This window comes from Anarhichas minor, unplaced genomic scaffold (genome assembly GCF_050575085.1).
Source record: "Anarhichas minor isolate MPS153535 unplaced genomic scaffold, ASM5057508v1 ptg000026l, whole genome shotgun sequence".
NCBI classification, from domain to species: domain Eukaryota; kingdom Metazoa; phylum Chordata; class Actinopteri; order Perciformes; family Anarhichadidae; genus Anarhichas; species Anarhichas minor.
In genome coordinates, this window is record NW_027466472.1 from 7,642,667 (window position 1) to 7,786,845 (window position 144,179).

Below are 144,179 nucleotides of genomic sequence, written 5' to 3' on the forward strand. Positions count from 1 at the left end.
CAGTAACAGACTTACTTGCTGCCTAAAAGTGAGCGAGGAAGCAGGAAAAGGGTCATTAAATGAGCTCATCAGGAGGTGGAACACATCAGTTCACAACTTATTTTTTTAAAGAGATCAAGCTGTTCAAATTAAACCTTCACAAATCTGCCTCCTTCGAAGAGACATCAAAGCATTGTTTGGTTAGAGGCACCTCATGATAGCCACAAATACGCTGCATGTTCACACACCGTGAGAATGAGAGAAAACTGACACACCTGCCTCGGCAGGGAGCACCTTTATTCTGACTCAGCACTGCAGGGAGCTTATTATTTGTGTTTATCTTTTTTATGTTGCAGCATCCAGCAAGCTGCTGTGAGAGTTAAGTAAGAGCAGTCAATCATCAGTGTGGACCTCGCCACTGTCAAGCTGGGCCATCACAGCTGGGCCTATCGACAGACAGAGAACGGACCTGTGAGTAAAGTAATTCTCACCACTCGCTCTAAACCGAGAGAAAATTGGCTCAATTTCCTGTTCTAAAGAATATGGTCCAAAAGAAGACAGCCCGCCGTTATGATTAATACCCAATAACCGAACTGTTTTACCTGTGACGGCCAATCGCAGATCTTTACTGTGTCTCGTGATATGAAAAAGGTGACTAGGGATGCTAATTTAGAATATTTTTCCCGACTGATAGCCGACCCTCGTTAACCAATCATTACTGTTAAACATACAAGATTCAAATGTACTATTTAGACATGATGTGGGGTTAGTCTGCTGCTCGGTCTGTTGACTGTGAGACCCGTGGCGGAGAAGACCTGCCCAGATGTTACAGAGGAACACAGAGATAGCGCCTCGCTAGTCACTAGAGTGACCAGCCTTGGGAAGCACATCTGATTACCTTTGTACCAGTCAAGAGGATTAAAGGTGTCCACCTCTGCCTCTGGGTCATTAGCTTGTGTCCATAGCACCAGCTGTCTCATCATCTCCCCCAGTAACAATATACTTTTTAACTGATAATGTTATTCTTATTGTTAATAATTAACATCCCTATTGAAGGCGGGGTCATCCTTGATCCACAGCCATATTATATAGATTATATTTTACTGATTATGATAGGCGTGTATGTTCAAATTCAATTGTCTATAGAGCCTCTGGTGTCTGTTCAAGCAGACACCAGAGGCTGTGTGAAGAAGACGGGGACATTTAAATTAGACAAAATACAATTAAACCAGATACATTTACCATATGGTAATTTCATTATATGAAGCTATAGATCGACACAGAAAGTAAAGGGCTTATGACAGAGACGTATGGAAAGCTGGAGGAAGTGCTCGCAGGCATGTTGTGAGTTGAGAGTGACAGGGCATTTTACAGGGAGGATTATTTGAAGGAGCAGACAAAGCAAAAATAATCTGAGAGAATGTGTGGCATGTGATTGAGGGAGGGGAGAAGATTTAATGTTCAAACTGTTAAGAAGCAAATGAAAATGACCTAGAACAAGAGCTATTAAGTAATAGCTAGTGAGCGAGGGTGAGCTCATTCAGAAAGATAAATTGTGGCGGGAGCCAGTCGTGAGGATGGTCAAGACGGAGGGGGGGGGGGGGGGGGGGGGAGGGGGGTAAAAAACATGAGAGGAAAAGTGTGATCCAGAAAGCGATGGGGAAGGGGTGGGGGGTGCAGCGACAAGCTCAGAAAGGGGACTCGCCTTCCGCTCAGCTGTGTGTCTTGGCCGGCTGTGAAAAGCCGCTCTCTTCCTGTCAGCACAGGAAGCCCACAGGGCGCCATTGTACCAGACTCAGAGGGAGAGACGGGGACAGAGAGAGCGGCAGGCAGAGGTTTGAATAATTTAGTGGAATTATTGATGAATTTAAGTTTCTGAAGGTTAAGTGTTAGTTGATATTCAAGCCACACTGGTTTGCCTTAACCGTCTTACTCTTGATTTTGCTTTTGAATGTCTGCACGGCCAATACCAGGCAAGTCTCATCAACACTAATAAGTGACGGATTTGTGTTTGTTTTGATTGATTCACATTCCAAATCAGCACAGAAACAGAATAGGGCTGCCTTTAAGCATTACAGTTGCTCACTGTTGAGCCAAAGCCTAAACCTGCAACCCCCCCTCCCCCCCTCCCCCCCTCCCTCCCTCCCTCCGTGTGTTGTTTACAAATGAATAGACTCCAGGTTTCTGTTTCACAGTCTATTGCCCTCTTTATGGTAACAATTGTCCCTAATGCCAGTCACAGATTAGTTGCCAAGAGTCTGCAGCGGTGATTGGTTCTCCTCCAGGGAGATGACTCTTTCAAGCTCTTCCAGTCAAATTTTTTCACTTGTTTTTCTAAGTAATTGCGCAAGTCACATACTCAGAAGAACTGGCTCAAACAGCAGCGCACAGCTGTGTGTGAACTGGCACAAAATAAATATGATTCATTTCTTCTGACTCATTCGAACGCTTTTTGCACATCACAAGACTGACAGAACAATCTTTTTGTTGTTTTCTGTTTTCATTATACAATGTCGATTTTAACCTGGCTTCTATTGTGAGATTTATTTATTTTTATTTTTGTTATTCAATCTCCAGAAGGTAATGGGTTTGTTTTATCAACCATTGAAAACAACAATCCCATTAATCCAGCTTGTCCAGAGTAGCTGCTACATATTGCTTTTGAGATCAGTTTCACACAGTCAGAGGTCTCCAGCAGAGAATTTTCTCCATAGATTAGCAGCCCTGTAGCGGCCTCATTCAACCAAGTCTGTCAGTCTTGGTTGTCAGTCTGTCTACCGTAGCGTTGTGTTACCACACATGCATTGGTTTGGTTTGTATGAGACCGAAAGAGCGAGAGCGACAGACATAGATGAAGACCCTGAAGCGACAAAAAACTAAAGGTGCTTTGCATCTGTTTATTTGTTGATGTGTTTATGCATGTTTTGCCGTGTTTACATGACTGCACTCAATAGCCTACGCTGCCGTGCAGTAGCGCATCTATTCTGCTCCATTTATTGGGTTGTACGTCTTGTCTTCCATACGCGGGCTAGTTTGATATGGTATGTCGCAGCAGTGACATGACTCCAGGAATTAGATGTAATTGGGAACAATGTGTGTGAAGGTCAAGGGGCAGAAGGAGCAACGAGGGGAACAGAGAGGGCAAAAAGAGAAAGAGATGCGGAACAAACGGAGATAAGAGACAATTGCTGTGAGAAAAAAAGAAGCAAGCAATAGTCCCTGAACCTGGAAGCAACCCTGAAAAGAAAGGGAGATGAGAGAGAAAGGATGGGAGAGAGGAAGTGAAGCAGTGGATGAATAAAATATGTTTCACACTCATCATAAGGGGGCACAGAGATCCAGGGATATCCCTTTTTTATTTTGTGGCCTCCCTCTAACTCCTTTGCGTTGTGCTGCTATGATTCCTCTTTTTCCATGCCCTTGTGTCTATTCCTCTGTACGTCCTTGGAGTTTGTAAGTATTGTATCCAGAGATTGGGTTGCCTTCGCTCACATGTCCTGCTTCCACCGCTTTACTCAACTTTCCTTTTTCTTCTACCCACCCTTCTTTCATCTTCTCCTTTCCCATTCCTTTCCTCGTTCCTCTCGACTACAGTTTTCTACTTTCCATCTCCCCGGTCTACTTTTCACTCCATTATCCTTGCTCCCTCCTCTACCCTGTTTTGTTCTCCTTCTTCCGTCCTGTACTCTTCTTTTGTCTTCAACTCTCTGGCTCCCCCTTTTTAAGCCATCCTTTCCTTTCATCTTATCTTCCCTTATTCCCATTCTCCCATCTCATATTTTGTCTTCTCAGACCCATTCCAGTTCCTCCTCCCACTGTCTCCTCTCATTTCTGCTTCTTCCTTTCCCATTTACTCCACTCTTTTCCCTCCCCATTCTTGACTTCTTCTTTCATCTTATCTCCCCTCCTCCCCTGTCATGAACCATCGCTCCCACTTTTCCACCCCCAACAAATGTCAGCATTGATCAGTTGTAGGCTAGTCATACTGTGCCCATTGACCGCATGCCTTTATACTACAGTAATGCCAAGCCATACTATCCACAACTGTGTCTATTTTACACATGGATGCTAATGCTAAACAAAACACCTCAGGCATACTCTTCAACATTCTTTTACACTAATTCCAACTAGCTGCTAGCTACGTAAGGCACAAGCCTCGCTGTGTACTAATATGTTGCACCACAACAGTGTCAGCGCGGGGTTCCTCCTGCTCGTGTTTTTCTTTTACTTGATGTAACAGCTCTCATCAGCAGACATTTTCTGGTGATTTATTCACAGCAAGTGATGACTGAAGAGACCCACACAAAGCAGGACAGTGTTGACATCAAAGATTGGCTCAACGTGCTGTACTGCAGGTGAGAAGACAGAGGCCACCCTTTGTTATAACTAGGTTTGACTTTCGGTTGTTTTAGAAAAGCTTTTGTGTAATTTACAGGAGTCACCGTCTATGGAGCTTTGTTTCAGTCCCTTTTACTTTCATCTAACAATAACCAACATACAGTATGTCATCAAGTACATTGAATTACCTGATATTTAATGGATCATACAATTTGGACCAAAAGCAATGTCTCCGTTATAAATTACATCTGAATAACATGATATTCTTAGATGTTATTGTGAGCTTCATGCTGTGGATTTCATATCTGACATGACTGTTTATAGTTTACTTTATACCATGGTAGGGGTGGGCCGGATGGCCCAAAAACAATTACACGATATTTCAGGCTATTTCTCACAATTATATTCTTGATGATATGACGATACTAAAAAATATTTTATTATCAATTTCAAGAACAAACAAATGCAACAAAATAAGTGCCAATTTCTCTTTCAGACATGTTTGATGTTGTTGTGGCTAATGGTAGGACGTCGCTACGTCAACAACTAGAAATATTGCCAGTATCACAAAGCAAGTTTTTAAAAATCATAACAAAATTATACTAACATTATCGTAATGAATATTTATATGGGAGTGACAAACACATAAACAACAACAGTGAGACTGTATCCTCCCAAGAATCAGACAGAATTAGTCATTTCAGCCAGTGCCACAAAACATTTGTTTAGGTTAAATGAAAAAAAAAACTTCCTAGTGGCTGTAGTAACTATGACAGGAGCAAAGGAGGAAGTCATGCTAGCCTGGTGAGGAGGTGCACATGGGATAAGTCTGCCTTTTTCTGCCAGATGTCTCCTTACGTTCAGGCAACACACTTACTTGGTTAAGTTTAGGAAAATATCAAGCGAGAAATGGTAATGACAGACATTGAGGTTTTTTTTTTAACCTTCAATGACCTACAACTAAACAACTGCCGGTATTAACACAGTTCACATAGTGTTTCACCATGGAGTGGATTCCTCTGATTGAATGTCAAGTACATTTTATTTCATTTTCAGTTCAGTCAATTCAGGTGTAAAACCATTTGTTTTCCATACAGGAACATCCCACACACTCAATTTACTTTTTTTTTTTTCTTTTGCAGAATGACAAAATACTGCTTTGGTAGTATTTGCAGGGTGCCACCAAGCAGTGCCAGCAAATAATTGAAAAAGATGAAAACAAATGATATTGTTGATACCATTAAAATGATTTGCAGTAGCTTTGCTAATTACTGTAAACTTCATCTTCTGCTTCTTTATGTTAGCACAATTCATTCACTGTGTCACATGCAGTATCTTCATTTTGTGTTACCGTAGCAAGGCTGCTATACAGAAGGTGTTAAAGTGGAGTTGACAGCACAGACATGCATGTACACCCACATACATTGCTACCACGCACATACACACACACCACTCCCTGTCACACCCCATTATCATCATGATCATTTATTAAACGTGGCTTCCGCCAGAACGAGTGAGGCTAAGAGTGAGGGAGCTCAGGGGAAGGAGGGATTGCTTTCTTAATTAAACGAGAGGAGAAAAAAAAGAGGAGTACGGCGCCACAGGCTGGGCTTCTTTGAATAAAAAACATTTATCTCATTCACTGCATTCCCCTGCTCCTTGTTTCTCCCTCTCTGAGTTGGCTTAGTTACTCCGTGGCAGAGAACAACCCAGACAAACACACACACGCGAACACACTGCAGTGTGCTGCGGCTCGTTTTCTTTGTAGAGGTGTAACATGAGCATTGTTTCTTTTCAGGTCACAAACTTTGTTAAATGACATAACATTAAACATTCTTGTGCACCTGCCAATATGGCTACAAATGCTGTTAGTCTCTCTCGCTCTCTCTTTCACACACATACACACGCACACACACACACACACACACACACACACACGCATCTTAGTGACTTTGCCTTGGAGGGCCAGCACACTGTGAACTGAGCACATGCTATTACATTATTTCAACTTTCCTTTCGTGTCATATGCAGCATTTATTATCTGAATGCATGCATGCATGTTCTCAAAATTAACCTTCAGATACACACACAGTAATGATGCCGTTTAGGCTTCACCTCAACTCACCTCACACGTGCACTCTCTCTGTTCCTTGATCCTTTGTTGAAACATCAAAATGCTACTTAACAACTTTAAAAGGGACAATGGTTGCACAGACACACACATAGACATTTACATATGAGGATATATAATTTACATTTTGGTTATGAACTGTAACTCTAGTTCTGTGAGCACAGTACGAGTCCTCTAATGGCTCTGAGACTTTGATGAATGCCCTTTGCAGTGAATCACTGTGTACAGAATGTACAGCACCGCAGTAGACCGAATGTTCTCAGGAAGGTCTCAAGGAGGCTGCATCACTTCTGTCGCCAGCAAACATGCATTTCAATTTCCCCTTTCTCCTCTTGGTGTGAGGTGGAGAGAGAAAAGGCATGATGCTACTTTCCCTGAACCTAAAATAACTTCTGATGTTTTTAGGCTCAAATGTCAGGTCAGGGTGAAGACCCAATGGCTACACTGTGGCATGAGGAGACTTCTTGTCCTGTTCATTTTCTATGGGATGATAAGAAAAGGGGTAAGTTGCTTTTCAAGATATTGTGGGACAGCAGGCAGAATGGGATTTTCCCACCAAGATTTAAGATTTAACCCAATGGAACTTCACATGGCGGCAATCTAGTTATCCACCAAAAGACGCTGTGATGCAGTGGTGACTTCAAAAGGCTCTCCTCTGTACAACGTTTGTCTCTTATATTACTGAGACAAACAAAAATGGATTTTTCCTAGCCACAAAGTCGCTTACGTTGGATGCTTATTTTCATGATATGCTATGCTTGCAAGCATGGACACACATCAACATCAAGCAACATTTTCATTTTCCTAATGGCTGGATGTAATTGTCTCACAAGCAAACATGCTGGTCTCCTCAAACTGAGAAGTAACTTGGGATTACTGATGGTGGACTGGTGTAAAATTCACTCACCCTTCCTTTGTGCTGAAGTCAAAGCCAAAGCTGTCTTGACAATCCTCTTGCCAAACCCAAACTTGCAGGAGAAAATAGATGAAACATACACCTGACAGTAGAATGTGACAAGCCTCTCTCCAGTAGAGGTTGGACACAATAGGGAACTTATTGAACAGGACAGTGGGGAAATCCTCATTCCACTATAACACTCCATCCATTTAGTCCATCCTTTTCGATTTTTAGGCAAACACGATGGACACAGCAAGAGTACTCACAATCATTCAATGATGAAACTACCCTAAATTCAACAGACTGATCCATAAGTGGCTGCCTCCAGCTGTCATCTGGCCTATTGCTCCTTTCATCTAAGAAAATGCTCCCCTGAACTAAGGGACCGGCCAGGGTGGCGGCGTCATTAGTTGAGTCACTCCTGTCATGCGCCTGGTTAGGTGCGTTCTCCTCACCAGCTGCTCCATTCTCATCCTCACCAACAGGGGAGATATCGGATGAGGCAGGGGTAACCGCATCAAACTGTTTCCAGCAAACGAAGGCACCCTCAAGAAGGGATTGTCTTGTTTGTTCAAGGAAAACCACATGTGACAATGAATCTTCAGCCACTATACAAAGAGGGACACTTCCAGCCACATGAGCCGAGTATCATAATGCGAGAGGCCCGCATCCATGTGTGACATCAGCACTGAGGACGGGAATGCCTGGAAAATGGAGGGCTGTCAGGAAGCAAATATTCTCTATGGCCCATTTCTCTACCAACACGTCCTTGTAGAGAAGGAGTGGCCTGAAGAGGATATAGAGCTTCCCATTCATCATATCCATCTGTAGTAAGTTGATATGGCATATCCTATCAACAGGTCATACGCCACCAAGGGATTTATCAATTTGGTCCCCTTTCCATCCCCTCATGGATGTAGACACAACGCAGGACAATGATTCTCAGACGTGTTTTCCCTGTGGTTTAGTGCAGATTGACTGCTGGAGAAACTGTTAGGTGTCACTGTCTGTGGTGTTGCTTAGTCTCCCAAAAGGTATTCCCTTGTGTTCTATATTCCTAATAGTGCTGGAGAGCATTGTCTATCTTTTCAGCCCCAAATCGTCCATAGCATTTTAATTGGGTTAAGATCTGGTGACAGTGAGGACCATGTGATTAACACACGTTTCATACTCACCAAACTATTCACTGAGCCCTTGTGCCTTGTATGGAAGCATTTGTACACTCATTCATTCAGGGTTTTTTTCTTTTCAAAGCAAAAAAAACAAAACAGTACATGGCAATGGTTGCATGTTAGGACCACTTGCAGTATATAGAATCATTTTATGGTAAATTATTACTATTATATACTATAATATTATTATTATATAGCGATAGTACATGCACATTTTCAGTCCTTAAGTGGAGAGACAATGTGTGAAATAGAAAATGTTATTCATGAAATGCAAAGGATGCAAAATCACTAGCAAGTTCTGCTGTTCTATGCTGTTCTGTGGATGACGGCCATGAAAGGTTAGCAACTTCTCCCACTGCTCACAGTCAGTACTCTCAGAGAGAACAGAGAGGAGATGTGAGAGGAAGATGGAGAAAGAAAGAGGGGAAAGACTGGGGTTGGATTGACTGTAACATAAATAGGGATGGTGGGGGCAAGAAAAAAGAGAAGGTGAATATGAGAATGGATTATAGAAAAGGGAAAAGGGAGGACAGTGAGAATAAATGAAGAGCGAGAACGGGGACCTGAGATATGTAAAGCAAAAGAGAATGAAAATGAGTTGAGATGGGAGGAGGTTAAGAGAGAGAGAGAGTTTCACACAGTAGACCACTGACGGATGGTTGGCATTTAGCTCCCCACTACCTCCGGAAATAACTAATTAAGCATGGTCTGGTGTGTGTGTGTGTGTGTGTGTGTGTGTGTGTGTGTGTGTCAGTAGACGTGTTTGTGCATGAAGACAGAGCTGGGAACTGTGACGGTAGAATAAGGGATTTCATTTGAATCAGAAATGTGCTTGTTATTCTGTTAAAACACATTTCATTAACACGCTGTGCCTGGTCTTACGGCAGCTTCCAAGATAGATTTGCTTCTTTCAAAATGCTTTGTAAATACAAACAGAGCTTTATTCTGCCGTACTCTGAATAATGCTATTAGTTCGAGGTTTTACATCCTACGGGTTAAAACTTAAAACACACAAGTTCACTGAGTGATGTCGTGGAGACCACAAGATGATCAACGGCATAGATAACAGCAGGCAGTTTGAAAAGCCACACTTCCGTTAGTGTTCATCCGAAGCCTTGAATTAGTTTAAACTACAGGCACAGAAAGAGAGGGTTTAACGTTGGATAACACTACCAGGTTCTGACACATAAGCTTTTGTTTTGATTACCTCTCCTGTCCCATACACCTTTCATTTTGTCAGGCTATCCCCTCCTGGAATAACTTTCCATTTCTTTCTGCTCCTTTGCATGCACCCCACATAGTGTCTGTAATGCCGCTGAGTCTGAGAGCTGTGGGATTGCTTCCGTGGAAGCACTCCAACACAGTTACGATTTGCGTATATGACCTGCTGGCAAGTCCCAGAATTATTTTGGAAAGGGTGTTTTCATACTTTCACCCCTTTGCCTCGTCCAAGCCAGAGTGGTACAATTTTGCTCATCTGAAATAAGCTCTAAAGATCAAGGTCTGTAAATGTAAAAAAAATTAAACATTTACAAACATTTCCTTATCAGGGCTGCGCATCACAATGGAAATCCAGACATTACTTCTACATTACTTTTCATTTTACCGCTCTGTGTTTGAAAGTCCATGTCAATGAATTCCATAAGAGCCTTTGTATTGAAAGAAATGATCCTCATGAAGGTGATTGTCTCCGAGCTATCTTGAGAAAAAAGCTTGCACAACCACAGAGAATATATTTACTGTTAGAGATTGGCTTTGCACGGCAGTAAAGATGACATAGCACTGTTTGGGAGTTATAGTGACTACAGGCTTTCTAATAAGATATTTCTTATCTCGTCCATCTGGTATCCCTCTCTGTGGCTTGTTTATGCTGTTGATTATGTGTATTGAGGATTGCCAGTGAGCCAATAAGAGACAGATTTTGTTTTGATAATCAGAGTACTCTCTGTGGCAAAGATTTGATTTATTAAAGGAACAATGTTCAGAGCGTTTATAATTCACTGCATGTTTTGTTTGACAGTTTCTTTTTTTAAAAAGAGCTTAAATAATCGCAGGAAAACGTGTACCACACAGGCCTATCAGGTTGTGTTTTTTTCCTAGGTTAAGTACCGCTCCACTGACTGTTATGTATATGTTCAGGGCATTTGTCTGATTTCAGACTTATGTACGGAAATATTCAAGAAATTATACAAAGGTGTAAACTCTTCGGCACTTTCACAAATAAGAGAATAATGATACATTTTTGTGTCACAATTGTTGCAGTTAGCTAATTGAAATAACAACAATTCTCAAGAACAGAATAAAAATAAGGAAAACAAAATATCTACGTAAATCCATCCATGTTTACATAAATCATGTTTCATGACCATGGGGGGGGGCAACAAGTTGAGGAAAGAGGTAGAGACACCAAGACAATTGACAGAAATGAAGAGGTGTGGAGAGAGGCACACAGAGAGGCTGACAAGTTGTTCTTGAGACAGAGGAAACAGTGAAACACAGAGATGAAAAGAGACAGGTACAGCTTTCCTACTAAACCCCATCCAAAGACACAAAAAGTGCCCTTCAAATATCTTGAGCTACTGGCAAACACTTCTCACACTTACCCACACATTCACACACTATTGTGTGCTGAGAAAAATCAACAGATGAAATGCACACACCTGAACTGCATACACACTCCTTGACTTGGGGATTAGACATGATGACAATACTCACACCTTTGTTATATGAGGATCTGATGGTGTTAAATCTACACATAGAACCTCGCAAGCATTTCAACGCAGACAAAAATTATAATAACAAAAAAACCCGCTGCTCATCGAAGTAGCACAAATGGATGTACTGTATGATATTTTACATTGTTAATATTTCATACATTTATTCACCGATAAAAACATCAGCACGCAGAAATATAACACATAGAAATCAGAAATTAAATAATTGATTATAGTTTAATTTGCGCGTTGACTGTCATGCATAAAGTATTGCCATGCGAGGCTTGCCACACATTTACACACTCTCTTGTACACTGTCTTGCACATACAGTACAAGTCGAGGCATGTCTGTAGCGCAGATGTGATTGTCTTCAGTTTAGGGTGAAAACAAACAAACGTTCCATTATTCATGTTGATTAAGGAAACAGCTCTGTTTCAATGTTCCACTAACAAGCCCAACAAGAGGACAGGAAGAGGGGCGAAACCACAATTGCCTTTATTCCCATTATCACATTCATGGTCACAAACATGCCCATATTGTAACACACACACACACACACACACACACCAGAGGCACATTCAACTAACTGCTTGCCATCCATGAATGACATGGATCAGGCTCTGCTTTGTTGGGTTGCTTGGAGGTTATGTAGGCTTTTCCATGATACTGCCTCATCAATTCAGTCAATTGTGAGTCACCAATTATGACTCTTATAGCACTGTGTCTTTTCTTGGAGGTATAACAGAGGTACATAACTTTGAGATATGTGTATGACTGCAATGTTGCTGGCACAAAGAAGACTCTTACAATTTCCTGTATTCTTGCAGAAACTGTAAGATTCCTGCTTAATTGGGTTTCTCATGGTGAACCCGACACTGCATACTGATGAGAGACAAGACGTTAGCAGAGAAGAAGGCATTTTGGTTCTAAAATGCTGTTAAACGTCTTCAGATTTTCACAACCCTATGTCCCCTAAATACCTCCACCCACTCATCCACTTACATGCATGCACATGGGTAATGTTTATCGGGTGGAAAAGCAGACTTCCCAGCCACTTTCCTCTTTTTGAATATTCATGAGCACCTGCTTTCTACCGAACCCTCATGAGATCACCAACACAACATTAACACATATGTGCCCCTGTTAGGCTTGAAACCTAAAAAGATGGAATGCCTGCCTAGAGATAAATTGCTATATTCAATGGGAGGGAAAGACATTTGCAATATAACTTGATTTGAAAACTCTATCGATATAGACAAAAACGAACACGGCCATAAAACGTACACAATTCAGCGTGTTGGCTTATCACTTCAAATGTTTAGACTTCTGGTCACATTCAAGTCGCTGATATTTTGCCCCAGAAGTGATGAACACTTTCCAAATGTGTTTCATCTGTGTGCAGCAGATATATACTATTTCTGATGACATTATTATTATCATTAAAGCTGTCTTTGTTATTATTATTTTTAATCTTTTAGAGAGGCCTGCGTGTTGGCCTTTGGGATCACTGACGATTGATTGTACTATTCAACTGTTCCAAAGATAAATTATAACACAGTTCAGGTCAAGAATGTCAGTGGTGTGTCCATGGAAGTCTGAATTTTTTTAAGTTGATTAATCAAGCAAGCTTGTACAGTTTGTGTCGATGGCTCATGATATTTTATAATCCCCCCCCCCCCCCCCCCCCCCCCCCCCCCACTCCACCTTTAAACCTTCTGCACACACACATACTGTATGTCTCATTTGAGGTTAGGGTTTAACAAGAAACCAACAACCATGTGGTGAGGACACGTCTTGCGATGTGCACACACACAATCGCACAGATGCCAAGTCTTAATGTAAACCCCCATCTTCCTCTGCCAATCCAATAATTTAAATTTGATTAAATTTGTCTTGATAATGTTTGATACAATAAGCTCAAGTAATCGTAGTAGCTCCTCATATGAATTATAGATTATACTGTGTTTGAAATAGGTCAACTGCTGCTATAAAGGTGAAACACATAGGAGCTCATTAGCCACACAGGCACTAATTAAAACCTACAGAAGAGTGAGAACTACTCAAAGTTAAGAAAACGTGAAGTTATTGCTGCTAAGAGTGGAGTATGACTGTCTTATCTTATTGTTGTCTGTAGACGGCTAAATGTAGATGTCACAGACCAAATGGGTCTTCTATGATGTGTGTTCTCTATAAGTGCTGAAATGATTAATATACATAATAAAGGTCGGATTGAATGGCATATATTCATGAAAGTAAGTTCTCGGTGATATACGTTCATTTGGGATGGCTCTGGTTTGAATATCGTTCATAGGTGTTGTGAAAGGTAGCAAGTCAATACCAAGAACAAGACTGAATAACAGCACATTGAACTCGCTTTATTTTCAGTTTTCAAGTGGAACCAATGGGTGAAAGGAAAAAGAGGATAGAGACAGATACAGACAGAGAGAAAAGCAAGATCATCAGACTAGTAGGGAGAAAGAGATGGAGGCAGAGTTATATGACCGCTATATTAGCCTCTGTGCTTGTCTCCCTCCAGCATCATTAGCATATCATTAGAAAACATCTGAACTCACAGATGTTGGACTCTTAGCCTGGCAGGCTCGCTGAGAAGCCAACACACAGTAACACTCGCACAAACAGGCTCACTGCAAATCGAGTGCACTCTCAGTTTGAACACGCACACACAGTGTGAACTCCCAGATGTTTTACGTTGGCCCATGGCAGGATCAGAGAAGAGGAGAGAGGAGCTGGCACAGATCTGACTGAGAGATCTGTCTGAGAGATGCAGAGAGATATTCCGTGTGCATCCATTCAGTAAAAGCATATTAAAATACAATATATTGAAAGACGGGCCTGCAGAGCCAACAGCACATGCCAAAGTCTTTCCATTTTTATGTTTTAATGTATGAAAAAACGCATATGCCTGTGTTTCGATCTGTATTTGTATGTCATGCAGTGGTATTAGTGCACATTTGTGTTTGTGCGTGTGTCCACATAATCAATCCAGTTTACAGCCATCTACCAGCCTGTGGGGACAGCGCGGTCTATGATCTGTCAAACAGTCTGCATTTAGTCGGCCTTGCCAGAACCCGTGCAGAGCATTTAGACAAGGTGTGTGAAGATCCAGGACCATTGCACAAGAGGGTAATCATTATCTGACAGGCACACAGGGATGGCATTTAATGGTTTTGGCAACTAGCCCAGCTAAGTCATTCGCCTGCCGCCTCCATACCACCTCTACAAGGACGCATCAAAAAGTGATGACAACAACTTGAATCCTGTGCATACAGCAAGTGCAGATTCTGTCTCACAGTGCATAAGGTGATTTTATCAAATGAAACTATTATTTGTCTTCTTCACAAAAGAGCAAGATTCTAGGATTTTGATGTAATTCATCGGCGTTATACAGTTACCTACACAAAGACAGTGTTTGGCAGAATCAGGACCTGATTGCTTCTTGCTTAGCTCTTCTGTGAGCTCCTGTGCTTTCATATTTTTTAGATATACTAATATCCTTAGCGCATACTTACAGCAATTCATTGCAACAGATCAGTGATGAGCAAATGCTTTACTGGTAAAAGATATTGGAAGCATTCAGTGTTTCAGTGTGATTGTTTGTGTGTACTGTGCAGTATGTGTGTGATTGTGCGTGTATTCCTTGTTCAGTGTTGAGACCTTAGTTTTACTGAAATGTTTAAGTCATTGCCTAACATGTTATTTCTGTACAAGTTCTACAGAAGTAACACACAGTCCCTACAGTGCATCATACCAGATTGGGAGCATTTCAGTTGCCTCCGCTGCTCTCAACATGTCTACAACTGAGTCGGTGGCTTGTAACTAACAGCTAATAGTGTTAACCTGAGGGGGGACCAGATTGTGGGTGTTACACTTCCGCGACGACACTGTCACTCGGGATGCCGTTATCAGCTGTAACCGCCATATGAAAGCAGTGCAGAACAGCTTTATTGACATCTACGGACCAACCATGCGGGCTTTAAATTCATGTCTGTGCGTGGGAGCTTGCCTCACTAGCATGGCTGACGTTCTGCACTGCTCTCATATGGCAAATACAGCTGAGAATGCCATCCTGACAGACGCCATTGTCAAGGGAGCATAGCACCACCCTCCGGTTCCCCCTCAGGTAAACACTTTTAGCTCTGTCAGCACTACTTGCTGTAGTTTGCACTGTTGGTGCTGTTTGCACCGTTAGCTGGGAGCTCCCGGCTCCGCCTTCGCCATATTGAGAGCTGTTGCTCCCAATCATGTATATAGCAGCTTTAAAATGTGTCCAAGCACATTTCTTTTTTGTAGGTATAGTTATATTACTACTGAATTTAATACTAATATATGTATTATTCACCTCCTAATGTATTGCAGTAATGTTGATCAAAGTCAAAACAAACACAAAATCCAATCTGTATTTTGAATACATGTGTATGTCTATCACAAATAGCATATGTGCATGTGTTAATTAGAGTATACATTCTTCACACATTAGACAATGTCAGTCTTTAAAAACAACAATGCATTGTGTCTTGTCGAGGTAAAGATGAGCACAACTGTGGTGTCTTAATCGCTGAATAGCTACCTCACAGTTCCAGGTGCCTGTAATTTATCCCGACGTTAATTCTTTCCGGTAGTCATATTGATGTGGCACGCTGCCACTCTGTCACTGAATCAAACCACAATACCATTTATTTACAAGTCACGGTTTATCAGCACACAGGGCTCTAATTTGACAGGTCCAGGAGAGACTGAGTCGAGTCTGTCAACCGTAATGAGAGTGCTAGCTCAATAATTCATCAGTGTGTGCTGCAAAGATCTTTCAAAGATCTTCAAAGACATGGTGAAACTACAGGATGCGTGGGCTGTTGCCTCAGCCTTGTACTGCTATAGAACAAGCTGCAATGATTTGTTATGGCACTCCGTTACCCTTATATTTGCACTGACATTTTTAACAGACTTTCAAAAACATAAGGGCCAACATTGCCTATTTTTAATAAAGATGCTTTTTAGTGCTTTGTTCCCCTGAAATTAAAGTATTTTACCCAATTCCGGTAGAGTTGTGAATAAAAAAAATAAGGTTCTCAAAAAAGTGGGGCGTTAACAATGAGAGAAACAACACCCATGTCTATGTTGCATGCCCACTGCCTTCTGTTCATTACTGTTGAAATGTTCCATCCATCCTTTCGATGAAGAAATCAGCCACAAGTCACATGGGACTGAACAATTGCTGCTGCATGTTATAAATGCACTGTTCATCTGCTGCCATTGACTGGCATTGATTCTCACCTTACTTGGGGTAATATGACGACTCCCCAGCTGCAACCTCATAGTGTAACACCATCAGTTGATTTGTATTTGCTGTTGTTCCTTTTGTCTGTTTCCAATAAGACACAAGATAGCTGCTGGGGGGTTGTAAGAGAGGAAGAAATGAGTGAGAAAGAGCATGGCAAACAGAGATTTTCTTTGGCGGACATGAGGAGAAAAGAAGCGATTTGGCACAGTAGGTTGAGTTGGAAGAAAGGGTCTGCGGGGCAAGGAAAGAGGTGAAAGATAGAGGTGAAGGACGGATACAGAGAGACCTGGTGGATACTGATATTACCCTAATGAAGTGCTGAAGGAAAAGCAGGAGGGTTAAAGGAGGGATACAAAGTTGGAGAACTAGGCTACAGTTAAAGGGATGAGTCATAGGGCACATGGCTGGCTAAGGTGGAGGGTGAAGCTAAGATAAGCTGTATGAGGAGGGCGGGGAAGGGGGAGGGGAGGAGGAGGAGGAGGAGGAGGAGAAGGACATTTAGATTGATGAGTCATCACATGCATGGGATGGAGAAAGAGACGGATGGATGAATAACCAGAGATGAAAGTGGAGGGGAGGAGGGTTATTCTTGTAACCTTTCAGGCAGGAGTGTTGACAACTTGGCCGAATGACTGCTGGCACCGACACAACATGACACCTGTGACACAATCTGTAATAATTTCTTCGACAGACAGACAGACAGACATTATCGCCATATGACGCCGTGCCATGACAGTGATTTTAAAGATGGCTATTAGCATGGTACCCATTAGAGTGTAAAGTACAATCTATGGGAGGTCCTTCCATAATGGCTTGCTCTGCATGATGACAGCAGAATTAGATGGAGTTTGGTCAAGGGATCATGGGGAGGGGTATATATGCACAGACATACTGACGCACATATTTTATACAAAATTGGATGGCAATTCATTGTACATTTGAGATATTTCTATACCATTTATGATATTGGTCTAGATTATGAAGAAAATGATTGTTGGGTTCGGGGTTCAATAGCAATGAATTTTAAGATTATAGTCAATATGGTAGTACAGCAGCACATGTTTGATTTGGTGGTGAAAGGCAGGTTTGGCAGAGTCTGAAAGGTAGTTGAGATGCTGGCATTGGGCCAGATAAGTCATGGTATGTTTGTTAATTAGTTTTTTGAACATGTACTGCTGTACTACCATATTGACTATAATCTTAATCTGGTTCCCCTATGGGGACAACAGTGTAGATATATATATTCTTGTGCAAAATAAGATTGCTCATCTGGTTTGTCGAAAATGTCAAAATGAAAGGTAAAAAAAGTCTTCTTGGACAACACCATCACCATCGTCGTGCAAAGTTTCACTCAGTACGGTTGGAATCTGAGTGTCAATTACCACATGCCTATAGGACTCTCGGTTGATGGTTCTTTATTAGCAAGGTGGCATATTGACTTTGAACTAAGTAATTGACTTTGGTCAATTCAGCAGATGAGTATGCCTGGGAGGCAATGGATATATGGATGACTTTATTTGGACGTATTGTAAACTGATATATAGATTAGATGCATTGTGTTGTATAGGAGAACAAGCAATGTTTTCAAACTGTGACATCATCCATATTGATTTGCTATGAGCGGAACAGAAAGGTGTGTCGTATTGTATGTGTGTTTTAACTGGGGGTGCACAATGTGGATTATTTTCAGCTGATACCGACAGTAGATAATTCACTGCTTCTCATTGCCGATATCTATAAGACAACCGGCAATATCAGAAATGTTGTGTTTTAAAAAGAAGTTCATGACCTGTAGTTAATGCACGGCTGAGGGTCAGAAAGAAGAAAGGCAAAGTCAGCAAAGATGGTTGACCTGACCTATCCTAATCTGACTGACATCACTACTGCTAACAAAACAAACACAGTTCTGACTCTACGGAGGTTCATTCACGCAAAATACTTCACACAATTTGTATTGCAAATTGTGTTGTCTTTCTCCTGATACTGTGAAAAACACCAACAGCGGCAACATCATGTTTGGTTATATAGTCGTCATGCTTCGGTGGCTGTTGTTCTTCTTATCTGTGTTTATTGGCGGTTTGCAAATCAACTTTAAAGGTGCATATCGCCACCTACTATATTAGAGTATGTAGATGCACTTGTTTAGTCAATGAAAGCAGTTTGGCTTCATGTGTCAGTCGATAACTTATCGCCAACATCAACAGGTCTGGCAGCAGTAGTGCGTTTGTTGGTGTGTAAAACAAAGATTGTTTGGTTGTTGCTGGCATTATTGCACATTTCACTTCATTTTAAACTTGTTTTTTTAAATTAATCTTCCATCCTCTGCACCTGTTGGTGTGCTTGGCACCACGAACTAATGATTTGGTATCACAACAGATTGTTTCGTCATTTGATCAGTCTAGGTGTTCACTTTAACATAAGAGCCATTTGGACTTCCTTTCACCTGAGCCATGTGTCTTTGACCTGGAGCTTGATGCAAACCTGGTGGAGGAAACCCACAAAGGACCGGGGACAAAATTCACAATCACGACCTTCTTCCTTTACTTAGTACCTTTACTTATTATTCTGCTAATTTTTCTACATTTTCTCTTTGGAACACACTAATAAGGAAGCTGCGACCTGTATACTTTTGTATGATCATGGGTATCACAGTTCCATATTATTTAAAATAGTCAAGACAAATAATGTTCTGAACATTTGTTGACTAACCTTTGGTCCTGAAGGACTAGGGAAAGAGATATTAATTTGCTTAAAATTGTCAATATGGGAGAGTATTGGCTTGTCCTTGTGGGTGCCTTGTTTCCTATAAAAATCATCTTATTCAAGATATTTATTTTTTATGATTACTAATATTGCTTACTGATGATGGAAAAAAGCTGAATGATTATAATTAATGTTTCCAAAGAGCCACTGATGTCAGAGGTTGATCATTAATGGTGTCATGTGGAGTTCAGCGAGACAAATTCCATTAAAGATGCCTTTAAACATTCAACAAGGCAACTTCCTCTAAAAGGGACATATTCCCACTGGGAGACCTCACAAAGGTGCTGTGTGTAAGTGTCTGTGTGTATGTTTGTAAGAGTGCCATCACATATTTTATTTTGCTTATATTTTAAGATTATTGGAAAAAAATGAAGTTGGACTGTACGAGCATTAAAACGTACTGCTACCAGACAGTAGAAGTTATTTGTCACATCCAGTGAGGATTTGATAAATAAGTAAGAGAAGTGAGTCAAGTGAGTCAATAAACTCCCTTTTTGAAACATTTTGTTCAGAATTTTACATCTGTAGCGATCGATTGCCAACTAAAAATAAACTGCAGTGAATCACCATTACAAATTATTTTACAGATGGCTGAACCCAGGTCTACCAAGAAAAGTTTGTGACTTCAGATGAGTTTGCCGGCACTGCACAAAGAACAGTGGAGCTGCAGACTTCTTTATATTCCAGCATTGTTAAACGTGTGTAACAACCAGATGAGACTGTCCCGACAGTATATGCTAATGTTTCTACCTGGAACTGTTGTGGACTTAAAGCACCAGGTGATTTCACTAATTAGCTCACCTTTACTCAGAGAGAAGAAACTCATCAGTGTCATCTCCTGGTGTGGTGTTTGTTTTTTGCAGCATTGCCTGCAGACTCTGTGCTCTCATGGCGTGAGAGCGGGGAACAGCCAGTACTTCCCCTTTATCCTGTTGCCTGCGTATAGCTCAGTTTGATTTCAGCACCATGGACAGAGCCCGCAAGTGTGATGGGGGGGATCGGAGAGCGCAAACGTCTAAGTGCTGTGCCTATTTTGTTGCAGCCCACGTTACACTAGTGATCAATCTGAATCCACTGAAGCAGATCTCCAATGTGGGCAGATTAACATACATTGTATAAGCATACGCAGTTAAATACGCTTTATTACCATCATTTAGTTAAAAAAATAAGAATCAACTATTAATTAAAGTTAGGTCCCATCCCTGAGTGAAATATATGCATGCAGGGTCCAAGTCTCAGTAAATTAGTCTGTGTCGGAACGTGGACTGTAGAATGTCAGAACTCGCATTTTTCCAGGCTATTTGATTTACTCGTATATGCTCAGCAGCCAACTGGGAAACCCCTCAGAGATGGACAGACCGCATCTTTCACTGGGACAAGCCGTGAAGCATCCCTTTAGTTTTTCCATCAGTAAAAATGAAACTGTGCTCTCCACCGTGTAACTACGCGATCCCAGACCGTCTGTCAGTTTTACCGACCTGCTACCGGCAGATAAAACGCCTGTGAGTGGGATACATCTAACATAATGCACTCTAACAGAATCTACTCCAGGCTATGAATCTTTTTCACCGTTTTATTTTGTTATTTTAAGCTGAACAAATCACCTCATTATCTCTGGCTTTTACTGTGTCGCTGAGGGATCAGGCTTTCTTTCTTTCTTGCGCAAACGCCGTTACCCGTGAATGATCTGAGGTGTTGACCGAAGAAATATGAGCTCTGTCAGGCTAAATGCTGTCAAGCTTACACAGAAGGGGACCACGACCACGAAATAGTGCGCGCAAACACGCACGCACACTCACGCGGGTCCTTTTTTTTTTCGAGCGAGAGAGAGAGAGAGAGAAACCATCTCGGAGAGAGAGAGAGAGAGAGAGAGAGAGAGAGAGAGAGAGAGAGAGAGAGAGAGAGATAGAGAGAGAGAGAGAGAGAGAGAGAGAGAGAGAGAGAGAGAGAGAGAGAGAGAGAGAGAGAGAGAGAGACGGGGCGCGCATGTCCAGTTCTTCCATGCAGGCTGTTCTCCCAGCTTGCCAATCATTCTAGCGAGTTTCCCCACTCTTTCCATCTCCCCGTCTGCAGCCTACATGTGCGCCGGACACACAGCTCTCCTCTGAGCGGACACTGCATGGAAAGAAACGAACGAGCCCACCATGGAATAGGAATACTGCTGGACAAAACGGGGGGAAAAAACTCTCTCACATCTTTTTTATTTTCTCCTTTTCTTTCCTGACGCCTTTTCTCTCTCTCTCTTTCTCTCTCACACTCTCGCATCTATCCCCCACTCTCTCTCCCGATGTCTCTCAACAGTTTCTGAAGGGATTGAAGGAAAGAAACATGAGGATTATTATTTTGTCTTGGCACTTTCTCGGGGTGTATTCCGCCCTTTGGGGGCTGGCGGCGGGGGCTTTCCCCAGCTCAGTGCAGATAGGTGAGTTGGAGGATTACTGAATTTACGCACGGGCACTCAGATCTGAGCCCCTACACTGATTATTAGTGGATTCTAGCGGACAGCAGTCACCAAGGAAAGGGGGGGTGCACCACAAAATCAATGTAAAACTCAAGACATTTACGCAGGAATGATGGAACAAGAACATACAAGTATAGAAACACATTTTCTTCCTGTGCATCTTTTTCTACTTGTCTTTTAGCCATGATGTTTTGGGGTTAAGGGGAGATTGGTGTGTCTTTTCTCTACTGAGACTCATATGGTTTATAAATGCACACTTTCACTCTTTTATGGAATTTGCTTGTGTTTTAAAGGTTGCTCTGGGCTGAATGTTTCAGGGAGCTTTATTCCCTTCAGTCTGGTTAGGACACTGCAGTATTCTCTCTCTCTCTCTCTCTCTCTTTCTTTCTCTCTGTCTCTCTGTCTGCCCTTTTCCAGTTACCCTCCTGTCAGTGCAGAGGAAGCCTGTCTTTCAACCTGTCGTATAGATCAGAGATAAAGTTAACTAAATCTGAATTGTCTTTGGTTTGCTGAGTGGGACCAAACATGCATGCAGCGTCTGTCTCTCTTACACAAACACACACGTACAGGCATGTGTGTGACAATGCATGCACTGCATCACTCCTCGTGGGGGGCAGCTGGGAGGTCCTATAATGAGATTCGGCTCATTGACTCTGTCTCCCTATAGCTGCCAATAAACTTAATACGCTAAATATTTTCTGCTTGGCACACACACACACAGAAACACACACATATTTGCACAGGTTGTCAAGCATGCCTGTGCACCTGTACAGTATGCACATGCCTTAAAAATGCACACATGCTGTATGCTGTGCACACAGCTGCAAATATGCATTCACATACATGTACAGCATACAACACTTTTTATGCAGGTATGAACACATGTGCACACAAAGAGAACAGGCACGCATGGACATGCATATAAAGCTTATGTGACCGTGCAGAAGCACACATGCACTCTTTCCTTCCCTCCCACTGACGGTCCTCCTTAAACACTCCAATATACATACATGATCATTCACTCGGCTCTCCAGCACGTCACTTGAGGAGTCATTTGCATATCTCTGCATTGCACACAAGTGTAATGTCGGTGGAAGCACAGACAGTTTCTTTTTGCGTGTGTGTGTAAGAGAGACGGACGCAGATGAGTTTCTTGGAGAAAGTGGTGCAATAACGTGTCATGTTGGGACATATCTACTCCAGTAGTAGGTGTGTGTATGAACGTGTGTGCGCTCTAAGGTTGACTCCTGCCCTAAAACATAAACCTTTTTTTTGGTCCCTTGGATAATTCACTTGATGGAGAGTTTAACGTAGAATAAATCGAATTAATTATTCTATTAATGCGAAGATGTGTTGTCTCTGTGTATGCATGTGTGTGTTTTGTGTCTTGCTGTGGTTACTGATCTACTGCGGGACATAATGACAAAGAAAAAGAGAAGATAATACAAACATTGAACGAGACACTGGCACACACACACACACACACACACATAAGTAACATATTATGTAGTGACGATTGCTTCGCTCAATATGCTCTTCCTCCCGACTACTCATCTTTCCTCCCTCCCTCTTTCCCTCCCTCCCTCTTTCTCTGTCTCCCGATAAAATGTCAAGGCTTCACAGTCTGCCTGTGTAATCCAATTCAGTTGAGTTGAATCTGATTCAGTTAAACTTAAGTCACATCAGTTTATTTCAGTTCAGTTCAACACACCGTGTGAAGCAATGTAGAACTAATTTATAGGATTATCGTATCAAATCCATGTCCATAGCAATATAACAAAATGACAAGTTCTATAGAAAAAAAAGATGACTATCATTCATCAGTCTCAGGTTATCCTCTGAAAGGATCACGTGACCCTTATATTAGTAGTTTTCTCAATTTCAAGCAGAAGACGTGATGCCTATCTTTACATAGATACTACTTCTCGCTATATCTCTCTTTCCCACACATTTTCACATGTTCTTCTTCCGATCAACTCTGTGTCTATATTTTTTTGGGACTTAATACTGTCAGCTTCACTGTTTATTATCATCTCCTCTCTCCCCTCTGATTCTCATTTTATCAGATGGGCCATATGGAGGGATACTCTCATTTTTGAAGGCCAACTCACTCTTAGCACTCACCTCCCTCTCCATTTATCTTTGCATGCTCCATGCTCCTCCTTTATTTAGCTGACACTGTCGGATCTGGCTTTCCTCCTCTGTTTTCCTTTATGCCCTGTCCAACTCATTATCTCTTTGACTGCCTTCCTGTCGGCTTAGTTGTCTCTCTTTTCTTCTCCTCTCATCTCTCCCTCTCTGCCGTTCTCTGATTTCATCAATGAAATGTGCTGTGTGGGTACATGTGTGTGTCTGAATTCATGTTTAAGTGTGTGAGTGAGTGAGGATCGGCTGCAAGACAAATTACCTTTTCTAACAAAGCTAATGAAGATCTCTCTCCTCTCTGTTTTCTCTGCCCTCCTCTTCCTTATTTTCTTTCCCCACATTACTCTCCTTCCTCCTGTCTCTGTACCTCTGTGACCACACTCCCACATGACCCCTCTCTACCCTGCAATGACTGACTTCCTTTCCACACCAACGTGTTCATCTCCTCTTTGCCCTGCCTCTGTGTCCCTCTCTCCAGGTGGGTTGTTCATTAGGAATACGGATCAGGAGTATACAGGGTTTCGATTAGCCATCTTCCTTCATAACACCAGCCCCAATGCTACGGAAGCTCCCTTTAACCTGGTCCCACACGTCGACAACATAGAGACCGCCAACAGCTTCGCCGTCACCAATGCATGTAAGTATTTGACTGAAAATGAGACCGAAACAAATACTCTTTGCCTCCATCTCTCTCTGACTGTCCGTTGTTCAGTCTCTCTCCTCACCATGCTATTGGATGGAAATTGGTTTAATTAGGAACTTGTGTTGTTAAGGATCACACTGCAACTTCATTGGACGAGTAGTTTATGGTTGACATAGTTTGAAAACTGGCTTTTCTACAACAGTTGCTAAACAATTTGCAACTTTGAAATGTTGAGTTTAGACACTAAGTACATTTTAATAATCCTAAATACCAAACGTTCTGACTGCAAGGCATTTTGAGGCAATGTCGGTGGTTACTATAGCCAACAATTATGGCCAATACACTTTTATAAATCATACTTTTGCTCCTATTTATGTTTGTCACATCTATTTCCACGTTGCACTACCAATCCCATCTGCAGAAAAGGTAATATTACCCATCACAATTACAGCATGTTACAGCTATGAAATTAGTCTCGGAACAGTTGCAGCCAGTGGTGAAAATGGGTCCTTTGTGTTTAGAACCGAAGGGAACAGTTGGTACTTGTGTCCTTTTGAACGATTACAGCTAATCTTTCACCAGTTCATCCACTCTGTGAGTCGAGTAATCTCTTACACTTCCTCTTGTGCTGGAATCACGCAAGAGACAGTTTGTGTTGTTTGCTAGTGTTAACAAGGCTATGTGGGCAGCCAACAGTTCAGAAGTGCTCTGCATTGTACAACTGTCTGCACTGTATGTGTGCCTTGAATATTACAATTTGGACATGCCTTTGTCATATTTTACGATGAACATTTGTGTGTTTAGACGTCAAATAAGATCAAACAAACATGACAATGCTGGAAATGTTTTTGTAAAAACACCATGTTCAGTTGAAATTGTGTATATTTGACGTTCAACAGCTGGTCATCCCACACTTTTGCTTTGTGGATTTTCTGCTCATCTCTGCACCTGTAGCATTTATTTACTCTCAATAACTGTCGTCTTTTTCCCCCATATATAGATGTCCTTTGTTTTGTTTTTACTTCATTCCTTCAATCTGACTGGCCTCTGGAACTACCACTTGTCCAGGCATTGCAATTTACCGGAACTGATTTGATTATGTTTATTCATCACAAATGAAGATTATTGGCATAATCATTGTTATTGTTTGCCAGGACTGTGAGATGTCCTTACATGATGGATTTGCTTACTCTGGCTTCTTTCTTAGAGCAGTGGAGCTTTGCTGTGGCTCTCTGCGTGTATTTGCATTACTTAAGAAGTTTGATTATTTGCTTTCTGACATCTGCTGAGTGACACTTGTTTATACCACACTGATCTAAATGCCTTCAATGTTGTTCGGTATCCTTCTGTTTGTGCTTGTGAGTTGTTTGCCCTTTTAAGATGCCAACAAATCTCTAAAGGATAGCCTTTGTGTAATTCTGTTGCTCCTGGTAAGATATTGCCATGTCAGTGCATGAAAGGGTACAAAGGTTACTTTGAACAATGGCATACGTTTAGTTTAGTTATTTCCACACAAAATTAAAAGTTAGAGTCGTGGGGCTGAGCAGTGTGTGGTAATTATGTTTATTAAAGAGAAAAGTAAAATAATATGAAAGTACTATTATCAGTTTCTGTTGCTGCCTTTTGCTCTGTCCTTAGAGACTACATTTCCCTCTCAGGTATGATATCATATACGTGCATCTTATTTTAAGGAGAGTTTCATGTGATTGTGCTGTAATGGTTCACCTCCTTATCTCATCAAACTTTAACAAAACGACCACTGGGGCTGTTAACTAGGCAGGGCGAACAAAAATCAATACAGTATAATACAACAATAAAGTTCTTCTCCTTGTGATGTTATATCATTGTGTTTAACAAGATTTCTTAAAAATCTCCAGATTGTAAATGAAAGCTGCTCCATTGTCAAACCATGCAATTGAAAATGACAAAAAAATGTTTCTCAAAGGAGTGCTTGAAAGTCTGAACGATCTTGAATATCATCTAGCGTTGTGTTAAGCATGAGTAAAATACATTTTCACAATTTATGTACATGCAAAGTATTAATGCAGGATTTAACTTCACCAAAACCGTGTAATGCAATTTCCAAGTTGCTTAGCCTCCTGTCCCAGCTGCATTGCAGCCTCACATGAATGAGCAATCTAGTTAATGCAACCTACAATGATTGGAAAATGAATAGTCCATCTACTACCTCCAACCCACAACATGCTGCATCTATTTCTGTTCACTGTTTAGCAGACTGAGTGGGAAGGTACATATTGAATGCTCGTCAGGTGGCATTCTTATAATGTACGGGGAGTTGTATGAATTTCATAAGTGATGAGTAAAGAGGTGTGCTAATGGAAAAGGTTGGGCACAATAGCTCTGAATGTACAGAAAAAGCACTGAAGCCAGACTGACTGAGATACGTTACAGTGTGTGCTGGGAATCTTGCTCTCTCTTTGTGCTCCCACTAATTCTACTACATCCACTTATCCACCCGAATGACCTGCCAGTGGTTTAGTTACAACGAAGTTCACGCTGATGCACTGGCTGTTCCTTCATTGCCATGAACAGGTTTAATGTCATTTTTGAGTCACTCCCACATACACTGTCCGGTGCTGTGAATACTCGCTGGTATTCACTAATACACCAAATATGTATTTATCTATAGCTGAAAAAAAGAAATAATTCCTGTTTGAGTAAATACACACACACACACACACACACTCTGACTTATGGAGGCAATGGGTCATACGACGAGGAGTTCTTGGCAAAATGAAGCTCTTATATGTGAACCGTCTGCTCTCCGCAGGCTACATGTAACCTCCTCTCTGCCTGTCCCTATCTCTGCCTCTCTTTCTTGCCCACTTGCCTTCTCCTCTCTGTTACTTTCCCCCCTTGTCTCCCCATCTCCTCGGATTCTCTCTCCTTTTCTCATCTCCTCTATTCTAACGTCACGTTTTGCCGTTTCTCTCCCCTCTCCACAAGCGTGGTGAATTGATCTCTAAATTAATCCCTGATTCTTGCTCCGGGTGGTGAGCAATGCTCCGAATTAGAATGGGGAATTCTGCCTCTGACCTTGGCTGGTTCCTCTCTATTCTAGTATTCAGGAAGCGTGAACGGATCATAAAAAGCCCTGGTCCCCATCGTTTTCCATATTCCCCGAGGAATACAACCTAGTTTATTGTCCCAGCGTCACACATTCATATATCCCCTTCTGCTGTCAATCAAGCCACTGGGAATGTGTGTGTGTGTGTGTGTGTGTGTGTGTGTGTGTGTGTGTGTGTGTGTGTGTGTGTGTGTGTGTGTGTGTGTGTGTGTGTGTGTGTGTGTGTGTGTGTGTGTGGGGATATTTCTGCTCTGTGTGAAAACCTGTGTGTCAATGAGTTGCATGGGCACATATGAGCGTGACTGTGTGTGTGTGTGTGTGTGTGTGTGCTGAGAAAAAAAAGCAGCTGAGACAGAGCGTGATGAAGATAGACAGAAAGTGATAAGGTGAATTAGGGACAAAGGAGAAAGAAATGGAGAGGAAAGGATTTGTAACAAAGAGGTGGTTATGCCTGGTTTGTCTGCCAGAGCTCAGAGACACAATGATTTGCTGCCACGGCGGTAAATGTGATTCTCGATACGTGGGGTAATACTTCTATTTTAACTAGTTCCCTGTCCAAAATTAAGACAAATGATAAATGATTGTATTCCATTGTATTCTGTACCTACTGTACAGCAGTAGTGATAGTGATTATGATGTGTGGTGTGGTGGTTTGGGTGGTTGATTGTTTGCGGTCATGCATAACCTCATTCGTCATCTAGAATTAATATAGATTGCTCTTATAGAGAATCATTTACAAATCAATACTGTTAATGTATTATTGATGGCCACAGATTGCATTAACGTGCAGGCGGCACCTGATTATCTTTGCAGCGCGACTGAGTCAAACTGTTCTCCAGCTGTCAGTCATGTTTTGTCCCTCTGTTGTACGTAGTTAAGGACAAAATTAATTAATTCAGAGATGAGAAGGCATTTGCATTAAGAACAGTAGTTAAGCCTGCACTACACCATGACAAAAGTCCCCATCTGTCTTCATATCATCAATCACTGTATTTATATTAATATAACATATTCTTGTGAAATAGTAACACTTCACCTCAATGTAACCTCGGCACACATGTTGACTGTTGGCACAATGCATCTGTGATCTTCACACTATTCAGGAGCAAAAACTGGGACGTAACAAGACATTGTTGATAAAGTGTGATTTGGTGGCTAATCAGTGTGTGAGTCAGTCAGGGTGGTTTATACATTTCATCTGCAAACGTTGGTGTGTATCATCAAAGTGTAAGGTTAGTTTCACCATTAACAGGCAAAGCACAGGACTTTAACTTGCTATCAGGTCTACGGCGGCTACCGGGAGATACCGCATTGGGACCGCAAGCCAGGTCTGTGATTGGTCAGCTTGGACTTCTTGTGTTTCCTCCTGCAAGTTTCTGATGCCGGTAGAGGCTGTTCATAGCAAAGACAACATTATGAAAGTTGATGAAAGATGACAGAGCTGTTGTTTTTTTACACATACAGTATCTAACACAACCATCTCCAATGCAAACGTGCTCACCGCAAAATGTGAAAATGTACCCCCAAATGTACTTGGAGGTGCTACATACTGGTGAATCTGATGACTATAAATGATTCATGACTAAAAACCTATGATAAGGAATGAACAGCAGGACTCCCATTAATCCCTTGGCTCCACGATAAATCTTTCTTAAGAAATGTCCTACTTTTTAGACTGACATTATTAGAGTAATTTGTAAAGCCAAACGATGTTCGATTTTCAATAGCTTGACAGTTATTGCAAGTGTAACTCTAAAACTTCCACCCAGCTTGACTTTTCAGTTTTTCTTCACAAACTGACCAATCAGTTCAACAGCTCGTATTGCCATCGTTTTTTTCCGGGCTTATTTTCAGCGTCTCTTAGCACCTTCCTGTTCATTAAAGATGCCGAGTGGAAACACACCCTTCAGTCTGTATTCCCAAGTTGACAAGAAAATGGCCGCATCTGCGGTGATGAAGTTGTTATTGAAAGGGTGTTAATACATTAGTGTACATAAAGAGCGCGTATGTATACACACACACACACGCACGCACACACCATTTCAAAGAGTTCATCAGTGTTTCACATTCACCCTACGTGCCCAGGCTTGGAGCTTTGATTGAATATATTCCTGGTACACACTGCTACAACTCAGCACCACCCACCTACACACACAAGCACAAATACAATGGTTTACAGTCTTTCTCTCTCCGACACATATACACATTGATTTGCCACCATGTCCGTATATTTCCCCCTTCCTCACATACAGCGATTCTCTGTGCCTTTTGCCTTGCTCACCTTCTTTCATTAAATGGCTCGGTCGTCTTGTAGATGATTTGAGACTCTCAATGATGACACTGAACCATCATCTTTATTGGTTAATTTTTACATGGTTATATGTCTTCTTAATGGCCACACTAGGGGAAACAGAGTGAAACCCTGGCAGGACAAGGAGATTTATAATGCAGCAAGCCTTCGTTTATTCATGTTACTGGCATACTGAAAGAGTTGGATGACTCTGACAGCGCTCTAAATGCTTTTCCTGGCTTCAAGACACATTATGGGGTTCAATGCTAATAGCATGGCAATAAGGGATTCATAGGTACCTTTAGTAGAGCGTTATTTAGTTTGTCACCAGTTAGTAATAACACTGCAATTTAACTGCTTGTTACTATTTAGTTCCTAATGCTGAGTTTAAGTCATATGTGGGTCGCTGTAAGCGCTCCCTGAAGAATCAGTTTGTTGCATCATTTTAGTCTAGCGTCAGCAGTAATGACCAAACAGCAAGCAATGCCATTAGACAATGCCGCAATAAATCCGCACATTTGCTCCAGGTAATCTGATTTAATTTAGTGGCACAATAAAACAGACATTTTCTCAATATGTCTCACTTCTCTCATTAAAGAGTCTACCGCGGTGAAGTAAAGCTGACATCTCACTGCACTAGCAATAGTGAGAGGGTTTTTTAACAGCAGTAAATGTTCTTTCTTCCAAAGATAGTGCTGAAGGCTATGGGTGCACAGGCAACATTAAACTCAACAATTATGACAAACTCTATTTTGAAGAACCAAGAACATTACAGTGTGTCCAAGTTGTTCAGTCTCATAATATCAACATGAATGGGCGTTGAGACGTCACATGCCAATGAGGATTTCAAAGCAATGCTGACAGCTGGGTGTGTATACTGGGACTAGATTTTTAAAAGGACTTGCTATACAACTTTAAACTATGTGGTAAAGCCAACAGAGGCAGCTATATGGTACTAAAATGTTAATGTTGTCCGTTTTTTAAAGACCAATAACATCACAAAATGTTTGGGATGTAAAGCACTGATGAAATTCAGATCCGACATTTGGCGCACAAACGGTTTTAGTTATAAGGATGAACAAAAAGCCAATGAAACAGCAGTTAGGGAATCATACTCGTACTAAACCTGCACCGTTAATGAAATAATTTGTTGTGGGTCTGCAGTTCCTTGAGGCAAGATGAGACAGAGTGAGACAGTCTTGTTGCAGGTTTTACAGACTAGCGAGCCTGAAGCTGGTTGAGTAAAATCCTCCCACAACATGCTGCAGTGTTTTGTCTGATTCAGCCAAGTGATATTACAATAACACTCAGAAAAACCTTTCAGCGGTCAGATGGGAAACATAATCGGAAGGATGGAAGGTTTTTTGTCTCCATGAATTTAGCATTGTTTTGTCTTGCTTGTTTGTTTAAGCCTCAGTAGTAATGCACAGGGAATAATGGACCATGTGTGTCTCAATGAATCGCCATGTTCCTTCAAGGTAATCTGACTTCACTGGGATAAAAGGCAGACTGTGCTTTAACCCACACGCTGACCCACACCTACCCACTTGTATACACACACACACACACACACACACACACACACACACACACACACCGTAAGAGCTGCCTCGGTCTGTCTAATGTGTTTCATTAAGACCTCTATTTTCCCACTGGGCATGATAGCTGATACAGAAGGAAATGTCTGTTTTCTCTGTGTTTGTTTTTCAATCTCTGGCGTTTGGAAGATGAAAAGCATGAGAAGAGATGACAGCGGATTTTAAGTGTTACCCATCGCCTAAGCAAACACAGGGGTGTTTCTGCTAGATGGAGCTGTGTTCGCGGTAATTGTCTGTGACGTCTTTTTGTTGTTCTTCCCTCTGTTGGCTTAGCTGCTGTTGTTTTCATGTTCTGATCAAAGGATTTCCATTTGCAGTCTTTCTTCTCTTCTCTTTCCTTCCTCCTACTTTGCTTTTTTTTTACGCTTATAAGCACAAGCATGCACTCGTGCATAATCACAAACACAAACATGATCCCTGATATATTTCTCACCTTTCCTTGAGTCATGCTCACCATTTATCTTTTGTTTTCACCCCGCTTACAGTATTTCCTTCCTCCCTTTCTCTCTCTGTGACTCTCTCGCACACCCACCTTTGTCTGTCATTGCTCCATCTCATTACTCACTAGCTGTTAAGTGGCGTTTGGTGTGGGACAACAGCTGTGATGTGTGCGTAGTGGTTTTATTTGAACTCAAATAGACACATCAGCTGCCGAAACAATCACTACACCTACATCTTCCCATCTGTCACCTACTGTACCTTTTCTTGTTTTGATTTACTTATCCCTCTCCTCCACTGCCACAAACTGGAACGACACACACACACATACACACAACAAAAACTCGTCCCCAAACCCTTGTGTGTGTTTGTTTCCATGGATTTATGATGTGGATGAAAGGAAGGGCATTAGTTAATATTGATGAGTGCTGCCACTCGGTGCTTCTCACCGAGGCTTACTTAGAGATGAGAGGCATGACCTTTATACACACACACACACACACACACACACCAATGTGTGCCTTCACACACAAACACTTACACTCACAAGTTCACACAAAAGATCCCCAGCAAAGGTTCAGTTCGTTCATGGTTGTATATTAAAGTTCTGTTCCCAGACTGTGCCATTAATTGGAGAAACCTAGCGTCTTTGTGTGTGTGCATACACGTGCATGTTGGTCTACATTGGTTGAATCTGTGTTTGCTCATCTAAAACACTGAGATTTTCCCAAACCTCAAGTGTCGGCCTTGAACCAATTCATCCCTAATGGCCAATTGGTATTCTGCAAGGTTAATAGATTCTTAGGTAACCAGCAGGTCATTCATCACACTTACAAATAGGAAGAGACAGAGCAGGAAGCAAAGAAAGCTATTACACCGATCAGAGCAGCAGCGGGAAGAGAGAGAAAGCCTCTAATGGAAATAGAGGAAAATAATTAATTATGCACTGTGTGGTGATTATCATGGGGGCTGATACACATAAAGAGGCCGGTTGGGCTGAACACATGAGCATAGACACACACAATCCCGTATGCACACACACATTCTCAGCGATGCAGTTGAGTCATCTAACCTTTATGCTAGACAGAGAGATGGCTGCTGTGTATCTATGGACGTGCTGTTGTGTGTGTGTTTACTGGCCTTAGAGGTCAATTTCTTTCTGACAGCATTGGCATTTATCTCCTTAAGCTTAATGGTTACCTGTGTGTGTATCATGCGCGTTTCGTGTAGGTGTGCGTGAGCGTGTGTCCATGTTTAAAAAGTCCCATCACAGTTTGACTCGCATTTGAACTCTTCTTTCTGAGGTAGTGGAGTGCATCAAATAACAAGCACACACACGAGCACACACACACACACACAATCGATCCGGCCCTTCAGACAGTCACAGTGATGGATGGACCCTCCCTTGCTTCTATTTTTACCCCTGAGCACTCTGTATGTCTGCCTTCTTATCTTCACAAGTCAACCTGGTTAAACTCCCAAATCGTGAAATACCGGCGTCATTATTAGTCGGTCAGAAAAACTGCAAAGCGAGATTTTCCACACAGGTATGGGTCAAAGAAACACAGGACTTTTGTCCAGGAATCAGCTGTTTGTGTCATGTGCGAAACTAAAAGGAAACTTCACTACTTTGTCACGTCAGTCATTCGTCACTCGAGCGCTCAGTCACGACACTGGTTATTGTTGTCAGTCACGTGACTCGTTTGTCACTCGCTATAGTCATTTGAGTCCTGAACCACTCTGAGGTGGCGTGAGTCGTTAGTCAGTCAAGTTAACATCAACCAGGCTCTTTTCTTTCACCTAATTAAGGGGTTTTGGTGCCTCAACCTAACTTCCTGTGAAGATGGAAGTTTATTTTGAAAAGACAATATGCATGTAACAAGTGGACACTGACACGCCGTCCCTGACACTAATGCTAGAGGGGTACCTAGAACGTCGTAGTTTTAAGCTTACATGGTCACTGATCAAGCGTCCGTATTTGACCTGTTGGGAGTGAGAATGTGTTGCACAAGGATAGAAACATGAGGAAAGCACCTGTATACCATCATAATTGAAACTAGTCTATGTGTGTGTTGGGAGGATATTGGCGATTCTGCATTTCTATAACTAGTGTTTTTTTCACAACCTGGTAGCAGCCCAGCAGTATTATTTTCCTGACTGAGCCACATCTTACTCATTCAGCCTCTTGACTCTCCTACCTCTGAGGCAGCACTGAGGCAGAAATCTGCATGGAACCACATGCTCTCTTACAAAGAGGTACACCTGAAGAGTTCTCCGCCTCTAATTAAACAGAAACACATCAAATTGAAACAGTGATGGAAGGCCTTGTATTATTTTATAAACTAGTTGCAGACTCTTGTGGGGCTTGGATATGTAATCCTCAAGCTCCAGAATGTGTCTCATTGGGCTTTCACCTTTGATTTGGGTGCTCATAGTTAGCCTGTCTGTGTGTGCCGGAGTAATCTGGGCTAAGTGAACTAAAGTTCTCCTTTTTATGCTGATCCATGAAAGATTTGAGAAGATGAATTTGAGGCAAAAGGACAATCTGTACTTAATGATCACCGTATTTCATCCTTTGACCCTCCCTAAAATTATGTCCAATATTATTAAAAATATTTCATCACAGGCTCTGACATTGGCTGCATTAACACTCAAGGACACTACAGCTCTTCATTATTGTACAATCCACTGTGTTCCTTCTCATTGTAAAGTCAATCGAAACCGAATCCAGACAATAAAACCTGATTGGAGAATAATTCAAATGATATTCATGTGAGTGGAGTGTGCTACCACTTAATTAAGAATGACCCCTATATTATAAAAACGTACTGGTTTGTGATAATCATCGTGACACATTTTCAATCTATGCTTCTATGATGACTCACTCCATTTAAAAAGGCATTGAGTTAGGAAATGTAAACTAGCTGAGCATCAACATTACCTCCTGGCAGTGCGGGATAAGTTCAAAACAAGGTCAAAGCCCTCCCATCTGGGGCCCTTTTAGTTGGAGGAGTCACTAGAGGGCGCTTACTAAATGGGATCACCAACTGCCTGGAGAACCCCAGTGCTGCTGTTTTGTTTTTTCCTCTTTAATATCCTCAAGGAAGAGGGCACTGCTCACTGTCCACCCCAGAGCTATGTAGCAGTGTCTATACTGTCTCTTTAAGTACATGGGTTATCCTGACAAGAAACATTTGACAAATCTGAGATGGGTTGCCATGGAATTTAGTACAGATATTCACACCCCCATGAGGATGAATTGATCCAGTGATCCTTTAACTTTTAGTCAAGTAAAGTGTTCCAAACTTAACATCCATGCAAAACTGATTACATTCCCATCACCATCAGCTGTATTTTGAGTTTAGAGCTAATTAGCAAATATTTGCATGCTAACACAACACTAAAATGGTGAGTATAAATGTGATTTGATTTGGCTAAACATCAGCTGGTTTTTCTTTCTTTCTTTCTTTCTTTCTTTCTCTGTCTCCTTTTCTCCACTTATGGTAAAACATACTGACAGATAGAAGGAAGACGAGTATCCCCTCAGACAGGTTGTGGTGTTTGTAAGGCAGTAGGTGAGACTAGAAAGGAAAGATTTGGGTCAGGAATGTGTTTCATGTCTGCTGTAGGATGGAAGGGGTGGGGCGAGATATGGTGAGAGAGGGAGATGCAGAAGAAATTAAGAGATGCATTTCAGAGCCCTGCATGTATATGTACAGCTTTCTCGTTATGTACATGTTGCCGTTTTTACATAATCACATCTATCTCCTTGGTGAAAAGCAAGCTCTGTGATAAAACACAAATTGTTGTCTGCTTGATGTTGTAGAAAATAGTGTCCTGTTGTCTAGCGTATGCATGAACAATGATAATTGTGTTTGTGAACACATGACAGAGTCATTAAAACACCCCCACCGACAAAGAGCATCAACTATGACAATCGGCTCTAGGCGGGGATTATTACACTGCCTCTTATCATGGCAGTGCTATACAGACTGTGAAGTATTGGAACCAATGCCCATGCACGTAAACTCGCTCTCCATCTCACTCATTCACATGACTATTGACACACACACACACACACACACACACACACACACACACACACACACACACACACACACACACGTCCTTCATCTCTCTTCATCTCTCTTCGCCCATTCTCCCACAGGCCCTATTCTCACACACACACACACACACACACACACACACATACAGTCACACGCTCGAGGGGATGGATGATAGTACAGATGGCATACTAGAGTAATATTCTCCATATGGGAAGGTAATATCGTCAGAGCAGTCGTCTAGGGGGAAGGAGAGGGGAAGATTAGGTCTGCAGAGAGAGAAGCTGACATTCTGTTATATGGCCACAGGATTGTACATGACTGAATTTGGTAATGTGGAATAATTGCTGTTTATGTTATAGTTAGTAAACGTAAATATAAAAAAGTAAGCTGTGGGCGTTTATTGAGCTACAGTATATATATATATATATATATATATGTATATGTGTGCGTGTGTGTGTGACATAGCACATAGCTATATCTATTTTCATAGTAATAATGAACTGTATATCTGAGTTTTTGCCATCACACACTTTGTGGCTTAAGATGAGAACCTGAGTGCAGAGACACAGAAACTCATAGAAAGACTTTCTTTGCCATTCACTGATGCCGTCTCTTTGGTAATGGGATGAAGCAGATGGCTTTAGTTAGTGTGGTGATTGATTGTGGTGATACTCGGTTACCCATTTTGGGGAATACCTGCGGGAACACGGATGCCTTGGATCACCACCATGGATAATACAAAAATACGAGCCGTTTTCTTGTTTCTGCCACTTTGCATTTAATCAAATGAACAAACCGTCAAAACATACCATGGACTTTTGCCCTGGTTAATGTCGATCTTAACACAATATACAGGCCAACGCCACACGTGAAGATTATACAATAGCAGTCTTATTTTTGACCGACTTTCAGCAGTTTGGTCAAAATTTGCAGAATTTGCTGTTAGTTAATAGTTGACTATATATATATATATATATATATATATATATATATATATATATATATATATATATATTTCTGAAAACCCTGGCCATTACATCAATCATTGATATTATTTAATGTATCTGTTGTTCAGAAAGACGATGGAATGATGTGACAAAATCTCACAAGTAAATACAAGTGCCCATGCTTTTGCCACTGAAACAACTATTAAAAAAAAAAAGGTAGTCAACAATATAATTTCCCCTCATAAGAGATACTGCATGCCATTACTCTTCATACTCCTCCAGATCACTTCCAGTGCTGTAGGAACATCTCTAAAAGACTAAAGGTTATAGATTGTGGCTTCTTTTTATAGAGCAAATCTATTTTTCATGAGAAGACTTCTGTGTTTTATCTTCCCTGGACTTTAGTGTTTGTCTGCTGTGGATGCTATATACAATGCTGCCAACAGAGATAAAATGAGAGATGGGAGAAAGAGATATGGAATAGACACATATGACACAAACCACATATTAAGCTTGGGAAACATATTTATCATTACAAATTGGATCAAGAAGTGATATTTTCTCTCAGGCAAATTGTAAGAGGGGGGGGACTACAGCATTAGCTTACTATGTATAAGAGTGTTTCTGCATTTGTGCTCATCCAACCATCCATCTATGTCCTGCACATGCCTTTGCACATTCTTCTTCATATATTCTGCATGCAAAGAGCTTAGCCTCAAGATAGAGAATGAGTCATTATCAAGCAGAGCCCTTGAAAGCTCGATGTCCAGATAAGGCTCTGAATGTTTATCTCTACTATGTGTGATATAGAGTATAAGCAGTGGTTTATGTAAATAGTCTGGTAGCTGCAACAGGGAGACGTGTGTGGCTGACCTACGCCACTCCTGTGTATTGTACAACATAGCAACACTGGTAATCTGGTAGAAATTAGCAATCAACTGATTTTAGCCTTGCAATTAAGATGCGAAAGATAAGAGTATTGTATACAAAAATGGAAAAAAAGAAAGATGTAAAAGCTGGATTGAGTATGATTTGTTATGTATCGATAAGGAGTAAACCCTAGCTATGTAAACCAGAATAATAATGACAAGGCCTTGTTCAACAGACTTGGTCAATAGGGAGAAGCAATCTGCTGACGTACAGCATTCTTCCATTTGTCCTTGTCAGTGGTTCGCCCAAGTTCCCAAGCAAGTGAATTGTTAATGGATTATGTTTACTGAACTCTCGGTGCTAAATGAACCTATTTGTGTCTTTGCTTGGACTGTAGTGTGTTTGTTAAACATGGATCTGTTCGCTTTAGCTGGACTTAAAAACAGCTGCAATGCAAAGAAACATGCTTAACATTTGTTCATCACACAATTTCTCTGTCAAGGTCAAATCTGTATTTAGAAATAGCTTTCTTACTATGGCACTCTGGTGCTGTGTGTCTCTGATAAACTATGGTATACTGTATTCACAGGCCAAATCCACAGCATTGGATTCCCTACCTAAGGAAAAAAAAATCACTGAAAAGCGCAGTGTGAAGAAAAATTCAAAAGAGAAAACTAAACAAAACCTGCACAATCGCTGCACTGTATTTATACGTCTTGCAGACCTAATGTGTGCGTGTGGTTGAAATTATTATAGTCTTTTAAAAAACTGCAAGAATCTGCATATGAGTGTTTTTGCACCTCTCAAGTTAAAGTGTAAAGTTCATGAACACTGGAATAGCTGCTTCTATAGAGAATTCAGGGTTATTTATTTACTATAACTGATATCTGACCTTGTCTTAATCCATATGTCCTTCTGTTACAGTCTGCATTTCTCCAGATCTGTCGATTGATCGATTCGATTCTTTCTTTTTTTGCCGGAGGGAAGTTATCGATGCTCTTATTTTCAAATGTGTGCCTTCCACTTATTCATGCATTCCAAGATTCTTCGCATAACCCTTCTCTGTAAGTTTTCACTGGCTTCGGAAACAACTCCACTGAAACAATACATATTGAGTGCCTTGTTCAAGGGCACCTCAACAGTGGTTGTTGAGAGAAGTTATAGAAGTTACACTTGAACAAGCCATCTTCTGGTCTGAGCCCTGCTTCTGTATATTACAATCTGCCAACACATGGGTGTACTTTGACATTTAAACATGTTTTGCATGCTTGATTCACCAGAGTTATTCTATTACGACAACCTTATGTTCTTGGTCTCTTGTTACTGAAGTGCTTGACCATCATATTAACACTCTACCTGCTCACTCATTGTAATTCTCCGGATGAGAGCCTCAGCAAAAGGCTAGAATGTAAAATGAGATATTTTGTATTGGAATGGGGGTTGAAGAGCATGCAGCAACCTTTATGGGTGTATGCAAGACTTTTGGAGCCAATTCATTATCCCTTCACTGAGCGAGGGCAACATAAAACCATGCTCGTAAACCAAGGACAACGTGCAAATAGATTCGGTTCACTATTTTAGAGGTCAGTTTAAATGATTATGTGGCATATTATGTGGTATATATTATTAAACTATTATGTGGTATATATATATTTCAACAGCTTTTTTTTTTCAGAAGGCTTCTGCAGGAAAGTGAAAAGCTGGGTTTATCCTTCATGTATGCTTTGGCCTGGTGAGGCTTAACTCGTGTGTAACTCTTTCAACTATGACCATGTGGGGTCAAGTCTCAAGAGAATTTCTGTTTGTTAAATCGTCATTTTGGTGTGTATGTTCGCTGAGTATATATCATTAATGCTGTGAAGTGTTGGTAAGTTCATCCAAGGTTATGGTGAACTGTCCCAAGAGAAATGCATGAGCATACAAATGGCAAATGGTAAATCCGACCTCTCAAAAGGATTTTACACAACATGCCATCCACCCAATGACACCCATTCACACACAGAGGGACCAGCCTTCGGAGGAATTTGGGGTTAATTAAGTGTCTTGCACTTTCTTAGCCACAGTGATGTCGAAGTGTGTGTGTGTGCGTGTGTGCATGTGTGTGTCTCCTTAGCTTTCATCAGCACAGGTTGACTTTTTGCCTGGGGACAAGTACTGTTTGCTGTGCTGCAACCCTGCAGTGTGTCTGTGTGTGGAGACTCCCAGGGGGACTGACAGTGTACTTACACTCAGGGCAGAACTGTGGACACTCACAGGAACAATGAGAGGGAAAGATCTTGTTCTCTCACACACTAACCCCTGTCTCTTTATCGCACCTTTTCTCATTTTACTTTTTGTTATTCAGGTGTGCTTTGCTGAGCCTTGAGAGCCAATTAGTCTCAGCAATTCCAGGAGATAAGTGCAGCAACAGACACATCTGGCAGCTTTGATTTGGGGGAGTTAATGATTACATCATGCTAACTAGTGTGCTTGTGTAGGTGTCAGGTTATACTTTAAGATAACATGCCGCTTCCCCACTTGAAAGAGATTGAGGCATCTACTTGAAGTTTTTAAGATTCTACTCAATGACCAAACCGCTTTTTCTCCTTTTATTTTTGCAGGTTTGATAGTTCCATGAGTCATTAGGCATTAGGTGAAAAACTGGTAGAATCAACTCGATTACAGTTATTACCTGTAATAATCTATGAGGCTTTATGTAGGCTATTTACTATACATAAATTAGCCACCCCTATAATCATGCAGATTATGCAAGATTATGCAGTCTTCACTTGCTAATTAGTGTCATCTGTCATGCTAATCCACATTTTTTAAAACCAACTTCCCCAGTTAATTCCCCCGTGTCTGTGTCTCATTTTAGTCCTTGACAACGACATTAGCATTGGAAGTACCATGTCATTACCAGACAAGTTTGTTCACAAGTTTTCTTTAATGATTAATGTGTTTGTTTTGGATTCCAAAACCTTCTGTCTAAGACAATCTGTGTTTGTTTACCCAGGCTGGGAGCTCAGCAGACACACCAACAGTAGCCACAGTCTGGTTGTTGGTTTTGAGAGAATGCTGTTTGGGTCTCAATGTTTGAAGTTCGGCTGTACACGTCACAGTCACATGTGAAAAGGGTTTGCTTTTAAATACTGTTCAACCAGCTGGTGCTGCACATTACACGGTGGGACACACAGTGGTTGCCAAATTGTCCCCTTACTTACTGCAGATGTGCTCATTACATAACGCCGTGGCATTTCAGTGTGATGCGTGAATATGGCTGGTTATACAATACCTCAATCCTCAATTTGTTATATGGAAGGAGGTTCAAACATCTGTGTCGACAACTTTTCAAAAAAGTCCATATAATGTCAGCCTATGTCCCTGATACAGAATGGGTGGTGAGTAATTGTTCTTGTGCAAAGTGTAACCCCCTCAGCTGGTATTTACATTGTACAGGATATCCAGCTAATCTCCGAATTACATATACTGCACATAATTGAATTCAAAAAGTAAAAAAAATAGTCAAGTAAGACTGTGCTGAATAATTGTGCTAGACCAAATATAATGGGACCTTTATTTTTGTTTCGTAAAATTGGGTAAGAAACCACACTGGAACCTTCTAATATAGAATTAATTCAAATATATACGCTTGTAGCACAACAGACATGCGATTTTCATCTCCATCAGCAGATCAGAGATTGCAGGGTTAGCTGTGGAACGACACTCCAGAGATTCAGTGTCTGCAGGAGCAGGAGGCATATCACTGAATTGGAATGAATACAAACAAATGTGATTTGGTTCTCCGAATTAAATAGCTGTCTTTGCTGCTCGAATGGGATATGACGCACTTAGGGCTTGTATCCACCAAGTGATTCTTTTTTTTAACTAGCAGCAGCACTCAGCAGATGCTTGGGGTCAGTCATGGTTTTCACTGTTGCTATGAGATAATATGAGACTACTGGAAGCGCAAAGCTCTTTGGGAAAAAATGTTTTTTCTTGACTTTAATCACATTGCACCACATGAGGTAAAACTATGCTCAGCTCTTAGCACTTTAAGCATCTTTTTCAGTGCACATGAGGAGGCAAAGAGGCCAGCGAAGGACGCTTTTCCAACACACATGCAGACATTTGCAGTGATATGTTTTTGTAGTGAATACTAGGTTCCGTATATTAAACTGATGTCGATTTGCTTTTTTGCATTAAACTAATGTACTCTAGTTTAAAAAGTAAACTAGTACTTTCACTCACTCATGCACACAGTATATGGCATTTACTCTCTCTGTCTCCTACATCATTCTTGCCTTTTGTTTTGTAACATTATCCACTTGTGCATTAAACATTAAACTAAAAAATAATACCCATAGGAAGGGCATACACAAACAAACACCTGTGAGTGTGTAGGTGTGTGTGTGTGTGTGTGTGTGTGTGCCTGTTCCGGACGTATTCAGAGATGAGGACATACTTTTATTAAGTAATATTCTGCCATTCCTTGTAGTTATAACGATGGAAAAGGATAGACGTACAATACAGATACACACACACACACACACACACACACACACACACACACACACACACACACACACACACACACACACACTGTTGAGCCCAGATGTCCTTTTTGCCTGAAGTGTATTCCTGTCTCATCTCTCTGGTTCCTGCTGCAGACACCACAATCACATTCAATTCACTCTCTCTCACATATCTCTCTCTACCTCTCTCATGTCTGGCCATTGTTTACCAACACATTTGACAATCAAACTAGAAAAGACAAGGACAGTGATGAAAGGAAAGTCAGGGAAATATTTTGCATTTTTACAGCAACATCGGGCAATGGTATAGTTGCACTGTAAGAGAAGGCTGCACAACATTTCCCTGACAGCTTCTCAATCTGTCACACACCGCATTGTCATGCACCAGTCAGTGGTCAATACTTTGTTCCATGGGGCTGCAAGAAAAACCTTTAAAATGAGATGGACAACTTTTTGATGTTTCAATTCCCGAGTCAATACTGGACATCCGACTAGCGCGGTCCATTGTCTCTGAGGTACTTCTTCGACTTGATGTGTGTTAGGAGTGTAGCGCTGAGCTATTGTTTCCCCGTGGAAAGCACACCAGATGCAGCGCTACCTTTGACTTTGCACACAAATCCAAATCCTCACTGACTCATTCAAAGTTGAAATTACTTGAAATTTGGCACAACAGTGTCAGTGATTTCAGAATATGTCTCAAAACCAACATTTGTTTACATTCAGGTGACAAAACCCCTCTAGCGCTTGAGGAAATCATGACTCGTGTCCATCGGGAGCAAAGGAGGAAGTTAAGTGTCCCCAAAACATGATGTTTCTTACCTTTAACCCAAACCATTATAAAGCTAACCAAAAGTTAACTATGGCATTGTCAGGCAGTATCATGGATTTATTTTTCCAACAGTAAATTGTAATGGTTTTAGAAGGAACAAACAAATGATGTTTTTTTTGTAATTTAACTTTAACTTCAAAGAGCTTTCATTCACTTTGTGCCAAATATTCAACTTTTTGATTCAACAACAAGAATAAAGATTAACATTTTGTGTTAACTAATTTTTTTTTTAGTCCCAGCTGTCCCCAATACATGCCCACTTCTGTTATAATGTATCTACTTATGCCCTAGTTATCTTTCTGCAGGATTGCCGTACAGAACATTCATCATGTCTTGGCACTCGGATCACACAGAGACGTGTCACAACAGAAGTATCTTCTTCACAAATGCCTATCGGTATATACCATGTTGGGAAAAATAGATTCATGCACCTGGGGCTGTCAGGACATTGTGTGAAACTGACAAGCTGAGAATATTTGAAGGTTTATGCATGGCTACAAAACTGCAAAAAAACTATACAAGCCCATCACAAGAGAGGAGTGCATGCCATGGGTGCCATAGCATAGGACATCTGCAGGTTTGACTGTGTGATCGCTCTTTCAGAGATGAAAGTGCCATAGTTAAATGCAGTATGAGTCTAGCATAGTGAGTGAGCTTCTTCTTCCCTCCTTACTTTATTCCCCTTCTCCCCCTGTCTGCTGTGATGAATGGTTTTGATGTCACCCATGTGTGCGTGCATGTGTGTGTGTCTGTGTGTGCGTGTGATGAATGACTGCGTTCGTACCGGACTGGCCCGCAGGGCTTTAGCTACTGTTAGTAATGCTTAAAGATGACTGGAGTAAAAAGGCTCTCTGTCACATCTCTCTCTCTCTCTCTCTCTCTCTCACACACACACTCACACTCACACTCACACACAGATTAGCCTTGTTTAAAGGACTCTGTCCTCGGGGTATGCAGCACAGCACCATGGCAGGTGACATGCAGTTTTCTTCTCCTTTTCTATTATTTTCTCCCTGCCTCCCTCTCCCCCTCTCTATCTCTGTGGCTGCAGACCTCATTGGGGAGGCAAAGTCTCCACATTGTCAGTATAGTATATGCCGCTGTGTGTGTTACTGGTGTATGATGCCGTGAGCAGATATGCTTTGAGCCACAGTTTTGCCGTGAGCCTCTTTTTGCCAAGTTCAGTATCACAAGATTCATAACAGGCCTCAGTGGCCACAGGTCCTAGGGACATTTCTTTTAATAGTGTCACCAAAAAAACGAGCATTGTTTTATTCCTTAAAGGGCGCCAGCTTTAAAAGGCTGGAATGCTTATTGCAATTGCTGATTGAATGTTTAGCAAAAAATATCCTTCGCCATGATGTCACTTCAATTTTCTGGATATCAGGGACCAAACTGCATATTTCCACAACAATGTCATTAAAACATGTATGGCAGCCATTGTCAGTGTTGCCCGCCAATAAATTCAAGGATTCTGGTCAGGGACGCCCTTTCTTATCGTTGTGATTTGAATGAGCTTAAAACAAAGGCAATAGATGACCCTGCTGTTATCAGGCTGCATACAACATGGAGCATTAGGAGATACTACAGCCCCAACTCCACCCAAACTCCTGATTTATTCCTACTTGGTTTCATTTCATTCCTGTTTAGTTTTACAGCTCAAGTTATAAAATGAGTACATTTTGGAGGCCTTTTCTGAAAATTGTTAGCCAATGATGTCTTTAGGTGCTATAGTTAAGCTCCACGCCAAGGATTCTCTGCTTGTGGTCAATTATCTGACTTTTTTTGATCGTGTTGTGACAGATGCGTGTGCTTAACATGTAGTAGATACTTGGTGGAAGCATCGTACTTCACTTGCCTATCAAGGCAATTGTCTACTGTATGTTATAACAGTTTATAGCAGGCTCCCATTCCGGGACATATCTGAATACTTGACTTCAGCAGTTTTGTGGGTAATGCCTCTTGGAGCAACAACCAGGGCCAACTCTGTCACTGTGTGTGTCTCTGCCAGACAAGCCCGACGTACCAAGTAATGTGCGCGAAGAGATATGAACTTGAGACACTAATGAGATGTCACGAAATTTTGTTAATTTCCTCATGACTTTACAGAAAAGGGAACAGAAGTGCTGATTGGTCATATCCATGCCTCATTGGACTGAGATAGTACCAGTTACAACCAACGGACGAGCCATCAATGTTCAATCGCTTTTGCATGTAATTGCCTCCCTCCCCCTTTTCTTGTCACTCTTCATTTTCAATGTTGACTAATGCAGAGAAATTCCACAAACGTAATATTTAGCAGTCATGTTTCAGGCCCATGGTTGCCCTAATGTGCAGGGCTTCACACCACATCACAACAGGATATAAAAAAATTGTGAAATCCAAAATTGGCGATTTAAAGTCAGTAACCTGTCTATACAGGTAAAATAAAAAAGATCACTTGTTGTGTTATGAGAGAGCTGTCTTTTTCAGCATACATGTTGCCGCTAACTGCACTAACTAAAGTTAGATTTGAATGTTTTATGAGAATATTTACTGTATATTTAGATAATACAATGTAAAAAGAACATATTTATAGGTTAAAGTACAGACTAAATTATAGTAGCTAAATAAACAAATGAAAATAAATAATAACTTGATTATTATTACCCTAAATCATGTATATAATATTCTGTTTTGCCCTTAGTAGCAGGTCTTCTTCTCCGGGCTGCATACTCACCCAACAAACTCCACTAATAAGGTTAGGCAGCCTGTATGTGGCCTGAGAAGCCAAGGGCAAAAAAGTAGGCAAAGCACTCACTGTTCCACCTGCAGCTGCTTGGTTATTTCTTTATTTCTTTATTTTTTACATTTTTTATCACACGGTTAGCAAACAGTCAGAGGACACTGTTTCGGACAATAGAAACATATCGAAATGTAAATGTGAGCAGAGAAGCTGTTGATCTAGCGGCACCAAATATACACATACTGTATCTGAAGACTGGTTTTGTTCCAGTAAATCAATCAATAGAGGAAAACCAATCAGAAAGGGAGTAAAGGATCTATCAAAGAATACTGCTCAAGAAAAACAAAATAATGTGTCAGCCAGTTGGAAACTTGAGTGAATATCGATGCCAGCGTCGTCCCTTTTGTATCCTAATTACCCTTGTGAGCAACAGACTGCGGAAGCCATTAAATCCCCACCACCTTCCTCATTTACTAAACCATCACAGCCAAATGTAACATTTTAATTTTCTTAAATTATTCTCAAGAGAAAACTGAATCCTTGCATAGTTGGGAGGTTGATGATTTCCGTTCTTTTTCTAGAGTTTTTTCCTCTTATCTGATTGCACAAGGGAGGAAGCCATGTGTCAGCAACTATTAGCATATTCACTAACTGCGACAACACCAATAGAGTAAGCCTAGCTGCCCCCCCCCCCCCCCCCCCTTCTTAGAAGCTTTATTCATGCAGCCTGAGGGACAGGGCCTGGAGGAGAAGGAGGAGGAGGGGTAGGACAGGTGGAAAGATGAAATCAAAGAGGATAAAGAAGTGACAGTAGAGTGTGGCAGTTTTACCCAGGAGTCCCTGACCTCTGACCCTGGGGTGGACAGGGACAAAGAATCGGCCCGAGCCTTTTTTTTCTTCTTCACATTCACATTATGACAAAATAACCTGGCGACGTTGATGCCGGTAACCAAAGTAACTCACTCAGAGAGGTAAGGTAAAGATGCTGCCAGAGAGGCTGCTCACTGAGTTTTCTCTGACCAGCAAGTTGCTAAAAGGCTCTGAAAAGTACGGCTGGTCATAAAACATTCTGGCCTGTAGCCCCGGACGCCCAGGCAATTCTGCCTGAAGGGTCTGTCTTTTTGTGGACCGTTATATCTCTGCGCCGCCCTTGCATTTTGTCTTATGTATTTTGCTTGCAGATGCGTTGTTTAATGAAGGCCCTGAGCATAAAGTGGGAGACGTGATTTGGCCTGCCCAGTGTCATTTAAGAATAAAATACCAATGGGCCAATCTACCTGTTTTATGGACCAGTCAGACACAAAAATGTGAGAGCATCGAAGGACAATTCCAGTCCTTTCTTATCCTTCGCTGACCTGCAGGGCAAAGTTTCCTCACATTCTCTTTCTGAACCCTTCATCATCCCATTGCTTGTGCTTTCTTTCCCTATCTCTACGTTCTCACTGCAGTGTCTGCTTTGCAGACGTACTCTTCCTCTTGCTCTTTTTTCTCTAAGTTTCTTCTTTTGTTCCCTCATTGAGTGCAACAGAAGCCCACTTTTCCTCTACTTGAGGCAGTTTTGTGAAAGAGGGACTAGAGGCAGACAGGAGAAGGAAGCAGACAGAGGGATGAATGGCCTCATTCACAGCAAGCACACACACACAGCACAGCATACAATACACAATCACTCACAATAATCACTGCCCTGTTTATGAAGCTATTGCGGCTCAGTTATCTTGTAAACTATGTTCTGGTGGAGAGGATCAGATATGAAATCCATAAGGTGGCTGAGCTCCCCTGCTGGACTATTGATTGCCAGGCTTTATCTTTTATCTTGTCTTTATAATGCTGCTGATGAGCACACTTGAGGCCTTGTGTCAGTATTAACGTCTCAACAACTGAACGTTGCACGTTGGCGTCTTTTGTTTTATGGATGTATTTTATTAAACCCGACTGAAGAATTTTAGAACATAATCTATCAATTGTAAGCTTTAATTACCATATACCTCTGAGAGGGAAACAACAGAAATGTTTTATTCTCCAGAGGTCAATCAAAAGTCTTGGTTTGGTGCTCTCAGCTGAAAACAGTTGGCCGTTCTCCTGTATGCCTTCTCATTATTGTCTGTGTTATTGAATAGTGAGCATGCTCTGTCGAAGAATATTGATCCTCAGGCTTTTAGCTTATCATCATAACATTGCTGCTGAGGATGGATGAGTTGTTGTCTGCCTATGTTTATCTGGGGATGAGGAGCATGTGTTAGATTGTTTCAAGTCTAAAGAAAGCAGTATTAAAAAGCAAAAATTGCTTGTAGAGATCTTCTACTTTTTTTTAAAAGAGTTATTGTAATAATGTCATAACAGGATATCCTGTAAAATAATATAAAAGCATCACATTTGCCCAAATTCCTTTTCTAACCTCTAAGGTGGTAAGGTTGTTTTTTCCCCCCAGAAGTTGCTCCATTGTGCCATAATCTATGTTGTAGTGTAGAGGGACAAATATGAAATCCATACAGTGACTGTGCTCTCTGCCAGGTAGTATCGATCTCCAAACTTCGTCTGTAGTAGTAGTTTAAGTTATATAACTTCTGTAGAGTGTTTCATTGGTAGTTTTGTCTTTTAAATTTAAGTTTAAAACACTGAGTGAAACAATTTTTAAAAAATGCTTATATTAATAATAAAAAAAAAACACAAAACTGGTGCCCGGATGCGTCAGGCAGAGAAGCTTTTTTTGCTAATCTTGTCATGTGTTCCCCTTTTGTTTTTCATTGTTGTCATCGACAGGTTTGCCAGTAAACAGTAATGGGTGTGGTGATCCTACTGTGGCTGTTTAATGAGTATTTCGTTTCTTCTCTGTGGCTGCTGCAGAGTGCAGGAGCACCTGTGACTGGCAGAAAAATATCTTCCCTGTTATCTGGAGACTCTCTGAAAAGGACCAGAAATCCCTATTATATAATATTGTACCAATATAATATGAGAGAAATATCATAAACTCACTAATGAGTAGCTAAAAAAACAATGTTCATTATTAATATATGATATAATAAATTAATACTAAAACAATATAGGGGCAAAGAGGTGTAAATATACCAAAACCTTTTTGTATTTTTGTTGTACATTGTAGATCATGTGTATCCTTCACTCCTGACCTCCAGACTTGGTTTTCTGTCTGTCTTAACAATACCACTTTGAAAAGCTGAGAGCAGCTATCAAACACGAGAGACAAATAGGCAGTTTTACCCAGCAAGCAAGTACCATCCACCAAGTGAGAGCTGTGCCATTGAAATCACTCGGGTACAGAGATCTCCCCATTTTTCAACAAACTACTGTTACGCAGAAAGCCATGGCCATGCATGGGCATTTTGGAAGCAGTGGCTCAATTCCCCCCAACTTTATTGAAATATAGTGACAGTAAAATTGTATTGGAGATAAAGTGTGTAAGAGCTGGCTGCCGTTAATCATACCGTAACATAATGTACTATCAAACCAGCTTTGTTCTCAGCTATATATCTGTATCTGTACCCCTAAAGCTTTGACGGATCAACCCTGTCTCCTAGAAGTTCTGTTTGTATACTGCACCACTAATTTGCAACAGAAAATATGTTTTGGAGGATTCGACATGCCTGAATTACATCATACTTAACCCTGTTTCAATATATGAACTCATCGTGAGTGTTAATTTCTTCTACATTTTGAACTAGTTGTGTCTGGATTAGAGTTTTAGTCATTGTAGAAACTCCACTGCTTGCTGCAGGATGCTCCACTCTTTGCTTCTCTCTGTAAAAAGATCTTTCAAAACCCCCACAATGCCGAAACACAATAAAAAAAGAGGAGCCTACTTCCCCTAGAGGTTACTACTGTTAATGCCTTAAATATGAAATGTCAGTGTAAGGCACTGGGCGCTACATTTCTCTCTAATTATATAGCTCATAAAAGCTTGTTATTGGCATTTACCTTCATTCACCCTCCAGGTACCACTGTGCTGCACTGAAGGTCGCCCCGGGCAATGCCCGGAACACTATGCCTTATGGCTTTTAAACCTGTTTGTATTCCTCATTTACACAGGTGCTTCTTTTATCTTGGCCTGTACCTGCAGGTAATGAGAGCTCACAGTATTTCTTGCGGTGTTTCTGTGGCTGTCTGGAGAACGTCTCTGCAGCGGGAGGGTTATTCAGACTAATGGGTGAGAAGCAACTGCAGTATCAGGACCGAAAGTCTGAAAGTTATTTATTGCAGGATGGGGGTGTATGCTTTTGTGTGTTCAAAATGTGTATAGATGACTATGTCTGTTATGTGTGTGTTAGCTTTTATATTGTGTGCTGTGCAGTGGTAGTTAAATCAGTAGCAGAGCATCTGCTCTTGCTGTGATGTGAAATACAAACAAGTGGCCAGTTTAGAGACGGAGGCACGATGCTAAGAGAGGTGAGGAAAGAGGGAGGGAGGGGAGACACATGAGAGACACTTGGGAAATAATACCAGAGAAAAGGGAGCTAAGCTATTTGTCCGTATAGTGTACTGATTGAGCATTATATCTTCTTCCCTGTTATGCAAATTGGACAAGATTGAATTTGAAAAACAAGAAATAAAGGGATGTGCCAAGTGTGCACATGATTGAGAGGTATTTCTAAATGCACAGAGACACAAATGAAATGAATCAAAGAGAGGCAGGGATAGCTGCAGAGGAAGATGCAACGATGCTGAGGCTTGATATGCTGTATAGAGTAATGCAGCTAAAGGAGGGGCGTTTTAAGGAGATACATGGAGAGGGCTGCACAGAGAAAGAGCAAGGTTTGACAGACAGAGCGAGCAATTAAGAACCCAAAAAAAGACAGGAGAGTGTACACACAAAGAAATGTAACATTATGGAGATGCTAAGAGAACAAGCGAGGGGGAGGCAAGGATGTGTAGAGGTAGAGGAAGTCCCAGGAGACCTATTGTGTCCGATGCTTTTACTGTGGTGATGATGCACCCTGCCGCTGGTCCCCTCCTCTCATTAAAGCTTTATGAAGCAAGCTTAGCACACATTTTATTACAATGACGCCACTGTCTGGCACATTCCAGCCTTGTGGCGTGATGGTGGTGGTGGTGGTGGTGGTGGTGGAGGGCATTGCAGAGAAACAAGCTCATGGAGACGTACATCAGAAAGGGAAACATGGGAATAAGAAAGGATGACAGAGTCAGAGAGGCAAAGCCAGCATCAGAAGGCATAGATCGAAAATAAGGGAAGTGAGAAAGTGAATGATAGGAGAGAACAGGGAAAGAGATAGTGGATGAATGAAGAACAAGACATAGAGACTGTTGTTATGTGCTCTGGGCCTCTGTGTGTTTGGTAACAGATGTCTTGGTGTTTAAAATAGATTGTTTTGGGATTAAGGCTATCAATATGTCCTTACATTTTGATGGAAACCCGAGAGATGGGTGAAAAATATAATTTACAGACAGTGATGTCACAAACTGCTTCTAGGCCAGTAGTTTCAGTCAAGTTTTAAAAGAAATCCATCAGATGCCATGGGAGCAGCACTCCACTCTGTTACACAGTAAGTCACTTCACATGTAAAGTTCCTTCGTTTTTGTTCTGCTGCTTTTTCTATATTCGCTCTGTTCCCAAAAGCAGCGTATCCCAAAAACACAAATTAATTTAAAAGCACAGGAATGGCTTTGCCATAACACTGCTGTCAAATAATATCAATTGTGTGTTGATTCTTTTGTTTTCCATTGACAGAGTTAGGACACCATTTCTATCAGCCATGAACTGCCATTATAAATGAAGTATAATTTCCCCTGCATGTTTCAGTCTGAATGGACACATCTTACCAAACTTTCTCTGCTTGCTGTTTGCTTCAATCCTCGTCATTTCGTTGTTATTTTGAGTTTAGGTGAACACTTGCTCCTGATTTTTCCGAGCACTTATTAATGAAGTCAACTTCACTGATTTAGTGTAAACATCTTTGTGCATTCCAGGTACTGGACTGTAAAATATAGCATCTGTCATTTAGTAGTTAATCACACACAGGCTCATCTCTTTAACCATCTCTCATGTTGTAATGTGCTCTGAAGTATCAAAGAAAACCTAGAAATGCCATCAAAAAAAATCTTGTAAGTTTGTTGACTGTTGTTGTTGATGTGACTCAGCTCCCACTGAATGACGCATGCTAGCATACGTAGTATGCTAGTTCTCTGAATTCAAGACATTTAGCTGCTGTCATAATCAGAGACTAAATCCCTGCCTTATCGCCTCCTGGGTGCAGGGGCCTCGGCTTTGTTTAATTGCCACAAGCCGAAGCGTCAAAGCTGCATCTCCCTCAGTATTTACCCCCAGTGAGGCTTACAGCTGATAATGGAATTATTTTGAGTGCCAGGGGGAGGGAGAGAGGGAGGAACAGAAAAGAGGAGGCAGTCATAGGGGAAGAGAGGGAGAAGAGATGACAGAAAGTGGATGGTGGAGGCTGCTAGAAAGATGATGGATGTCGTGTCTGCCTTTAAAACAAAAGAGAGGGGAAAAGGTATGAGATGAAGTGATGCGCTAGGAGATTAAAAAGGGAGAAAAGGTTACAGAGTGATAGCCAGTTGATGCCAAAAGCAAAGTCTGCAGTCCCCCTGTCTCACCGTTTACTCCAGTGTGACGTATTGCAGGGTGGAGAGTGAATTATGACGCAGGATATAGAGCTCATGCTCAAAACATGCCCGCCTGATAGCTAAAGGATGAATGGCTCTAAAGACAGAAAGGAGGGGATGAAAGAAACGGATGAAAGAAAGAGAAACATTAAAGAGTATAAAGAGAAAAAAAATGATTTGACATACTTCACTTCACTCGCTGAGTCCTTAGAAAGTGAAGCATGTGTTTGCGTGCACATTTTGGTTGATTTGTCAGAATATGCAGGACTCTCCGACTCACACACCCAAGAGCTTTTTTTTTTTTGGTGTGCAAACACAGTTGTGGTCGAGCCGCATTGATGAGCGACAAACCGAAGCAGAGGAGAGATTTTTGTGGAAACGAGATAGCGGAGGACGTCGATGCTTTTCACTCTCCTCTCTTTCATGGTTGAAAGCTTCAGGATGTTTGAAGACTGACTTGCAGTGTTGTAGTGGAAAATTACTTCACATCTGAAGTGAGCTTGCGGCTCGGTCAAGGGTTTTGTATCTGTGTGTGTGTGTGTGTGTGTGTGTGTGTGTGTGTGTGTGTGTGTGTGTGTGTGTGTGTGTATGCATGGGGGTTACACTGTAAGCTCCAAGCAGGTGGGGCTATTTGGCTGTAATTTCTTTAACAACTGTATAATTAGACATGCCAGTTTTGGCTAGTGGAAATGATTTTGTGACAGTCTGAATTGTTTTTTGTGCCATGAATCTGTCCATGAATCATGAAAAGCTGTTTTTTTAGAGCAAACTCAACAAGACCTCAGTAAAACTGATTGATGCATTTGAAGTTTCATCAGATTTGAGCCTTTAGACCAGTTAAATTTATGGTTGCTGACACACACCACTCAATAAGTGGGTCTAATTAAGTGACAGAAGCTGAGGCTGCCACTCATTAAAATGGTTGACATGTTTAAAAAATCCACAGTGTGTATTTAATTAGGGAACATGTGTCTTTCTCTGTTCCACCTTCTTGTTTTTTCTTCTTGTCTGTTCATTTGCAAAGCTCTCAACTCTGTATTCGTGTTTTCTCATTTTTCTCCCCTTGTTTTCCTTCTTTCATCTGGATCCCTCCCCAACACCCCTCCCTTACCTTCAACTCCCTCCTTGCATCAGTCTGTTCTCAGTATTCAAGGGGAGTCTTCGCCATCTTTGGCCTTTACGACAAGCGCTCGGTGAACACGCTGACGTCGTTCTGTGGGGCCCTGCACATCAGCCTAGTGACGCCCAGCTTCCCCAGCGAAGGAGAGGGCCAGTTCACCCTGCAGCTCCGGCCGTCCATCAGAGGGGCTTTGCTGTCACTGTTGGACCACTATGACTGGACCCAATTTGTCTTCCTCTACGACACTGACAGAGGTGAATGCACAATGACAAATGCATTAACAAGTTATATAGAGAGTTGGTGTTTCAAGATAAAAGAAAGTCACACAATTTGATAACCGTAGACGTATTTTTACCAAAATAATATCTACATACAACATAGACAATTAACGTTAGCCGTTATTAGTTACTGGCCTCGGGGATTGAGCGAGGAAATTGCATAGCTGAAGTAAGTTCAAGTTTACAATATGTTCACTTTTGTAATTCCACCAGTTGACATCAAAATGCTGCAGTACAGTCATATTGTTTTGTCAGTTGACTTCACCTCTTGGGTGTTTTCTACTCCCTTTTTATTCCTTATTGGATTTCAAGAGAAAGGTCAGAGAGGGATTTGGGGAAAGTATGCCAAGTGGTCTGTAACTCAGTTGTATAGGCTGCATTCACTGTACAACAGAACAGTCCAAATGACTGTGACTGGAGTGACGCTGTGTCCTTATGACGCCGCAGCTGAACTCATAAACTCTGATAACAGCAGTATCTCTGGGGTTAAATTAAATACTCAGCTACAGAAGATTAAAATTGTTTTCCAAATTAGTCTGGTTTAAAATGCTTTTTTGCATGAATAACTATTTGTTAATTTGGGCTCAGTTTGGAATGGCACAGAGAACAATATTATAATATCATCAAGTCATATTAATCTTTTTGAAAGTCTATTTCTGGGATTATTTAACCTTAATTTAACTCCCAGTTAGTAGGCTGTGCTACTAGACCTGCACTTTCCTGATGAAAAAATACAGCTGCAGAAACAAGGGTGCAATTTGGCACTTTTCAGCAAGAAACTATCGTGTTTGGCCTCAACTCTTGCAGCGTTTAACCGGATTCAATTTAACCACCCATCATGCAGTGCACGTAAGTTAGTGGAGCAGGCACAGCTGGAGCCCACGGCCCCTATCCACTGTCATGGGAATGCTTGGCACGCTCTGTCTTTCTCTCTCTCTCTCTCTTTCTTTTTCTCTCTCTCACACACACACACACACGCACGCACAGACTAAGTCCCTGCCACAGGGGGACGCAGGTCAAACATGATGCAGAGTCCCCAGACCAAGGTATAGTGGCATGTTAGGGGGGAATCTGTGAGCTGCAGAGTGTGTGTGTGTGTGTGTGTGTGTGTGTGTGTGTGTGTGTGTGTGTGTGTGTGTGTGTGTGTGTGTGTGTGTGTGTGTAGTTGTGTGGATTCTATCTGTGCCTCTGCCACCTTCCCTCTGGTCCAGGTTGTCTGGGTTAGTACCCAGGGGGAGCAGAAGGAGAAAGAGGAGGGACAAAGGGGAGCAGGAGGGACAGGTTAGGTGAGTCGAGCTGGTGGAGCTGTCAAAAAGAGACAACATAGGAAAGACAGGTGTGAGAAAAGGGAGGATGAGACAAACAAGGTGACAGAGGAAGAGACAGGAAGAGGAGAAAGCAGAGGAGGGAGTGGAGGGAGGCAGGGGGGAGATTACAGAAAGGGAAAAAAGGAGAAGTAAGAGGACAGCCAGGATGGCAAGCCTCTGGAGAGATACAGTAGCACATAACAGGAAGAGGGGTTGCAAATTGAGACGAAGGAGGGATAAATGGAGCGGAGGATAGATGCTTAGAGTATGGGCTTGACTTGGCCAAGGCAGGGCCCGTCATTATAGGATCCCATCAGGCCCTGCTGCTGGTAATGTGCTGGAAAATGGGCAGTAACACTGTGATCTGTTTTATGCTCCCTGCTCTGCTCTGCTCCACAGACAGCCTGCTGACACACACTCACACACACACACAAACTGAGGTATGTCCACAAGCTTGCGCACAAGTTTACAAAGACATACGGCAGATTAATGTTTTTACATCCATGCAGGAATTAGAAAATACGTATTACTCACGGACAAACGTTACCCGAAACACAAACATTAATTTAGGACACAAACTTATTTACAATATCACTTGTGAGGCTGGAAAAGTAAAAGAGTGATTTCACACCACACAAAAATACACACATTTCCACACATACACGTTGTGATTACTGAGGCTTCAGATGTTCTTTTTTTGCTTTCAACTCAAGCAGTAAATAGCTGCTTCCACAAAAATTGAAAGAAAATAGGGTTGGCACTGTTGCACCGCAGTGTGTGTGTGTGTGTGTGTGTGTGTGTGTGTGTGTGTGTCATTGTGTGTCATTGTGTGTCATGCACACTTTGAGTGAATTGTGAGATATGTTCATATACTTTCCACAGTTCCCATTCTACTTCAGAGCTAACAGCATATTTAGAGGTTTGATAGAGATTTCAACGATCATTATGATAAAAATGCAGTATCTGTGTGCCAATATTGCAAATGACCATTAAGGTGATACTGAGTTTTCTCTCATTATTGTTATTTTTTACTCTTGTTACGACCCATCTAGACAGCTGTTCAATGTAATACACTTTAATTCATTATCGCTTGTGTTTCCACCTGCTGCTCATGAGATCATATTAACTTTGAAACTCATAATATCATGCCGGGAGGCATATTCAGCCTTTTCAAACTTGTACTCTATTGTGTAGAAAAAGATCTTTCCTTTCTGTGATTTGTTCCAAGCTCTAAAATTGATGAATTGATTGAAGTGGCAGCGTGTTCTCCGATGAGTAGCTTTTGAATAAAAAACCATATAATTACTCCACGTCCCAATAACGACTTCTACCTACAACTTTAACTCTCCCTCTCTCTCTTTTCCTTCCCTTATTCTCTGTTGTCTAGGTTATGCAATACTGCAGGCAATTATGGAGAGAGCGGGGCAGAACGGATGGCAGGTCAGGATACACAAACACACACTTTCCTGGAAAAAGGCCAAAAAAATCACACGCAACAACACTGTTATGCGACATACATACAGTGCATGTGTAATTTACACAATCACACATTCATTGAACCAATGTTTTTGGTGTTAATTCTTCAAACACAATTGTTAACTCGCTTCTGGTTTGTATGCATGACCTTATTCCTTTGCTGTTTGTGTTTGTATGCGCATCCACGTTTCCTGTGTGCATTTTAACCCAGGTGAGTGCTATCTGTGTGGAGAGCTTCAATGAGGCAGCATACCGCCGACTCTTAGAGGAGTTGGACCGACGTCAGGAGAGGAAATATGTCATTGACCTGGAGCCTGAAAGACTACAAAGCATCCTGGAACAGGTAATGGGTTCACACTTGGTTCACACAAGTGGTTTACCAAGACTTTCTTCAAAACAACAACAACAACACAAAGACACAACATCTAAGAGATAATTTAGGTAACAGGACTGTGTGTTGAGATTGATATTCTCAGTCGTACTTACAATATAATCAAAATTACAGATAATTGGATAACTTGCTTTTTACCTTCCCCTGGCCTTCAAGAGACCCGTACATGATCATGTGACTTGTGTTATATCCTAAATGTTTCGAGGACTATAACTGGACTGAGTGAAAACCTGGAGACATGAGACATAAAATATGTATATTGAATCGCCTATTATGAATTTCTAATAGAAACATGTATTTGTATATCTAAATTGGAAAACAATAATATTAAAAAACAAGATTTCTAAAGGACACTAATCATTATGTTTCATGGTGAAATGTGCTAGTAGTGTTAGAGAGTGGAGACGGCCTAAACATGTATCTTTAAATTGCAATTAGGACAAAGTGCAGGGCACTTCGCTTGATAATAATTGTAATGCTCATCATGTTTTGTAAATGTAATTGGTAGGATGGAAAGATTATGAAAAAATAATTGATTAATGAATACTTAACTTAAAAGTTCACTGCAAATTAACATTGTAGATGCCAGATAGATAGTGGCTTCATATGGTTATTTATTGATATACGTGTACACGACATGGTGCATTACTAAACACTATAGTCCTTAGCTACAGTACATCACAAGATTAAAAAAAATCACTATTAGTTGCAGGCACTGCAGGCACAGGATGACATTTGACACTGATCTGGAACCTGAAGGACCCTACAGCATTTAGAATCTAGATCATAAGATACTGCTTTAACGGAGGCCGCACTATAGTTTTATGTGGCACTGTTGCTATCACTGAGATTACTACAGACAGTGCAGAGATTCTATCACTGACCTGGACTTAACAGCACTTAAGACTTAATGATAAGGTACAGACACACCAACATGACACATTATTAACTTAAAACACGTAGTAAGCTTTTTTGTAAGTATTTAAAACCAAACCTTTTTAACAATTCAAAAAAAAAAAAAGTATTTCATTCCCAAATATAGTATCCCATATTGTTTGTTTCAATTGTATTACTGGTGTCTGTCTCCTTCACTCAGCTAGTTGCAACAACCCTCCTTATTCTTTCTGACATCTGGAGTGAAAACAAGATGTGAATTTTTCCCTGGAGTTCATAATGTGGAGTGAAAAATGTGACTTCCCCAACAGCTACATCAGTGTATGATTGCAGTAAACACACCATACTGCCCACTCGGATACAGATTTTGAGAACACACACACAACACACACACGCACACACATATGAAGGCACACACTCTGAAACCTTACACTTGTCCATGTTCATTATATCATCTGTCTTGCTTGATGGTTGAGCTCTGACAGGTGGTGCAGATGTTTGTGTGTGTGTGTGTGCTCTTTCACTCTGGTGTCAGTGTCATCATATCGCATCACATCTGATCCTCTGTCTGCACATCTGACTAGCTCAGTGACCCTCCACCCCAACACACACACACACACACACACACAAGCATGCACATGTATCTGTAAAATACAAACCAGCACATAATGCAAGCAAACATACACACCAGCTTTTAACTGCACATTGTCATACAAGTACACACACATGAACACACAAACATACACCAGTAGAAGCATCCCAGACAGACAGACAGTAAGACAGTTTCTTAATTGGCTTCTGTGGCGAGTGAACAGACGGACGGAGAGACTCACACTAACATACACACGCGAGTATATACAGAGACAGGCATACAGACGCACACTCTCGACACAGCGGGCTCTGTAGTGCTGGCATTGGCAAGCGTCCCTGCACTGAGACAGAGACTGCTCTGTTTGACTGCCCCTGCCAGCTGCGTTCTGTGTGTGTTTGTGTGTGTGTGTGTGTGCATGTGTGTGTGTGTGTGTGTGCATCTGTATGTGTCACTACCTAGCTGTTGATGTGTGGAGGACAGAGATGGAAAGAAAATAATGTGAGCCATTTATTAATGAAGTTTTAGGCACCGTGTTAATGTGAAGATTCTCATTCCTCCTATCACAATGTGTGCTATTTCACAATGACAAAAAAAATATTACAGATTCCAGTGCTGGGCAGGATTTCACTTTCAACTTAACCAGTGTAGAGTCTGAGGCAGCATGGTACCAAGGACAAGTGCAGTCCTTACAGGCTCACCGCTCCCTCTGCTTTTAATCAGTATAAGAATATAACCACAGCCACAGATGGTAGGGAGTCTCCTTTATCTGTGACTCCCCTGCCCTTCTCTCTAAAACTGATTTCAACCAACTTTAACTTCTTTAGCTAGTTCGTTCAATGACTCGTGAGTGAATTGTGAATCCTACAGTACGCTCCCTGGTTTGCCACACCACATGCATTGTCAATAGATAGCAAATAAATGATGTATTGTTTCTCTCTCTCTGTGTTTTTTTTTCTTTTCAGGCTGTAAGTGTGGGGAAACATGTGAAAGGTTACCATTACATCGTAGCAAACCTGGTAAGAGCTCCAAATGGCATTGCTTGTCCTTGGCTGTTATTTTGCTAAATGTTTTGTAGAATGTTGGTTTAGTGTCTTGTCTGAATAGACTACATGAAGATAATTCCTTTTCATTTAAGATTTGGCAAACAGACACAAACATTATCAAGACAAATTTGAATCACCCATGACACTCAACGGCTGCGTGTTTTAGGCCAACATCATGAGACACATGTTTTACTGACCCCTACTCTGACATTCAGCTTGTTCGAAATTATTAGCAGAAAAAAATAAAAACACCATGTTTGCCATGTTCCGCATTGAGCTTTACAAATTCGCACTAAGTTGTCATTTTTTTCCTTCCACTTCAAAATTAATACATTTGTCTTTCCTCAACAAAGTCAGAGCTGCAGGTAGCCGCCAGAACTTGCATCAGTAAATGAAGTATTGCTTCAATCTTAATCCCTGAAATCTGTTCCACAGCAGTTCTCTCTGGGACGGTGAAAAAGGGTCCAGTGAGCTCAGGTCAAGTGAGATAGGCTTTTAGCAATTAGCATCCATCAACCCAGGATAACCCTCACATCTTTTTACACTCTAAATGTGTCTTTGGCCTGTTCCCAAATGGATCCCTCTCCACAACCACTTTACTATGAAGGGTCACTGTGCATGAAGTCACACTCTCAGCTGTAGAAGCCACTCCACATTAAATAGATATAAATAATCAGTTAAACTCATGGAAGTATGACTTGTCAGCAAAGGTCACCACACTGTGTCGGAGGAGTTTGTCGAAATACCCAGTGGCAATTGGGGGGTCCTACCTAACCTGGTAATCCAGTGTTACACGGTGCTGAATTCTTACACAGACTCAAAACGCAATGAAGGTCAACAAGATTTCATGGTTGCAAGCCAAGACAATCAACTAGGCGGTACACACTTTGCACACACATTACCAAGGCGCATGTTGTTAACAATAAGGCCCTCACACAACCACACAAACACGCAACAACTATATGCCCTGCAATAGAATCCACACAGCGCACTCGCCTCTGTCTTTCCAACCCGAAAACTCGCCGTACAACTTTAACCTTTCACAACTTTTACATCACGGAGCATTTGCAACAGCGCCACCCATGGAAGAAGACCACAACGTTTTTTCTTCTGTATTTATATTTGTAAATAAATATTTTGCAGTTCGAATGTTGGATACTGCTGGAAGATTTTTAGTGACAAATTCTTTTTTAAAGATTTTCCCAGTGACCCCCCCCCCAAAAAAAACAAATGTTTGCTGGCGAGGCTATGGGGGGGGGTCAATCAAGGGGTCTCGGACTCCCCTGAGACTCCCTATATTTTGCACTCTGTTCTTTCTGTGCTTGCATTGGCCCTTATTTCACTTTGTCTTTCCATCTCTCTTTCTCTCTCTCTCAGGGATTTAAGGACATATCTCTGGAGCGGTTCATGCATGGCGGCGCCAATGTGACTGGTTTCCAGCTGGTGGACTTCAGCAGGCCTATTGTTATTAAACTGATGCAGCGTTGGAACAAACTGGATCAGAGAGAGTACCCTGGATCTGAAAGCCCACCTAAGGTGATACAAATGTACTGTCCCATCCTTAAATATAAGGATTGGAAAGAGCTTCCCCAACTCTAACAAATTTAATTTGAAATAGTTGCAATAGCGGGTTTTGTTGGGAAAATGTCCTTATTCTACCTTGGCTGCTTTATTCATGAAAATGCAGAACTTCACTTTACTTCAGAAAAAGGTATTTTCCACTACATCACATTGTCAGTACATCTACATATACAACAGAACAATTTTCACAGCTACACACAGTCGTCCACACACACACACACACACACATGCATTTAGTGAAGGTGGCATTGGTATGCAAATTGTTCTTCTTGCCTGAAATTCACTGCAGAAGTCAAATGTACAGCTCAGACAGGTAACTAGTCACAGGGTGATATGCTGCATTGAAACCATTCAGAGTGTGATATGGTACATTTGGTATAGCTTCTAAGCCAATCAGAGTGTGACTTCAGGATGTCGGAAAGGTGACTTGGCTGATCCTACTATGATTGAATGCATAAATTCCTACATAATTCTGTTATTTAGTGTCAAGGTTAACGTGATGCATACAGATTCTTCAGACTTCTTTCTCATGTCTGTCATGCATAATATTTCCTCATGATATCTCAGTCCGGACTCCGTTTAAATGCTACATTGCTTGAAAACGGTCATATGGTTGCTTTAAGAGGCAATTTGGCCTTGTGCGCTCTGATTAATTTGTCGTGCAGTTAACACATCAGTCATAATTTTGCTTTAATGAAAACTCACCTCCTGGCATTTGCTCATAAGTGTTCTTGACCACTCTGTTCAAAGAAGTGAATAAAAAGCAAATCAGCTTTAAAAATGTCCGTCTTTTCTTTTTTTAAAGTGCTGTGTGGCTGTCCTAATTTATGCCAATGTGAAGGTTACTATATTTAGATTTCTAAAAGGAACTGATTCATAGTTGGAAAAGCAACTGATAGATATTATTTAAGGATGGAATTTGATGTGGTGGTATGTCCCTGACCCATCCGCCTGCTCCAAAGCAGAAACACTCAACACGCGTCTTTTGACCGAGTACTGACACGCAGCACATTGCGTTTGATTTGTGTATATATTAACTGGAAATATGTCCACCTACCTATTAAAAAGGCATCATATTGCAGCTATCTGTCCAGTCCTCTTTGACTCACACCCACATGCAGTCACTCTCAGAGGACACGCACACAATTTAGTTATGATATGAGTCTTAAAACGCTGCGACTTTGTGTTGATGGTTATGTTCTTTTATTGTTGGGATGTCATTTTTTACCCAAGGACCAGTGTCAACTGGCTAATCATGGCTCTCAGATTTACCTGATGAATTTTCATTAGTGGATGTCAGCTGCATCAATCGACCCGTTTACACAACAGTTGGTTTGTTAATGGAAATAAACTTATTGTAAATTTTTGTGACAAATAGATACAAAATATAGGTAAACACAACTGCAAGTGTTCTGATCTTTCAGAAATGTGTGAACGTATTTGATTAGGTGCATTCAAAGGTTCTCTTCCCAAAATGTCGTTTTACCTCTGACTTTTGCAAAGAAATAAACCAGATTTTAATGATTTAACACAATAACACAAAACCAGGTATCTCTAGTTACAACAGATGCTTCCAACGTGCTTCAGGCTAATTGGTGCTGTGTAAAAACTGAGCTCAGTTAGCCTTGGGCCAACTCATAGCCTCAGGCCAAGTAGTCTAATAATGTGCAGTGTAAAAATCACTATGCAGACATGTCCCTTTCACAATGAAGAATGGATTTTGAGCTAGCTGCTTTTGGCCATCAATCAAAATCTCTTAACCTAGTGTTTCTCAACTCTGCTGTGCCTGTACATGTGTCAAAGTATAAAGGATATCTTCAGTTATATCTCAATATTCTTTCATGATTATTATTGTAGCTTCTGTGTGAAAAGTTGCACGTGCTTTCTTTTGTCGGCTGAGGCTCTGGGGTAGAGCTGCTTGTCCTTTAAGGTTGGTGGTTTGAACCTCAATTCCTAATATTGAAGTGTGCTTGAGGGAGACACTGAACCACGAGATGCTCCACTGCTCTTAAGTGCTTAGGATAGTTAACTGTAAAGGTCAAATTTTGCATATGTAATGTATGTGACGATTGAATCAAAGAGTTTTATTGCATACATCATTTATAAATCTGGTTCTTGGTATACGTAGAGTAAACTCGTGCTAGTCTATTTGAGAATGCTCGTTCAGTTTTCTCTGTTTTGTCTTGCTGGATTTTCCCTGAACTTGGAGGTTTGAACTGATCCTAAAAAAAATATCCAGAATTAGGCGTTTTCTTCCAAAACCAATACTGTTTTCTATGTGACCCCAAGGTGTTTCTATCTTACTTGTGAGAGAAACAAAAAAACAGTATGCTATCTGGGTCAGTTTTGTTGTTTTGTTTCTCCTGGGTTTGGAGTCTATAGTCATCATATGTCAGTTGCACGCCTAAAGGCTTCTTTAGTTTCAAAGGGGAGAGATGAAAGGAGGATAACATGGTTGTGCAGCCTTCCATGCCTTGTGGGATGCAAATCAAGAGACGTCAGTAAGAGAGTAAACTATACCTGCAGAGGCTTGGAGAGCATCGGCTGAGTCTCTCAGCTGACGTCCCTCTTTCCTCACATTTTCATCTCACCACTCGTTTCCGCCGTGATGTGAAGGCAGCCCGCTGTGTGTTTGACTGCCTCTGTCTGTGTGTTGGCTGGGTGGGTTTGTTGCTGCTGAGTGTGTGGTAATGTTCCCCGCTGTGTGTTACCTATAATGAATTTGTCAAACAATCTGTCAAGATCACCGCTACTTTCAAGAGTTTCATCAGAGAAGAGATAATAGCACCTCTTACCCTTTCACTTTTCCTTACTCACTGCAACGTTTCAAATGTCCTTTAAAATATTTACTTAAGATCACTTCTTAAGGGCCACATCGTATTTTAGAATATAATGAAACCACATTCATAAATCCTGGGAATCTTTATCTTGCCATCAAAGGGAAATTCCTAACAAAGTGGATTCAATTATCAGATTAACAATATTAAACACATGTTATGTCATTGTAATGGCCCAGCGACTGTATTTGAAAAAGCCTGTCTAAAACTGGCACATTTACAGTGATGCTGATTGATGTTTACTGGTGTTAACTGTGGAAGTCAAATAAAAGTCATCGCGATAGACTGAGGCACAGGTCAGCGTGTTTGCATGGTGGTAAGGTTGGTTACAGGGATTTAAGATGGTCTGAGGTCTGATGCAGTGATACAGCTGTTGTCTAAGATCAAATTGGTTCTCTTTTTAGGAATTGGCCCGGCAACATTAGCGCGTTCTACTTTGGCTTGGTGAATCACAGAAAGCATCTATTCAAACACTGTTTGTTGTGTATCTTAACTCATGGAGTCTTGCAGAGTGAACCCATCACTGAAAAGAAAATGTGGATGCTTTTTGTGTTAAAAAGCTGTGACTCTTTGTGATTGTTCATTGTAATTCACAGACTAAAAGAAACATCTAAATAAATGTTTTGTGATGTTTAAATCAGTAGATTGTGTAAAAACAGGAGTAAAACGGGCCAATATTCATGATTATGTAAATTTTAGAAATGATTCATGTCGTTTAATATTCTAGAAACAACAAACACTAAATAATGTACTGTACTTCAGTCTTTCATTTAAACTTGGATGTAGGTACGGATCAGCTTTATTTGGTAAAAAGCTATTTTAAGCCCTGGATTCCCCCTGAGTAAAACAGGGTCTCGTTATGTTTGTTTCAGGAGACATTTTAATGCTTGAGATTTAACTGTATGACGGGATGTATTTCTGTAATACTGTGTACTAACGAAGAAGAGGTATTTATCTACATGGCAATTTCTATGTTTGAAACCTGTCACAATGATAACATTTCTCTTGTCTTCATGCACTCTGTGTTTCCTCCATCCTTCAGTACACCTCATCTCTAACGTATGACGGCGTCCTTGTGATGGCCGAGGCCTTCCGCACCCTTCGACGTCAGAAAATTGATATCAGTCGCCGCGGCAACGCTGGCGACTGCCTGGCCAATCCAGCTGCTCCCTGGAACCAAGGAATAGATATGGAGCGTGCACTCAAACAGGTTGGCGCAAGTTTGATGTTGTGTGGACAGGTTGCGAAACGCTTAGACAGATGTTCACAAGCATGCACAAGAGAAATCCATGAGGACATTTATGTATTTTAAACTCTTGTTGGGACTTTGATGGAGTCCCCATCAGAATCCACACACACTTAACACGCAAACTTGTATTGCTATACTTGTGGGGACATTGTAATGACCTCCATTCAGTGCTCAGTATACTCTAACATTGATAATAAGCACTATTCACCTCAACCCAGTATTTATTCTAACCTTAGCTCAAAGATAGGCTACTTGTTAACCTTGTTGGAACAGAAGTTTTGATCACTGGCTATTCATATTATTTTTGGAGAGAATAAATCCTTGATGCTACATATGATTAAGTTAGAATCCTTACATATTTCAAAAAAATCAAACCCCATTTTGGATACCACTCATGGTCACCCTTTTTTCTGCAATCACCATTCAATATACTTGCATTCTATATAGCAGTTTTCATTTTTTAGTGGGCGTGTCCTCCATTCCCGCACTGGATTCCGGTTGCCTAGCTAAGCACAAGGGATGGACAGGAAATGATGCATGCATGCAATCCAATGTTACTGTTTGTAATATCATCTCATAGATATTAGCCTCACTGCTTACTGTTAGTTTTTGGCTGGTTTTCTTTGTTCTGAATGCAGGTGCGTATTCAGGGGCTGACTGGAAACATTCAGTTTGATCACTACGGTCGGAGGGTCAACTATACCATGGACGTGTTTGAGCTAAAGAGCAACGGACCTCGCAAGGTAGGCTGTCCTCATGGCTTAGGAACAATAACAAACGGCACTTTGAATTTGTCCATGGAACAACATAAAAAACATACCAAAGCCAACTTATTCCATTCAGTTTGGGTCATTTATTTTCAGGCTGTAGTGCTGAAAAGCAATGTCAAAACAACTGCATGTAAAATTGAAGGAAAGCTCCCTTTAATCACCACTGACAGGACATACACTTACTGTTATTGTTAAAGGATAATAACTGTAGTTTATATTCTGTGCTGCATATTTCTTGTTTTATCCATCATGATTGTGAATTGTGTAATTAATTCATTTACAGCGTAATTATCTGCAGAATTCTTAATTAATAACTGTCGCACCGCAGTTATAAAATATATTAATATAACTGCAGCTGAACCATCACGGCGTCTTAATATCTTTTTGGAGTGTACATTCAGGAGCAGCTCCCAGTCAAACTTGGGGTCGATAAAACTACAGTGACATAAATAAGGAAAGTTTGAACATAACCCTTATTTGTAATAGCAAAAAGTTGGAAGACAAGGCTTAGGTTGCAGCTGCTCATAATATCTCTTTTACTGGAAAAAAAAAAATCATACATGTAGCGCCTTTAATAACGAAATAACATCATGTTCCAGCTTCTCAATTGTTCCTTTGACAGCGATGTGTGTTCATTGAAAGTTTCTGCCTCACACTCAATATCTCTCAATATCTTCTACAGTTCCAATGGGAAATCTGCTGCAGCGCGCTCATTCTGTTGACTCATTTCTTTTTATTCCTTTCTCTCCGTCTCACATAGGTTCCATTTCTTTATATATATTGTGCTATGAAGACTGATTGATTGGATGATATTTTTTCGTTTTATCACTTATTATCTCTCTCTCTTATCACTCTGTTTCTCTCAGATCGGCTACTGGAACGACATAGACAAACTTGTGTTGGTCCAGAATGATAATACTCTGTCCAATGACAGCACGGCGATGGAGAACCGCACAGTAGTCGTGACAACTATCATGGTAATGTACCCTCAGACTGCTTTTATTTCTGCATAATTTGGGTGCTGTTTGGGATTTGTTTGAAGCTGTCCTTCAACACACAACAGTCTTTCGCCAGGAATTCCACAACTTAATTTCACCAAAACCTTGCACTCACCTGATTTCCCACCTCACATCTGCTTCATGTAAAGGCTTAAAGTTTACGGAGAAGCAAGATTAGAGCAAATGTCAAATCAGGTCCACAGCAGGTGATTAATAACCGATGTTAGACGTGCTAAATAAGAAAAATAAGATCAGGTGCACAGCATGAATGTGGTTAAACAGCACTAGATAATGACCAATGTGTTACAGCCATGGCTTTGCTTCTGTACTACGGTGGTTCCAAACAAGGGGTTCCAAGACGCATTTAAGGGGTCACAAGATGATTGACAGTATAGAAAAAAAATGTTTTCTAATAGTTGCCTAATAGGATACAGAAAGCCAGGGGATGAAGTACTTTGAGTGGATGCTATGTGGCAGAGTTTTGTTAATGTCCAAGAAAAAACAGGTTGGAGCAGGATGAGCACAGAGCACAGCCAGGAGGGAGTGGCACTTATCCAGCTGGAAGATTACATTAATGTCTCATTAGTAGGCAAATCTAAAACTGACCTCAGATCACCATTTAGAAGTGACCTCAGTCCAGACTACTCGAATGGCTTTCTCATAGACACCAGTCTGCAGCCCAGTATAATTACTCCTCTTTCTTACACAAACACGGATAAAGGATGGCTAATCGGTGGATTTGTGCACATCCTCTGCTTACATTTGATTTCACTTCACCCATCTGCAGCCTTTTTATGGTGGCCATCCCCTTCCTGTAAATGCAATCAGTCTAATTCAATTGGGCATGCAAAATGATGCAAGGGAAAGCAACTCAAAAGACTAATTTCAGCCCTGAGATAAAACAAGCCACAGATGCGTGAGCTTTGGCAATTCAGCACTTTGTCTTGAGCCACTTCGCTTCATCCAGCAAACTGCTAAGTATGACCAAAATATCTGTCGTTGTACTGTAGTGCTTGCGATACAAATACCTTCAACGATTTGATAACAGGGTGAAAGTCTACACCCTCTGGCCAGGAGTGGTACTGGCCAGTCAGGTCTGCACTGAGGAAAAAAAACACACGCTGCAGGAAAGCGTTCAGAAAAAGGAATTCAGCTGGACTAAATGTCCACAGCGACTGACACGCCTTCAGACATGCACACTTCAACTGGCAATGTGTTAAGCCTCAGTGGGTAGTGCCTTTAGCCAGGCCCAAGACAAGCAAATAAAAATACATCAACACAATCAAATAAATTAAAGGGCAAGTTATTTTTTTCTGTGGCAAAAATTGTAAATATGTGTATTTTATCTTAATATAACATTACTGTTAGAATATATCATAAATATATATAGTTGTATTCATTTTGTGTGTTTGAAAAAGAGGTTAGTGTCTAAAACAGAGTTCGGCATTACTGCAGTTGTCTGTTCCCTCCCTATTTCTTCCCACCCGTGTCTGTCTGCCATCTGATTGTTTCCCACCTCACTATCCCCTCTTTCTCCCTCCCTCTCTCTAACTGTGTCTTGCTGTCTTTCATTAACTCCACTCATCTCATCAACCCCCATGCCCCCCTCGTTTTTACCTCCATGCCTACCCCCGCCTGCATATTTCTCTGTGGATGGTGACCTCAGCAGGCCTTGGCTAACCTTAGCTCAGCCACCTCCTCCTCTTTGCAGCCTCTGATGATGAGGAAGCCTCTGCTGCGACACTGATGCCGGGTCTGCAGACAGAGCGACAGACAGACACACAGACTCACCTGAGTCGCAAACCCTCGGGAAAGACAGAGGACAGACTGATTTACTGAATGTCTCTAAAGCTCTGTACAAAGACTCAGTGTGCTCTAGTTTTGCTTTGTCATGGTGGCTTTTGTCTTTACGTGTATTTTGTTTAAAAGGGGATTTTCTTTGTTTGTTCTGAAATTATTTCTTTAAGTAGTTTGCCCTGCATTAAAACAGAAGAAATGGCAAAGAGGGACAGATGAGAAGAACACGGCCACCATGTTTTGAGCCTGCAAGGCACTGGGATGCCTTTCTCGCTGTGCTCCTCATGACAATGGCTACAGTCGGACGGATACTGTGGCTGCTGTCAAGATTTGACACTTGGCTGCACAACATCACCAGACCATCAGACAGCCCTGTTAATTCAGATTATTTTCACTCCTGTCGAGGACACAACAATCACCAGCACCATCTCTGCTACACTGCAGAGAACCTGCAGGAAGAAATGCCTCACCGAAATGCATCATTTGTTCTATTTCTCTCGATACTTTTGTTTTGTTTTTGGAGGAGAGTGATACATGGACAGATCTTTGTGCCAGTGTATTTTGCCTTGTGATACTACTCTCCCTCCATCTTCATCTTTCTGCTCCGTCACTCTGTAAAACTACTCAGTCATGCTTACTCAGCCAACTTTCCTCTACTGTGTTCCAGTGAGAGCTCTACACACCACCTGAATGTAAAGGAATTCAACACCAGGGGCGCTTGACTGAAGCACAAGAGATCCCCACACATCGCATTGTAATGGTGCCATTTTAAATGTTTTGACTTGTCTAAGTTTCACACTACCATTGTAGCAAAGTGCATTAATGGGGGGATTGATTGTTAAGCCTGTTGACATTTACTTCACTTGTTAACACAGTCCCTGAGGAATTCACAATTTCTTGTTTATGCCTTTTGATTTTGCCTTAATTAATTGCAGCATACTGTACAAAATGCTCCTTTAGTGATTTGAATGTTTAATTGGCTTTAATATAATATTTCGATATAATAGATTTTCTGACTTCTAATCGATTACATTTGTCTTTAAATATATGTCTTTTGATGGATGAATTATTACTAAAAGGTGTAGCACATCCAGCTTCAAAACAAAACTGTAGAGTCCGCTCACTGTTAGATTGTTCTCCAATAGTGTGTTTATGGATGAAACGTCAATGTTGCTTTCCCACAAGGCTCCTCGTCAGGATGCAGGACACTCATATATAGAGCTGAAGATGGGAAATTGTCATTCGGGAGTTACATTATTTATGTAATAGTATAAAGTAGGCCAAATTTCATAAACAGAAGAGAAAATATGAAAGCTTCTGAAATATTGGCTTTGGAAAAATATGTTGAACCGAACTGAATGCCGTTGTCTGACTGAACGGGTGGCGGTTGAGTTATTAGCTAGACAGACAACAAGGCTCGTTTTTGGCAGGCTGGTTAGTTACCTGGTGGACTCAGCAGCTCACAGTCTTTGTGTCTGGCTGACTTACTGTGAAAAGCTTTTTAACTGGCAGGTTGTCTGGTGACAGACGATTGGCATTGTGACTAACAGTCTGGATACTGACTGACTGTCAACTGGTCATTTGTTTACTGGTGGACAGACTGCTGAACTGCCTCGCTCGCTTTATGGTGGAATTGCTGCAAGATAAATACTGGCTCACTGGCCAAATATGTGACTGGATAGATGATTATGTACGATAATTGCAATACTAAATGAATGAATGAAGTGATTGACCGATTGACTGACTGCTTGGCTTACTTCTTTGGCCATCTGAAAGGATGGCTAGTCGGCTTTTTTAATGTCTCAGTGGATGGATAACTTTTTACGTCTGGCGAAAGTCTGGCTCTTTAGATGCTGAACTGATTGTGCGTCCAGATGGCAGCCTGAATCAATGATGGAACAGTTAGGTGACTGTCCAGTCGGGTGCCTGTCTTTTTCACTGGCTGGCTAACTGGCTTACATAGCAAGTCCTGTCTGCCTTTTTGGCTCTGGTGTGAAGTGCTTCATGTCTTATCAGCACCAACCATTTGCTTCTACCAAGCTTTTCTCCCTCTTTTCCCCCACCCGTTTTCCCTCTTTATGTCTGTGTTTTCAGTCTTTCTTCTGTCTTGCTTTCCTCCTCTTTTGCTCTAAATTGTTTCACATTGTCATATTCCTCTTCCATTTTATCTCTCCTTCACACTCCCTTCTTCTGTACCTATTTATCTTCTCTCCTCACTGTAGCTATCTGTTTGTATTCTGATCTGCTCCTTCATCTTTCTTTTGTAGTTTCATGCAGCCAACACATCCCACATCCCTCTCTTCATCCCCATGTCCAAGCTCTCTTTCAACCTCCTGATCGCCATTGGCATTATTACCTTCACACCAAGACAAAGGCATCTGGGGCAAACTGATAACAAACCTTGAGGAGGCTTTAAAGTGAAACAGTGCCACCTTTGGCAGAGCTCCCACTGGTTTGTGTGCATCTGTATGTGTGTGTGTGTGTGTGTTTATTTGTAGTTTCTGTTCATGTGTAGTTGCTTACATGATACTAAATTAACTAGCCAGTTCTCATTTCAAACACTTGACCTTCTAACATGATAAACAGGGCAATTTGATGGAGGAGGCAACTGAGATGGTTGCATACTCCTTGTCAGCACAAATTAAGTAAATGGCTTCCCTTGAGATTTGATGATTTAAGATGAAAAGTGAAGCAAAACAGCCTTCTTACATTTGTTAAGGGGGGGGTGTCATTGATGATACAATCTCCTGATGTGGGACACTTTATACAAATAAATAAATAAATATATTAAAGGCAAAGTTCAACATTTTGGAAAATACGTAAATGTCTTTCAGGGTGTTCATTGATAAGATTGATACGACTCTCATATCTGTCCATTTGACATGTCGCCGGGGCCAGCAGCCAGTTAGCTTAGCATATCATAAAGACTGGAAACAGTGGCAAACAGTTAGCTTTGCTCTATCTAAATGCAAAAAAAAAATCGAATGCACTAATTAACATGTCCCGTGTCTTATACCATCTCATTTAATCAAAGTGTAAATAATGAAAACATGGGTATTTCTTCCCAGACCATGGCTTTGAGCAGTGACTTCCTGAAGCGTCCACTGGTTGCCTGCAACCTCACGGTGACAACAAGACTCTAACGAGACAGTCATTGTGCTAAGCTAAGCAAACCTTCTCCTGGCTGTAGCTTCAAATGTCACAGACAGATATGAGAGTGGCATCAATCGTCTCATCTAACTCTAAACAAGAAAGCAAATAAACATATTTCCCAAAAATGTCTCTAAATGAGAAATGCTGAATTAATTAACAATGAATACGATTATTGTATGTCATCCTTTGTTGTGTCCATTAGATGAGATAGATGGAACAATAATTTCTGTCCAGTTTGGCGCAAAGTTTCTATTTTGGTGCTTTCAGATTCTTGAATTTGTGTTTCAGTGTATCTGAAACAGGTCTGCTAAGTACTACAGCTTGTAATGAATATAATCATGTCCATCTGGCTACAGCATTATCATCATTCGTTATTTTTAAATTACTTGAAAATATCCCAAGCTAAATATTCCCTTATTGTCATTGTTACTTTCATTTTGCATGCAACAAACAGGCAATTCTGCATCATTCACCAGATGTCTTCTTAAAGCGCGTTTCCTCACAAACTTCAATGTCAAATTGTTGTCAATACGTTTTCGATTATCTGGGCAGTTAATATCACACCAGGCTGGAAACCATCAAGTTTATGATGCAAAGCAACACATATTGAATTAAAAACAATAACACAGCAAGATGATTGTAAAAACTGTAGATTTCGATATAAGCAGTAATTAGGCTACAGCTATTAATCACACTGGTATTGTATTTTTATATTGTTTCGCTCACATCGTCGTACCCTCTAGTCTTTATCCTGCTACAGTACAGAGCAGTCCTCGTGGCTGTGTTGATCTGTCTGAGAGAATTCACTTGAAACTGTTTGCTGTTCATTAATATTATGATTCATGTTGAGTCAATGGAAGTCGCGCCCCAGGACATGCTAATCTCCTTGATAATGATATTTTAGGGGAAATATTTTTGTATGTTCTGACATTGAACACAATGGGGCAAATGTTTGTATTTGATGATGATGATGGTAATGATGATGATGATGATGAAGTGTTGTTGATCAAAAGTGTCTTATTTTTATGGCTGGTTTTGGAAGAAGTGTATTTTGTTTTAAGAATCTTATACTGATGACTGAATAATGGTTTGTAAGAAATGCGATGCTCGGGCTGTTTTTGATGGTTTTAAAATGCGTTTGTTTCTCAACCTTTATGTCAATTTGACATTATCTTTATTAATTCGCATGAGTGTGAATTGATGTTCAATATTAATATTAAATGTGGTTTATGCACACAGAAATGGACACGCACATCCCAAAGAAAATTGTGACATTTTCAATCTTGCAAACTATTTAACAGGAAAAAAAACTAAGTTGGTTGTTAGAAATCCACAGTCTGGATTTAGAAACAGGAAAAGAGTACAGCATGCTAACATGCTCATCATATCTATGATAGCATGTTGACGTTTAGCAGGTATAATTACCATGTTCTCCATATTAGTATTAGCATGCTAACCTTCTTCTACAAGTTTGAATAACCATAATTGAAAAATGATAAAAAATGATTTCTCCCGATTTTACTTTTCAGTCATACACAAGTACAAAAGTAAATAGTTATATTTCAAGCTCTTTGTTTACTAAAGAGAAAGAGGATTCATCTATAAATCCAGCTTCCCTTTGTAGGTTTTGTTTGTACAGTTCAGTTTCCATTGTCAGATTTATTTTTATCCCCTGCCTGCCTTCTTCTGATCTAGATCTAGATCATTTTCTTCAAATGATATTCAATTTCCCAGATTGACGATCGCTCCCTCCGCATCTGTGTCAGAGGGATTATGTTGCTCAGTTGACCCCTTTTAAAAGATGTCTTGAATCTTATGTGATTAAACTATGCTTGTTTTTCAATATGAATCAATTTCCTTCCTGAGGAATTCAATCCAAAACATGTTATCTTTTATTGTGTTTTGTGATCTTTATAAACCATTTCATAGCAGGGGAGTGTTGTATATTATGAAAGCCGGTTTGATTAATTAGATGAGATTAGTCTTTGATTAAAAAGGATTTGATAGCATTTTAATAGACTTGGCTTCAGTTGGATTACAGCGTGAGCAGCCTCAGGCATAATACTATAAATCACTGCTCCGGACGATTGCGCTGTCACTCAAAAGTCAGTATGTGTGTTTCTTTTCTCTGTGGATATCCTGCATAGGTGTGGTACTGTATGTGCATGCTTCTCTGTAAATACGTTTGTGTGTGTGTGTCATCCCTAATACACCCACCATGTCGCTACACAACATTAAACTCTCCCTTTGCTGTCATCTTTGTTTACTGCATGCACAGAAATCAGTCTACCTCTTATGGCACATTACCAAAGCAGCAGTCTCCTCTTTTTTTCATCTCTCTCTCTCTCTCTGTATTTTTCCTCTCTCTTGTACATTTCTCTCCTCTCGGCATTAGTGTTGCACTGAGTCAGGTGCAGATCCCAGAGGAGGCATCTAAAGTCAGACGAAGGAATAAAACAAGGCACTAGAAGTCACAGACACAAGATATAAAACATCTACCCAACCCCCCCCAAAAAAAATATTTTTCCCCAATTGTATTAACTGTGCAACTGTTTCTGTCTAGTTTTGAGTGGTTTCTGTGTTTTCCTGACAAGATGGTTTGTCTGTAAGATGTTTATCTCCTTTAATAGTTCAAACAATGTGGATCTACATAAGGATGTGTGACCTTCAGTTTACCTTTGCTGTCTTCCATGTATGGTTAAATCAGTCTCTTATAATGCATACATTTCAGAATCTTAATGTTCTGATGAAACTCTTCTTTCATCATGAGGTTGGTGTCCAGTTTAATGTGGCAGCATTGCTTTCGTGTATTTTATAGAGCTGTGCCTTTCTTGTGCAATATGTGTTTTTCCTTGGTACAAAGTTTACAACCAAACTGCTTGCACCTGTTGATGAGTTTTCATTTTCCTTCTTCCAATAGTCGCTGCTGTCATGTTCCTCCAAACAGTTGTGTCTTTCTCCCCTTATGCTGGTTTTGTAGGAGGGTCCCTATGTGATGCTGAAGAAGAACTCGGAACTCTATGAAGGCAACGACCAGTTTGAGGGATACTGTGTGGACTTGGCCTCGGAGATTGCCAAACACATTGGAATCAAATACAAGATCTCCATCGTACCGGATGGAAAATATGGAGCCAGAGATTCAGAGACGAAGATATGGAATGGCATGGTTGGAGAGCTTGTGTATGGGGTAAGTTTAAATGGAAAATATTCGGACTATTGATTAGAACTATTTGTTAGAACACGTTAGACCTTCAAAATCCAAGAGAGGGATATTTACTGACTCTGTTTTATATCATAGAACAAAACATTAAAATCTCTTGAGCTTTTGTTAAACACAGACCTTATTTCGGGCATCTAACCAAAAACCCATTCAAAAAACTCATTGACTTTGAGATGAGGGAACCAGAAGGGGAAAAAATGCAGACTCATTTTCTAGTTTTAGGACTCGGCGCTCTATTGATGCTCTGAATATCATACAGTAAACCTTAAGGAAAGGCAAAGTACTATATACATGAGGTAGGAGGATATAATGTTCAGCAAATCAGTACAACAGCAGTACAAATTAAGACCTCCGAAAAACTGTGCTGAATAAACACTTCTCTGGTACAGAGTCAACTTAACTTCAACATTGTAATCTTATAATCTAATATATACAGCAGGGCTATTACATGGCATTTTATGTGCTTCTGCTATTGTGACCCCGCCACAGGCCATCTCGCAACAGATGAGAAATGCTCAAAATAACTCCTATGCAGTACACAAACTTGTCTTGAGCTCTCCGTCTCCTTAGTTACCATGTCAGTTTCCTGCAAAGATGCTGTGTCTCGGAGTGTTAACTTATCCTTGAGAATTTGGCAAGCTGGCTAATTGCCACTGACGCCCATGCACGGTCTGAGATTTCACACTGCTGTCTTGATGCAAACTTTATCAACATGCAGAAGACAATGTCAGTTGTCATTTTGCGGAAGACTGAAAGTGGAGACGTTTGCTGCAGAACATTGACAGAATTAATTAGCCTCCTGAAACTGTGTAGTGGAAGGTGACACAACCGAACAGCTGCATTGACTAATCCGTTTTTGATTTCTTGCAAACGCTTGCAGTCATCTCTTAGGACTCTTCTGCCACATAGAGAAAATACAGAAATGTGTCCTCTACTTTATGTCCTTTACTCTGTATATCTTTGTGACTTTCTTTTCTTTGATGTGTACTTTTGTCCCCTGCTTTCCCTTTCTAATTTGTTTTATTTCTCTGTCTGAAGTGTGTTGTGGGTTGTTGGCATTCCTCTGCCCCCTCCTACCCTGTTCTCTTTCTATATTGCTTCTTACTTCCTTTTGCTGTTTATTCTACATGCATTGTATCATCCTCTCCTTGTAGTGAAGAAAGGGAAGTCATGTGATGTGCTATTGTAGCCTTTTTTTGCGGATCATGTATAGACACACGCAGTTACACAAAAACAGATGCTCAGAGGCGAGTTCACAAAAGGATTTCGCAGCATTTCTAAAAAAAACTCACAAAAGGTAAATGACACCCTTAAAGGTCTAGTGTGTAGGATCTGGAGGCATCTAGCTGAGAGGTTGCAGATAGCAAACAACTGAAACTATGGCGCTAATGTGCGAAAACACAAAAGAAAACAGGTTTGGATGGAAATGGCACTCTGGCAAGGCCCTCCTTACAAGACCCCTTGCTCGGTCTGACTCTTACAATCCACACATTGGCTTTAAGCACATCTATACTTTGCCTTATGGATAATTGCAATCAAGTCCAAAAAAATGCCAAATTTCACTCCGCTGCAAAACTGTATGGGTGTATTTGCGCTGTAATATCATGGGCGCAAAATCTTTTGTGTTTCGGACCTTGAGAAGGCGCAGATAGCGATGCGCAATTAGTGATGCTATCAATGGCCGCATTCCATTATTTGTAAAACTGCTGTCAGTGTGCTGAATGAATGATGTTTTTTGACTCTTCTATAGATTTTGCATGTGTGCATGCACACAAATGTGTGTGAGTCCTTGCAGACTAATTTATATTCTGGCAGTGTCACGTTCATGCCAACGTATGAATTACTTCTCTGTCATTCGGGTTTTCCCTACCTCCTCTGTCTCTTTCAACATTTCTCCCTCCCCCGCTGTACCACAATTCCCTTTCTTTGTCTCTTTTATTTATTTCATTCCCTTCCTTCTGTTGCTCCTGCTTCAAACTCTGCTGATCTTTTACTGTGTCTACTTAACCTGATCCTTGTGTTTTAATTTTTATTTCTCCTTCCTTTATCTTTGTCCTCACTTTTTCCTTCTGCAGACATAAGAGTTCACAGAGAATTCCTGCTCACCATCAGTCTCCTGCTTTTAGATGAAGTTGCTGCTTAACAACTACTACTCTATGACGAAACTAAACTAAACAAACACTATTCTCCCCACCACCTCTTTGCAGAAAGCAGAAATTGCCGTTGCCCCACTGACCATCACTCTCGTGAGAGAAGAGGTGATCGACTTCTCGAAGCCCTTCATGTCTCTGGGCATCTCCATCATGATCAAGAAGCCCCAGAAGTCTAAACCAGGTGTTTTCTCTTTCCTGGACCCGCTGGCCTACGAGATCTGGATGTGCATAGTGTTTGCTTACATTGGAGTCAGTGTCGTGCTATTTTTGGTGAGTGATTCTTAAAAACCAGTAGTCAGTGCTTCAGTGAAATTGCAGGGCTGTAAGAGTTTGAAGCATTTTTAAAGCTTTAGGGATGAAAGAACCGATATTTTATTTGGCTCACAGGCTAAGAATAAAATGTATTTAAAGAGAATAAAATCCTGATATAGGACACATTTCCTGCTGATCATGATATGGGAGATTCTTGTCATATTCTGATGATATAATACATTGTGTCATCAGTGATCATGTGTCCGAATGTTTCTGAGAGTGCACTGTGTGTATCTATTAAAGATTATTACAACCCTTCAATGAATTAAATAATTTAATAACTTTTCAAGTATGGCTACATTGCCCTTACCTCCTCAACTGCAATGTCTGCTGCAGTGTTAAAGAAATCTTCTGTGCAGGAAATTGTTAGGTTCTTAAAGGCGTCCTATCTGGACAGAATTACAATCACAGACAGTGCTGTATGCAAGAAATGCAAATACTTAATGTGAGACATGCAAGTTTACAATGTCAAGATCAGGTCAGCATAACTCCTATGACACCGGATTGTCTGCATATTCAAGGACACATGTTTGTCTTCCAGATAAGTCACGAGAAATGTACCCATATGGCTTTGTGTTTGTTATTAAGCTGTTATTAATGCTCTCTATGCGCCTGGATCAGTCTGTACCTGCACTGGTCGCTCTTCCTCTAAAAGTTCTGTTTTCCTTCTTTTGTCTTAGGTGAGTCGCTTCAGTCCGTATGAGTGGCATGCAGAGGAACCAGAGGAGGGCACAACAGAGCTGGGCCCCACCGACCAACCCCCCAATGAGTTTGGAATCTTCAACTCCCTCTGGTTCTCACTGGGAGCTTTCATGCAACAGGGCTGCGACATCTCGCCACGGTGAGGGAAAGGAAATGTATTGTGAGACAAACGGAGTGCTTTGTTGTGCGTGTGTGCCTCTAGACTGAGTAAGAGATAGTGTTGTATATGAGGCTGTGTTCATAAGAGAGTGCGTTTGGGCCGGGGATAGCGTGTGGCTGTCTAACTGTCTGTAGTGTTAGAGTGCTTTAGTATTAGGCTGTGGTGATTCAGACTGTTGTCAATGTGAATCACTCTCTCCGCACTTTTCTAGCTTTCCAGCTGAACTGGACTGCTTCTCCAAGACGGTGTGTTACAGAAGCTTAAGATGTGCCAGGAATGCACACATACATCGACACAAACGTGCACGCGCACAAAAACATGGAGGTGATAAGAACACACCTGCACATCGTCCAATGGTCATGCCCATATGGGTGTGGTGTGGTGGGAGATTTAACAGTTTGTTAGATGTGCATGAATCTTTGATGCAGGACTGAAGAGGCAGAGTCCGGCTGTATTTTTAGAATATTTATAAGAATATGGCATTTTATTATTGATAACCTGAGAATGCAGTTTAGTGAAATATTCATGGCCATCATACTCAAGACCTTTAGGGAGCTAAATCTAAAGAGAGAAGCAGATAGCAAAAGAGTGATAGACGATGAGCTGAAAGGAGGAAAAGGTGTGAGCGGTTGAGCAAAAAGGTGCGTGAAAGAATAATAAGAACTGGTAGCAAAGATGTGAAAGGACACTGCTCACTTTATCACAGACATCGACTCACAGTGGTCAGTGGTTCATGTTATGCTGACGGACGAAGGTGAATAGTTACAAATTCACATTTACTTTTAATACGCATGGATATGACATTTTTGATTCTGTGTCCTCAACATGATCATGTGCGAGATGATTCTTGTTTGTCTTGACTTTGGTGACACTCTTAGTGAGAAGCATGCAGTCACTGCTGTGATGTTTTGCCTTCAATGTAAAGCATTTTATAATGATAACGACCGGAGCTTCCTACATTTCGTTAACTTTCCATTTGTTCCAAACAAACTGTTGTTATTACTCTTATAAATATTAAAAGCGTTATACGCAGAAACGCATCACTGCCTGTGCAGCAGGAAATAGGGTTTATCTTGTAGGTGTCCCGATTACTAAATGTTCAGTGTAATGAATATTTATGAAAAGGTTTTTCATTTCTTTAACCTCAGAGAGCCTAACTACTTTTCAATATTAACTATAATTCATGTCCAGGCTCACTGACACTACATATAATCTTTAAGAATCTTTTTCTCATCTCATGGACTTTACTTCTGCTTTAAAACCTCGTTAAATCCAGTATCCTTCAAACATTTCTGCTGGATTCCCATTGAACATTTCACTTTTGGGAAAGGGATAAAAGTTCTACATCGGTTGCTCAAACTTAACTTTCTTCCTCATCCTCTGCTGCTCATGTGCCCTTCTCCTGCGCTCTTTCATCCATCTCTTTCACACTTTCTCTTTTCCTTCCTCCCCCGCTCCCCGACACCTGTCGTCTCCTACTCCTCCCCACTATACTGTGACTGACAGGCCAATTCTATCCCCAACACACAAAATGGAAAACACTCACACCAGCTGCACGCACACACACACACACACAAGATATGCACATGAATACACACAAACATTTCACACTCTGACATTGCTTACACGCGCATGCAGAAAAATCACCCACTCAGCAGTTTCACAACAATCCAACGCACGCATGCAGACCTCTCCATCATTGGCAGGACTTGTTATGGATGTGTGTGCGTAAGCTACAGCTGTCATAGCGATAATGTGATACTTAACATGAGGCCAGTGTTTGTCATACAAATCACCTGGCCCCGTCACTTCTAACACAGCACAACTCCTCTGTAGACCAAGATTACTGCAGTCCTAAATGCCTGATTTGATTCATACAATGAGAAATCTATAACTCGTGTATATTTTCTTCATGGTTTCAAGGAGGTTTCAATGTAAACTTAAGTCTGAAATGTCTTTCTCATAAAACATACATTTATTAAAACAGCAATTTAGTCAGTGTGTCCTTGTCCCTATGGTTATAATTGATATTGTCATTATAACAGTGTAGTAAATGACAATATGAAAACAGCGGTTTCGCTCGTAATAATAAACCTGCAGACAGTTATCACCTGCCGCTCCCGTCAACTATACAGAGCTTTATAGTGAGTTCAGCTCATTGTTTAGCTGTCTGGCCCGCAACTTTACTGTTTTGGTTCACACTTACTGCTCTCATAGAAAGCTTTAAACGAAATACAAAAAACCTGGTGACCATAGTGGAGCGTTAGGCAGCTAAAGAACCAGATGTTTCTTTGGAGAGTTTTTTTTGGACCAAAAACAAAGTTACTGTGAAGGAGAGAATATTGGACTGAGATTCAACGTGATTTCTAGATGTATAAATAAGCAACTGTTTGTGAAAACGTCTGCCATATTCACTTAAAGAGTGATGATATGTCAATGTTGTGTTCACAACTTGTTTCCAATGTCCCCAAGTGGCTAAAAAAAAGTCAGTTATGGCACATTTAATTAAGATCCTCAGAGGTAGCATCAACAACGGCAAATGGTTGGAAGGAACCAGTTCGTAGAAGGTGTCATCCAACCACATCTAAAGGCCAAATTGTTTGCCCACACTCAGACTGACAAGCCTGCCGTTGTAGTGACGATATGAGAGCACACATAGGCCCTATGGCCATACAGGATACGTTAGTGCTACAGCGTTTATGTAAACTAGCTACTATAGTTATTGCCATATTTATGATTGGTCATTATTGACCATCCATCAACTGACATGACAAAAGCTTCCTGCCTGAACAAAAACACTTGGTTTTTGTCAGTGTTTCTAAATGGTTCTGAGGTACACACAAACTAAACAGAGAATTTGAGTTGCTCTGCTACACATATTACACACCCCACTCTTTGCAACACATACCCTCCACACCCGTCTATTTAATCTGTCACGCTCTGCTGACTCTTTTGTTCTGCTTAAGCTGCTACTGCTATACACCGCTCACTGTAAGCATCCCTACATCATCATCATCGTCGTCATCATCAGCTGCATTCACCTGTAGCTGCTGATTAGTTTAGTCCCTTCCTAATCTCTCTACGCGTGAGATTAAGTGTATACTGCAGGGAGTGATGAGGCTTGACTGACTTTCTTAGATATCAAGCATTTACTGTACCTTGTACCCGACATATAACCATTCCACAGGAACTGCCTGACTGAAATTCAGTAATGATACAATTTCTGATTCTGCAAGAAAATGAGGAAAGAACTAAAGACATAATGGTAAAAGAGTGAAATTAACTTGTTCATTAGATCCGTTGATGAAGAAATGATATAACCCCGCAGACCAGGCTTTCTGCCATAAAACAAGTGATGGATGAGCCTTCACTATGACACCGTTCTCTGCAGCGACTTTGTCTTGTTCACCTTTGCAGGCAGACAAAGTCATAATGTTAACTTCAGTCAGCAGAAATGTGCTTCAGATATACAGGTATTACCATATCACTCAGAGTATTCCTGCATGCAACTTTCCTTTGTACAGAAATATCAAATATTTGACATTTACTTTCATTACTACATTAAGGATATTGCAAGACACGTTCACTCTGTCAGTCAATCACTCATAAAGGAGAATACATAAAAGAATGGGATGATGTCTTGCTAGTTTCTCTATACTCTGCCAGAGTTTCAAATCCGCAGGGTCTCAATTACAGAGACTACAGTAGCACTCTTCTGCGTGGTGTGTTGATTTAGTCCAGGAAGGCAAATGCAACTTTACAAAGGAATCTGGGCCAGTGGAGCTTTAGTGTCTGTGTGCATCAATGACACAGTAAATTCTTTAAAGGCACTACACAAGGTGGAAATGGTGCAATAATTAAACACTGTTAAAAGTAAGTCAGTTTCTTGGGCTGTCGTGACACAAAATAAACTACTACATTGATACTATATGAGTCTGAATGCAATGTTAACTTTTTTTATTTGGTTGTTATTTTACATTAGTCCTATGAGAGACTGGTGACTTGCTATGTGTAGGAAGAAGACTCTACATACCGTGCACATTTCATAATGCCTACCGACTACCTTCTTTGCCCCACTATATTATCCTTCACATTATCTGTTACTTTTTCCATCTTCCATACGTTTGACCCGACCGTGGGATGCTCTTTCATGCTCTGCTGTTATCCATCTCATCCATCCTGACACTTGTATCGTCTCTGGCTAGTCAGCAGGGATCAGAGTATTGAGGTTGACATTTACTGTGGAGCTGGGAATAAAGGGAAGGATGCACAGGTAGAGATTTTTTGAGAGTGTGTGCAGTCTCTCTGGTTGGCTATTAACAGTGTATTTGTGTTTTTCTTTCTAAAGTAACATCTCTTCTGTCTTGTATTATATGTCCTCTTACACACGGGTTGTTTGACTTTATATACTGAGCGTGTCTGTGCGTGAATACTGTGTGGGTTGTGTATTGTGTATTAGGCTGCCATATAGGTCCATTGGTATTCAGTGTAGGTCCCTCTCTCCCTGCTGCAGTCATCTCTGCAGTCTGGGAGACACAGTATAACTATTCAACTCACCCACTTTCTCTCCTCTTTCTTTCTCCATCTATCATTTTTTCTTTTCTTTCTCACAGCCTTTTTTTTGCTCTCTCACTAAATGCCTGTCCCTGCTGCTAAGTTGTCTAATCTCCACCTTAGTTAATTGACATTTCCATAGCTAGAAATGACAGCATGAGTGTGCTGCCAATGTCTGCGTGCTCATGAGACAAACACACGCTGTCTCTTTTGCAAACACCGACTTCTGTTTCCTTCACCTTCCCGATCAAGCAAAAGCTAATGGCTGGAAGCAGACATGAACGCACACGCTCACACACATCTTCAGAGTGACCTTGAGATGGCATTTGCACCACACACACCAGTCATCTTTCAGCCCAGGCTTCTGGGTTTGTAATGGCGGCGATTGGCCCGGTCACCTCGCCCAAATGGTGGCGACAAAGTGGTGGACAGTGAGGTGATGGGACAGGAAAAAAAGTGGAAATCTATAAATGGCATAAGAAAAAGTGACATGTTGTACATTAAGGAAGACCGAGAGTAAATGCGAGAGAGGGAGAGAGAGGTAAACTGATCACCAGCGAACATCTCAGAGGGATTGGATCTGTCTCTGTCAATAACCATCTGAAATTACAGCTCTCTTGTGTGTGGATGTGCACGTGTGCCTGCTGCTAGGTGAGAGCACTTGTGCACTTCTGGCTGTGTGTGCGTGTGTGTGTGTGTGCGTGTGTGAGTGTGTGCGTGTGCGTGTGTGTGTGAGTGTCATGTGTAAGTATTGAGCTAATGGCCTTGGGTATGTTGAATACTTAATGATAGCAACAGATCCAGTTAATGGTTTGACTAACTAACTAGAGTGGAGCACTAAAGCCTACTGATTAATGATCTCAAGGTCACTGACTCAAACTGTGTTTATGAATTTCACCAGTAATAGTTTTTATTAGGGATGCACTGATCCGCCTTTTTCAGTTCCAATACCATTACCTGTGCTTCGGGTATCGGCCGGTAGCACGTACACCGATTCAATACCAGTGTTTAATAATAAGCTCTATGCCTCCCTGTGTGGAAGTGACTGGGAACATCAGGCCTAACTTTGTAAAACAACATGTCACAAATAAATAAATAGATATAAATGTACTGAATTATTATTTATTATTAGAATAATAAATTGGACACCAGCAACTTGTTAAAAATATTCAAAATTACCAGGGATTGAAATTCCAGTCTATTATGTATACAAGTAGAATTGAATGGAATAGATCGGCCCCATGGTCACTGATACCCGGTCCAGCTATTTGAGTCAGTGTCTGACCGATATCAGCAACGGAATCGTTGCATCCCTAGCTTTTATGAATCGTATCTTTTCTGCTTCACTGATATGATCCCTGTTATTATTTTATTTGATCATTCCTTCATTATCTGCCTGCTGCGTCTAATCGTTGATCTATCAATCAGATTTTCTTTCATGTGTGTCTGTTTGCCTTTGCGCCCTCCATTCTGCCTCTGCTGCATAGTATTTCTGCCGGTTTCAATCAGTCAGTCGATTCACTTTATTTCACACCTGAATTCCATGCAAGACAGAGTTTAAAGACAAGAACAAGAAAGGATATTTGTCTGTATTTCTATCTGCATTGGTCTTTCAGTCCTTTATTATGTACTAATCAAGCATTCATGCTTCACTACACCCAAAAATTGGTTAACATGTCTTTCACCATCACTTTAGAAAACATGTTTTGTAAGCACCCCAATCAGATAACAACAAAAACAGTTTCATTTCCTCTGTCTGCATGTCTTAATGAACAAGGAAATTAGAATCACAATAACATTCTCACGATTTGCATAATCAAATGGAACTTATGTCACTCGTGATGTCTGGTGTGTCCAAAGTAGTTTGCAAATTTTATTTCAGAATTTTTCCTCGATCAGGAGCCCAAAAAAATAGCATTTGTTGAAGAAAAAATGCCCGTTTAGTAAAACTTTACACAATATGTAAAACTACTATATAATATGTGGTATTACGTCATAAAAAATAAGATGTTTGTAGATCGGTTTACGGTTTTTTCAACAACTATCCTGCGCTGGCTCATGTTGTTGTTTTTGTCAGCATGTCTGCTTGTATTTGCGTGTTTGGTTGAGTCAGCATCAATCTACTTTAGTACTTGTTTGTGTGTGTTTGAGTATGTTTGTGTGCTCTTGTTGTGGCAATTACATTAAGAGGTTTTTCTTCTAAGATGATTGTGATAACTGTCATACTAGTAAGAAGCCAAACAGCATAATCTGAGGCAGTAAATTGATGATTAAACTAGGGGAAAACATCTCTGTCTTCCATTAGTTCTCATAAGAATGAAACTAAAACACACATGCAAGATCATATGCACACACAGCCTCAAACTGCAGTCTCTCGTATGTTAGGTGAGAAAATTAAAAGAAACTGTATAGCTCGGAACTATGTGTGTGTGTGTGACAAAGTGTGTGTGTTTGAGAGAGAAAGAGAGCGAGAGAGAGGGGAACAGCATGCCATTAATCTTTCACACAGAGGATTGGGAAGGCAATCTGTTGGCTATCATAGATGATACATTACCCGCCATTGAATGAGTCACCTGTTGCATACCAACATACACAACACAACTACACACACAGGCAACACAGACATTCACACTGCCACAAACACACTGACATGTCACATAAAGAATCAAGGACATCACTCCCAAAACTCATCCACGTACACTAAAATATACTTTTAACAGGAAGGAAACATGATGTGCTCATACGAACACACGCCTGCATGCATGCGCACTCTATCCAGTCTCATTTAATTCCAGCCTCCAGAAGGTAAACTTCGCTCCAAGGCCAAACACTGGTGAATACCTCCTTCACTCTTTTTGCATTCACACACACAAATAAATCAAGTACAACACATTTAGAAAGAAACATGCTGTCAATCATTTTGTCCTCGACCAATTTATTTTTCTCTTCTCCGTAGGATGGTTGTCTTTCATTCCCACGTGGATAAAGAACCATTTCAGATGTTCTGTCTTATATTACAAACTCATAGCCACACACAAAATGGCCTTACCCTAATGATTTGATGTGGCAACTCAACAGTACAATTTATTTGATCAGCATCAGAAACCTTACTGAACTTGAGTAGTCAAGATAGAAATAGGGTGTCAAATCGAGGGTGATTCATTTCTGTTCACTGTAGTTGAATGTTATCTTGTCGCTACCCTAAATAAATTAGATTCAAAGATGCACTGTATGCATTCAGGGTAATTTGTGGACCCTGAGAAATCAATATGTCAAGCAAATAGCTACGTACTGTACAGTAAGATAAGCAGTTTGGTGTTCAATTTGGGATGACAACGCTAATGTAAGAAAGGAGTACCCCAATCAGCCGATGAACAACAGCGTTGACATGCACTTATTCCCAGGTTTCAGCTGAAGTCTGATTTGTTTAACATGTCTGCATAACGTGGTTTGGGTTACCAGAATACTCTTTTTATTTAAAGCACCGGCCAAAGAAATTGAAAAGATGGTCCCTAAACACTCCACTCATTACCCAATAGGTATCGAACGATTATCGGCTGCAATATTCATCACTTTACGATTAACGGAATCGTATATTTTTATAAAACAAGTAGATTTAAAAGTACGCTCTGAGGCACCTCGCCTCTCCGTTTGAAGTCACCGCTCTCTGGTGTCGCTCAATGTCCCGCCCACTGCACTGACTGGTTACGTGTTACGAGTAATAGCCTATCAACACTGAAGGATAGTGTGCCTCTGACGGGAAAAGTCAACTTGCGCATTCGCAGATTAGAGCTGCTCCGGTGGACGAGCACAGCTCTCTGTCAAATGTGAGGCAACAGATATTGCTGAAGTTGCAAAAAAATATCACAGTCATCTATGCTGAAGTTGCACAAATACCCAGTTGTCCGGCCATGGCCTTCACAGCAAAATAAAAAAAAGAAGAAAAGCAATTACTGGATAGATGCTCTAAAGAAAATGTCTAAGAGTGCAGTACCCTCAACCACCACCAGGGAAGGCAGTCTGCAATACATGCAAAGAATGTGTCCGCCTGGGATAATCTTGAAAAGTTCTCTTTTCCAGAATTGAATTAAACGTACATGCTTAAATGCATTTCAGCAGTTTTGTGTTATTCTAACTTTTTGCCACAAGGATTTTCATTTTTATGCCAGTATATCCCTTTCAAATATTGGTAATCAGTCTCCTTGATTGCTAATAATCGGTTACAATATTGGCCCAGAAAAAAACATAACAGTCGACCCCTATTGCCCAATGCTCCCGTAGTTTTTCTTAATGGGTCAAACACATAGGATAAATTCTGCTCAAGTGATTAATAACTTAAAGCCCAACTGAATTGAAATAGCTTCTTTTTTTATTGCTACAGCATATCTGCCCTGTAAATCACTTGTCCTGTGTTCTCCAAACATGAACCACATCATGTTCTGCTCCTTAGCGTGTTGAACAAGTGACCAGACAAAGGAAAAAGTGTGCTACTAAGGTTTTGCAGTTTGCAGGCTAGTTAGCTTTTTAATACTAGAAAACTACAAAAAGGAATGAAATGGCATTTCAGTTGGACTTTAAATGGATTCCTTGCATTTTATAGTCAGTTAAAGTGACACTACCAACATCTAATGTACAAAATAAATCAATTAATGTTCCTGTTCTTGAACTCGACAGGTTCGTGAGATAAAAGCACTATGATTCACCACATTTTGGTGCTCACAATGATGCAGAGCGGAGAAGTGCACTGCCCTTGAACCTTCTCTCCATCTCTTTATCTCTGTCTTCCTATTCCTTCCTTCACTGTGGCCTGCTTTTATCCTCCACCCTTCCCTTTGAATGTCCACTTAAATCACACAGTGATCATCAGGTCAGATTAAAAATGCTGTCACAGCCCGTTTACTAGCTAACCAATCAAATCACACGCTCATGTTGGGCATCGTCCATTGCCTGAGTCTCATTTTCAGTGCAAAACTATCGCTGTCTTTCCATCATGAAGTCTTATTAATGTTCCCGCTGTCATCTAATACGTATAAAATTAAACAGCTCTTTCTGAGGAGAATCCATACCGTGTATGCCAGGTTCATTAATTCAGGTAAACAGATCAATGCCTCAAGGACACATGCTATCAATCTATATTTGCACGTGTGTGTGTGTGTGTGTGTGTGTATGAGGATTAAGAGGTGTGCTGGCTTCCGAAAAGCAGCAGAATGTCGAGTTGCTCCAAAAGGTGACATCTTATGCTGAGTCAGTCATCAATGCACCTCTCAGCTCTCTCACTCCTCTGTTCTCTTTACAACCCAACCCTAAAACTATCTTCTATATCACGGCTTTCACATCAGGGTGGTATTACCTGTCTGAGAAATGTCTGGCCTTATTTTCTGACTGCGTGTAAAAGGAGCTATGAATGTCACCCAAATTTAGTTAAAGTCGCTATAATCAATATTTTTTTATATTAACAATGGCTCAAATGATTATGTGCGTGAAAGGGGTCACTCGTGGAGAGGCACCAGCAGATAATTAGCACTCATATCTGCTATTTACCTCAGCTCTGAATTAAAAAATGAATTAAAGTAAATGAAATACATCAGTCAATTTAACTTGACATTTTAAATATCTGTCATCTGAATATAAAAACATAAACTTTTATAAGAGTGGAAGTTAGGTGATTCAAAGAGACATATTTTCAAATCACTGATTTACTGAGGAGTGCAAATAACATCAATGTATTCATATTCACTCTGAATGTTTTCTTGAGCTACACACAGACTTGAAAGGGAAATGGTACAAAACATTTAGCTCTGTGAGTGTGATGGCTCTCCAACATTTCATACTGAAGCAAAACTGAGGAAACTGTAAAAAAATGTATTTCGCCAGTACCGTCTCCTTTTTCTTGCTGACTCTTTCTAAAGGGCGGATATTTTATGTCGCTGCGTGTACCCATTAGAACTTCAAGGTCTTTTGTTGACTACAGCGCTTAAAAGAAAACATACCATCTCCCATCTCTCTCTCTCTCGCTCTCTCCTTTTCTCTAATATGCTCACTCTTGCCTGCTCTCTTCCATTTTACTCAGTAAAAAACTAGTTTGTACAAACAAAATGAATTGCCACTTACTTTGATGCTTCAGCTCACAATTGGTAGATAAAGAGAGTAAACATGGAGAAAGAGAAAAGAGAATGAGGTTGAGAGAGATGTCGGAGTCTCCAGATTACAATCTGTTTCATGTAGCCTTTGTTATTGTTAGTGCTGAATTGGTTCGAGGCCTGAAAGACAACTACTTTGGCGCAACTGTCATTTTTACAGTTATGCATACAGTGGTGCCGAAAATGCTTTGTAATACTTATGGCATGTTGTGTGGCATATCTCTGACTCAGGAACTAACCTTGATTATGTTTCCTTCCTCTTTCTGTTCACTTCATCCCTTTATCCTTCACCTTTCTCTTGTCCTTCATCATCCTCTACTCGTCCTGTTCATTTCTCATCTCCAAATCCTTTTCGTTCCTTCCTCATTCTTAACCTTTTGCATCTTTTTGTCCCTCTTTCCCTCTTCCTTGCTTTCTCCGGACCTCTCCAACGTCTGTTTTCCACCCAGGTCTTTGTCTGGACGAATTGTTGGAGGTGTGTGGTGGTTCTTCACCCTTATCATCATCTCCTCCTACACAGCCAACCTGGCTGCTTTCCTCACTGTGGAGAGGATGGTCTCACCCATAGAGAGCGCAGAGGACTTGGCCAAACAGACGGAGATAGCCTACGGGACACTGGACTCAGGCTCTACTAAGGAGTTCTTCAAGGTAAGGACTCCACACGCTCTGCTCATTTGATTGAATCCTTCAGACTTGTGTTGGTCATGTATGTATACGCAAGGAATTTGACACCGTCTTTTACGTTTAACTAAGTTAGGTCAAGTTAATTTGCTACTGAGCTGAATAGCCAAAAGCCAAAAGGTCTCAATGCTGATACTGCTATCAATCCCAACCAGTACTGCACAGCTGCTTTTAAACATACAGAACTCTATTTGAAATTCTAGTCAAAATTTTAAGTTCCAGATTCTTCGCCAGAAACAGTTTAAAAAAACTTACGTAGAGAAGAAGAAGATAAGCTAGCAAACATGTCAACAATGCAGGTTCCATAATATTTTGAAAATATATATTTTTTGCAAATGTTTTTGAAGAATGAAAAGTATGCAACTTGTCTGTTAGCTCTCATAGATACACACAATGTGTTTTGGTGTGAAACATTGATTGTAAACATAACGTTGTGTGTTTGTAAGAAATCTCCTCTGGGCCCTTTTAAGAAATAGATGTCAATGTTCTTACATATTGCTTGTGGTCTTTATTTCGTTCTAAACGGCCGTTGTGTAAATGTGATGGAGCACAATATGTCCCTCGGAGGTGGAAAAATGCCATTCTACTTATGCTTTGCAGCATTCATCACCTCCATTCAATCCATATTGCATTATTGTTCACTTATTGTACAGCATAAGAAAAGGGGAGTAAACAAGGTGGAAGGGGAAAAGTCCAGTGTCAGTCGAGAAGGTTGGATCATGTACAAACAAACAACACAATCTTAAAGTTCTCCTGAAATACAATGGCAGTCAGTAAGAGGAAGCAAATGTGAGGGAGGTGTTTCATTTATTGAAGCCAGACAAAAGCCAAGCAGCAGAAATCAGCTCTGACTGTAGGTGGGACGAGGACAAGTGACGAATGACAGTTTAAACCAATTTACAAAAGTCCAGGTGGGTGGAATGTAATGAATGGATGACTTTTTCCTGATCTTGAATTAAGAGCCTTACATTTTGGGAGTGACGCTAAGCTGAAATGGTTGACTTGATGGCTTTATCCAAGTTCACACCAAGGTTTTGGGGGAGTGCTCGAAGAAAAAGGACCAGCGTGGGATCTTATTCCTTTTGATTAAAATTCAAACGTCATTGAAATAGAACAATGTTTGTTTATCACACCCCTGTTGCTTTGAGTCACTTCCCAACTCTGTCAAATAAAGCAATGATCTTACTAGCAATTATAAGTGAAGTAGAGATGGACAAAAGAGGTGGACAGAGCTGGAACAGAATAGACTAAAGGGAGCAGGAAATTATAGCAGAGTGGAGTGAAGTGGCCCAGAGGAGACCTGTAGTGGCTTCACCCATTAACCTATTCACCCATGTGGATTGCAATTACATAAGTACTCATACACATAAAAACACACAGCACAATGCTGATGAAGACAAATATGTTTTTTCCGCAGACATGGGCAAAGACACAATCGTCACCACATGTGTACAAATACGAATCTGCGAAGTCATGCTCTGTTGAGAATTGTTTGTGTGCTCATGCATTGTGTACGAGTATATATACCAATTTACAGTTATGCTTTGCAGATATGTGTGCACTAGTGTGTGTATTTGAGTGTGGGGAGGAGGGGGAGGTTTAGCAGACAGTTTGTGCTTCTGTGAGCGGCTCTGGCATCATCAACATAACGAGCGGGCTGAAATCTGTGGAGGGTGAAAAAGCAATTTACTCTCCCACAGCTGAGGGGGATTCGCCACCACCATTAATTATCTGTGTCTGTGTGTGCGTGAGTATATTTGTGTGTGTACGTACGCATGCCTATATGCATATTCGGCCACATAGTATGTATGCGTGTATATGTGCAGGTGAGTGTGTGCGTCACTTCTCCCACAGAGCAGACTTGTGTGTGCTAAATGTATATTTAAAAGTGTTCGCCATGGTGTGGATGCCTGAAGGTGACTTGCAGCATCCATTTCCTCCTTCGCCCTCGCTCATTGTTAAAGAATCTGGAAAGAGTCACACCGCCGCATTGTCACACATCCATCCCTCCAAGGCCAGGCGCTGCTTTATATGTGCACAGTCATCATCATCATCAATGTCTCTCCCTCACTCATTCTCACTCTCTCTGACTCACACACACACACACACACACACACACACACACACACACACACACACACACACACACACACACAGTCAGATACAAATACACACAGTGCACAACACACATTAGTGCATACACATTTTGCTGTGGCCAGACAGAGAAAACGGGGGATAGAAAAATAAGAGACAGACGGATGGACGGATCAAACTTGAGGAATAAGGAAGATAGAAAGGGCTGGAGGTGTAAAAATAAGGGGATGCTGAGAAGGTTTTTTTAATCGATGATGGTAAACAGAGTGAGAAATGATAAGAGAAAGAATAGAGAGAGAAAGAGAGAAAAGTTAGAATGGAGAGAAGAGGGACCTGCTGGTCCTCATAGATATGAGTGACATTATAATGGAATAGTTGTCCGTCACGCACTTGTAACACACTTACACAGGCGTACACACCATCCCCCGGGCTCTGGTTTCCATGGCTGAGTCCGTGGCTTGTCGCTTGCAGAGCGACAGAATAACGCTTAATCACCAGGAGAGAAAGAGAAGAAAGAAGCAGGATGCTTGTGGAGGATGACAGTTTGACTCCTCGGCTTGTTATTTTCCCTCTTGAGTGAACATGTGAACACATAAATTCCCACGTACACATATAGACTGGTGCACAGAACTGCACACTCACACGTACACACACACACATATATATATGGTATGCACACAATACAATCTATTGCATCATACCGGACCAATGTCCTCTGACAGTAGTCCTCTGAATTCATAACGGCACAACCAGATCAGTATGCCACTAATCCAGTCATAAACTCATTTAAAGTAAGACTGATGCTTGACTTGCCAATGGAGATGCAGTGTTACATTTCAAATGTGGTTCTAAATGTCATTATGTGCCAGAGGATCAAAATGGAAGATGGAAGACAGAGCCCTCCATCAGAAGTGTAATTGTATTCAAGAACTGTAAGAGGGAAAATCAGCCTCAGCTGTTTGCTCCACATCATAAGACACTGGAGCAATAAATTAAATGCAGTAAAAGCATATAGACTAATAATACACTTTGTACGAGCTCAATCTCAGAAGTATGCTGTTTAGATTGTCGAAGCATAAAAAAGCACTTGTCCCTAATACATGAACACAACTGAATGGTATTGTGTTCAGTAGCATTGTAGTACTACTCAGATTCATCCTTTTTGTCTCAGTAAGCATGGCATGTGAGAGAAACATCTGACACTTTGGGCATCAGTTTGGTGTGAATGGACACCCATAGGTGGACACAGAGCACGGACATGTCAACAATAAGACGGCATTCTTAAATGGTAAGGCTGACGTTGTTCACTATTTTTCTGAGGGACCACGAATCCTTTGAGAAGCCAACAAGGTGTTAGTTTGTTTCTCAGTACTTTTAAATGTTCCCTACCCTGTTTGTGTGTCTCTCAAATCCAAGCCCATTCATCCCTGTTGAAGACACAAAGCCTTTAAAACAGGCCATATCAAAGGGCTAAATAATCTACTCATACTGCTGGGCACTGTAGTTTTTAGCAAACAGTTACTAATCAGAGGTAAATTGTTAATTTGTCTGGGACTATTTTCAGTGGTGGATTAATACACATTTGGCTATTGAGTATTTACAGCTACAGCGCCGTGTATAAGATTGACTCAAAATAAACTACAGTTACCGTGTTCATGGTGATGAAGGAACATGACACCCATTGACACTGATGTGTTTTTCTAGTTTTTGGACAACAATTGAACTCTATGGCACGGAGATATAAGCTTCTTGGCTACACAGGCAAAACCTGTTTGTAGGATTACTTCAACATTCAGTGATGTTCTCATTTTGTCAAACTGAATCCTGTTACACAGGATCACTTGAAGACAGAGTCTTGGTGATATCTTCTAATACTGTGCATATATCATCAAGTACGATCCTTGCAGTGAACACAACATGCTGTCAGGCGAATAGAGCGCACTGCCTTCTGCAGTCACTTCACACGGCACATGTTCACAACCTTAGCAATAACTTTACTTTAACTTAACTTTTTACTTATAGGCTGTCTGGTCAATGACAACAGTTGGAGTTAGATTCATGGGAAGTGAGATGGTTGGGTTAGTTTGAAAATATCAGGGTCTGAGCCAATCAGAGGCAGAGTAGGGGCATTTAGTCTCTTAGTCGGTTTCAAGTCAAATCATTCAGATACAGAGAGACAGTGGGTTTTTCAGGAAATTATTACCAAGGTCTGGACCATATGGCCATGAGCGGTATGGCCGAGATGGACTCTCTTCCCTTGGCAGTCTTCTCCTCACTGGACTATGAAAACTATCATCTGTGAGACAATCTGGCCTCGTATGTTAGCGAAAAGATGCCCACTCATTCCTAATTAACATCTGCTCTCTCCTCTTCCCCCTCCTCCACACCACAGAGATCCAAAATAGCCGTATACGAGAAGATGTGGTCGTATATGAAGTCTGCCGAACCGACCGTCTTCACCAAAACCACAATGGAGGGCGTGGCGAGGGTCCGCAAATCCAAGGGGAAATACGCTTTCCTCTTGGAGTCCACCATGAACGAGTACACGGAGCAGCGCAAGCCTTGTGACACCATGAAAGTCGGGGGGAACCTGGACTCCAAAGGATATGGAATTGCTACGCCGAAAGGCTCACAGTTAAGGTGGGTGGAATAGTGTAACAATAGGAGACAGTAACAAAGCTGATACTGTCCTATTGCTGCGATATTCCACCTACCCTGCTGTGCCTTTTACACTTCACCTAGATTAACCTGTCACTGCTGTCAGGTGAAAATCGCCCTCAACAAATGAAGAATTGAGTTACAGTTGACCAGTATTTGGATATTGATTGTTTCTCACGAGTACTAAATTCCCTGTAACGATTTTGGCACCAGTCCGATTTATGTATTCCTTATCATTATAAACTCCAAAAGCAAAGAAGCAGTTATAGATTCTCACCCAGCAGCAGCGATATAAATATGATAAAGTATGTTAAATATGCAGATTACGTGTTTCATCCTCTCCTGTTTGTTTAATTCCCTGATTTTTTGACATCTTCTTACATTTTTTTTTCCATTCGTCCGTGCTTGTCCTCACTTTTTTTCTGCTACCTCTCTGTTCATTTAGGGCCTTTTAGCTCCATTTCTGTGTCCTCTGTCACTGTCATTCATCCATCCCTGTATGGTCACATCCCATCTTTCTTTCCTGTTTTAACCACTCTGTTCCTCCACAGGGCCACCTTACAGGTAACTTTGTCCATTTGTCTGCCGTCTCATCCATTCGTTCCTTTCATCCTCAGTGATGGTAGTCATGATGGTGATGATAATGATGATGGTGATGATGATTATGATTATTATAGGAGAGATTTATTCACTCAAAATGACTGCAAGGAGGGGCAGAACCTCAGACTGCTGCCGCTACATCCAAAGCCTTGAGGGGGAATTTATAGAAGAACAGGAGACAAAAAGTGAAAAACAGGAAGTAGAGGGGCCTGGCCAATGGGGGGACTAGAAACTAAACATAATACAGGATCCCACATCAAAAATACTGAGTCACAAATGAGAGAAAAGAAAATAGTTCTTCAATTTTACACAAACTAAATAAAGAACATATTAATGGTAATTGGACAACACCAAAATAAACCCAGATCAGAAAGTAATCAGTAGTTTATTTTTTAAAAAGAGACCATAAGCTGGAGGAAATGATGAGAAAGTGACTGAGTTTAAGTTCTAAAGTTGGTCCTTTTGTTTAGATTTTCCCTCAGCAGACACTTGTTTATCCAGGCTTGTTAACTTGAGCCTACAGTAACAGTCCCAGTAGGTTTAACTGAGGTATTCTATCAGTGCAAATAATTCATTTTTCAGGTGACTGTGACAGCAGTATAGTGACACTTTGTCTTTACGATGTTACAAGTGACTGCCCAGGGAAAATAATTGACTAAATTCAACAAAGCCGGACCACTTGCTCTCTCTTCTCTACCTCCATCTCTCTCTGTCAGCATTTCAGATTTGCCTTATGAAAGGCAAATCACAAACAGCACATCAGCCTCACATCCTGTCCTGTAACTTTCCCCTGTGTGCGGTGCAAACAAGTTCCACTAAACCCCAGTCACTGTAGTTTATTCCTTGTTATTTACACAAAGGTTTTTTCCGTTTATGAGGGAAAAGTGACAGACAGCGGGTGGATAGGTCCCTTTTTTTAAGCCCCCATCAGAACACATTTCTGGGACTATCCACGGTTGTCTCTGGCTTCTCTCAATCAGCGGAAACCTGATCTAACAGGTGCACACGAGGCAGGAAAGTGTGCATGTCAGGTGAGCCTGCCTCTCCTCTCGGTGCACTAATCACAGCGTTAATTTGACTTGATGATGTTGATGAGGAGATTGAATACTCTGATGATTGAAATGGATGTTAGGACTGTATGTTTTTCTGAAGTATAGCTGCTTTTGATATGATTGTTATGTCACTGAAAAAAGATATGTTTGAAATGTTTTCATCCATACCTCTTACGTTAATGAGATCAGTCATGGTTTGTAGATTAGATCGCCCCAGAGAACACTCTCTCTTTCTGAATCTCTTAAATATCTTTACTAAGAGAGCTGAACCCATAGAAGGCCGGTGTTTTACTCTTACTTTCCTAATTTGTCCTGAGCTGACAACCTTTCAGTCACAAGCCAGCTCCTACCTGCAGTCTACTAACACACTCTGTGATGAGATAGGACTTCCAGATAGACGTGTACAGACAAAGCGGCAGGCTAACAAACAAGCAGACAGCGACTGCAGTGACCTTTGTTGTATAGATTTTCACGGCTGATTACAGCATCGCACAAACAAAAGAGTGGACAACAGAGGGTGGTAGCAAGAGGAACAAAGTATTTTAAGGGTAGCTGTTAAAAACAAAGATGTAGCGAAGCAGGAGAGACGGGCCAAAATGTATTTACAAAGGGCATGCAGGGAATAAGCTGACAAAATCATTCAGCCCCTGCAGCCATGTTTTATAAACACTTTTCTGGACATCGCAGTAAGGGAGCAGGCACGTATTGAGGCAATGGAGAGACATTTGCAGAAATAGTGAATTGGTAAGAGTTGGAGCAAATTAAACATTCTGGTTCTTTATATCTCATAAGACTGCTGTTGGGTTGTCTGTCTTATCAAAGGCGGTGCATTAATATAAAGAGCTTACACGGATACATGTGCACACACATGAAAAAGCATGAAATGCAATATCAGGAATGCATGAAATTCCGGATATTTATCTCTGTGTCCCCTGATTTTGTTTGGAGGTCAATCCCTTCAGGGGTGCTGTATGAAACTGGAGTCACGCACACACACACACACACACACACACACAAACATACAAAACCACAGATTGAGAGTAGCAGTAAGGCAGGAGAGCATCAGGAGGGGACAAGAGCACCATCAGCAGGCTGCAGAGAGCTGGTTAACGCACTTAATATTACAATCTCACAGTCACTGCGGAACATCCTGTGTTAGTGCAGCATCCTGTACAAGAGAGCCAATAATGACATGAAAGCTCAAACAAAACCGTTTTAGGAAGTATCTTAATTAGACAGAGTCAAAGAGAAAGACGTTGCCTGGGGTGCATCCTTCCCCACTAACCCACCTTTGTCCCCTGAACCCCTCTAATTCCCCCCCCCCCCCACACCCCCCACCCCACTCTGCTCCCTCTCCTTCTATTTTCCCTCCCTTTTTTCCTCCTGGCTGTGATCCACGTCCATCTTGTCTGTCTGTCCCTCCAACCTCTGACCAAACTATCTTATCTGTCCCTCCTTTTTTACTTAAAGAAATGCGGTCAACCTGGCCGTGCTAAAGCTCAACGAGCAGGGCCTGTTGGACAAATTGAAAAACAAGTGGTGGTATGACAAAGGAGAATGTGGCAGCGGGGGAGGGGATTCCAAGGTTAGCCCTCTCTGTCTGACCACACCACCACTAGGGGGACAGGGGCCGCTCGCCGGCTAGCTGGCGGCAGCCCCCGTTCCGAGAGTGTAATGCATGCATCTGCCCTGGCAAGAGTCAAGCAGCAAAGAGGGAGGGCAAAAGTGACACCCTAAAATCTCCCTGGGACACCCTGCAGCTTCAAAAATAGGCACAATGTTGCATCTCCTGTCAGTGAAGTGTGCCTTTTTATACAAAAGGTTCAGACGCAGTGACAAAGGTACAACACTTGAGCTTGTTGCGACAGAGAAAAAGAAAAACCCTAAAAAAAGAATGAAAGCATTCGAGTGAACCAACATTCTTTTTTAAAAGATCAATGTAATATAATTGCGTGTTGAATCATCAAAAATGTGTTAATTTTAAGTAACATGCAGGGAAATTTGTCCCATTTGCCAGTGAGTGCGTGCCAAGTTAAATCAAGCACACGTCATGATAATAACCATTTTCAAATGTGTTTGGCACCGATCTGGTAATGCCCCTCTGAAAGGACAGAGTGTGAAGGTGGAGAGATAAAGACAATTACTATCAAGACAGGAATATTCGCACTCCAGTGGCAGCTCTGGGGAGAGGAGAGAGAAGAAGGAGACTTGAGCGAGAATCAAATTGCAAGAAGGACAGAGAGAGGCTGAGAAGATACATGGCAGATAAAACAGGTTTTAAAACATCTAATGGGAAAACGAGACCTAAGAGAGAGTAGCTCTTTTGAGCTCAGGTTGACTTGAGGCAGAGGGGAGGATGAATAATTGATAGCAGCAGAATGCAATCAAAGGATAAAGTTTCAGTGCCAATTCATTTTGTAGATGTTGAGATTTTTATATTGGATAAGTTTAAACTTTGACCTGCTGGTGGCACTAAATGACAAAATCAGATGACTACTAAAGTCACTACTGAAGTGCCCTCTGTTCAAAATTCCATGCCAATCGATCTATAAATTGTAAAGATATTTCAGTCTGGAACAAAGTTGTGCACCGAATGACAGACAGACAGACAGACTGAACCACCTGACAGTTGCCTTTCAGTGAAAATATGTGCTCGGGATGCAAAGTGCCATATGAGTGCAACAAGAAAAGATTATATCTGTAACAAGATCGGAGTTTCCTCTCGCCTCATCTGTAGAGTTTATGAAATCAGCTACACATTCAAACCTGCCTCGATGGAGCTCTCTCTCTCTCCCAGTTGTAGCACAGTGCTAGCCTGATGCCAATAGCCCTGACTTAACAGTACTTGCCTCTGGCTTAGTGTAGGATCAGCTGGGGCAGCATGGGTGTGTTACCTGAAGTGACAAAGGTGGGTCCCACTCATATGTCTGTAGCTCGCCTTAGCTCCTCGCTCCCCCCAGCCCCTCCTCAACGAGCATACACACATGTACTCAGTGGGATCCATCCTAGGTCACTTGATGTGAACAAGTACTTTTCTGTGTAACTGAGCTGTGCAATGCAAATGTGAAATATCCTAATAACATAAAATAACATGACCTATGATGTTATTTATGTTATTTTTACACGTGAAGAACCCCGGTAAACCTTGCAGTTTTGAAACTGAGCGAAGCAGGAGTCTTAGACAAACTGAAAAACAAATGGTGGTATGACAAGGGAGAGTGTGGACCCAAGGACTCTGGAAGTAAGGTCAGTCTCACGCTGCTGCGGCCCTCAGAACGCTAGCCTGAAACTCTCATCCTGAATACGCTCCAGATTACTGCAACTACTGTTTTAGTAATAGTCAATATTTTCAGTTAGCCTGAAATATATCTTAAATGTGCTCCACAGTAGACTTAACTGTCCATTTAGTGATTCCCTGCAACATTTTCCTATACCTCTACTTTAATGCTGAACCACATTTACCTAAATATGCATCAGAATAACTCAAATTTTGTGTTCAGTTTCTGTAGCAATCTGTGGCAGTCCCATCTTCATTACAGTTAGCATTAGCAATGCAATGTCAATTTTGATTATGATCAGCCAATTTTCACTTTCATGTTTTTTTTAAATCTCACACACTAGTGCATTTTTCCAGATGAGAATGTTAGTTAGATTATGAATTTGTATTAGTAGATACATTAGATTACTTTTCGCATTAACAACTTAGCAACTATTGGCTTTTGCCTCAATGTTTAAGCTTTAATCAGGAAATCTATTTGTTTCTTGGAGTAACGTCTGGTCATGCTTCATTTTACAGGTCCATATTTTTTAGATAAAATCTGGTATAAAGACTTCAGTGCGCAGCAGTTCACTTCATATGGATTTTGTTAACAGACAAGCATTCAATTGTATTATCAATTTAACATAGTATATATTAATACTGAATTAATAAAGAAATGGGTTTAAGTGGAGCAGTTGTTTCCTCTGGAAATCAACAACTGCATATATGCTCAACACAACCTACTTAACTTTAAGTAAATTCACCACCAAACACCATTTTTTAGAGTATTTAGACCCAAATGATGTAGTTTGTTCAAGAGGATTCCTACAAAATGAGTAGAAAAGTATGGACCTGTAACATATAGTGTTGCTCCCTATAGAGTATGAGCTGCTCTACTGTAGATGTTTAGACTATTGGAGCATTTAAATTCTATTAAAACTGCAGTGAAAATCATCAGCGCTCAGATTAAAGCCTGCTCTTCTTGACCTGATTTAAATGTTTATTCAAGCTGTTTTGATATCTGATGTTACTATGCTACAGTTGTAGACATATTCTGTAGTTATAATGACTGTTACAGATGTGTAGTATGTAGTATGTTGTGGTGATAGTCGTAATAATTGTAGAAAAGTTGAATGTAGTTGTATGATAACTCATAATTAAGTGATAACAAATGTAATTTCAGTGGCATACAATAGTACATTTGCAAAAGTATAACACTAAACATTGCTTTTTTTCTGTGACAATCTCCATTTCTGTGTCTAACCAACTGTATCTACTGTTTCTCTCTGCTTTTTCCCCACCTCTTTTCCCATACGCTCGCCCCCTATTCACTTCCCTCTCCTGCTTTCTTACTTCCATTATTATCCTCTTCTCCCATCTCTCAAATTTTCCTTACACCTCTTGTCCCTTTTGCCTATCTCCTCTCCTTAATCACATATTGTCTTTTTCACACACCTACCTAAACATCCTCCATCATCGTCCCACTCTGCTCCTTCGCTCCCTTTTGTTTTTCATTTTTCACCCTTTTTCCCTTATTTTTTTCCTTTAACTCCATCCCTCTTCTGCCTCCTTTACCTCAACCCTTCCTTTTCCCCGTCACACCACTCTTCCCCAAACCTCATCCCACTGCCTCTCTCCAGGACAAGTCATCCCAGGCTCTCAGCCTGTCCAACGTGGCGGGGGTCTTCTACATCCTTGTGGGCGGCCTGGGCCTGGCCATGCTGGTGGCCCTGGTCGAGTTCTGCTACAAGTCACGGGCCGAAGCCAAGCGCATGAAGGTGGACCTTAGCCCCCCCCACTGCCCCAGCCCCTCCCCCAGCACCCAGAATCTAGCCACTTATAGGGAGGGGTACAACGTGTACGGCTCCGAGGGGGTCAAGATATAGGGGTAGGATTTAGAGGCTCCCATATAGGTGGGGTTATGGTGGTGTTGATCATGGTGGTGGTGCTGTAGATTATTGTATTGTCAATGTAGAGGCTGACGCAGCAGCCCCACGCAACCATGTTGTTGTTCATGTGGTGATGAGGATGTGGTCAAGCATTGTGGAACCAATGTAGCTTTTTATGTTTCGTGAAAGTTTTTGGCTGTTTTGTTTCTTTATTGACCTAATATTTCTTAGATTTTTGGGTTTAAATTTGATTTGTTACATTTTTTCAATTTTTCATTCTACAGCATTTCACCCCTGGCTAGATTGGGGTTAGATTTGTGTGACTACAGATTTGGTTCCATCGTCTTTGGCTGCAGATGATGATGATGATGACATTGATGCTCTTGGCTCATGACATGATTAGGCACCTGCATTGTAATTTTAGCTAATAGTTAACAAAATAATGACAGCGAAGGGATGCACAACTCCATCCTCAGGGACTAGAGCTGTGCTAAGTACATTTTTGAATACTGTATAGCGCTGCAACTAACAATTATTTTCTTCATCGATTAATCTACCAAATAATATCCCAATTAAGTATTAATTAATTAATGAACAGTTATATTCATTGTACTATCACATAAGTCAAGAAAAGCAGGAAATCCTCTCAAAAGAAGATGAAACTACAGCAATTAAAATCTTAAACTATTTTAAGTTTGTAGCAATAGTCTACATTGACACTTCACTACCCTGAGAGCACTGTTACTGTGGTGTTCCTCATTAAATTTAGTTTTAAATTACAAATTAATTAGCTAACGTGTTGGCGTCAACTATCACTAATTTGGGTCTGAATAAAACTTTTTCAGCCGTAATGTGATAGATATTTCAGGACTTCAACAACACCATTAAGTTGTTTTTATGTCAGTGGATGTCTGCCGTAATTTTGGTAACGAGATTAGTAGGACCCCTGTAATGTCAGAAAGACATTTGGGCATGAGCTTGCGTGAAAAACCTTGTTTGTAAAGAGCCTTTTAAAGCCAGTTGACACTGAGGCAATTCAAACCAATTTAGGATAAGACTGCACTTTTGACAGCTTGAGCAAAGTTTCAAACATTCCCTTTAAATACTGATCTAATCGTGTCCATTCAGGTAACATGTATAATCAGGTAAATCTTTGTTATTATGGTAACAAATGAAATCCTCAGCAGCAGTTTTTTAATTGGTTTTCATTTTTGTCCATAGATGATAGTCAACCTGCAGCCATCATTTGATTTAGTGGTATTACATTCTTTAAATTCTAAATCCCTGAATCCTATCTAATATACTAATTAGAAACCAATCCCTTATGGGGAAACTATTTGCTAATCCAGACTTCTAGGAGCTCATTAAAATAGAAGCAGTGGTTTTATTTTGATTACCGGCGATGGACTCACAGATCTATCAGACCATGACTAGAAATATCAAGTGTATACATGGGAATCTAGTTTACAAACAGCAAAACAAGGTGCAAGGTCCATCAGTGCACAATTGCCACAGTTTAATCTTACTGAACTGACGTTTCCCTAGTTCTGGTGGCTAGTAGTCGGCAGTGTGTCCCACTGCACCTTTAATGCGTGGTCCATAAACTGGAGTTGTGCAGCCCTGTCGTAGATGGTTCAAACAGAGACTCTGACTTATTCCAGCCCTGACAACCTCCAAACAGCCCAGTTACTTAGTGTTAATGCAGAGGAATAATTGATGAAGCAAACACTTCATATAGACCGGCTACTCAGTTGTAAAAACATGACTCATGTTTATTGATGTAGGAGAGGCATTAACTGAAACAATAGGAAATACTGGACCTCAATTTTAACGATCTGCTTAGCAAACCTTAAGAGGCATTATAAGGTCATATTTTATTGTCATCTTGAGCAGATCAATACCCATTTAACGGAAATAATGACAGCTAAATGTGGTACACTAAATATTGGTTATTATCTGTCTAAAGGTAGCCATGCCAAGTTCAAATGAAGTATGAGGTTTACCACAGATAAACCATCTTGAGAGTGGACTGTTTAGGACTAAATATATGAAGGTTCGTTAAATATTTTCTTAGATGCTCCTTTAGACTAGTCCATTACATGTTTTCTCTTTGGTTTTTAATTGAGCACTACATCAGCATGGCAACACTGATTAAAAGAAGAGGAGGGCAAACGTTTGTCTCTGTTTCTGGCAATGTATTACCAAACACAGTTGGCTGTCTTCAGCTGCAGAGTTAACTGCACTGTTCTGTCCTCTAACTTCCGTTATAGCAGACACATTTCAAGAAGCGTCCCAATCAGAGCTCAAGCAACACCCATTTTACTCATTACATGTTCTCAAAAAATGCAGATATATATATATATATATATAAGATATAAGATATGACAGTGAAACATCACAGAGTAGCCTGTCTGTGTGAAGTGTCACCCTACTCTGAGCAGTATAGTCAGTCACTCCCTCTCTATGAATCTGAAACCTTAAAGGAAAAATCACTCCTTCATGTTTTCCTTTTGTCTTTTTCCAAAGTCCTCACCTTCTAAATCCTTTGAAAATCCTCACCCGAATTTTTCAGTTTACAGAAACCCAGAAATGCATGGTCACCTTTGAAATGCAGATGTCTACAACCCAAATCCACTCGTCTATGTACATGTTTGTTGAGTGTGCCTGCGTTTGCATTTACTTTTGCCTTTTGTTAAACTACTGTAACATTTGCACTGTGACATTTGAATGTGTAGTTGGTGGTGCACTCACACATACAGTCACAGGCAGTTATATCTGTAGTTCAGTTTGTTTGAACAGAGAGAATTGTCGTTCAAACTTTGATTAACAACAACTAAGTGCACCCAGAACATCTGAAAATGCTATTTCAAGCAGCTGATGGTGAATTCTGATCAGAAACACTGAGAGGAATAGTTCACCCAAAATAAATATAAATTGTATATAGCACTCACCTTTATGGTCCCAGAAATGTTTTTTCTTTAAAATTGTGCATTTGTGCACAAAGAATTCCTTCGCGGGAAATGCTTTGTTTAGCAAATTTTGCAAAAATAGTGATGTTTGGATTTCCACAAGCCCACGAATACTTTGATAATGCTGCACAGGAATTTTCAGAAAGTATTTCGGACGTTTTATGACCTATAATTTTTCGGGCACTCCGCTCTCTGTAACGTCATTCGATGGAGACTTTCTCTGTGAGCATAGAGAGCCGAGGGAGGTGAATATTATGTACAATTTATATTGTTTGTGGGTGAACTATTCCATAGAAATGTTCTGTAAGTCTCTAGTAAATGAGTTTCTTACTTCTTAACCAGGCAGTAATCGTAAAATGTGACATTTGAAAAGCTGGAACCACCAACTGCTTGGCAGTTTTTGCTTTAAAAATAACTTTACTAATTAATCGACTATCGGAACTGTTGGCAATTCATTTGACACGGACTAATCGATTATTTGATTGTTTCCGCATTAGTAAGCTTATAATGTGAGTCTTACAGCAACAAAAATAGACTGGAATGCAAATAGCAAAACTTCCACAGTTCTGTTTTGACTATGCGTGTGATTGCACCCTCACACCTTTCTGTTTGTGTACTTGTGTGTTAAGTGGGTATACTGTACAGACACATGCATGTAAGCGTTCTTTGTGCATGTGTTTTTATAGAAATTTCTGTCTTTATGAAAGTTTGTTCCTGCAGAGTTAATGAACTCACTCCACCCTCTACTGGACTTGAATGGTTATACTCTCCTCCAATCACAAACACAAGTTTGCCAACTGAAAATTTGCACAAGTGTAGCTGGCCAATCAGGACGTGCCTACTCAAAAACGTGCGTACCCACAGTATATAAGGCAGCCCACGTTGCCGCTTGACATCAGAAAACTGATTTGCCCACTGCCTGTATGCCTTTTGTCTTCCACCCCATGTGAGGGACAGGAAGGCAAAGTTACTGCTTTGCCAAGTACGTGCGTTGCCATGTTATGTTGAATGCATGGCCCCCATCAGACACACCGAACAGCTGTTTATGTGCTTCAGGAATGGTGTGGCCAGTAAAGCCCTAGCCAAGAAAGGTCTTGCAGGATAAGCTTTGTAAGTGCATCTCCCAAGCCTATAGTCAGGCAGGAAGAGATCCTCCCACTGTGGCCCGCACACACTCTACACGCAGTGTTGGCAGTCTTGTTCGGTGTGGTGAGTGTTGAGAACATATGTACAACAGAGTCGTGGATAACGCCTTGCCCGCTCATACGATTCTATCCCTTGGAGATGTCGGGCTCCTTTTCAGGGTCTGTCCTTGTTGAAACGACACAGGACCGGTGAAAAGGGTGACTGTTTGTCGGTTGTGTTGCACCTGACCCACCTCTGGGCATCATACACCTACATGTCCCAGTGCTCTTTGATGGTAATCCAGGTAATGTGGTGTGCAGGGTGTCTAGTGTTTTTGTTTTTGACCCCTGCAGGATCCAATGGCTCTACCCAGTTCAGCTACATAGTATCTGGGTTTGCTTGGGCTCCCTACTCATACTTCTCCACTGTGGCAGACAAGGTTACAAAGAAGTCGGTGGGCTGCGGAGACTAACCTATAGTCGGTCAGGATCAGTGTAGTACACTGCTCACTGAAGAGGGTGTAGGATGTTGAGCAGCCTTGTACTGTATAGGGTGGGGTTCACACGTATTTGGGTAGGCAAGTCCTGATTAGCCGGCTAAGCTTATGCTAATTTTTTCTGAGCTAACACGGCTCGTGATTGGAGGAGAGTATTACCTATAGAGTCCAGACGAGGGTACAGCCTGTGTTCATAGAACGAGTGTTACAACAATACCGTAATCTTTGCATATGACAATGACATGATTTTTGTTCCAAACTAAATCTCCACTCTGCCATCTCTATTCCCTTCTCCGTCCACGCCTCCACCTCTGCTCTCCTCATGTAGCTGTCTTTTTCTGAAGCCATGCGGAACAAGGCCCGTCTGTCCATCACAGGAAGTGTGGGGGAGAATGGCCGTGTCCTGACGCCGGACTGCCCCAAAGCCGTGCATTCTGGCCACGCCTCCCTCCGACACCCTGGCCTTGCAGTGGTCTCCTCCGGACTGCCCTGAAAACCAAAAACACCTTCCGTGCCTTAACGACACTCAAACATACAGACTCCGACAAGGACACACACAAACCCACTTGCACACACTTACCATTTTCATGCATAACACACACACACATATATAATTACAGATACTCAAATACAAATACTCACATTGTTACACACTTGAGTACACAAACACACACTGCGCCTCATCATTTCACTTTCCTGCTGCCATTGACTTATTTTACAAGAGATAAGTGAAAAACAACTATGGAGTGAACAGTGGAGAAAAGAACAAAGGACAACTCTGACTGTCACACTTGCCTGCAGCATTCATTTTATTGTTTTTTTGGGAGGACACCATCCTGATATCGAGAAACCGACAGGAGAGCCAGCACAGACTTGCGTGAAATGAACTATGAGCTGTGAACATGACCGCAAAACTGATCATGATGATGATTGTGATAAAGATGATAAAAAAAAAGAAAAAAGAAAGACAACCAAACAACTCTGTTCCTGCTCTGTCTTCGTTGGACAGTGTTGGCCAACGCGCCGCACTCCTTGACAACGCCTTACTAAGACTACAAACATTGTTTTCATCATCATCATCATCATGGTCATTGTCATCTTAACTTGCCTGCAGAGAGTGCCAGGTATTATCACCCTTAGAAGACCAGAAAACTGTAAGCTTGAACGTTCGGACTGTGCAAATTCGCTACTTTGCCATGAACTGTTCAAATTGAATGAAATGCTTTCTTACTTCGCATATAGAATGATTTCTCGCTCCCAAAACCAGCGAGAAAATCAGCCGATATATAGAACAGAAGTAACCTCGAAACACACACGTGTGACTGATCTCGGCCACAGAATTCACAGGGGTTTGTAAAAGAAAAAAATAAACAGTAGTAATTAACTAAGTCCTTCATCAACAGCATCGTCATGACAGTAGAAATCCTAGATAGCAAATTGATGATTACTTTTTGCCGAGCGGCATAGGCGAAGTTTAAACTGTATATTCAGTGATGGAAAGAAAAAATTAAAGACGTGGGCAGATCTCAAATGATTACCTAACAAAGTGCTTCTCAACCTGAATGCTATGGACCTTGGTGAAGAAAGGAATGGTGGAGGAAATGGGAATGAATGTGATGTCTACAACCTTTTAATTGTGGAAACTAATTTCTGCCTCCGTGTCCTCTTGGATATTAAACCCAAATGGCCGAGCAACAGAAAAGGCGAATCAAAGATCATCATTCTTTGAACGTTTCCCAGCAGTGGGGTTATTAGAGTATAAACCATTTGTTTCAAGGGGTGTAATAAGGTTGAGAACCACTAGTCTATGGTGGTTGCGCTTCATTTGACTTGAACTATAGGTATAATTTTCAATTTCTCTAAAGGTAATGACTCTAATGGGCAGTTTGGTTGTCATTTGAGATCCTCAGTCTTTTTCAGTCGCCGGGGAAAGGTACCATATCAGAAAGCTTGCTTTTTAAAACTGTTGTAAATAACTGCGTAGCAAAACAGAACTCACCTGTCTTTTTTAATTATCTTAGATAACAATTCATTGCAATAATGAATATAAAAGAAAATGCCACTACTTGTAATTAAGATCAAATCTTTTTTTATAAATCTACATATTATATATAATACAAAATAAATATATATCTATACGTCTATAGAGAGCTATAGAAAACATTGATCACAGATTGTCAGAGGCCATGGCATACATTCTGTTATATGGCTGTTTTTTTGATAACTTGAGAATATTAATATGCCACAGTCTTTGTGTGTCCTGCTCAACACTGAATGTCCATCTGGCAGTCACACGGACACATACGTAGAAACGCACGTACACACATTGTTGCATACACAGGGTCAGCTCAGATCACTCCAGCACCGTGAGAGGTTCGGGACATTTTATTTTTGCCTGTCTGTCTGTTTCACCAGTAGTTATTCACTGATTTTCATTGTCTAACAGTGTTTTTACCCCCAAAAGCTTCTGTTGGTGAGCCCCTGAGACAGCATGTCGGTGCCAGTATTCAGCACTGGAACTTTTAGGCAGGCCTCTAGAGAGGACGGGCTACTGCGATTACCAAGATGTAGGGAAACAATGCTGTCTGACATTTGGCGAGTGTAGCATTTGTGTTGCATTTTATATCGCCTCAGTGCTTTTTTGTTATTTGTCTTCTCAACGGATATAAGTCAGCTTCAGATTGAAATCCAACACTTATACAAACTGAGCAGGGTTGGCACATTTTGAGGACATGCTTGGATCCATCATGCTTGGCAAGAGCACTCAATCCTACAAAATGTTTAAAATCTGTTATATAGCATATGGCAGCCTGTTGGTGCATCCACCAACTGCCAGCCTAAGGGAGGGGGAAATATACATTGCTTTAATATCTGAGGATCAATTAGGAAAAGAAAAAATATATCTTTAATCATACATCAGTGCAGTTTTACTTTTGTAATGCAACTTAGCCTGGTGGTGATGCCTACATTGAGATTGTTTCATAATACAGCTATACTGTGTGTAGGACTGAAATATTGTGTTTTCTGCCCTGCTCACCTCTCCTTTACTTCCTTGTCCTCTTTGTTTTTTTCTACTATTTGTCCAGTGTCCTGCCTCCCATCAAATCATCCTCGTTCCTTCCCTTGTTTTGTCTTTCCCGTACCCTCTCTGGGCTTTTATCTCACACACTGTCCCATTGTAAGACAGAACTCTCTGTACAAAGTGCATCTCAGCAATGACAAATTACTTTATTTTCTGCCCTGACTCACTGCAAAATATTGGGATAGAGAACTCAAGACACCAACTGACAATCTGAGTTTCTTTTCCGGCTCTTTGTTCTGAACATTGCATACCTTCTACGTCGTAACCTCTAACATCTAACAATAAATAAAAAAAACATTGAAAAACGTCCAACTTCTTTGTTAAACTCACACACATACCTCATCACGCATCAGTATGCATGTATTCAAGTCAAACTCAACAATCAAAAGCATAAATGGAAATGAATACCTTAAAGCCACAGGTATCTCAAACAACAACCCTCTTTATGGCTCATAAGAATAAGGTAGACGGTTTCCATTCACCTCCTCTCAGTCCTGGGGATCAGTTCAGCAGCACTGCAGGAATCCAACATGAGAGAAATACTGAAAATCGTTTCTACAGTGGATACATTTGTGAAGAGACGGTTAACACTGATCTAGCTCTCACCACACCAGGTGGATAAACCCTACATGATACTGTTGTGTTTATTTTTTTGCCACCTCCAGCACATGCGTAGACAGCAAAAGCAGACTGCTTGGCTGTCAACATTCTGGCTTTAACATTTTTTTATTTCTTCCTTTGTTTTATGTCTTACCATTTGGTTTCTTTTTCTAGTAAAACATCAATGCTGAACCTGCTCTCCATGCGTGGTTATTTATCCCCTGATCCTCTTCCTGTTTACGACAACCGGCCTGTGGGCCTCATTTACATCTGAATCATACCGTAGAGGTAATCTCACTCAGCATTTTGGATCGACGTCTTTTCTTTAACTTAGAACTGGTAATAAGACTGGATTAGAAGATATCAAGTTAAGTAATTCATAATGCATACGTATTATCACAGCTACATTTATTAAAGAAAGAAATGACAGCTGATGGAAATGTGGGTGTTACTCAGCTCTGTTACAGACTAATTTAGTCATCTGTTGTACGATCTTGTTGGTCAAAAGGTGTTGAACAAATAATGTTTTTGACCGGATGATGGCGCTAGATAATGAATCAGAGGATCATCCAAAGGGATGTACAAACATGAATGTGTGCACCAAATATCATGGCACGTTGTCCAATAGTTGTCAAGACATTTCATTCGAAACCACAAACGTCATCCTGAGGCTGACACTAGAGGAAAGGTCAAGGGATCACCAAAGACAGCGGCATTTGTCATCTGGGGACGATGGATGTCAGTCCAAAATGATGTGCCAATCCATTTTATAGCTGTTCAGGTATTTCCATCTGGACCAAAGTGGTGGACTGAAAATTTGTCATAAGCTTGAACATTTCCGTTGTAGTTGTGTCCATCGGTGTCTCGACAATTACAAGACAGCTATAGTGGCGGATTTAACCTTCAAATCAGAGCTCTGATCAATTACTCAGTGGCTTTGAAATATCCTCGAGAAACAGCTGAAATGTTGAGCCTCACCGGAGTTTTAATGTGTATCTCTTCTGTTTATTTGAAGCCTCACTGTGTACAGTCTCTGCTGTTGTAGACCAGCTGTTACGGGGTTAAATTCTCTGCTGCGATTTGGTCATCTGGGCTCATTTTTTCAATCCGTGGGGACCCAACACTTCTAATGCAGAGCCATCACTGACAAGTATTTCCCATTATTTCCCATCTCTTTCACACACAGAGACACGCGCATGTACACACACACACACACACACACACACATACATACTCACACACCATGCTGGGTTATTACTGACAAGTATTTCCCATTTACCCAAAGATGAAGCAAAATAACAATTTTGAGGTGGTTCCGCCAACCTTTTAACCTTGCACCCTCACGTGCGAATGCACACACACACCTTCAATCTACCTCTTTTATTGTCACTGTGAAGCGACAGCAGCCTTTTCACCTTTTCATTTCTATTGGCTCATTTCATCTCAGCCTCAGTCTTTCCCTCCCTCAACTCTGCATTACCCCCATTCTGTTCAGCCCCTCCTCATTTCTCGTCTGTTCTCCCCCTCTTTTCCTCTGCTCGTTCTCTTTATCCTCCCACCTCCTGTCATACTTCATCTATCCATTTTCCTGCATTCCTCTCTCTGGGGAATCCATCTCAAACCCTGATTTCTCATTCACGGCCCCTCTCTTACTTTTTCTTTGAGGTGTCTCTCATGATCGGATAGGAAATTGAATTCCACCAACACTGTCAGCACACACAAGCAGCTTGTGGCCATGCTGTTTTGTCCTTGTAGCTGTTGGACAGGTGGACTGCTGAGATGTGCATTTACTAAATTCCGTACACGTTTACCTTGACTGTATACAGACTTTATGTGTACAACGAATGAACACACAACATGTGACTCGAGATGGCTGGATTGCTACAAATATCATTTTCTGACTGACTGAACAATAAATCTGACTTTTATACATTTCTAATGCTATCCCAAAAGTTTGACTAAAATATGTTTGATTTAGATTAAAGAGTGAATCAAATGGAACTGATTACAAGTTGATTAAAAACCAAAGGTTTCTTTCAGTATGATTATCGTATCGAATCCCAGTGAAAACTAAATATGTGCTGCTTTGCGGCCAAGTATTCCCTCATCCTGTGATACATATATTTGTTTTTAAATGTAAACTAGGACTGTAAGTCACCTTCTAATCATCGGCAAATCTCAGAAGAAATGGTAGAGAGGCTGATAGAGAAAGAAATACCACCAATGTGAATCACGTCAAGTTTTTGAAGCTCGGTGAAAAAAAAGCAGCATTTCCCCAGGGTGCTTTTTGAAACGAGTCACAGCTTCTTAAATCCAATGCCCAATGGTCACAACAACATTACCTTACATTACACGATAACAACATTTGGGTTGTGTATTAATCTGAAAGCCTTAAATATATCTTGCGCCTCAACTCTGTGTCAGAATATACAGCTAACATTGCCTAATTTAGAGTGGCTGAAACTGAACATGCTGTACAAAGTCAACCCCGAACCTTCATGCTCTTTTTGTTCCAACTAACATTTTAGAAACAATTCAAAATTGTGTAGCCTGTGTCATTATAATGTCATTCTTTTAAACAGCTTCGCTTTCCAGTTTTGAATAACTTCACACCAATCTCAAACTCCACAAAGTTCACCAAAAATTGTTTAATACAGAAATGAGAAAAATAAAGTGTTTTTTGAACATTAAAGTATGTAAATGTTCAAGTAGAAAGCCGAAAAACCTCAGTGAAATGAAAATTGTTCATAATTCTGCAGCAAGTCTGCGACCATAAGATCATCTCTAAGGTCGACATAAACTCTTTTTAAAATCTCAAACCACCTGGGTATACTGAATGTCAGACATGCTCATAATCCATGGGCAGAGACCTTTTATCTGTAGCAAGAGATCTGTATGCTATGAGCAGCTTTTTAGTTTTTATCTTGGTCACCAGTGGAACAGTGAGCCAGAGGACCTTGAGGGCATCTCAGTCCGTGGACAATGTTTCAGTATATTCTTACAGTTTTCTCTGCTCTGCTGAGAATCCTTGATGTTTTTCTTCCATTTTAGATGTAAAGCTCTGAACTGTAATATTGTACAGCCTGATTTGAGTTTCCTAATTTGACTGAATTACCGTAATATTTAAGGTAGGACATAATAAAAGAAGATTTAAGTATTAGTTAAAAAAAAAAAAAACAGTCCCAAAGTATTAAAAAGAAATATTGTAGTATTTTATTCTCCACCTGGCATTTGCTGCCATGTCTCAGACAATCCACACAGCAGTCAGTAGTCACTGCATGCCCTCGGTGTTGAGGGAACCTTTTTCATGTAAATACGGCAGATTTTCACACCAGTTTTAAATCCAAACAGTGCTGGAGAATGGCCTTTTATATATCTTTCATCGCACAGGCAGACAACAAAATAACCCTTTTTATTTCTTTTAGAGAAAATAAACTAGTCTTTGTGATTCGATCTGCCCGCTTTGAGTTACGCCATGTGTGTGTGTAGGCGTGCATGTTCGTATAAGGATCTGTAGAAGCACAGGTGATTTAAGAGTTTAAAAGAGCTCTCTTACCAGCTTTATTGTCTCTGTTCAATTCTAATTGTATGCCTTCCTTCTGCAGTAAAGAGGTTTCATACCACTATGACACAAATACTATAAGCAATTTAAATGTGAAATGCAAAAAAAAAAAAAAATGAACAAGTGTCACTGGGTTACATCATTGTACCGAAATCCTCCAAAAAGTTGACTCTTTAGAGATGCAGGGTTTGTGAAGCACATGTGTGCTCTCAAAGTGATTTCAAACGCTTGTCTCTTCTTATTAGCCTGCATTGATCCAAGGATCCCCCAATTGGCTTCCTGAGGAGCATAAATACAGAGGAGACAAATGTTTCTTTTCTAATTATCTTCTCATTCTCTTTTACCATTATTCTTCAAAGGCAATGCAGAGTACATCAAGGCAAGAGCGAGACCACAGAGGCTGGCTTTCAAAAGCAGTACTTTGGGGCTTGAATGGGTAACAGATTTTATTAAACTCTGATCATTACAGATTTTGTCTGGGGGTCACATTTCTTTTCCTCAGCAAAAAAATATGAAATAATTTATCAACACAGAGGCACATGGACTTAGTAAGAAATCATTAAAAAAAACATTATAAGTACATATATTAGAAGAAAATAATAAAATGTGACCTGATATCAAGTTGCTTGAACAGACAAACATTAAAAAGGGGTTATTCTTTACAAAACAACCAAATGGGATAGTGGGTTTGATGTGTTGTACAACAGTACCTTCAGTACACACTAGCAACATATAGTTTCCAGCAGCCAGTAACACTTCACAGTATATTCGTAGCACAACAAAACTGGAGAAAACACAGCATTCAAAAAGAAAATATCATATACATTTTTCTAGCATGCACACCATAACTTCCAGTACCTGCCCATCGCAGATGTTCAGGCTCTTCTCCAAGTCCACAAATCTTAATGACAAAAACAGCACATCTTAACAGACCTTTTTTTGACAGCAGACATTCTGGCATGTCACAAAAGGAAGAGTAACGGGTGTAAATAATAATCAAATTAATGATGGCTGGATTCCATTCAAGGTGCTTCAGTTTCAGGGTCCTGGTATTGCAGCCTGCTCTCACCAAATGCCGTATGAATGACTCGACAATTAGTCATGTTAGATCATTTAGTGTGCAATAAGAACGCCTTTATGTTTTTCTGCCATTCGTTCGCCATGTAGTCTGTACTGACTGCAAAGTCAATGTGTCCGCTAAACAACGATTGTTTACGTACGTATTGTACTTGGTAGATGTAGTTTTTTTTTCAGCCCAACAAGCTGAGCGTTTTCTTAAACCTAAGTGAGACACATGGAAAGCCGTTCCACAAAATGAACCTTATAGTGTATAAATGCCACACGAAAAGTGCTGCATAAATGACATGCAAAAAGACAAAATGCGTACTAGTGACGTGCAGAAATGTTGTATACACCTTCCCATGAGATTGGGTTGGGTATTGTGTCACACTTTCACACTGTCATGACTGAACAGTCATTGTAAATGTTATTAGTAACCCCTGTGCAGGCGGCAAACTCCGGTTCTGCCGAATGGAGCCAATGAGTCACACATTTTTAACACAAGCACTTGACAGCAAAACATAAATACCATACAAATCTCTCTGTACAAGTAACAATACTGTGCTTTTGTTTTTGAATGTTGGAAGCTGACTTATACAAACAAAAACCCATGCAGTAGAAAAAATTGGCACGGATTTGGTGCATGAATGCAGAGTAAGACTCCATGATTCCATTCTTTCATATAGAACATTATAAAACCACAAAGGTAAGGATGCTTTGCATTGATATCCCAGCATTTCATGTTTAATACTGCACGTTTTGTGCATTAGTGTATTTGGATGAGGTGCTAAACATTTCATAAATCAAACATGTTCAAGGCTAACCAGCCAAACAAAGCCTAGATTTTATCATCATGGCATCTTTTCTGTCCTAGCACCCATTTTATGAAGGCATCATAAGGCACTGCTTTATCATGTTGGTCATAAATATGCCAGCCCTCTCTCTCAGTCTTCTCCTTGGCCAGATTTCAAGTCAGGAATGATCATTTAAGTGCCTCACACCATTTTTAAGGATGTGTGTGTGTGTGTGAGGAACTTGATAAAGGAACAGCTGCTCGTGCAATTCACATTCTGGGTTGTTTTCAGTATTAGACGTACCCCTGAATCTGGTAAAAAATCTAATCTCCCCCTCTCCCTCTCTCTCTCAGTGGCCCTGATGATCTTTGTGCAGCTGCATTCTCTCTTTCTCCACTTGGAGGCGTTCTCTCTCAATCTGCAGTCTGCCTGCCTCAAATTTAAAAAACTGCAGCCTCTCTTTCTCCAGCTGTAGTCTCTCCTTCTCTAGTTTTATCCTTTCTGTCTCCAGATCCACCATGGGCTTCCAGGCGGCTTTACTTTTTCTATCTCTCTCCCTCTGTCCATCATGAGTGGAAGATAAAGAAGACGTGGAGGATGAAGGCAGGCCTTGCTGTGGCGGCAGGTAAAAGGAGGAGTCGACCTGCTCTGATTGGCTGATGAGCAGAAGCCTCAGCCTTTCCCTTTCCACCTGTAACCTCTCTCTCTCCAGCTGCAGCCTTTCCCTCTCTACCTCCATCTGACGAAGCCGCTCCTTCTCCACCACCAGTCGCTCTTTCTCCACTGCCAGGCGTTCAGTTTCCACAACCAGGCGATGTTTTTCCAGCTCCAATCGCTGTTTCTCAACAGCAACCAGAAACCCCGACCCCATGTTTTCATGATTGGTTAGTCCACCCAGAGCATGGGCCGGCGTCCCCATCAGGCCACCCGCGAGTGGAAGGCCTCTGTTGGTAGTCGAGGTCGGAGCCTTTGAGGAGCTGAGCATGTCCAAGTCGTTGTGGGAGTAAACATCACCAACATGCCCCTCACCACGAGACTCAATGTCACTGAGGAGGGAGGGAATATCATCTTCATCTAATTCCCCATCTCCCATTTCGCCATCACCATCCAGCTAGAAGGAGAGAGGGAGATTCTTAAAGGGGCACTCCACTAGTTTCACACATGGTTTGCAAGTTTTCTTTGGAATTTGACCCACAGAGACAAAAGAATCAAGAGTCTATGCTTCTGCTGCTTTGATTTCCTTTTTCTGTATAAAGAATGTTTGGCAGTTTTTAAATGAATGTCACTGAATACAGATGAGACTCAACACTATTACCCCTTTTACTACTGCAGATTGTCTGGCTGATATTATGAAGAATTTTAACAGACTAGATATAGGTTAATTACACTGTTAAGAGACAGAGCGGGACATTTTTTAGAGAATGATTGTGGATGATTGTAATACCACAGTTTGAACAGATGATGATTATATCTGCGAACACATCTAAATGCAATTGCAAAAGAAAGTAACATTTACATGTCATGTTCGAATAAATCCCAATTAATTAACACATCCCTTAATTTAATTTGATCTTTACCTTGTGGACCTACATGAGCCCAATCAAAAAGACGGCTTAACGAGAGCCACTTGAGCTACAGAATGTGCTGGCATCATCACTGTGCCGTGTTTAACATAACTACCTCTGCTAATAAGGATATTAATTAAGCTAATGAACACATTAAAAACTACTTGCATCTCAAATTCTCTATCACACTCAATATGCAACTTGTCTTAACGTGAACACTGTTAATGTGAGCTCTCTATCAAAAAGCATGAAGGTGTTTGAGGAAATCATTTTGTCCTCATTTACATGCTAATTGAATTAATGGACTCTAAGGTTTAATTAGAATATCTAATCTATAGTTATCGTACACGCACAGGCACGACTGAGTTTTGTTTCTTACTCGGTATTCACTGACATCGTCCTCCATCTTCACACCCAGCGGTGCCATCATGGCCTGCCCATTCGGTTCCCCGAGTGATGCCAGCTCCGGCCAGTCACAGTGACAGTCCTTCGAGAGACATGAGAGGTCAAGCAGCTGGTCACACCCAGATCCCAGAGAAGCTGCCTCGTGCTCAGGGGAGAACTGATCGTACTCAGTCTTCAGGGCCACAGAGGAGGAGGAGGAGGAGGAGAGAGAGAGCTCAGCCCGAAGCTGTTTTCTCTTCACCAGTGAACGCCAGTCCAGGTATCGACGCTTCACCTGAACAGGAGATTAGGAAGGAAAGGTACTGGTGTTTAATAGGTTATATACTGTGTACATGTATACACATATATATAAATATAAAAGTATGATTCAAACATAGAAATAAACACACCTCAGCAGCAGTGCGTAGCTCTCCCTCCCCCAGGGAATTAACACCTTGAGCCACTTCCTCCCATGCCTGTCTCTTCAACTCATTAATGGCTGTGTTCTGTTCACCCGCAAAGAGAAGAGACGCAAAACAGACAATTGTATTGTTTTATTCTAACAATTGTAACATGGCTTTTGTGAAGTTCCTGTCAAAATAACAGAGCTGTCAGTTTTACAAAAAAAAAAGGCTGACACGTCTGTAAAACAAAATGCTCCACTATAGTACAGCCAGAGGATGATTTTATCCTTTTATCATTCTAGATATTTGACATTTTTCTCCACAAATACATAAAATAAAACATTTTTGACAAGGATCCCGTAAATTGGTTTGGAAAAATGAAATGTGTCAGTGCTCTCTGGTGGTGATAATAGAAATACTTCTAAATCATTTCAAATATATTTTGGCCTTTCTGCACTGCACTCATTTTACGTAGCAGCTGACCTATACAGGACCCGGTTGGTTGGTCTAGGTTTACTCTTTATCTGACTCATAATTGTATATTTGAGTTGTGGCTTGCTGTTTGGATGAGCATGTCTGTTAATTGTGTCAAAGACAAAGTTTTTTGTCAGTAATTATATAAATGACATTAAACAACTGGTTTGAAAGCTATTTTCTCATATTTAACAAGAGGTTACAAACGACTTAAAAGAAGTTGCTACTGTATAAGTGATAATTGGTTTGTGCTGCGGTTGATCTGTCCAAGAGAAGAGAAGAAGAAATCTATACCTGCTGTCTGGAGAACAACACGTCCGTCCTCTTGTGGATTTCCCTGATGAGTGTCTGTGTTTCTCTCACACTGTAGTTGCTCTTCCTCTTCCTCTTCAGATGCTTCGCCTGCAGGAAATCCAGCTTGGCAGCAAGAAAGGGGACAGAAACCCCAGAGACAGAGAGAGAAAAAGAGACAAGGAGAGACAACTAGGGGAGGGAAGCAAGAAGACAAGGGGAAGAGAGCGGTGTAGGTATGGAGGGAGCAATAGAAGAAGAAAAAAATTAGTTAGAAAAGGAAGGGTGAATGGAAACAGGTGTACAAAGAATGATAGATCACAGGTCAGAGTAAAGGGGGGATGTTATTTGTAAAGGTTAGTCCATGTCTAGGAGTGTAGCTTTCCTTCAAAATCACAGTGGTTTTCAATATGGAGGAATCCCTCAGTGGCTTCAGTATTCCTTGTGAAGTTCTCCACCTGGGAGACTGATCCCAGCTGTTACACTAGATACTGGCTCTGTGTAATGGCATGTGAGAGAGAAGTGTGTGAAGTTGCAGAGGTCACACCTGGTTGGCTGAAGGATTAAATCATCAAAAGTCTCCTTTTTTCCCAGTGGAGGGTTCACGTTTGCCTTGATGTAGCTAATTCCACAGAATATTAAGACTTGCAGCGTGTTCCACCTTTATTCCCTGATCTGTACTGCTGCCAGTTGATTGTACGCAGGTAGAGAAGCATCACAGGCTGAAAGGACTCTGCAGTCTTCCTGTATGCAAATCAGAGAGTAGTTCATATTGTTGAATAAAAAAGACCTCTCAAGATATTAAAGAAATAGGATTACAATATGAAATATAACAAGGGCGTAATATACTACAACATCAATATTAAGTGCAATAAGTTATTCTCTCACTTTCTTTTGATGAAAAATGCAGACATGTTTGTTATTTGTCTCTTGAATTGGAAAGACCATAAAAGGTATTTTTTAATAAATCGTAAGGGAATAATCTTTTAAGATATTTTATCATGTTACATTTTTAGTAAGGCCTCTTTCATTGACTGATTTCCTGTCAATATGAAGAAATGCAGTATTTCATTGTCGCCAATGAAATACTGCTGATGGTTCAATTTTTTCTGCAACACATTAACACACATTGTTGTGCGATGTTTACATATTCTATTAGGCTACTATAAGCAGACAATATCGACCACATAGGCTTACGTTACTAAAATATTAAAATCACAAGTGTAGCCTTGGGAGGTTTATTGTAAGTATATTTGAGATGTCGTTTCTTCTGTTAGTCTACGCGTAGACAGAATACATACAAGCAGTATGTGTTTCAGGTAATGCCCTCTTGTATCTACAATATATTTCGAGTTAAAAATAACGTTGTTTTTTTAGGAACGGTACGCTATGAGACTGTGTTCTTCGAACCAAACGAGTTTCATCATCATTAACAGAAATGTAACGAAATCGTGTGTGTTGCCGGTCCAACCACCACCTCCAATTAAACATTATCTTTCATATATTGTGAAGACAACTCACCTTACACACACAGATGTACCGCAATCAAAACAACATCGTGGAGGTACAATTTAATGGTGCTTTCAGGTACGATTTGCAAATTTAATTTCCTAATATTGAATCAGTAAATAGGACGGTATAAGTGGAAATTGGATAGAAAAATTTGGAAAGGCAAAATAAAACCTTGCATTAAAAGCCTTTTTTCCTTTTTTTTTATGCAGCACAGCGTTATTTTCACAATTATGTTGCAGAATAGATATTTAATTGATTTTCAAGGATGAGCCCTAGCTGAGAGGTGTTTTTTTAAGTAGGAAGATTGAGATACACCAGCTTTACAGTCAATATGCTTCAGATTATCCCATATCTCTCTTTGGCATCAAAAACTGTCATATTCATTGATACCACAAGACGTTTCTTTCGTTTTTACAACATTCCCGAGAGCACGCGAAGGTATCGTTAGTTGTGTACCGTTTCGATCGCTCCTATTGGTCAATTCTCCACCGCGCCCACTTATGACGACATAGATATCTCGCCTCGGCTCTTCCGGGTTGCTCGGCATGCTCACCGCTGTCAGACACAAAACGTGTGACGTTAGTAGTTTTAATAGTTGTCCCCAGTTATGCACTGCACACGGGGCACCACTGTGCAAGTGGTAAAGCATCAGATGTAACGTTCACAGAGTGTTGTTGTCAGTCAAACCTTACGTGCTAACGCGCTATGCTAACGTTAGCTCACTAACAACTAGTTGTGGAAGAGTCCAGACGGAGGTGAGGAGATGGGCTCTGTTCGCTGGGCTTTTCGCTGCGGGTCGTGGACACCGACCAGGTCTGACTGGCTGTTTGCTGCTCGTTGCATTCAGCGGGAGGAGAAAGACAGAATCGGACAGTTTGTGTTTGCTAAGGATGCCAAGTCAGCCATGGTGAGTCTGACTGTAAAAACGTTTGTTTTTGCAACCAACTTGGATCCCTTCCCACTTGTCAAATCCAGTTATCCCTGTGTAATACACTCGCTGTGTGTCCCTGTGTTACCTCGTCAGGCTGGCAGGTTGTTGCTGAGGAAATGTGTGTATGAGAGGATGGGGATCCCCTGGTCAGAGATCAGACTGGAGCGATCCCCCAGAGGGAAACCTTACCTGGCAGCACCACTGAAGGTTCATACCATTATTATTTTTATCTGAAGTGTCTCCATAAAGAATAAGAAATAAAGTTCTGTGGGTTTGAACAAAGTTCGGATGCACAGCATGAGTTTAACTAGCTTGCCCCCTAAACTAGCGGAATAAGACTCTCATAGTATTTTAGATGATGAGTCACCAGAACAGACACTTTGCTCAGGTGGATGTGTGCACATTATTACATGCTGCACAGTATGAATATAATTACTTTAGATGTAACTTGGGCACTGGTAATTGTTTTCTTTCCCCCCACTTTAAAAGCTTTTAGAAGATGTTAAAGTAGTTCTCTGATTGACGTGTTTTTTGTCATGATTGAAAATATCTAGAATTTGAATACTGTCTTGCTGTTGTTGGCATCCAGGTCAGTCCAGATTCAGGTCCTGAACCCCCGGCCTGGAGTTTCAACGTGTCCCACCAGGGGGACTATGCGGTGCTTGCTGCAGAGCAGGGGGTGCAGGTGGGGGTGGATATCATGAAGACCACCATGCCAGGTAAATGCTGAGGGTAACAGTTTAAGCAGCATTAACAATATCAACAGATATGTGCACATACATTGATATCTGAAGAGAAAAAAAACAAAAGACAATGAATGATTGTCTCAGCAGCCCACTGCTCCCACTAAGCTAGGGATGGGTTAAATGCAGAAGTTACATTTCATGTATGTGTATCTGTATATGACGACTCTAATACAATCTCTATTCCTCACTAACATGACAGATTATATCAGATATAAATGAAACCACACAGTTAGTTGCATATAACACTATATATTATTGTAAATCAGATTCAATTCGGCATAAGTTGCAGTGAACAAAAAAGCTGTGAGGCTCCCGCTGTACTCCGGCACAATAAACAACTAAACATTCACAAATTATAACTGAAACCCCGTGTCCCATCAGTCCCAACGTTCCTTAATTCAACCCAAAACAAAATCAATAACGGGTGGAAGCGTGGCGAGATGCTGCTGTTCCGAAATCCATAGAAGACACGCTATCTCACCACAGTCTGTTTAGCTGCTGGGTCTTCCTTGTAGTAGTCCAGTGAAGGTTTCCTGCTTTATAATCTACAAAGGTTCATTCGGATCCTTTGCTGAGCAGTCGCCGGAAAATCCTACTCTTTCGAGCCCACTAAACGCCGACTGCTTCCCCTGTCTGCCTGCTCCATACTCACATCTTATACAAGCGAGGACAAATAAAAACAATAGCAACCAAAAAAAGACCCTGTATGATAACCGACGTTAACATAGCAGGCCGCTGATAACATTTATAAGTGCAGACAAATCTGTATTAAGATCAGCTGATGTCTTAAAAGCTAGGCAGAAATGGAAATGCTTTTGTATTTTCCAACTTGACCACAAGAGGCCACTGTTGCCTTGTTGCCTTGTGTATGTAAAGTGTGTGTGTGTGTGTGTGTGTGTGTGTGTGTGTGTGTGTGTGTGTGTGTGTGTGTGTGTGTGTGTGTGTGTGTGTGTGTGTGTGTGTGTGTGTGTGTGTGTGTGTGTGTGTGTGTGTGTGTGTGTGTGTGTGTGTGTGTGTGTGTGACAGTGTGTGTGACAGTGTGTGTCACAGTGTCACATCGCTTGTGTTCAGACATATTTCAGAGAGAGGAAACAGTCCACACTAATCTCAAAACCTGAGTATGTTTGAATAACCCTGCCTTCTTTGTCTGTCCCTTCTGTCTGTGTCTCCATCCTTCTTCCTCTCTCTCCTCTTCCCTTTCTTTGGCCCTCACACTTTTTTTCCTCCCTTTCTCCTTCCTTCCCTCCTTATTTCCCCTCCAGGTAGCAGCTCCGTGCCAGAGTTTTTCCGCATCATGACTCGTCAGTTTACCGCGTACGAGTGGAGCGTCATCCAATCGGGCGGCTTGGAGCACCAGCAGCTTGCCGCGTTCTACCGCCACTGGGTAACCACGGCAACCGTACTACCCTGTTGTCACTGTGTGTGTGTGTGTGTGTGTGTGTGTGTGTGGAACATAGAAAGAAATGACATTGACAATATCCTTTGAGACACATATTTGCACATACGTGTGTGAACTCATACATGTGTGAATGTGCCTCCTCATTTTTCTCCTTTTCTCACATTTTGTCCTTCTCTATCTCTACATTTCATCCTCACAGTCTCACACAATGGTCCTTCCTTTCTTTCTTCCTTTCTTTCCCCTTTCTCAGTTTTTGACACACACACACACACAGATGGACAGCAACAGCACAACGGTGGTGCTAAGTATAAAGATGTGGTGAGATTGAGAGGGTGGCACAGAGACGTCAGGCTCTGATATCATCACCACGCTGTTGACTAATGGCAGAGTTCGACGGTTGCCATAGCGATTAGCCTTGTAATACTGTTATTGTGGCTCATTGGCTACCGGGCAGGGTTGGTTTTGGCTGGACACACACAAACACACAGTCACTCTTTTGCATAGATTCCCATCTGTTGTGATTTGAAGTTATTGTGCTACTGAGTCAAAATATACCACACACACAGACACACACACACACACACAAAGAAGCACACCAGACGGACCATCTCTGCCTTGTCAGGCATACAAATGTATTTGTCCTTATGTGCTGGTGATCATTCTCTGCATGTAACTGATTGAGTTTCCTTCCTTTTCCACCAAGGCCTTGAAGGAGAGCTTCATCAAAGCCATCGGCACGGGTCTGGGCTTCAACCTGCAGAGGGTGGAGTTCCACCTGTCCTCTGAACCGCTCACACACAAACATGCACTGCGCCAGACCAAGATGCATCTGGACGAGGAAGAAGACGACGACTGGGTATTCGAAGTAAGTCTGTTCGAAGACGGGTGTGAAGAGTAAAGGGGACACAATAGAAAAATCATCTGTTGTCATTTATTTCCCATTTTATTTCCTCTTATCTGCTCTTCTTCTCTCCTCACCTTCATTCCTCATCCTCTTTGCATTTCCCTTGATGTTGTCTCCTTTATTTCCTCCCTTCCCTTACCTTCTCTCTTTATTTTACTGTTCCCCCTCTCCTCTCTCCCCCCCCGATGTATTTTTCCTCTCTATTCCCCCTCCCCTCCCCTCCTCTTCCTCTTTTCTCCATGCCCAGTGGCAGGTGGATTAACAAGTGACTGCTAAAAGGTTACCACTGGTTTAAAAAGCCAGATGTTACGTCTCCTCTCCTTTCTCCATCTCTCTAGAGGTCACGGAGGCTTAATGCTGTTTTAGTGTCCATGTTTTCACACCGGGGACTAAAAGCTCACTTCTGTAGATTGCAGGGCATGCACATGTCCGCTCTTTAACTATAGACTGTAGGGCAAAGTGAAGTGCAAAGTATGAAGAGCTGCAAGTCGAAGAAAGAATCAGTGAAGCATAGAGAGAGAGAAGTGGATGTTAATATTTTGTTATAAATGTGCACTTTGTCCTTTACAGCTGGTTTATTCCATATTTGTTTAATATGACTTTTGGTTCGAATGGCCGTCAAGTACATCATCAGCATCGTAACAGATCCATGTTAATACCTACATACATAAATAAGGCCAAATTAGCTCATTTTAGCTCAAACAGTTCGTACATTTATTAACATTGTCTGGCTCAAGGGCCGCCAACTTCTTCTGGTTCTGGTTAAAGGATGAGCAACTCAGCCAGAGTTTCTCTTTGCTTTGTTTACTTAGCCGGTCCAGGTGTGTGTGTGTGTGTGTGTGTGTGTGTGTGTGTGTGTGTGTGTGTGTGTGTGTGTGTGTGTGTGTGTGTGTGTGTGTGTGTGTGTGTGTGTGTGTGTGTGTGTGTGTGTGTGTGTGTGTGTGTGTGTGTGTGTGTGTGTGTGTGTGTGTGTGTGTGTTCCACTGGGGGGTTGCAAAATACAATCTCTTACATTAGATGCTTAATCCTGTGAAGTGTAATTACACAAAGGCATGTGCTTCATAATGTGCTGTTGACCTTGTGTTCTCTGTCTCACTGTCGGCTGATTCGCTAGATCAGAGAGCAACTATGAGATTTATTATTTCCTGCTGACCTCAGGTGATGTCACCCCTGCAGCCTTTACACAGGAACTGAGGGACATAATAGCACACATTGAAGGCAGACTATAACATAATCTGAAACAGCAAAATTACAACAGTTTCACATTTAAATACAGTTCCTTCTGACGTTTCTCTCCCTATCATTGTTCTTTGAGCTTCTGTCTACGTTCCCTTACTCTCTTCCATTTTCTAACTAAACCCGCACTACTCACCACCACCTGCTACTCCCACGGATACACACTCAGCTTTTGGCCTTTAATGTCCAAGTGTATTTCTTCCAGCTACAAAGGCAATTGCATTTGGAGTAGAAGTTATAGAGTTTACACAAATTCTAAACAGAAAATATGTTTTTACCATTTTAAAGGCTCAGTAAGTTGGGTATATATATATATATATATATATATATATATATATATATATATACTATATATATACTATATATATATATATATATATATATATTATATATATACTATATATATATATATATATATATATACTATATATATATAGTGTGTGTCGTTTGAAATGTGAGTTGCAATAACATGAAGCATGTTTTCTGTTCAATTAAATCATTTTACATAAGCAAGGTGGGTAGACTCGTGCAGTGGAATGGATTCATCTTAAAGCTAAGCATTGACATGTTTCAGTGAATTCATGTGTGCTTGATGTTTCCTGGTATCAAAGGAATCTCTTAGTGCTTGTGACTGTGTGACCTCTAAACGCAGCAGTTATCTGACTGAAACTTTGCTCACCATCCTTAGAAATCATGCAAACAGATACTAGATATTCACATGCATGTATTCAATACTTGTAGATGCATGCGGTGTGGATGTCGGTATGAGCGGGTCTGATAAGGTTGCACATATGCATTCTATGTCATGTGGTATTTGAATGAGTGTAGAGTTTGTTTTTTTTATCATATTATGCAGGCTATACTGTATATGTGCATGTGCTGATGCGTGTGCTGATACATGTGTGTGTGTGTTTCTGCAGGAGAGCTTGCTGGATACTGATCATCATGTTGCTGTAGCACTCGGACCAGCAGACAATGCAGTAAGAACACATAACATTTACAGGCTGCTCTCATTCAGAAGGATTTTTCTCAGGATGCATAATTAAATAAATATAAAAATGATTCATTTTGATGAATCAATCAGATGATGGATAGACGGTTATAAACAACAACTTTAATTGATCTGAATAAGTTTTACACTATTTATAGAATTAAAAATGGCAAACGTGTAGGTTTAATTTTCTCAAATAATGATGTACAACATTTCCCAACCTCATTAAAAAAACATATGTTAAAACATAACACATTGGTCTCTAGGAATATGCGATGTGGGAGCATTTTCAGTCATTTTACAGTCTAAATAATGAATAGATAAATGACAAAATATTCACTTAAATAACTTAAAAAAACTGAAATGAACCATTAATTGCAGCACTATTAGAGACTCTATCTCACTAATCAAAGACTCTCTTCTCTCTTACTGTCAGCGTCTTCGTCCATCTCTTCCTCCTCCCACCTCATTCACGCTGCTGTCGTTCAGAGACCTCATCGCCTCGGCCTCACCTCTGACAGAGGAAGACCCCGCCTGCTGGGACAGCTTCAAGATGAAGGCTGAAGCTCCACAGAGACAAAGAGAAACACACTCATCCAAATAACCACCTGTCTCATGCTGACACCTACACCCCCCCCCCCCCCCCCCCCCTACCCCCACCCCTTGCACAGACACACACACACACCTTTCAAAAGGGCCAAAAAACACTAAAGCTGCTTTCAACACAAGTCCAGTCAAGTCAGGTTTGTCTCTGAGGGCTTCAGAATCCATACGGCATCTGACACCTTCTATCTTTAGATCCTGATGGAAAAAAATAAACCTTCACATGCCTGATGCACACGCACAAAAACACTGTGCAGCACATCCGAACTTTAAATGTTGATCAATAGATTGATATCCTGTGAAATTGTGTAATTTCAGGGTACACGTTGTCCAAGATTCTGCACTGAGCAATTCATTATTACCCTTGTACACTTTTAAAAAAACACATTGATTGAAATAAATCTGTAAAACTGTATATAGTGTATCATAATGTAAGATAAGTAAGGCATAATTCACAGATAAATGACCATAATAAGACCATAATTACTTAATTTTAAGTCTACTCCTGATGTGGATCATAGATGCAAGGATCAAATCTAGCATTACTCCAAGTGGCAACGTCAAAGTGTTGGTGTTCACTTGATGTTGCTCTTAACGAACAAATGTCTCCTCTCAAGGTCTTTTATTCTCTTCTCTCTTTCCTCCAGCAGTTATTGTGACTTCAATGCAGAGCAACTTATAAAGTATCCAATAACTACTGCACGTTGTGTTGGCCATTTGTCATCTTTTCCTTGTGGTGATTTTGCATTAGTTTGCCATACTGGGTTTCTGAAAGACTTTCTTTGTAACCATATCCTTGTGAGTCGTGTGTCTTTCTACACTTCCTCTGTATAACAAAATATATCTGCCTCTCTTGCATTTATTTTCTCCTTCCTTTCTTCCTCCTTATCTTATCTCTTCAGGACAGCTCGTAGATGTAGTCCGTCTGCATGTTTACCTTCTTTCTGCATCGCCTTACTTTAATCGCAACATATAATCACAAGCCTTCTCTCCTGCACACCTAGAAGGAATTGACACGTTCGAGGCCAAGTGGTACGTACGGGCAGTCGGGAATACGCCATGTTTGTGACATCACACACTCCACCGTACCTTCTCACAACCTGAGGTGAACAGATGCATAAACACACAAAGTGGATGCTGCAGACATTTTTCATCATCTCAGCTCTGTCTCACGGCTTAACCCGCGACTTAATGTATTATGTAAACTGTTATCCACCAATGTGTCTCTGGCCGCTGGGCAGTGGCTGAGCGGCGTTGATTCATTCAGTGTTTGGCCTGGTTGTTCCTTAGCTGACAGTCAAGCACACCGTCCAAAACAATAAAAGTGAGCAAACTGTTTTCCCCCACTGTTTCTCTGGCAGCTGAGCGGCGTTGATTCATGCACTCAGCTGTGTTATCACTAGCGGGGGCCGGATAAGAGTAGTGAATGAGGAGTCAACAGTCAATCAATATCAGTATGAAACAGACAATAAAGGGTGTTTTGAGAAAGTGAGTGACTACAAAGATGAGAGGTCCTTGAACTTTCAGCCATTAATGACCCCAGACAGACAGACAACATCCTAAGAGCAGAAAAAGGATATTATTGGCTATTATATTTCTGACAGACAAATATACAATTGCCTGAACTACCATAACCTCACACACACACGACCCCGACAGGGCTGTGTGACATGGACATGAGATGTTATGAACGTGTTTTCTGACACCACGACCTCCACTACACCTGCTGCTAATCTTCATGTCAGGTATCCCTCTTTCTTGATTCCTTCCACCTTCAGATGTTCTTCCCATCGGTTGTTTTGTTATTTTCTCACCATTGATTGTGCTTTTGTAATTATGGGAAGTGATGGTATTGTAACCTGCTGTGAGGATGGTTTCATGAGGTCCTTTGTTTATGTTTGTATGTGAGACACAAACAAATATAGACATTGTGTCGGAGGAAAAGTGTAGTCATTCAAGTGGACGTCGTAGAGCATGTGCAAAAAATAGAGCTTGAAAAACACACACACGTAGTCATTGCCTCAAGCTGGAGTGAATTTAGCCTCTCCACCATCTTAAATCTTGTGTTCTCTGCAGCAGGGAAGGAGGAGAGAGTGGGCAGCAGGGTCAGACTGGAGTCACACAGGCTTTCCTTAGAGAGAGGCCATTTTTAGTTGCCTCAGGTTTACTAGTGTGTCAGAGAGGATACCTTTTTTTTAAATGAAGGATGGAGACAAGAGTACTTTATGCATCAGACTGAGGATTTATCTTTTTTTAGTTTAATCGGCTAAAATTAAGACGCCAGACAGTAGCAATGTGCTCATTCGCTGAGTAGGTATGCATTATAACTTTATAACCCATGCTCTAGAAATGTCTTTCTGGCAGAGAGATGAGAAGATGGATGCCACCGTCATATCCATTGCCTTTAATACTTAATGGACAGGTATGATCTTCTTGAGCAAGGATGCATATTAGCATTTTTGACCCTGCTTTGGAACATGCTCTTTCACAGCTCAATATATGATGAGAAAGTTACAAAGCATTTGACACAATCAAAGCACACACTTACACAAAGTAATACCGACGCAACCCAATCAGAAACATTAGCGCTTGTGTTCACTTGTTGGCTCGTACTGATTACAGACTCATCCATTATGTCTACTTCATGCTTCAATAATTGGGTATTTGTGTGAGCTCTTGTGCTACGTGTTGTGTGTATATGTGTGTGTTCAAAGTGGGATTGAGGTTTACAGGCAATCACAGAGGATGGAGTTAGGGTAATACGCTTAACCATTGTTTTCCTCTCAGGCTAATAACACCATGTTTCAAATTGCCCATAACTCTGTGTTGCATACAGTGTTTGTTCATAAAGACATTTTTGTCTGGTTGACAGTGGTGAGGTTGCAATGGAATTTCTTATCCACTTTTGAAATACCAGCAGTTGTATTAATGTCAAGATGTGTTGTTGTTTTCCTGATCAATACATTTGACATACCTTTGTTGTCATTTGATAGTTTATGGACAGGCTCTGTTATCTGGAGTTAACTTGCAGCTCAGAAAATGCATATAATGTCCAAAGACTAATTTACTGTCTGATTGATGTGTTTTTCTATCCTTTGGTTTTATTGCAGCCCTGTTGGTCCAAGGCTAGTGTGAAGATATTGGGATTGTCACCGCCCAACATGTCACGCTAGCCCACTGACCAATCACGTATGGCTAGGCCAGCTAGAAGCTCTGACACGTCAAAGAATACGCCCAATATGTCAAACTAAAGATCTGATTGGTTGAAGACTATGACAATCAACAATATCGTCCCCATTCACTTAAACTGCAAATGGATTCACGTGAGAGTCTGCAGGCCTGGGGCCTCTCTTCTTACCTAGAGACACAGAGGTGAAATCCGATTGGATAAAAGCTCTACTTAAAACAAGCTGCACTGGAAACAGAGCAACTGAGGAAGACAGTAGCTGTGCAATGAGAAAATAAGATAACGGGAAAAAAATTATAATACATGTAGTGTATTTATGAAAAATTATTAAATTATAAAATAGCTATAACTTTGTGATTCTCTCTAGGCCAGCAGAGAAGGCCTTGCTGGCCCTGACGGCCCACCACTGTAGTATAGTATGTGGAAAAAGATCTTGGTATAGTATGTCGAAAAAAGTCATAATATAGTATTTCCAAAACATTCGTTGCACAATCAATGTTGAAAATAGTGATGCGTCAAAAAAGTCTTAAAAAGTCATAGTTGAAAAAGTCATAGCATTGCATGTCAAAAGAAGTCAAAAAAGTTATAGTATATTATGTTATAAATGTCATTGTATGTCATTGCACATAGATTTGTCACTTTTATGTAACTGAAAATATTATGCAGCACATATTTTGCACATTTTCTTCCAATCTGCTAAGTGGTTGAATTTTGCATTATGCCACACTAAACCTACTGCTTTCCTTAATCTCGAACCCAATACCTAACCATGAATCTAATCCTTCAAGCTGTGAGAACAAATATTCAACATGGAGGATTTGACTTACACACACACCAGTTTCCAGGATCACATTTACTCACCCATCCCTTACATGTGCAGAACAAGCATCCTTAGGACACACGTACACACAACTTAATCACAACCACTGTCGCTGCCCTATTTTCCATATGTAAGTGGGGCACCTATATCCAGCTGTGTGTGTGTGTGTGTGTGTGTGTGTGTGTGTGTGTGTGTGTGTGTGTGTGTGTGTGTGTGTGTGTGTGTGTGTGTGTGTGTGTGTGTGTGTGTGTGTGTGAGAGAGAGTTCCTAGCCATCTGCACAAATGCAATCTACTGCTGCAGGCAGAACTCTAGCATCAGTCACAAGGGCATGATGGAGAGGAGGGGGTGGGAGAGAGCAACAAGAGAGTTACTCCAGTTTCCTTGGAGAGAAACAGGAAAGGAAATTGGGGGAAGAAGCAGGAGGGTAAATTGAGGCTACGAAACAAAAGCAAAATTATACAAAAAAGATGGAGAGAGGAAGTAAAAAGGCGATATGACCAAACTAAACTACTCTCACCACACAGTGATGCCTGTGAGTAGGAATATTATTTTTGATAGAGCCTCTAAAACTGGTGATGTGGAGCATCCTGGTCATGCAGGAATTGCTGGTTTGGAGAGGGGAGATGAAGAGAGAAATTGATGCTGGGGGGGTTGCAATTTATGCAGAATTTAAGGGAGAAAAAGTGAAATGACAGTTTGCCTTCAGGGCTTTCTGCCAAGAAGCCACTTAGGTTTAGGAAAAGATCATGTCTTGGGTTAAAATAAACCCTTTCTGGCAGAAAGACCTGAATATAAACTTATCCCGTGTGCAATGAAATAAAGAGAAAATTGAAAGTGTGAAAAGAGGAAAAGGACTGAAAAGAAAAGAAATGCACCGAGAAAAACAGAGGATACCTCCACCTCAACTTGTTGCCAATAGCAGCAGCAATCCTTACTTTGTTAAGTTAAACATAATTGATTCAGAGCTGGACTTTGAAACAATTGGTTATCACACAGACAACACGTACATAAGCCAGTGAAACTGATCAGTAAGTGCTCGGGGAATGGTCATGGGTGCACAAAATCAATTCACCTTTAGGAAATGACACACATACACACACAGCGTTAACGTCAGAGCAACGTCAGAACTGCTGCAGTGGATTAGACCTCAGTCTTGGTCCCATGTCCTGCACCGGTGCCCCAGAGAATATGTTGTTTCTCTAAGAGAGCTACTGTAACTGTTTGTGAGAAAAAGTTAGAAACTAGTGTGATGGCGACAGCTCGAAGGGATTATTCAACTTGAAGGTCAATGCAATGTTCATAACCAAATATTCTCCTTAAAACTACATTAAACATTATTATTTTGATCCCAAAACAAACCCATAGCAAACTGTAGATTCTTTCATATGTTACTCAGAAAAGCTAAGCAACTTGGGCCTCACCGGAGTCTTTTACCAACCAGCATAACGTAAGTCATTTCCAGTTTTTCCTCTCTCATTGCAGGGCAGCCTTATCTCACAGAAATACGTGAAATGACCACAACCTCTTAACAGCACATTACGTGGGAGGTAATGTGTTAAAATGACTAGTTGGCAGCACGGAAACAATGCCAATGGAAAGTTAATATGGATTATTTGTGGTGGTGGACACACATATTAAACACATCCACTTGAATGCTAGACTCAGAGCCAGTGACGTACTATGAACAGTGAGACAGAGTAGTCGGTGGGATGGGAGGTGGACGGGTCAAACAAACTTTCAACCAGGGGAGATTGACTCTTTTGTCAATAGTTTGAGTCGGCCTGTGGCCAATATGCTCTTTGACAGTTTGATTTATTTTGTGTGCCACATTAAATACATTTTTAAGACACCAGAGACGTAAATGACTTACTTTACTGTATCTGCTGCCTGAGTGTTTTAGCTGTTAAATATAATACAGTACGGCTGCTGGAGGTTTTACATCACCAAACTACTTTTCAGTTTACAGAGTCTGGAGTTACTGGATGGCCAGTCGAACAGCTGAGTCTCACAAAGTCTGCACAAGTGTGTCAGAGTGTGAATGTGTATGGAGTGGTTCGGCGGAGGCTGAATTTATCAACCCATACAGTATACTGTATAGCGACTACAGCTGATGTACTTGGCAATAAACCATTTCTGATTCTGATTCTGATTCATCAGTTCTACAACATTATACTGTAAAAAATTCACATTAGAAATACATCATTCACCGGTTGCAACCTCAATACCTTTATACTGGGGCAATATAAACAATGTACACAATGCACTATAAAACGAAAGGTTCTTGTAGTTGCTTTAAAGTAATGGATTGTCCTCGTTCAAACAGCAGTATTACACTGTGAAATGTTTTAATTGGTTTTTTTTTTACAAAACAATAGGAGCTTGTGACTTCTAGATGGTCAGTCAAACCTGAAGCAGAACTGACAGTAGCTTCTGACATTGAGAAATACTCAATACATTATCGAGGTTAGAGTCTTTAAGTTAATTAAAGACAATGATACAGCAGGTTTTTATCTCTTTGCGGCTACCACCATGCTGCCCTTGAGCAAAGCATTTTCCATTACTTTTCCCTGGTTACACTGTTCAGTGACCTGTAGCAGTGGTGGCTCAGAGATGAAATTGTATTATTGTGCAAAAGGGCAGCAGAGAAAAACTGCGTATACTCAGCCTCCACTGGATGAGGAATATATCACAAATGAAAGCATGTCAGACGGCTCACACTGCATTCCAGTCTCCCAATATTTTACCTTTACTTCAACATCTTAAAATATATGTTTTATAAGGATGCAAGAAAGGAAAAAACATCCTCAATAAGGGAGATGGCAATTTGTCAGTGCAAACCGATCCCTGCTTGTCTTTCTTCCATTTAGGTGCCAGATCAAAGGTCTCGAAAAAAACATGAATAACATAGTTGCTTTTAGAAGCCAAACGTTTTTTTAAGCCAACAAACATGTACACATACAAACACATATTTCCTCTTCCTTGTTCTGACCTCTAAAGTTCGAAAAAATGATCAAAACATCAATATATTCCCATCAGTTTGTTTTAGTGAATAAATACATGCAGAAACACATTGTACACTCTCATTCTCACAAACGAACTCAGTGAGGATTGTTGTTTCAGCTGAGGAAAAGAGGAGGAATAGAACGAGTTCATGCGGGTCAAATGTCAAACAGGCCGGGGGAATGTTTACTGTTAAACTTTATTTAAACTCTGTGCGTGCTTGTGGGCAGACAAGCCTGACTGTCCATAACCATTACATACATACAGTAAAGTATATGTTTATGCAGCGTATATATATATATGCCTGCGCCTTTAGATTTTGAAAAGAAGCAGAGGAGTATAGAGTAAATTCCAATCTGCTTTTTTCACTTTAACCTACTTGTGATTTTTGAATCTTGTGTTATTTTTTCTTTTAATGTCGTAAATCTATGCTGCAATCAAACTATCCATGAAAGGAAACAACTATACTCAAGACTATAACATTGCTCTGTTGTCTAAGTTATAAATAAATTAGCATTTTTGGACGTGAATATGAATTCTAAAGAGATGTGTCATTTTGGGGAAATAATTTGTACACTCTCCATGGCTGCTAAAGCTTGTTATGAGCAGGAATAGCAGCCAAACTTATTCACAGTGCATGTGTTAGGGAAAGGATGCATAAAATGTATCTCATCGTTGGCTGCAAATATCACTTGTTTTCATCATTTAAATGCCTTGTACAATGAGGTATTATATTATTATGCATCTACAATGTTCTAAAGCAGGAATACAAGTGAGATCAAATACCATGGTGACAAGTAACTTAACATTTGGCTCAAACCAATATGCAACATAGTTGTTGTTTTGGTGGCATAATACAGCTTGCCACTGAGACTGGTATGTTACAGATACAGATCCTCAGAGGCAGCTATCAACACTGTTCCTTAAAGCTATGAGCTATGTATGAAATATACAACTGTTTTCAATCAGAGGATTTTAAAGCTAAAAGAGAAAAAAATGTTTGATTTCATGTTATCGTGAGTCTCACAAAGATAGTTTGTTTCACCTCGCCACCAACATATGGCCTGGATTTTAGTACTCTAGATAAGAAAGAATTAATTGTGTCTGAAATCTAAGATTAAAAAAGTCTTTAATGTTACAGATGTGACTGTACATCCATGTTGATTCATCGTCTGTTATCTTGTGACTGGCAGCAGTAATGAGGCTTGGGGATAGTTGTTTTTTTTATGTACTAAAATAACTTTGATTTCAGATTCCTGTCATTAACTCTAATTAAAATGGCATGTTTCACGCCTTTCACCTCATATTGGGTACTAATTACAGTGTGATCAATGGGTAAATGTAAACATATATCAAATGAAATTAACAAATGCACTTAAATATATATTTCTTGATTAATTCCCACTGTTGTCTCTGTATGATTAATCGCTGCCTATGAGATTTGTCTTAAAATGATGGGTAAAACTCTCCAAGATCATTTTTCTCAGCTGTCGGGGGAATATGTTCATTCCATTCCAACAACAATAACCAGTGCACCCGTAGCAGTGTGGGAGTCTTAGATTTGTGAATGTGTGGTTCCTCCCTTTCACTCTCTTCATTTTTCGCATATCTCTCTATCCACGACTTAACGTTGTTTAATTACTTTTCTCCTTTTCTCCTCCCTTTGTGCATTTCCATTCATCTCGTATACTTCCTGTAAATTAATGTACTCACTTACTGTAAGTCACTCTTCTTCATCTGCCAAATAACCAAATCGTATCTCCTTACAATCACCTCTGTCTTCCTCTTCTGCTCTTGTTAAGGAGGCTAGACAGTCAGCATTCAAAAAATGACAAATATGTGAAAAAACAAATAACTTAAAATAACAGAAAATACACACTCTTCACTACACACAAACATAGACTTGAGTGAGAACACATCCAGGCTTTCTGAGTCATTCGGATCAAAGCCAAGTTAGAGTAACTCCCAGCACACCACACAACCTGAGTTATCATCAGGACCAAAATAAATCTACTAAATCTCCAATATATGTCTAATGTCTCCAAATTGTAACCCAAACCAGCTCAGTGAAGAGGTGAGGGCCGTCTAAAATGTACTCGCTCAGTGTAAATCCCTAACCATGTACAATGACACAAACACACAGCAGGTGGTGCGTCCCTGTTCTAATTAGCTGGACGTTTGCAGTAATAATGGATTCCTCTCGTACTATATTCGGATTGATTAGATTACAGAGCAATCTGATTGGTCTGAATGAGTATCTAATGAGAGCATGATAATGAAGTTACACGATGTTCCAGGAAGTAGGAGGGTATTGAGAGCGTATCCTTAAATCACACACATTACAAGACACACACACACACACACACACACTCTCACAGATACGTGCAGTTTATTTTATCAGCTGTGTATCTATGACCTTCTAGTTCTTTTGAGCAGCGGTGGATTGACTTCAAAGCCTGGCAGTGTGTGTGGGTGTCTTTTACTTGTCTTGTAGGGACATCAATCTGTTTAAACAGTCACATTGAGGGGACTCGCCTTCCTTATGGGAACAAAATGCACATTTGCGTAACATAAATCATTACATTATAGGGTGAAGACTTGGTGTAAGGTTAGGGTCAGGTTAGGTTCTGGTTAAGGTTTAAGTATGCGTTAGGATTAGGCTGGTAGCGATTATCGTTGGGGTAGGGTAAGTCTCCAGGAAATAAATGTAAGTCAATTTAAAGTCCCCAAAAGTCATGAAAACAAGAAACACACACAATTCAGACGGTTAAGTGAGGACATTGAGTATTATCTCTTGTTTAGCTGCGGCTGAAGTGTCCCATTCAGTATTTTGTTGTACTTCTCTTGCCACTTCTGGTTGCAAAAAACAAGATGACGACAGCCAAAATGCTTTACTCGAAGCTTCAAAACCGTAGCCCAAACAGAATGGGTGACGTCACAGTGACGACGTGCACTTCTTACATAAAAGCCTAAAATGACAATTTGATATCTATGGGGGCTGAAAGATGCTAAAATGCTCTGTATGAGCTGAGATTATGTTTTTTTCTGCAACATTGGTGCCAATGGTGTATTTTCTGCAACAATAATCCTGTAAGAATAACGCTGTCCCAACGATATTATGTACAGATTTCTGAGATTAACCAGGATTTCACGTATGGGTGACTGTAGAGACTTCTACAAAGAATATACATTTGTGTTCCAGTCAATACGCATCACTTTGTTCATCCTATGAGGATTAATGGAAGCCAAATGGAAGCATACAGCAGAGTAAGAAGGCACATGTGCAGGGAGATGGACATGATAGTGGGGGTGGTTACAAGCTGTCCCACACAGACACTTACTGTATGCACTCACACAAACACATGCAGATACACGGCCTTGTGAGGTTGCCTCTATGGATCAACACTAATCCCCAATCCTGCTTATCTCTTTTCCACTGTGGTGACCATGGTGCAAAATATCAGAGCAAGGCAGGATATGCGGATTATTGCTTGTTTGGGATAAAGTCGGCTTAGATTTCAGTTTGTCTGTCATCTCGTTCACTGTTTATAAAGATTCTTCAACAGTTACACTTGACCATATTGTTCGTCTTTTGCTTCCCCTTCAGTAGTTTAAGGGTTGTCAAGGCCATCTTTTTCCACACTGTAGTGTCGTATTTATTGTGTACCTATAATCAAAATGTCAATTGTGTGTCACACTTCAAACTTAAGCAAAACTATATTGATTACTGTAAGGTCAATTCTGTTGCAGAGCAGCAGTGTTTAAATACGGATTTCTGGGAAAGGATATAAGGAGATCAGTACATGAGCCAGATGACTTAAATGTTACTGGCATTCAGCTGAAAGGGTGGTAAAAGATAAAACAGCAGAACAACAGAGACATTTATAGCCAAGCTGATTAGAGAGGGACTTGGCTTGGAAAAAAAAGAGGAACAGAGTGATGTGAAAGAATTGAGGGAGCTAGAGAGAGAAATGTAGAAAGTGATGGACGAGAGAAAGATGGAGGGAGGGAGAGAACAAATGGAAGTAGAAAACAAGTGACGAAGGCAGCAGTGATTCATTATTGACGATCACGCCCCTCGACTGAACTAATGCACACAGATACACACACACACACACACACACACAAACTGGGAGGCTGGCAGGGTGGTCTTGTAGTAGGTGTGAGTGGACACGCCCTGTTAGTGAGAGTCACTGACAGTTTATTACCTAACAAGAACCAAAGAGGAAGATGAAGGTCAGTCCTTTATAAATCTTCATCTACATGTTTACAGTGTATGGAAACATATTAATCTGATGAAGGTTGATGAAGACCTTGATGTTATACATTCTGTTTTCAAATAGGTTTTGAGTATAAAGGTCTGCTTACAGTGCGAGATTTCCTGGAGCATTTTACCAAGCCAACACCGACAAGAAGTCCTAAAACGCTACCCACCAATGAAGACTGCGAAATACGGTTGAAAGAAGTGGATAAGTGGACCAAGAGTTGAGTTTGTTTGTTGTGTTGAACCACTGATGTTGTTGAATTGAACTTGAACTTCCAGAACAACTTCTAGAAAGATTTTTTTCCAAAGATATAAAGGCACAATTTCAATATGGTTACGGTAACACTGGATATGGTAAAAAATTCTCTCACAGTAGAAATTCTGCTCAAGCTGAAAGGAAAACATACCAAACCACACTCAATGTTCTGCTATACGGAGATCAGATAGCATCTTTTCTACACATGCCTCCATGAATAATGGCTGCATAATTAATTCTGATGCAGAGTGGTCTGACACACATATACAGTACACACACCTTTACCCCACACCACCCTCACAACTCCCTGTCAAACTGTAATACTGTCAGCACCCCATAACTCGGCCCTGCTTCATTTGGTTAATATGACAAGCACAGTGTGTAAATTACATGACCTTTGTTCACTTTTTCACCTACCTTCACTACATATGTGTGTCTGTGTGTGTCTGTGTGTGTGTGGGGGGGGGGGGGGGGATTTCCATTAGCACGTAAGCTTGTGCGATGTTATGCCACAGCCCATACTCACTCCTCTGTGTAGTGAAGATGGTTTGAAATAATCAAACCTCCCACAGTCAATTAGTGTAATGGTGATGTATTTGCATATACAGGGTGCGAGGGGGTAAAAGATAAAGGGCAGAAGGACGGATGGAGGGTGAGCAGAGAAGAGGGAGAACTATTAGAATGCATGGGAGGGAAATGAACATCATCTTGGAATTGTCATTGAACGTTTTGCAGGCTTCTGGCTTAAGTGTTACGTGACTGTTATTACTAATTAAAGCTGCACGGTGTGAGAGGAGTTCTACAAAGAGCTGCACATGAATAACAAACATAACAGGAGACAGCAACACAACTCTGCTGGTTACCACAGTTTACATGGAAACCAATTTCATTTTGCAAATTGCATGCAGGCTGAGAATTATTAACACAATTTGAAAGCCTCCTTAAACTTTCAGATTGGTTGGCTGACATCTTCTCTTTTACGTGCTTTTGTTTAAACAGCTTTAGTTACACCTTGACAAGTGAGTACTTGGAGACTAAGTTAGAGAAGATTCATTTCCACCACCACCGCACACGGCACTGTTCAGAAGGTGCTCATGAGAGCTGGGACAGATAACAAAAACCATGCTATTTTGTGGAATTGGAGCTTATTAACTGATAAAATTGTGAAAACAGGACAAAAAGGACGTGAAAATGAGGTTTACAATCACACTACCAAAGGACCTGATGACTAGCTGAAACCTGCAAAGACAGAGAAAACCGAATGTAATGATTGTTTCTACCAACTTGCACGGATATTCTTTTTAAATCCTTGACAGTCGTGGAGGAGCATATATGCTGAGGGTGGGGCTATGCTGAATAGTACATGATGTCACTCCTTAAATATAAGGAGAGTGAATGAGATGTCAATCCATCACAGTCTGTACACACACAGTTCTGACAAGAGCACTAATCAGGCAACAAGTTATAACATCTGTGTGGGTGGACCTGCTGTATCCTTGTCTTGTAGAAAGTTTTCAGGAAATCAACTCATTTGATTCAGACTACAGGTTGAATATAGATTTATTTTAAACTATATATGAGAAAACCAGTTTAGGTTAATCTGGATTACACTAACATTATATCAAATGACAATGTGAGAGAGGTCTTTTGTAATAATGAAACCTACAGAGAGAATTCACTTGAATCTGGGGCTCCCCTCAACATGGCAGAATGTTCTGCTATTTGTTTTGCTCTCTGGCAACTTTACTGTTTTGGTTCAATCTCACAGCATCGGTTTCCACCGCAGCAGCCCAGGGACACTTCCACATGTGGTCCGATTACTAGCAACCCGCCCCAGTTGAACCTAGTGGTGCATTTAGCAGCTAAAGAGACAGATATTTCCCTGGAGTTGCTGGAGACCAAATGCAGAGCAACAAGAGAATGCATATTGGATTACATTCACAAGGTGTCAGAAACATAACTCCTGATGATTGATGATTCTCCTCAACTGAATGTATAAATAAGCAACTGTTTGTTAACAAGTTTGCCATTTCAACTTAAAAGATAGCGATTGATCAGTGTTGTGTTCACCACTTGTTTCTGCTGCCATCAAGTGGCCAAAAAATCTGTTATTGCAGGTTTTGTTCCTGCTCATCCGTCATATACAAATGTGTAAATGTATGTAGTAACAGCCACAGTCTTTTCTACTTATTAAAGATACTTGGTGTTTTTTTATTTATTTACATCATATAAGAGAGAAGATGTGCCCTTAATGTCAGTCAAAACAAACAGCTGTCATCAAGCCTCTTCCACACACCTGATTCCAACGACAGAATCAAACAGGGTTCATGTCCAGGATCAGCTCCGCAGGTTTACAACATGACATCAAAGTTAAAAACACTGTCCAACCAGCCGTTTCCAAAGTGACATCTGAGAGAGATCCCAGTGAAATGGCACAATTATATTAGTCTTAACGTGAGCTGGTGAGCAAATGTTATGGAAGCTACTATTATCATGTGGGTGAAGCTTTACAGATTGGAGATTGGTGGAGTAATATGCATCCTTAGGAGGGCTGGATTTTTTTGTGAACCCTGGACATGGATGGTAAGCACCAACCATGTTTGTTTCTGCTGTTAAAACCAGGCAAATGTTAAATAGGGACCAGTTTCCCATCAGCTTGGACCCACTCTACTGCAAGTCAATGGGGGTGAAGTTGATCTTGGCAACAGGCGACAGTTTACCACAATGTCCTACAAGAAACATGTCAAGCAACTTTGTCTTTCAATAAAAATGACAGCGTCATGTTCATTCAGTTGCTTCATAAATCCATCATTTAAGAAAACCATTCGAAATTTGATGTGTAATAAAAAAGTACAACAGAGTAAATGGAAAAATCGACATTGTTTTTCTAAATTCTTGAAAAAAACAATACTTGAGGGTGGGAAGGTTTTGTGGGACACTGGCATGTTGGGAAACCCGGCCTGGCTTTAGATGGCACATATACTGACATAAAGTATCTGAAATAGAAAACGGACAACAAAGCAGTGAAACATGTGATTACGTCAAATCATTTTGTGAATTATAGCCCAAAGAAAATCAGCGGATTTTATAACAATTTCCATAGTTTTATATATTAAATAGATCTAAATTGTACAGATTTGTTACAAGTACAATAGGCGTTAATTAACAAATTATTATGTTTGTACATCTCAATAGGTTCTTATATTGTTTGACACACACACACACACACTCACACAGACAAGCAGTGTTGCTGGAGTTCCAGATGTTTTTGGCTTTCGCTCACTGGTTACTGGACCCTCCCTGACTTACCTCAGGCTCATGACAACATTTGCTCATATTCATTGTTTAACACTGCTTATACAGTACAGCTCAGTTGTATTGCCACTGTAACTGTGATGGCTGCCTGTGTATGAGTAAGCGACCTAAAAAAGGTCCATTAATGACAACAACACGGTAGAAAACCAGTACCTGCAACCCCTCAGCTTCATAACAGCAAGATCTGACCAAACATTTAACATTATGCTGAGAACTTACAGACTTGGCGGCATGAGAGTTGGACACAAGTTGCGTGGGTGTAACGCTGGTGTAATGTCCTTTATTTAGCCGAGATACAGAATTCAGGCACTGCTGAAGTTGTATGTGAATGACATCTGCTCTACATGTATGCTACAATTGATTCATTTAGTACACATAAATGCATGTATGCATTGTAGAAAATTGCAAGGATGGCAGTCAGAGAGTGCTGAAGCGTCTCTATATATAAAACCCCAGCCTCAATAAGACTGTCAAATACACTTTAGAGTGGTGCACCTTCTTTATGGGAAACCTAAAGAATTTTTTTGGGGATTTTACATTTTTTTTATTGCATTTATCTTTTTATGTACAGTCTAACCTCTAATGGCAACAGGACAATATCTTGGTATCAGAAGCGTTCTGGTTTCCATTTGAAGTCTGCGTAGTATTGACTAATCCCCCTATGGGGCTGTGTTGCCATACATCTTCTTCCCCGAGTAACCTCAAACTATTACTTGTTTTATGTTCCTGGTCGGTTCAATTGTGCATATGGGATTTTGAGTTGACTAAAATAGAGCCTCTTTAGGTATATCTCTGAAAACTGATGTTATTTATCAAATTGTCCATGTGGCCTTTCGTTATACTTTACTTTATTATCAGGGGAAAATATAAGGCGAAGCAGAATCCACTTTCCCGGGACTTTAAGACTCGGAAACTTCTCATGGGTTTCTGTTAAAAGATGAACCATTCTCTAGTGTATTTGGCAATTATATTGAACCTATTGGGCTTTTTATAGGCAGGCATGTCAACATTACTATAAAGAGCAAAGTCAATACGCTAATCTTCTGAACCACTGATGTGTGCATATACACAACGTATGTTTCACTGATGTCCCAGGTAGCGGTTGCAGATTCTGGTTCTCTATAATATCACAAAAACTTTTTGGGGCGGTGTTTCCACAAAGCAATACAATGTTATGCTGCTTTCTAACAGGTGTAGCAAAAAGAAATAATCTACTGACTTGAATTTCGAGTTATCTTTATTAAATCAATTTATACTGTAGATCAATTCCTTAGGCTTCAGATTACAAGGCTGACCCTAACAATGGCACCTAATTCAGAGTTAATACACATTTCATTGTGTTCCTGATATTTTTAGGCTAAAAACTATGCTCCCAAGTCTTTGAATAATTTAATTTGACTTGTTATCGTTGACTAGTCTATTATTAATTTTATATTGCATAGTATATTTAAAGTAACAGGAAATAATTCTAAAAGTAGGTTATAGTTATTTTTGTTTATAAAAAACATGGATACGATTTTCAAAAATGTCTATTCTCATTGCCAAAATATTTCAGGACCTTTACAGGAAATGCTGTAAATGTGCAAGTGTTTGAAGCTTTCTGATAGTACATCTGTCAGGGAATCTGATGACAGTTGTTATAATTATGTATGACAATAATAACCTTTGACCAAAGCTTTCAAGCATTGTCAAAATTAAATATCTATATTCCCCTCCTCCCATCCTTACTTCATAAATGGCACTCAGCTTTCTTATGCTGGTGTCGACCTCAGGTAGAGGACACAATACCCTTTAGTGGGTGAATCTTTCAACCAGATGGACATTAGTTTTCATGTCCCAAGTAAATTATCCTTCGGATGTTTTCCCACAAGCTGTGCTTTACATATTAAAGCCAGCATATGTTCCTGTTGAATCCCCGCCACGGCCATTGAGAAGACAAAGTGTTTGGCTGTCAAAATGTGCTGGTCCTGCCTTTAACAACTGAACGTACATAGAAGTCAGCAGGAAAAACAAAATCCTTTGCCTTAGAAAGATGAGCCTGTGCTGGTGGTGACTAAGAATTCATTTGGCACATTTTATTAGATATTTTAGAGGTTTAGCAACCACTATGTTATTTGGCAAAATGTAGAGAAATTGCATCATGCTATTTTCTTTCCATTCCTGGTGAAGGTTTGTGATTTAAAAGTGAATTTAAACCTGTGCTGGAGTTTTTCCACTGTCAAAAATGTATGTTATGCTATTGTTAATAAATGCTATTAACCGTTTAGTTATTAAGTCATATTGTGATGTTGTTGTACAATTGAGAAAAACACTTATTTACGCCAAGAAGGTAAGCACGCACAGGTACTACCACTTATTCAAATTTAAACAACCTAGATCATTTCAGAATTCTTTTGTTTTCAGTAATACATTTAAATTAGGATGTGATGTTGACAAACCTCTATTTACTTTTCTATCAACATCAAAAACATAATATTTTATGGAAACTAATGCCTCCTACAAATTATTTTTTCCTGATGTATGATTTGTACTTTACTGATGTCACATCTATGTGATGTCAGCAAACAAAGAGAACAATGGCAGCAATGTAGTGCAAGTTAGATTAAGTTATTATCCAAGTATGCCAAGTTTATGAAGTTTCTCTTCGACAAAACGTATTTTCTTATGTCTAGTTGTTGAGCTACGCAGAAGTGTTTGGAAGGCCTGAGATTTCCACAGAGTAAATCATATTCAGTCTACCAGCAAAC

The 144,179-nt window shown here is 40.8% G+C and overlaps 3 protein-coding genes across 3 annotated transcripts; 2 read left to right on the forward strand and 1 right to left on the reverse strand.

Moving 5' to 3' along the window:
- Positions 1 to 4,267: 4,267 nt before the first annotated feature.
- gria4a (glutamate receptor, ionotropic, AMPA 4a) lies at positions 4,268 to 110,027 on the forward strand (the record flags this gene model as incomplete). The annotated part of the gene is made up of 18 exons (XM_076100563.1): positions 4,268 to 4,334; positions 24,380 to 24,538; positions 53,636 to 53,875; positions 56,594 to 56,646; positions 56,894 to 57,025; positions 59,522 to 59,575; positions 60,980 to 61,138; positions 65,063 to 65,230; positions 65,908 to 66,012; positions 66,906 to 67,016; positions 74,968 to 75,174; positions 77,415 to 77,630; positions 78,353 to 78,513; positions 89,678 to 89,876; positions 94,396 to 94,643; positions 97,784 to 97,898; positions 101,213 to 101,350; positions 106,380 to 110,027. Coding segments are annotated over 18 exons (2,697 nt in total), but the record flags the coding sequence as incomplete, so codon positions are not given.
- A 4,720-nt stretch (positions 110,028 to 114,747) lies between these two features.
- Positions 114,748 to 119,037, reverse strand: msantd4 (Myb/SANT-like DNA-binding domain containing 4 with coiled-coils). Its single transcript, XM_076100564.1, is given in 6 exon segments — positions 114,748 to 114,818; positions 115,452 to 116,259; positions 117,093 to 117,392; positions 117,508 to 117,603; positions 118,270 to 118,392; positions 118,948 to 119,037. Coding segments are annotated over 6 exon segments (1,488 nt in total).
- Positions 119,038 to 120,294: 1,257 nt separating this feature from the next.
- On the forward strand, positions 120,295 to 127,290 carry aasdhppt (aminoadipate-semialdehyde dehydrogenase-phosphopantetheinyl transferase). The gene is made up of 7 exons (XM_076100203.1): positions 120,295 to 120,685; positions 120,803 to 120,916; positions 121,299 to 121,428; positions 122,718 to 122,839; positions 123,558 to 123,719; positions 125,915 to 125,974; positions 126,422 to 127,290. The coding sequence occupies exons 1-7, from the start codon at positions 120,542 to 120,544 to the stop codon at positions 126,587 to 126,589; spliced, it is 900 nt and encodes a 299-aa protein (XP_075956318.1). The 5' UTR covers positions 120,295 to 120,541; the 3' UTR covers positions 126,590 to 127,290.
- The last annotated feature ends 16,889 nt before the right edge of the window (positions 127,291 to 144,179 follow it).

Coding starts and splice junctions, on each gene's coding strand:
- aasdhppt (XM_076100203.1), top strand. CDS start 120,542: ATGGGCTCTGTTCGCTGGGCTTTTCGCTGCGGGTCGTGGACACCGACC. Junction 120,686..120,802: donor AGGATGCCAAGTCAGCCATG/GTGAGTCTGACT, acceptor TTACCTCGTCAG/GCTGGCAGGTTGTTGCTGAG. Junction 120,917..121,298: donor ACCTGGCAGCACCACTGAAG/GTTCATACCATT, acceptor GTTGGCATCCAG/GTCAGTCCAGATTCAGGTCC.